This window comes from Crinia signifera, chromosome 2 (assembly GCF_055691185.1).
Source record: "Crinia signifera chromosome 2, ASM5569118v1, whole genome shotgun sequence".
Lineage (NCBI taxonomy): Eukaryota > Metazoa > Chordata > Amphibia > Anura > Myobatrachidae > Crinia > Crinia signifera.
The window spans coordinates 404,511,168-404,655,346 of NC_139218.1; the positions used below are offsets into that span (position 1 = coordinate 404,511,168).

Sequence of the window (144,179 nt, forward strand, 5' to 3'; positions counted from 1 at the left end):
AATCAATTTATTGTAATCAATGTAAAACCAACAAGGGAAATTATTTCTTGATATTGTGTTCCCAGAGACTGCCCTGACCTCTTCCTATCTCCTCTATTACCCAACTGCCCCCAACAATGATCACTATATTACCCCACTGCCCCCCATCAGTACTGAATATCCCCCCAGATATTTCCTAATTGTGCATTTCTGCACTCCCTGAGAGTAAATGTGTGCATGGAAGGATCTCCCCGATGGGTGGGTGAGGGGTGCAGGTAATGGGTGGGGTGAGGGGTATACAGAGAAGAGGTAACAAGTCACAATGGGGGGGGGGGGCTGAGATAATGGAGCTCTCACAATGTATATACACACTTATTCCTGGTCTTAAGCAGCCAGCCCTGCTCTGTCACCTATACACACTTAAGACACCATCTGGCTGGGTCTGGATAGAGAATCGCCGAGGTGCAGGAGGGGATGGACAGAGGATCGCCGAGGTGCAGGAGGGGATGGACAGAGGATCGCCGAGGTGCAGGAGGGGATGGACAGAGGATCGCCGAGGTGCAGGAGGGGATGGACAGAGGATCGCCGAGGTGCAGGAGGGGATGGACAGAGGATCGCCGAGGTGCAGGAGGGGATAAACAGAGGATCGCCGAGGTGCAGGAGGGGATGGACAGAGGATCGCCGAGGTGCAGGAGGGGATGGACAGAGGATCGCCGAGGTGCAGGAGGGGATGGACAGAGGATCGCCGAGGTGCAGGAGGGGATGGACAGAGGATCGCCGAGGTGCAGGAGGGGATGGACAGAGGATCGCCGAGGTGCAGGAGGGGATGGACAGAGGATCGCCGAGGTGCAGGAGGGGATGGACAGAGGATCGCCGAGGTGCAGGAGGGGATGGACAGAGGATCGCCGAGGTGCAGGAGGGGATGGACAGAGGATCGCCGAGGTGCAGGAGGGGATGGACAGAGGATCGCCGAGGTGCAGGAGGGGATGGACAGAGGATCGCCGAGGTGCAGGAGGGGATGGACAGAGGATCGCCGAGGTGCAGGAGGGGATGGACAGAGGATCGCCGAGGTGCAGGAGGGGATGGACAGAGGATCGCCGAGGTGCAGGAGGGGATGGACAGAGGATCGCCGAGGTGCAGGAGGGGATGGACAGAGGATCGCCGAGGTGCAGGAGGGGATGGACAGAGGATCGCCGAGGAGCAGGAGGGGATGGACAGAGGATCGCCGAGGTGCAGGAGGGGATGGACAGAGGATCGCCGAGGTGCAGGAGGGGATGGACAGAGGATCGCCGAGGTGCAGGAGGGGATGGACAGAGGATCGCCGAGGTGCAGGAGGGGATGGACAGAGGATCGCCGAGGTGCAGGAGGGGATGGACAGAGGATCGCCGAGGTGCAGGAGGGGATGGACAGAGGATCGCCGAGGTGCAGGAGGGGATGGACAGAGGATCGCCGAGGTGCAGGGGGGGATGGACAGAGGATCGCCGAGGTGCAGGAGGGGATGGACAGAGGATCGCCGAGGTGCAGGAGGGGATGGACAGAGGATCGCCGAGGTGCAGGAGGGGATGGACAGAGGATCGCCGAGGTGCAGGAGGGGATGGACAGAGGATCGCCGAGGTGCAGGAGGGGATGGACAGAGGATCGCCGAGGTGCAGGAGGGGATGGACAGAGGATCGCCGAGGTGCAGGAGGGGATGGACAGAGGATCGCCGAGGTGCAGGAGGGGATGGACAGAGGATCGCCGAGGTGCAGGAGGGGATGGACAGAGGATCGCCGAGGTGCAGGAGGGGATGGACAGAGGATCGCCGAGGTGCAGGAGGGGATGGACAGAGGATCGCCGAGGTGCAGGAGGGGATGGACAGAGGATCGCCGAGGTGCAGGAGGGGATGGACAGAGGATCGCCGAGGTGCAGGAGGGGATGGACAGAGGATCGCCGAGGTGCAGGAGGGGATGGACAGAGGCTCGCCGAGGTGCAGGAGGGGATGGACAGAGGCTCGCCGAGGTGCAGGAGGGGATGGACAGAGGATCAATGAGGTGCAGGAGGGGATGGACAGAGGATCGCTGAGGTGCAGGAGGGGATGGACAGAGGATCAATGAGGTGCAGGAGGGGATGGACAGAGGATCACGGAGGTGCAGGAGGGGGTGGAAGCAGAGATGATCAGTGGTTCTCCAATGTACTGCCTGAATTCTTAGCACAGCATTTGGAAGAGTAGAGACCGCCAGAGTAGACCACAGCCGGTTACTGGAGGCACAGCCAAGGCACACACATATCACACAAGCAAGGCTTTCAGTAGTGTGGGAAAATTCGGTGTTCCCCAACCAGTCACCGGGTCCCACCCCGGAGCTGCACAGAACCCAACACCTAACACAAGGTCATCAATGCAGGATAGGTGACATCCCTGGGTGACCTGCGGGTAAGAGAGGAGAAGTAGATGAGGCAGGAGAGACACCAGGGTACATGTACATTTCATCCTCAGAAGGCGTGCACAGGATAAGGGCCATACTTACGTCATACAGCGCGTCACGGGACTGCAGGCGGTACAATGCTGGATTTAGGAAGCCCAAGGGAGAGAGACCCCTTTTTATACGCTGATCATTTATTAGAGAGAGGATTCCACCGAAGACAGGCGTAGAAGCCTACAATACATATAGAGAGCATTCACTGAAATGTGACCTAGTCTACTAATAAGGAGAGACCTTACACGGCAGTGCCAAAACCCCAATGATACAGATCACCCCATGTATACTGGCTGAAGTGGGTGATAACAGCCTACGTTCCATTTCACGGACAGTTAAGAGAATGAACAAGAAGAGAAGGGCCAAAAACACTCACAGAGGTGCCCGACACCCATGGTATAGGGACATGGTCCGTCACAACCCAGTAGTTGTCCGAGAGAGCGGCAACATCCGGATATGCTCGCCCGCTGTGGTTATAGTAACTGTCTGGTGGCAACTTCTCTGTGGACTTCAGATACTTTGCTACCGCAGAGGCCTTCAGGGAGAAGTAGATGGAGACCAAAGATGACCTCGGAGAACAATGACAACAGGAGACTAAGAAGATGATGCCAAACTTACCTGGTAGTCTGGCATGGGGAAGACATTGCTGAATCCACCCCCACTGATGTAATCGGTCACTTCATAAACCACCTGGAAGGGGTTCTTAAAGGACGTTCCACCAACAGTGGTGACATAAGGACTGAAAGACACCAAGTATAGGGGCATTACACCAAGTCCCACTCAGTTTCTGCCATGGTAGCTTCCACTGGGTCATTCTCAGATACCGACTGTGACCCCACAACATGGCAGCGTCATTTATAGCCAGTCTGACCAATTATCAGAAGGCACAGACACTTCTACCAATTCTGTTATTATGTGAGCTTAGAATAGTGCCACCCTGTCCAACCATGCCATCCTATGCCACGCTACCTAATAATGCCATTGTATGTGACCAAACCTGATCATGTCATCCTGTCACCCTACCAAATCATGCCATCGTATGTCACCCAACCTGATCATGTCATCCTATCACCCTACATAATCATGCCATCCTATCACCCTACATAATCATGCCATCCTATCACCCTACCTAATCATGCCATCGTATGCCACCCAACCTGATCATGCCATCCTATCACCCTGCCTAATAATGTCATCCTATGTCCCCCTACCTAATTGTGCCATCCTGTCACCGTAACTAATCGTGCCATCCTATCATGCTACACAGACTGCGCTACACCGACTGCCCTGCGCTACACAGACTGCCCACGCTGCCCTTGCTACACCGACTGCCTGCGCTGCCCTTGCCACACCGACTGCCCGCACTGCACGTGCTGCCCTGCGCTACACCAACTGCCCGCGCCACCCTTGCTACATCGACTGCCCGCGCCGCCCTGCGCTACACCGACTGCCCGCGCCGCCCTGCGCTACACCGACTGCCCGCGCCGCCCTGCGCTACACCGACTGCCCGCGCCGCCCTGCGCTACACCGACTGCCCTGCACTACACCGACTGCCCGTGCTGCCCTGCGCTACACAGACTACCCACGCTGCCCTGCGCTACACCGACTACCCACTCTGCCCTGCGCTACACCGACTACCCACGCTGCCCCCACTGTAATAGGTCACGGTAATTGCAGCACCTTATAATGTTACATACGGCAGCACTTACTCACCTGGACGCTGGGAAGCTCGGCCGGAAAACATTCTTCTCTTTACCAACTGTCCTGCAGCCAGCTCCATCGTCACCTGAAAAGGTCATTACATAAGGCAGTCATCTGATTGGCTGACTCTCAGATGGAGGTAGGGGGCTCACCTGCAATGCTCATTCTCCATGGCAGGTATGCCCAATACCACATACTGGCATCAGCCAACTGCACGGGCTGTACCATGTGACTTAGCAGACCATTTACGTTCCTATGCCTCCTGTACCAGCAGCTGATGGCGGTTCTCCCTACGCCTCAGTGTCAGGGACATCACTTAGCTATACCATCTGTGCCCTTAAAAGTCCACCAGCAGTGGCTGGCATACTCATGGCCGCAGGTGGTATGCCTGTGTTAGACATGCATTCCCTATGCCATCTGTGCCCTTATTTGCAGCTGGCATTCTCGTGACAGCACATGGTACGCCTGCATTTCCTGTGCCCTTGGGGCAGGGTATTATTGAATCCATCTATGAGGTCACCATCTCTCTATACCGCTGAATTATAAAGCTCTAAGGAGCTTGTTCTCGCTGAAGAATTGCCACGTTACTTGTCCCACGCCCTCAGTAGGCTCCTCCGTGGCTCCTGATACCACCACAGCACTTACCTGAAGCAAACAGGATTGTGAGGCCTCTGGCTGCTGCCTTCATGAACTCCGTGTTAATCCTCTGCATGAACGCCACAGACAGACTGTCCTCGTCGTCACCATAGCTGATTGTGTGCACCCACGGGAGCGACGTCATATTACTCAGCAGCAACATCCACTGTAGGAACGGTTCCTGGGACTCATGGCGTCCTGCGGAGAGGACAGGGATGTACACAGTGCCGGGACTGGGGGTTGGGCATGTGCACATGGCTCTGGGGGTAGGAGAGCGGCATGTAGTGTAGATAGGGCCAGGCTGGGTGGGATACAGTCACCGCTGTTCTAGTCCATCATGTGAAGGATACAAAGCCCCAGTGCCCCCATGCCATGCTGAATTACCCAGTGCCCCATGCCATCTTACCTAGGGCCCCATGCCACACCTACTTACCCAGTGCACCCATGCCGCACCTAATTACCCAGTGCCCCCCATGCCACGCCGACATATCAAGCGTACCATGCCGACACACCCAGTGCCCCCATGCCATCTTACCCAGTGCCCCCATGCCATGCTCCCATGCCAACTTTCTTAGTGCCCCTATGCCATGCAGACATACCCAGTACCCCAATGCCCTGTCAACTTACCAGGGTTACTGAATACCCATGTGGAAATGTTGGCTCCCATGCTCATGATGTACTCCACATCCAAACTGGCTTCCAGGCCAGCCCGGCCTCCCCCCTGCTGCCCGACCACCTGATCCACCGCTGTGCGATGCTGGAAGCCGCCACCAAACAGATGCATGAACTCAGAGAGGTCGCCTGGGTGGAAATACTGCTCCAGAAACTGCGGTGAGAAGAAGGGAGAGGAGCGATGCTGCATCTCTATAGCCAATCACTGCATCTATACAATATCGTCATGGATACAGTGAAAGCTCCCGCCACCTTCCGGATACCTGTGATGTGCAGCTGGGGGCTGGGACACGTGGCTCTGTCTACGTGGTCTATGCCCTGGCAGTATAAGGATACAGTGACAGCTCCCGCCACCTTCCGGATACCTGTGATGTGCAGCTGGGGGCTGGGACATGTGGCTCTGCCTACATGGTCCATTCCCTGGCAGTATAAGGATAAAGTGACAGCTCCCGCCACCTTCCGGATACTGGTAATGTACAGCTGGGGGACACATGGCCTGACCTATGTGGTAATACCCTGGCAGTAAAAGAATAGTTACAGCTCCCACAGTATTTTAATGAATATCTGTTAAAAGTTACATTTTATTATAGGCAGAGCCCCCTTCATCTATTACTTTCGTCACCCGGTGAAAAAAGTGAATGTTGGTTTGACATGATCCCACCCCCCCCCCCCCACCCCCCCCCCCCCAGTAAACCCATGCTGTTTGGGATCCTGTAAAATGCTGGATGTGAGATAACCTACAACTCTTTCTTTTCCAGTGTCTCCATCAATTTCCCTACTAATGATATGAGGCTCAATGGTCGGGAATTGTTTGCGTCTTCCTTGCTTTCATTTTTGTGCAGTGTTACCATGTTTGCTCTTTTCCAGTCTTCTGGAATTACTCCTGCAGTTAGTAACTGGTTGGATAGTTCGGTTACTGGTGCTACCAGCACCCCTTGAAGCTCTTTTAGATGGATTACATGTGGCCCCATCGAGAGTTCTGCTAGGACCCTCGGTACAAATACACTTATTTCTACGAAGGTCCTTGTAGCTTAACTGTGGCCCCTTCCCCTCTCCTTCTGTTGTGAATACTGAGCAACAACACATCTAATTCCCCCTAAAATTGCACATAAAAATGTAGGTCACCCGCCTTCTATGGAGCACACCTGGGAGAGGTGGATGTTTTTAGCATAATTTTGGCACCTGCCCCAGGAGCACTGGAAGAACTGGTATCTCTGCTCCTCTGCTTATTCCCCAGGTACCCAGATTATTCCTAAATAAATGCTTAGAGTGGTCAGATCTGCAAACCGGCTCAGCAGGAATCTTAGGATGACACATACTGTACACTGTATATTACCATTAACATCAGCTCAGTCTTCCACCAGGGGGCAACAAACCAATCAATACATATTGTATCTATCCCATGCATGGGATAAATCGGGGGCTAAGGGCACCAGGACTGCGGGGGTGCAGCGATGACAGAACCCCACCGTGGCCTGCGCAATGTAAGGAAGGAGAATGCTCCTCACTTTATTCTCATTATGTGCACGGTGATCACTTATGAGAAATGCGTATGTTCTGATCGGTAATACAGACATATTACATCTAACATATAATATGCCCTATACCAGTCGTGTTTCTTCTGATGGAGTAGACGCAGAGCTTAGGACAGAGACTACTGTCCCAGCAGCAGCCATGCAGCAGGTAATCTCCGTTATTGGATATCGCCCCCACTTATGTCTGATACGTGTATTACTGTCCCAGCAGCAGCCATGCAGCAGGTAATCCCCGTTACTGTATATCGCCCCCACTTATGTCCGATACGTGTATTACTGTCCCAGCAGCAGCAGGTAATACCCGAGGTGCCGATGAGAGGCCAAACGGTAGTGCCTGGAACTGCCAATGGTGATCCTGCACCGCAAATCGAAGATATGCCTGGTGCGGAGGCCAAATGGGAATGTGCAGGTATGCGTCCTTGATATCGATTGATACCAAGAACTCTCCCTCTTCCAAACCCTGGATCACAGACTGCAGGGATTCCATGTTGAACTTGACCACATACAAGTACGGGTTCAAATTCTTTAAGTTTAAAATGGGACGTACCGAGCCGTCCGTCTTCGGTACCAGAAATACAAGGGAAATATATATGTAATATATAATCAGGCGCAAGTGGTTAATTAAATAATTATTATAAGAAACAATATATTAAATGGCAGCTCCCAATGGATTCCCAGCAGGGGATCCGATGAAACAAAATCTAGGGGATATAATTATTCTAATCAAATTACCCACTAAGGATGATGTTATGTCCAATAGCGGGGAACTTGTAATTGAGTTTGATGAGATATGAGAAGACAAAGTCCATCCAGTAAGTTTATGGAAATATGTGATGTTTGAATGGGGGGAAAAAAAACGGAGGGGGATTTGTAGAGATGAAAAGGTGACTCGCAGAGCAGCCTCGCTGTTGGAAATAGGTGTATCTGTGCTACAACCGGCAGATGATGGTAATGAGCCGGGAGCACTCCATAGTGAACCGAGTCACACCTCTCGGGGGAGCCTGTGGATGGTAAAGTCCGGGATCGCCGCAGGTCACCCTTCTGCTCACAGGTATCGGCCCCGAGGATAGGAAATAAATCTGGTGATTTGAAGCAAAGTGGTGGGTAAAGGTGAGTGCCGGGTGGTCCTCCCAGTCTTAACGCGTTTCTCCGTCGTGGGATCAGACGGTTTCCTCAGAAGATATGGGAGGGTAACTGGCTGTCCATATTTAAGTGTGAGCCGGCCAATCAAAATGGCCTTCCTTTAATTACAGATCACCTGTGTTCACAGCACACCCTTAATTAGGGTAAGAGCCTGGTTTATTATCACAAATGTCCTTGTAGGAAAGTTTGTTATTTCACTCCTGTTTCTTATTATCCACAACGTTACATTATAAACATATACATTCAAACAATGTGGCATCTTCAAAAGTTGCAATATATCTAATACTTTAACCTTTTATTTAGTTTTCTATTCTTTAAATCTCATTCTATCAACTTCATATATTTCTACTTATTTTATATCATATTGATTTTATTGTTATATTTTATTAAATAATTGTGATCGTTTATATGAGCTTTTCATCTATTGTTTTTTAATAAATATTTGTGCTTAATTCAGTGCGCTCTCTATAATTATTTGATTAGAATAATTATATCCCCTAGGTACCAGAAATAGACTGGAGTAGTAGCCCCGGGTACGCTGATCTACCGGAACCGGGACCACTACTCCCACGTCCTGCAGTTTTGCAATGGCTGTCAGTAACTTTTTCTGGAGGCAGGGGAAGACCTTTCTTGAAGAACCTGTTTGGGGGAGACAGACTGAAACAGATCTTGTAACAGAAGGTTATCAGATCTCTTACCCAGCTGTCCTGACAGGACTGGAGCCATACCGGACTGAAGTTCCGTAGTCGCGCTCCCACCCTGGGATCCCCCAGATGTGTTGGAGGAGCGTCATGCTGTGGGCTTAGCTGCCTTGGGGTCCACTGTGGCCGTGGCTGCACCTCTGCCACGACCTCTGTAGCCTCTTTGAGAAGGGGCACCTCCTCTGGAGCGCCCTCTGAAACCTCTAGAGGGTCGAAAGGACCGAAAGGAAGACGTCTGCGCGGGCTTCCTGGATGGGGGTGGAGCTGCCGAAGGAAGGAAGTGCGACTTCCCGGCCGTGGCCTGAGAAATCCACCTATCTAATTCTGGACCAAACAAGAGTTAAAAGCCATGGACTCCACTGCCCGTTTTGACTCTGCGTCCGCTTGCCACTGGCGAAGCCAGAGGCCTCTACGGCCAGAAATGGACAGTGCAGAAATCCTGGCTGCCACCACACACACGTCAGATGACGCTTCAATAAGAAAAGTGGAAGCCTCCTGAATCTGTTCCGACAACTGCATAATAGTTGCTGGATCTGAGCCGTCACGTACCTCAGTTGAGATCTGTGACGCCCATACCCCAATGGCCTTGTTTACCCAACATCCAATCTGCGCCGGACGTTGTAAAATTCCGGCTGCAGAAAAAATGTTTTTTAAGGTCATCTCCAACCTACTGTCAGAAATGTCCTTTAGGGTGGTAGCTCCTGGTACCGGGAGAACAGTCTTTTTAGACAGTCTTGATACAGAAGAGTCCACCGTAGGTGGAATCTCCACCTTTTTACGGCCTTCTGGGTGTAAGGGATAATTTTGCAAAAACCTCTTTGGGGTTTGAAACCGTTTGTCTGGAGACTTCCAGGCTTCGGTAACATACTCATCCAATTCCTCCGCTAAGGGGAAGTTAGGGGACAGCTTTTGCTTTTTCCCAAAAAGGGAAGGACCCCGTCCGTCACATTGCAGGCAATCTTAACCATTTGGATTAGATCCTCAATTCCCTGAGAGGCCTGAACAGGATCCTGTGTGTCAGCAACCCCCATATCCTGCCCACCTTGCACATCCTGTGTGCCGTCCCCCACAGGCATAGCATCCCCCCCCCCTCCAGATCTGGCATATCATCCGAACCTGTGGAGTGTGATAATTGTGATAATTAAGAGGACAAGCGAGACATGACCTCTGTAAGCTGTGCAGCCCAGAAGGGGGGGTCCACTGGGACTTGTGACTCAGAGGGTCTTACAGTACATTTATCACAGTAAATCACCTCAGGAGAGGAAGGAGTAAATTTGGAATTACATGTCTTACAGACAATTCTCTTTGCACTTCCCCCTGCCATTGTTATAACACACAGAGATTCTACACACTACCACACACACACACACAAGGGAGAGTAGGTATAGATACAGTCCAGTAAGAAAGACTGGATAGGAGAGACAGTGAAGTAGAGGAGCTGCCACAGGTCTAAACAGCGCTATGGTCCATAACCAGGGAGCGCTATACAGTACCTCACTTCTGAATCACAGCCCAACTGTCTCTCTAAGCTCTTAATCCCCCACTGTAACTACAGTACCGGGAGAGCTTTGTAGCAGGACGGTCACCGGAGAAGAGAAGGCACTTGAAGCCTTTGGTGGGACTGCAGCGGTGCAGAGAGCCTCCAGCGTGTAGCAGCGGTGCCTCGTATTAAAAAAGATGGCCGCCGCGCGTGCTGTAAGCGCTGGGGATTGCCGGGGCTGCTGGGAGTTTCTTTCACTTGCTCCGCCCCCCGCCCGGCAGCTCCATCTCTTCCGGTGCCAGGAATTAACCCTCTGCTAGCCGCCATTCTACCTGACAACGCTGCTAACAGCGTGTCCGGGCTTACTTACCCGCTTCTGCCGTCGGCGGTCAGGCTTGGGGAGGACCGCGACGTGCTTTGGTGGGCAGCGTCCGTTGCCTCCCGAGACAGTGGTCTCAGCAGCCAGGGAGCCGGACGCAAACCCCAGGCAGCGGGCGGCTCCCTCCGGCAGGTCCCACGAAGCAGGCAGATAGTGTAACACTATCTGCCTGATCTGCGATGTAAAATAAAAATAAAAATCTTTTTTAAATGCTCCAGAGAGCAAAAGTGTGCCCGCTCCCTTTCGGGCACGAACTAAGACTGGCCTGGGGGGGAAGTAGAAGGGGAGGAGTTAGCCACTCTAATCTTTTTTAAAGTGCCCATGCTCCCTGTGGTCGCCTTCTATTCCCCAGTGTAACTCCAGTGACACCTGGTGGATGAAGGAGAAGCATGTATTACTGTCCCAGCAGCAGGTAATCCCTGTTACTGTATATCGCCCCCACGTATGTCTGATACGTGTATTACTGTCCCAGCAGCAGCAGGTAATCCCCGTCACTGTATATAACCCCCACGTATGACGGATACGTGTATTACTGTCCCAGCAGCAGGTAATCCCCATCACTGTATATAACCCCCACGTATGACGGATACGTGTATTACTGTCCCAGCAGCAGCAGGTAATCCCCGTTACTGTATATCGCCCCCACATATGTTCGATACGTGTATTACTGTCCCAGCAGCAGCAGGTAATCCCTGTTACTGTATATCGCCCCCACATATGTTCGATACGTGTATTACTGTCCCAGCAGCAGCAGGTAATCCCCGTTACTGTATACCGCCCCCACGTATGACGGATACGTGTATTACTGTCCCAGCAGCAGCAGGTAATCCCCGTTACTGTATATCACCCCCGCGTATGACCGATACGTGTATTACTGTCCCAGCAGCAGCAGGTAATCCCCGTCATTGTATATAACCCCCACGTATGACGGATACGTGTATTACTGTCCCAGCAGCTGCAGGTAATCCCCGTTACTGTATATCGCCCCCACGTATGACGATACGTGTATTACTGTCCCAGCAGGTAATCCCCGTCACTGTATATAACCCCCACGTATGACGGATACGTGTATTACTGTCCCAGCAGCAGCAGGTAATCCCCATCACTGTATATAACCCCCACGTATGACCGATATGTGTATTACTGTCCCAGCAGCAGCAGGTAATCCCCGTCACTGTATATAACCCCCACGTATGACGGATACGTGTATTACTGTCCCAGCAGCAGAAGGTAATCCCCGTCACTGTATATAACCCCCACGTATGACGGATACGTGTATTACTGTCCCAGCAGCAGCAGGTAATCCCCATCACTGTATATAACCCCCACGTATGACCGATATGTGTATTACTGTCCCAGCAGCAGCAGGTAATCCCCGTCACTGTATATAACCCCCACGTATGACGGATACGTGTATTACTGTCCCAGCAGCAGCAGGTAATCCCCGTCACTGTATATAACCCCCACGTATGACGGATACGTGTATTACTATCCCAGCAGCAGCAGGTAATCCCCGTTACTGTATATCGCCCCCACATATGTTCAATACGTGTATTACTGTCCCAGCAGCAGCAGGTAATCCCCGTTACTGTATATCGCCCCCACATATGTTCGATACGTGTATTACTGTTCCAGCAGCAGCAGGTAATCCCCGTTACTGTATATCGCCCCCACGTATGACGGATACGTGTATTACTGTCCCAGCAGCAGCAGGTAATCCCCGTTACTGTATATCACCCCCGCGTATGACCGATACGTGTATTACTGTCCCAGCAGCAGCAGGTAATCCCCGTCATTGTATATAACCCCCACGTATGACGGATACGTGTATTACTGTCCCAGCAGCTGCAGGTAATCCCCGTTACTGTATATCGCCCCCACGTATGACCGATACGTGTATTACTGTCCCAGCAGCAGCAGGTAATCCCCGTCACTGTATATAACCCCCACGTATGACGGATACGTGTATTACTGTCCCAGCAGCAGCAGGTAATCCCCGTCACTGTATATAACCCCCACGTATGACCGATATGTGTATTACTGTCCCAGCAGCAGCAGGTAATCCCCGTCACTGTATATAACCCCCACGTATGACGGATACGTGTATTACTGTCCCAGCAGCAGCAGGTAATCCCCGTTACTGTATATTGCCCCCACGTATGACCGATACATGTATTACTGTATATTGCCCCCACGTATGACGGATACGTGTATTACTGTCCCAGCAGCAGCAGGTAATCCCCGTCACTGTATATAACCCCCACGTATGACGGATACGTGTATTACTGTCCCAGCAGCAGCAGGTAATCCCCGTCACTGTATATAACCCCCACGTATGACCGATACGTGTATTACTGTCCCAGCAGCTGCAGGAAATCCCCGTTACTGTATATCGCCCCCACGTATGACCGATACGTGTATTACTGTCCCAGCAGCAGCAGGTAATCCCCGTTACTGTATATCGCCCACAGGTATGACCGATACTGTATGTGTATTACTGTCCCAGCAGCAGCAGGTAATCCCCGTTACTGTATATCGCCCCCACGTATGACCGATACGTGTATTACTGTCAGGGTCAGTCCTTGGCCCTCTCCTCTTCTCCCTCTACACCACCTCTCTGGGCACCCTCATCAGCTCCTATGGTTTTCATTACCACCTTTATGCTGATGATACCCTAATCTATCTCTCCTCCCCCGACTTATCCCCATCACTCCTGTCCAAGGTCTCCGAATGCCTCACGGCCATCTCAGCCTGGATGACCCAACGCTTCCTGAAACTAAACATGGCTAAAACTGAACTTCTAATCTTCCATCCCCCGAACATCCCCTCTTCTCCCACTATCTCCATCAGCATTGGTGAAACTGAGATCACCTCCACCGACCAAACGCGCTGCCTCGGTGTCATCATTGACTCCTCCCTCTCTTTCACCCCCCACATTCGTGCTCTCTCACAGTCTTGCCGCTTTCACCTCCGCAACATCTCACGCATCAGACCATTCCTCTCCACTGACGTGACCAAAATTCTCATTTACTCTCTTGTCATCTCCCGCCTTGATTACTGCAACATCCTTCTCTCTGGGATACCTCTCACCAGCCTCGCACCTCTCCAATCCATTCTTAACGCTGCTGCTAGACTCATCTTCCTCTCCCGCCGCTCTACCTCCGCCTTCCCCCTCTGTCTATCTTTTCACTGGCTCCCCATTCCTTTCCGAGTTCTCTTTAAACTCCTCACCACCACCTACAAGGCTCTCTCCTCCTCCACAGCTCCCTACCTCTCTTCACTGATCTCTATCCACACTCCCTCCCGTCCTCTTCGCTCCATCGCTGACCGCCGACTGACCTCTCACCTAATCACCTCCTCCCACTCCCGTGTCCAAGACTTCTCTCGCGCTGCCCCCCTGCACTGGAACAACCTCCCGCCACCCATCAGGCTTTCTGATTCCCTTACCTCCTTCAAGCGCTCCCTCAAAACCCACTTTTTTCGACTAGCCTATCCCTCCTCCTAACCTCTTTTGATCCTCCTATCCTGCCTCCGTTCCCCTCCGTTCCTACTTATCCTATTGTTTTTCGTTCGTCCACCCACCTCCTTGTAGTATGTTAACTCTTACGAGTAGGGCCCTCCTTCCTCACGTACTCACCCTACCTCATTACCTCACCTGTGCTCCTGTCCTGTTCTTCCCTTCCTCTACTTCATCTTCAGTCTCCTCGACAATTGACACCTACTTCTGAACTGATGCTGATTTTAGTTCTACCAGCTATACCCCTATTCATACTGTATTTTATCAACACACCCTGTACTTTACCTTGTAATTTGTTTTTTGTTTGCTATGTACGGCGCTGCGGACACTTTTTGGCACCTTATAAATAAACAAACTACTACTACTGTCCCAGCAGCAGCAGGTAATCCCCGTTACGGTATATCGCCCCCACATATGTCCGATACGTGTATTACTGTCCCAGCAGCAGGTAATCCCCGTTACGGTATATCGCCCCCATGTATGACCGAAACGTGTATTAGTGTCCCAGCAGCAGCCATGCAGCAGGTAATCCCTGTTACTGTATATCGCCCCCCACGTATGACGGATACGTGTATTACTGTCCAAGCAGCAGCAGGTAATCCCCGTTACTGTATATCGCCCCCATGTATGACCGATAAGTGTATTACTATCACACTGCCACCACACGCCTGCACAGCCACACTCACGCCCACAGGTGCAGGATAGTACGTAGGGGAGTATTGCCATACCTGAGCACAGGCCTGGCTGTTGTTGGGGTGGGTTCCAATATCCCCAGCGGTCAGGTTATACCTCTCCCGCAGAACAGACGGGGTGACCCCCAGGTGAAACTCTGCTTCTATGTTGCTCTCCTTGTTCTCCCGTCTTCTCAGGACTTTCCTCTCAGCTGGAAAACGATGCAGCCCCCCCACTGCGGAGATAAAAACAACCATGTCCGTCTGTCCTCCCTACTAACCACACAGATGGGTGCCGTTCCCCCTCTTCTACACACAGATGGATGTGTGTGCCCACCCTGCTCCCAGTCTCTACACACAGGTGGGTGCCCGCTGCACACAGATGGGTGCCCCACCGCACCCCCTTTCCTATGCATAGGTGGGTGCCCACTCACTCCACCTTCTCTCCACACAGATGGGTGCTGTCCCCTCTCCTCTACACACAGATGAGTGTTTACCCTCAAACCTCTACACAGATGTGGGAGCCCCCCTACACACAGATGGGTGCCCACCCCCATCTTCTACACATATGTGGATGCCGACTCACTCCCCCTTCTCTCCACACAGATGGGTGACGCCCCCTTCTCTAGGCACAAACGTGTGCCCCCCTAACAAACAGATGGGTGCCCCCCTACACTCAGATGGGTGCCTCCTCCTCTACACACAGATGTGGATGCCCCCCCACACACAGATGAGTGCGCCCCCCCCTACACACAGATGGGTGCCCCCCCCAACACACACACATGTGGGTGCCCACTCACTCCCCCTTCTCTCCACACAGATGGGTGCCTCCCCCCTCCTCCTCTACACACAGACGGGTGCCTCCCCCCTCCTCCTCTACACACAGACGGGTGCCTCCCCCCTCCTCCTCTACACACAGACGGGTGCCTCCCCCCCTCCTCCTCTACACACAGACGGGTGCACGTCTGCCCCCCATCCTCTACACACCACCCTCCTCACCACACATAGGGGGTTATTCAGACCTGATCGCTGTTGATCAAATTTGCAAGCTCGATTAGCATCTGGCCGGTGATCAACGTGATCTTGCAACATCCGCAGCTTTGTACTGGGCGGGATTTCACCGTCTGGGCGGTGGCTGTGATTGTAGAGATCTGAACTCTACACAGCAGCGATCAGGTCTGAATAACCCCCAAAGATGGGTGCCACCTACCCCTGCCCACCAGAGACAGAGTTATGTATGGGGACAGCGTATCGCCAGCGACCAGAGAGTCCTTCTATAACTAACCAAAGTCTATCTCCGCAGCCACGTCAGGGACCAGCGAATACGGGGAACTGGATCTGACCACACTCACATTTCCCTTCACGTAACGATGGAACTGGGCACCGGGGAGCATCTCTTCTGCAGTGCTGTAATACCAGAGAGAAGGGGAAGGGTGAGGGGGCATAATACAGCCAGGGGGCTACGCCCCACACGTATAACAGCAGCAGCCAGATACAGCGTATGAGGGAGATACCAAGGAAACACCGGGAAGTGCAGGTAACCGGAACAAGGACAGGAAGGCGGAACAGTGCAGGAGACAGGACGTAGGGCAGGGTGAGGGGGCATAATACGGCCAGGGGGCTACGCCCCACACGTATAACAGCAGCAGCCAGATACAGCGTATGAGGGAGATACCGAGGAAACACCGGGAAGTGCAGGTAACCGGAACTAGGACAGGAAGGCGGAACAGTGCAGGAGACAGGACGTAGGGCAGGGTGAGGGGGCATAATACAGCCAGGGGGCTACGCCCCACACGTATAACAGCAGCTGCCAGATACAGCGTATGAGGGAGATACCGAGGAAACACCGGGAAGTGCAGGTAACCGGAACTAGGACAGGAAGGCGGAACAGTGCAGGAGACAGGACGTAGGGCAGGGTGAGGGGGCATAATAAAGCCAGGGGGCTACGCCCCACACGTATAACAGCAGCAGCCAGATACAGCGTATGAGGGAGATACCGAGGAAACACCGGGAAGTGCAGGTAACCGGAACTAGGACAGGAAGGCGGAACAGTGCAGGAGACAGGACGTAGGGCAGGGTGAGGGGGCATAATACAGCCAGGGGGCTACACCCCACACGTATCACAGCAGCAGCCAGATACAGCGTATGAGGGAGATACCCGAGGAAACACCGGGAAGTGCAGGTAACCGGAACTAGGACAGGAAGGCGGAACAGTGCAGGAGACAGGACGTAGGGTAGGGTGAGGGGGCATAATACAGCCAGGGGACTACACCCCACACGTATAACAGCAGCAGCCAGATACAGCGTATGAGGGAGATACCGAGGAAACACCGGGAAGTGCAGGTAACCGGAACTAGGACAGGAAGGCGGAACAGTGCAGGAGACAGGACATAGGGCAGGGTGAGGGGACATAATACAGCCAGGGGGCTACACCCCACACGTATAACAGCAGCAGCCAGATACAGCGTATGAGGGAGATACCGAGGAAACACCGGGAAGTGCAGGTAACCGGTACTAGGACAGGAAGGCGGAACAGTGCAGGAGACAGGACGTAGGGCAGGGTGAGGGGGCATAATACAGCCAGGGGGCTACACCCCACACGTATAACAGCAGCAGCCAGATACAGCGTATGAGGGAGATACCGAGGAAACACCGGGAAGTGCAGGTAACCGGAACTAGAACAGGAAGGCGGAACAGTGCAGGAGACAGGACGTAGGGCAGGGTGAGGGGGCATAATACAGCCAGGGGGCTACGCCCCACACGTATAACAGCAGCAGCCAAATACAGCGTATGAGGGAGATACCGAGGAAACACCGGGAAGTGCAGGTAACCGGAACTAGGACAGGAAGGCGGAACAGTGCAGGAGACAGGACGTAGGGCAGGGTGAGGGGGCATAATACAGCCAGGGGGCTACACCCCACACGTATAACAGCAGCAGCCAGATACAGCGTATGAGGGAGATACCGAGGAAACACCGGGAAGTGCAGGTAACCGGAACTAGGACAGGAAGGCGGAACAGTGCAGGAGACAGGACGTAGGGCAGGGTGAGGGGGCATAATACAGCCAGGGGGCTACACCCCACAGGTATACCAGCAGCAGCCAGATACAGCGTATGAGGGAGATACCGAGGAAACACCGGGAAGTGCAGGTAACCGGAACTAGGACAGGAAGGCGGAACAGTGCAGGAGACAGGACATAGGGCAGGGTGAGGGGACATAATACAGCCAGGGGGCTACACCCCACACGTATAACAGCAGCAGCCAGATACAGCGTATGAGGGAGATACCGAGGAGACACCGGGAAGTGCAGGTAACCGGAACTAGCACAAGAAGGCGGAACAGTGCAGGAGACAGGACGTAGGGCAGGGTGAGGGGGTATAATACAGCCAGGGGGCTACACCCCACACGTATAACAGCAGCAGCCAGATACAGCGTATGAGGGAGATACCGAGGAAACACCGGGAAGTGCAGGTAACCGGAACTAGGACAGGAAGGCGGAACAGTGCAGGAGACAGGACGTAGGGCAGGGTGAGGGGGCATAATACAGCCAGGGGGCTACAACCCACACGTATCACAGCAGCAGCCCGATACAGCGTATGAGGGAGATACAGAGGAAACACCGGGAAGTGCAGGTAACCGGAACTAGGACAGGAAGGCGGAACAGTGCAGGAGACAGGACGTGGGGCAGGGTGAGGGGGCATAATACAGCCAGGGGGCTACGCCCCACACGTATAACAGCAGCAGCCAGATACAGCGTATGAGGGAGATACCGAGGAGACACCGGGAAGTGCAGGTAACCGGAACTAGGACAGGAAGGCAGAACAGTGCAGGAGACAGGACGTAGGGCAGGGTGAGGGGACATAATACAGCCAGGGGGCTACACCCCACACGTATAACAGCAGCTGCCAGATACAGCGTATGAGGGAGATACCGAGGAAACACCGGGAAGTGCAGGTAACCGGAACTAGGACAGGAAGGCGGAACAGTGCAGGAGACAGGACGTAGGGCAGGGTGAGGGGGCATAATACAGCCAGGGGGCTACACCCCACACGTATAACAGCAGCAGCCAGATACAGCGTATGAGGGAGATACCGAGGAGACACCGGGAAGTGCAGGTAACCGGAACTAGGACAGGAAGGCGGAACAGTGCAGGAGACAGGACGTAGGGCAGGGTGAGGGGGCATAATACAGCCAGGGGGCTACACCCCACACGTATAACCGCAGCAGCCAGATACAGCGTATGAGGGAGATACCGAGGAAACACCGGGAAGTGCAGGTAACCGGAACTAGGACAGGAAGGCGGAACAGTGCAGGAGACAGGACGTAGGGCAGGGTGAGGGGACGTATTACAGCCAGGGGGCTACACCCCACACGTATCACAGCAGCAGCCAGATACAGCGTATGAGGGAGATACCGAGGAGACACCGGGAAGTGCAGGTAACCGGAACTAGGACAGGAAGGCGGAACAGTGCAGGAGACAGGATGTAGGGCAGGGTGAGGGGGCATAATACAGCCAGGGGGCTACACCCCACACGTATAACAGCAGCTGCCAGATACAGCGTATGTGGGAGATACCGAGGAGACACCGGGAAGTACAGGTAACCGGAACTAGGACAGGAAGGCGGAACAGTGCAGGAGACAGGACGTAGGGCAGGGTGAGGGGGCATAATAAAGCCAGGGGGCTACGCCCCACACGTATAACAGCAGCAGCCAGATACAGCGTATGAGGGAGATACCGAGGAAACACCGGGAAGTGCAGGTAACCGGAACTAGGACAGGAAGGCGGAACAGTGCAGGAGACAGGACGTAGGGCAGGGTGAGGGGGCATAATACAGCCAGGGGGCTACACCCCACACGTATCACAGCAGCAGCCAGATACAGCATATGAGGGAGATACCGAGGAAACACCGGGAAGTGCAGGTAACCGGAACTAGGACAGGAAGGCGGAACAGTGCAGGAGACAGGACGTAGGGCAGGGTGAGGGGGCATAATAAAGCCAGGGGGCTACGCCCCACACGTATAACAGCAGCAGCCAGATACAGCGTATGAGGGAGATACCGAGGAAACACCGGGAAGTGCAGGTAACCGGAACTAGGACAGGAAGGCGGAACAGTGCAGGAGACAGGACGTAGGGCAGGGTGAGGGGGCATAATACAGCCAGGGGGCTACGCCCCACATGTATCACAGCAGCAGCCAGATACAGCGTATGAGGGAGATACCGAGGAAACACCGGGAAGTGCAGGTAACCGGAACTAGGACAGGTAGGCGGAACAGTGCAGGAGACAGGACGTAGGGCAGGGTGAGGGGCATAATACAGCCAGGGGGCTACACCCCACACGTATAACAGCAGCAGCCAGATACAGCGTATGAGGGAGATACAGAGGAAACACCGGGAAGTGCAGGTAACCGGAACAAGGACAGGAAGGCGGAACAGTGCAGGAGACAGGACGTAGGGCAGGGTGAGGGGGCATAATACAGCCAGGGGGCTACACCCCACACGTATAACAGCAGCAGCCAGATACAGCGTATGAGGGAGATACAGAGGAAAGTGCAGGTAACCGGAACTAGGACAGAAAGGCGGAACAGTGCAGGAGACAGGATGTAGGGCAGGGTGAGGGGGCATAATACAGCCAGGGGGCTACGCCCCACACGTATAACAGCAGCAGCCAGATACAGCGTATGAGGGAGATACAGAGGAAACACCGGGAAGTGCAGGTAACCGGAACAAGGACAGGTAGGCGGAACAGTGCAGGAGACAGGATGTAGGGCAGAGTGAGGGGGCATAATACAGCCAGGAGGCTACGCCCCACACGTATAACAGCAGCAGCCAGATACAGCGTATGAGGGAGATACCGAGGAAACACCGGGAAGTGCAGGTAACCGGAACTAGGACAGGAAGGCGGAACAGTGCAGGAGACAGGACGTAGGGCAGGGTGAGGGGGCATAATACAGCCAGGGGGCTACACCCCACACGTATAACAGCAGCAGCCAGATACAGCGTATGAGGGAGATACCGAGGAAACACCGGGAAGTGCAGGTAACCGGAACTAGGACAGGAAGGCGGAACAGTGCAGGAGACAGGATGTAGGGCAGGGTGAGGGGGCATAATACAGCCAGGGGGCTACACCCTACACGTATAACAGCAGCAGCCAGATACAGCGTATGAGGGAGATACCGAGGAGACACCGGGAAGTGCAGGTAACCGGAACTAGGACAGGAAGGCGGAACAGTGCAGGAGACAGGACGTAGGGCAGGGCGAGGGGGCATAATACAGCCAGGGGGCTACACCCCACACGTATAACAGCAGCAGCCAGATACAGCGTATGAGGGAGATACCGAGGAAACACCGGGAAGTGCAGGTAACCGGAACTAGGACAGGAAGGCGGAACAGTGCAGGAGACAGGACGTAGGGCAGGGTGAGGGGGCATAATACAGCCAGGGGGCTACACCCCACACGTATAACAGCAGCAGCCAGATACAGCGTATGAGGGAGATACCGAGGAGACACCGGGAAGTGCAGGTAACCGGAACTAGGACAGGAAGGCGGAACAGTGCAGTAGACAGGACGTAGGGCAGAGTGAGGGGGCATAATACAGCCAGGGGGCTACACCCCACACGTATCACAGCAGCAGCCAGATACAGCGTATGAGGGAGATACCGAGGAAACACCGGGAAGTGCAGATAACCGGAACTAGGACAGGAAGGCGGAACAGTGCAGGAGACAGGACGTAGGGCAGGGTAATGGGGCATAATACAGCCAGGGGGCTACGCCCCACACGTATAACAGCAGCAGCCAGATACAGCGTATGAGGGAGATACTGAGGAGACACCGGGAAGTGCAGGTAACCGGAACTAGGACAGGAAGGCGGAACAGTGCAGGAGACAGGACGTGGGGCAGTGTGAGGGGGCATAATACAGCCAGGGGGCTACGCCCCACACGTATAACAGCAGCAGCCAGATACAGCGTATGAGGGAGATACCGAGGAAACACCGGGAAGTGCAGGTAACCGGAACTAGGACAGGAAGGCGGAACAGTGCAGGAGACAGGATGTAGCGCAGGGTGAGGGGGCATAATACAGCCAGGGGGCTACGCCCCACACGTATAACCGCAGCAGCCAGATACAGCGTATGAGGGAGATACTGAGGAAACACCGGGAAGTGCAGGTAACCGGTACTAGGACAGGAAGGCGGAACAGTGCAGGAGACAGGACGTAGGGCAGGGTGAGGGGGCATAATACAGCCAGGGGGCTACACCCCACACGTATAACAGCAGCAGCCAGATACAGCGTATGAGGGAGATACCGAGGAAACACCGGGAAGTGCAGGTAACCGGAACTAGGACAGGAAGGCGGAACAGTGCAGGAGACAGGACGTAGGGCAGGGTGAGGGGGCATAATACAGCCAGGGGGCTACACCCCACACGTATCACAGAAGCAGCCAGATACAACGTATGAGGGAGATACCCAGAAAACACCGGGAAGTACAGGTAACCGGAACTAGGACAGGAAGGCGGAACAGTGCAGGAGACAGGATGTAGGGCAGGGTGAGGGGGCATAATACAGCCAGGGGGCTACACCCCACACGTATAACAGCAGCAGCCAGATACAGCGTATGAGGGAGATACCGAGGAAACACCGGGAAGTGCAGGTAACCGGAACTAGGACAGGAAGGCGGAACAGTGTAGGAGACAGGATGTAGGGCAGGGTGAGGGGGCATAATACAGCCAGGGGGCTACACCCCACACGTATCACAGCAGCAGTTAGATACAGCATATGAGGGAGATACCGAGGAAACACCGGGAAGTGCAGGTAACCGGAACTAGGACAGGAAGGCGGAACAGTGTAGGAGACAGGATGTAGGGCAGGGTGAGGGGGCATAATACAGCCAGGGGGCTACACCCCACACGTATAACAGCAGCAGCCAGATACAGCGTATGAGGGAGATACCGAGGAGACACCGGGAAGTGCAGGTAACGGGAACTAGGACAGGAAGGCGGAACAGTGCAGGAGACAGGACGTAGGGCAGGGTGAGGGGGCATAATACAGCCAGGGGGCTACGCCCCACACGTATCACAGCAGCAGCCAGATACAGCGTATGAGGGAGATACCGAGGAGACACCGGGAAGTGCAGGTAACCGGAACAAGGACAGGTAGGCGGAACAGTGCAGGAGACAGGATGTAGGGCAGGGTGAGGGGCATAATACAGCCAGGGGGCTACGCCCCACACGTATAACAGCAGCAGCCAGATACAGTGTATGAGGGAGATACCGAGGAAACACCGGGAAGTGCAGGTAACCGGAACTAGGACAGGAAGGCGGAACAGTGCAGGAGACAGGACGTAGGGCAGGGTGAGGGGGCATAATACAGCCAGGGGGCTACACCCCACACGTATAACAGCAGCAGCCAGATACAGCGTATGAGGGAGATACAGAGGAAACACCGGGAAGTACAGGTAACGGGAACTAGGACAGGAAGGCGGAACAGTGCAGGAGACAGGACGTAGGGTAGGGTGAGGGGGCATAATACAGCCAGGGGACTACACCCCACACGTATAACAGCAGCAGCCAGATACAGCGTATGAGGGAGATACCGAGGAAACACCGGGAAGTGCAGGTAACCGGAACTAGGACAGGAAGGCGGAACAGTGCAGGAGACAGGACATAGGGCAGGGTGAGGGGACATAATACAGCCAGGGGGCTACACCCCACACGTATAACAGCAGCAGCCAGATACAGCGTATGAGGGAGATACCGAGGAAACACCGGGAAGTGCAGGTAACCGGTACTAGGACAGGAAGGCGGAACAGTGCAGGAGACAGGACGTAGGGCAGGGTGAGGGGGCATAATACAGCCAGGGGGCTACACCCCACACGTATAACAGCAGCAGCCAGATACAGCGTATGAGGGAGATACCGAGGAAACACCGGGAAGTGCAGGTAACCGGAACTAGAACAGGAAGGCGGAACAGTGCAGGAGACAGGACGTAGGGCAGGGTGAGGGGGCATAATACAGCCAGGGGGCTACGCCCCACACGTATAACAGCAGCAGCCAAATACAGCGTATGAGGGAGATACCGAGGAAACACCGGGAAGTGCAGGTAACCGGAACTAGGACAGGAAGGCGGAACAGTGCAGGAGACAGGACGTAGGGCAGGGTGAGGGGGCATAATACAGCCAGGGGGCTACACCCCACACGTATAACAGCAGCAGCCAGATACAGCGTATGAGGGAGATACCGAGGAAACACCGGGAAGTGCAGGTAACCGGAACTAGGACAGGAAGGCGGAACAGTGCAGGAGACAGGACGTAGGGCAGGGTGAGGGGGCATAATACAGCCAGGGGGCTACACCCCACAGGTATACCAGCAGCAGCCAGATACAGCGTATGAGGGAGATACCGAGGAAACACCGGGAAGTGCAGGTAACCGGAACTAGGACAGGAAGGCGGAACAGTGCAGGAGACAGGACATAGGGCAGGGTGAGGGGACATAATACAGCCAGGGGGCTACACCCCACACGTATAACAGCAGCAGCCAGATACAGCGTATGAGGGAGATACCGAGGAGACACCGGGAAGTGCAGGTAACCGGAACTAGCACAAGAAGGCGGAACAGTGCAGGAGACAGGACGTAGGGCAGGGTGAGGGGGTATAATACAGCCAGGGGGCTACACCCCACACGTATAACAGCAGCAGCCAGATACAGCGTATGAGGGAGATACCGAGGAAACACCGGGAAGTGCAGGTAACCGGAACTAGGACAGGAAGGCGGAACAGTGCAGGAGACAGGACGTAGGGCAGGGTGAGGGGGCATAATACAGCCAGGGGGCTACAACCCACACGTATCACAGCAGCAGCCCGATACAGCGTATGAGGGAGATACAGAGGAAACACCGGGAAGTGCAGGTAACCGGAACTAGGACAGGAAGGCGGAACAGTGCAGGAGACAGGACGTGGGGCAGGGTGAGGGGGCATAATACAGCCAGGGGGCTACGCCCCACACGTATAACAGCAGCAGCCAGATACAGCGTATGAGGGAGATACCGAGGAGACACCGGGAAGTGCAGGTAACCGGAACTAGGACAGGAAGGCAGAACAGTGCAGGAGACAGGACGTAGGGCAGGGTGAGGGGACATAATACAGCCAGGGGGCTACACCCCACACGTATAACAGCAGCTGCCAGATACAGCGTATGAGGGAGATACCGAGGAAACACCGGGAAGTGCAGGTAACCGGAACTAGGACAGGAAGGCGGAACAGTGCAGGAGACAGGACGTAGGGCAGGGTGAGGGGGCATAATACAGCCAGGGGGCTACACCCCACACGTATAACAGCAGCAGCCAGATACAGCGTATGAGGGAGATACCGAGGAGACACCGGGAAGTGCAGGTAACCGGAACTAGGACAGGAAGGCGGAACAGTGCAGGAGACAGGACGTAGGGCAGGGTGAGGGGGCATAATACAGCCAGGGGGCTACACCCCACACGTATAACCGCAGCAGCCAGATACAGCGTATGAGGGAGATACCGAGGAAACACCGGGAAGTGCAGGTAACCGGAACTAGGACAGGAAGGCGGAACAGTGCAGGAGACAGGACGTAGGGCAGGGTGAGGGGACGTATTACAGCCAGGGGGCTACACCCCACACGTATCACAGCAGCAGCCAGATACAGCGTATGAGGGAGATACCGAGGAGACACCGGGAAGTGCAGGTAACCGGAACTAGGACAGGAAGGCGGAACAGTGCAGGAGACAGGATGTAGGGCAGGGTGAGGGGGCATAATACAGCCAGGGGGCTACACCCCACACGTATAACAGCAGCTGCCAGATACAGCGTATGTGGGAGATACCGAGGAGACACCGGGAAGTACAGGTAACCGGAACTAGGACAGGAAGGCGGAACAGTGCAGGAGACAGGACGTAGGGCAGGGTGAGGGGGCATAATAAAGCCAGGGGGCTACGCCCCACACGTATAACAGCAGCAGCCAGATACAGCGTATGAGGGAGATACCGAGGAAACACCGGGAAGTGCAGGTAACCGGAACTAGGACAGGAAGGCGGAACAGTGCAGGAGACAGGACGTAGGGCAGGGTGAGGGGGCATAATACAGCCAGGGGGCTACACCCCACACGTATCACAGCAGCAGCCAGATACAGCATATGAGGGAGATACCGAGGAAACACCGGGAAGTGCAGGTAACCGGAACTAGGACAGGAAGGCGGAACAGTGCAGGAGACAGGACGTAGGGCAGGGTGAGGGGGCATAATAAAGCCAGGGGGCTACGCCCCACACGTATAACAGCAGCAGCCAGATACAGCGTATGAGGGAGATACCGAGGAAACACCGGGAAGTGCAGGTAACCGGAACTAGGACAGGAAGGCGGAACAGTGCAGGAGACAGGACGTAGGGCAGGGTGAGGGGGCATAATACAGCCAGGGGGCTACGCCCCACATGTATCACAGCAGCAGCCAGATACAGCGTATGAGGGAGATACCGAGGAAACACCGGGAAGTGCAGGTAACCGGAACTAGGACAGGTAGGCGGAACAGTGCAGGAGACAGGACGTAGGGCAGGGTGAGGGGCATAATACAGCCAGGGGGCTACACCCCACACGTATAACAGCAGCAGCCAGATACAGCGTATGAGGGAGATACAGAGGAAACACCGGGAAGTGCAGGTAACCGGAACAAGGACAGGAAGGCGGAACAGTGCAGGAGACAGGACGTAGGGCAGGGTGAGGGGGCATAATACAGCCAGGGGGCTACACCCCACACGTATAACAGCAGCAGCCAGATACAGCGTATGAGGGAGATACAGAGGAAAGTGCAGGTAACCGGAACTAGGACAGAAAGGCGGAACAGTGCAGGAGACAGGATGTAGGGCAGGGTGAGGGGGCATAATACAGCCAGGGGGCTACGCCCCACACGTATAACAGCAGCAGCCAGATACAGCGTATGAGGGAGATACAGAGGAAACACCGGGAAGTGCAGGTAACCGGAACAAGGACAGGTAGGCGGAACAGTGCAGGAGACAGGATGTAGGGCAGAGTGAGGGGGCATAATACAGCCAGGAGGCTACGCCCCACACGTATAACAGCAGCAGCCAGATACAGCGTATGAGGGAGATACCGAGGAAACACCGGGAAGTGCAGGTAACCGGAACTAGGACAGGAAGGCGGAACAGTGCAGGAGACAGGACGTAGGGCAGGGTGAGGGGGCATAATACAGCCAGGGGGCTACACCCCACACGTATAACAGCAGCAGCCAGATACAGCGTATGAGGGAGATACCGAGGAAACACCGGGAAGTGCAGGTAACCGGAACTAGGACAGGAAGGCGGAACAGTGCAGGAGACAGGATGTAGGGCAGGGTGAGGGGGCATAATACAGCCAGGGGGCTACACCCTACACGTATAACAGCAGCAGCCAGATACAGCGTATGAGGGAGATACCGAGGAGACACCGGGAAGTGCAGGTAACCGGAACTAGGACAGGAAGGCGGAACAGTGCAGGAGACAGGACGTAGGGCAGGGCGAGGGGGCATAATACAGCCAGGGGGCTACACCCCACACGTATAACAGCAGCAGCCAGATACAGCGTATGAGGGAGATACCGAGGAAACACCGGGAAGTGCAGGTAACCGGAACTAGGACAGGAAGGCGGAACAGTGCAGGAGACAGGACGTAGGGCAGGGTGAGGGGGCATAATACAGCCAGGGGGCTACACCCCACACGTATAACAGCAGCAGCCAGATACAGCGTATGAGGGAGATACCGAGGAGACACCGGGAAGTGCAGGTAACCGGAACTAGGACAGGAAGGCGGAACAGTGCAGTAGACAGGACGTAGGGCAGAGTGAGGGGGCATAATACAGCCAGGGGGCTACACCCCACACGTATCACAGCAGCAGCCAGATACAGCGTATGAGGGAGATACCGAGGAAACACCGGGAAGTGCAGATAACCGGAACTAGGACAGGAAGGCGGAACAGTGCAGGAGACAGGACGTAGGGCAGGGTAATGGGGCATAATACAGCCAGGGGGCTACGCCCCACACGTATAACAGCAGCAGCCAGATACAGCGTATGAGGGAGATACTGAGGAGACACCGGGAAGTGCAGGTAACCGGAACTAGGACAGGAAGGCGGAACAGTGCAGGAGACAGGACGTGGGGCAGTGTGAGGGGGCATAATACAGCCAGGGGGCTACGCCCCACACGTATAACAGCAGCAGCCAGATACAGCGTATGAGGGAGATACCGAGGAAACACCGGGAAGTGCAGGTAACCGGAACTAGGACAGGAAGGCGGAACAGTGCAGGAGACAGGATGTAGCGCAGGGTGAGGGGGCATAATACAGCCAGGGGGCTACGCCCCACACGTATAACCGCAGCAGCCAGATACAGCGTATGAGGGAGATACTGAGGAAACACCGGGAAGTGCAGGTAACCGGTACTAGGACAGGAAGGCGGAACAGTGCAGGAGACAGGACGTAGGGCAGGGTGAGGGGGCATAATACAGCCAGGGGGCTACACCCCACACGTATAACAGCAGCAGCCAGATACAGCGTATGAGGGAGATACCGAGGAAACACCGGGAAGTGCAGGTAACCGGAACTAGGACAGGAAGGCGGAACAGTGCAGGAGACAGGACGTAGGGCAGGGTGAGGGGGCATAATACAGCCAGGGGGCTACACCCCACACGTATCACAGAAGCAGCCAGATACAGCGTATGAGGGAGATACCCAGAAAACACCGGGAAGTACAGGTAACCGGAACTAGGACAGGAAGGCGGAACAGTGCAGGAGACAGGATGTAGGGCAGGGTGAGGGGGCATAATACAGCCAGGGGGCTACACCCCACACGTATAACAGCAGCAGCCAGATACAGCGTATGAGGGAGATACCGAGGAAACACCGGGAAGTGCAGGTAACCGGAACTAGGACAGGAAGGCGGAACAGTGTAGGAGACAGGATGTAGGGCAGGGTGAGGGGGCATAATACAGCCAGGGGGCTACACCCCACACGTATCACAGCAGCAGTTAGATACAGCATATGAGGGAGATACCGAGGAAACACCGGGAAGTGCAGGTAACCGGAACTAGGACAGGAAGGCGGAACAGTGTAGGAGACAGGATGTAGGGCAGGGTGAGGGGGCATAATACAGCCAGGGGGCTACACCCCACACGTATAACAGCAGCAGCCAGATACAGCGTATGAGGGAGATACCGAGGAGACACCGGGAAGTGCAGGTAACGGGAACTAGGACAGGAAGGCGGAACAGTGCAGGAGACAGGACGTAGGGCAGGGTGAGGGGGCATAATACAGCCAGGGGGCTACGCCCCACACGTATCACAGCAGCAGCCAGATACAGCATATGAGGGAGATACCGAGGAGACACCGGGAAGTGCAGGTAACCGGAACAAGGACAGGTAGGCGGAACAGTGCAGGAGACAGGATGTAGGGCAGGGTGAGGGGCATAATACAGCCAGGGGGCTACGCCCCACACGTATAACAGCAGCAGCCAGATACAGTGTATGAGGGAGATACCGAGGAAACACCGGGAAGTGCAGGTAACCGGAACTAGGACAGGAAGGCGGAACAGTGCAGGAGACAGGACGTAGGGCAGGGTGAGGGGGCATAATACAGCCAGGGGGCTACACCCCACACGTATAACAGCAGCAGCCAGATACAGCGTATGAGGGAGATACAGAGGAAACACCGGGAAGTACAGGTAACGGGAACTAGGACAGGAAGGCGGAACAGTGCAGGAGACAGGACGTAGGGTAGGGTGAGGGGGCATAATACAGCCAGGGGACTACACCCCACACGTATAACAGCAGCAGCCAGATACAGCGTATGAGGGAGATACCGAGGAAACACCGGGAAGTGCAGGTAACCGGAACTAGGACAGGAAGGCGGAACAGTGCAGGAGACAGGACGTAGGGCAGGGTGAGGGGGCATAATACAGCCAGGGGGCTACACCCCACACGTATAACAGCAGCAGCCAGATACAGCGTATGAGGGAGATACTGAGGAAACACCGGGAAGTGCAGGTAACCGGAACTAGGACAGGAAGGCGGAACAGTGCAGGAGACAGGACGTAGGGCAGGGTGAGGGGGCATAATACAGCCAGGGGGCTACACCCCACATGTATAACAGCAGCAGCCAGATACAGCGTATGAGGGAGATACCGAGGAGACACCGGGAAGTGCAGGTAACCGGAAGTAGGACAGGAAGGCGGAACAGTGCAGGAGACAGGACAGGGGGCAGGGTGAGGGAGCATAATACAGCCAGGGGGCTACACCCCACACGTATCACAGCAGCAGCCAGATACAGCGTATGAGGGAGATACTGAGGAGACACCGGGAAGTGCAGGTAACCGGAACTAGGACAGGAAGGCGGAACAGTGCAGGAGACAGGACGTAGGGCAGGGTGAGGGGACATAATACAGCCAGGGGGCTACACCCCACACGTATAACAGCAGCAGCCAGATACAGCGTATGAGGGAGATACTGAGGAGACACCGGGAAGTGCAGGTAACCGGAACTAGGACAGGAAGGCGGAACAGTGCAGGAGACAGGATGTAGGGCAGAGTGAGGGGGCATAATACAGCCAGGGGGCTACGTCCCACACGTATAACAGCAGCAGCCAGATACAGTGTATGAGGGAGATACCGAGGAAACACCGGGAAGTGCAGGTAACCGGAACTAGGACAGGAAGGCGGAACAGTGCAGGAGACAGGATGTAGGGCAGAGTGAGGGGGCATAATACAGCCAGGGGGCTACGTCCTACACGTATAACAGCAGCAGCCAGATACAGTGTATGAGGGAGATACCGAGGAAACACCGGGAAGTGCAGGTAACCGGAACTAGGACAGGAAGGCGGAACAGTGCAGGAGACAGGACGTAGGGTAGGGTGAGGGGGCATAATACAGCCAGGGGGCTACACCCCACACGTATAACAGCAGCAGCCAGATACAGCGTATGAGGGAGATACCGAGGAAACACCGGGAAGTACAGGTAACCGGAACTAGGACAGGAAGGCGGAACAGTGCAGGAGACAGGACGTAGCGCAGGGTGAGGGGGCATAATACAGCCAGGGGACTACGCCCCACACGTATAACAGCAGCAGCCAGATACAGCGTATGAGGGAGATACCGAGGAAACACCGGGAAGTGCAGGTAACCGGAACTAGGACAGGAAGGCGGAACAGTGCAGGAGACAGGACGTAGGGTAGGGTGAGGGGGCATAATACAGCCAGGGGGCTACACCCCACACGTATAACAGCAGCAGCCAGATACAGCGTATGAGGGAGATACCGAGGAAACACCGGGAAGTGCAGGTAACCGGAACTAGGACAGGAAGGCGGAACAGTGCAGGAGACAGGATGTAGGGCAGGGTGAGGGGGCATAATACAGCCAGGGGGCTACGCCCCACACGTATAACAGCAGCAGCCAGATACAGCGTATGAGGGAGATACCGAGGAAACACCGGGAAGTGCAGGTAACCGGAACTAGGACAGGAAGGCGGAACAGTGCAGGAGACAGGACATAGGGCAGGGTGAGGGGGCATAATACAGCCAGGGGGCTACGCCCCACACGTATAACAGCAGCAGCCAGATACAGCGTATGAGGGAGATACCGAGGAAACACCGGGAAGTGCAGGTAACCGGAACTAGGACAGGAAGGCGGAACAGTGCAGGAGACGGGACGTGGGGCAGGGTGAGGGGGCGTAATACAGCCAGGGGGCTACACCCCACACGTATACCAGCAGCAGCCAGATACAGCGTATGAGGGAGATACCGAGGAAACACCGGGAAGTGCAGGTAACCGGAACTAGGACAGGAAGGCGGAACAGTGCAGGAGACAGGACATAGGGCAGGGTGAGGGGGCATAATACAGCCAGGGGGCTACGCCCCACACGTATAACAGCAGCAGCCAGATACAGCGTATGAGGGAGATACTGAGGAAACACCGGGAAGTGCAGGTAACCGGTACTAGGACAGGAAGGCGGAACAGTGCCGGAGACAGGACGTAGGGCAGGGTGATGGGACATAATACAGCCAGGGGGCTACACCCCACACGTATACCAGCAGCAGCCAGATACAGCGTATGAGGGAGATACCGAGGAAACACCGGGAAGTGCAGGTAACCGGAACTAGGACAGGAAGGCGGAACAGTGCAGGAGACAGGACGTAGGGCAGGGTGAGGGGGCATAATACAGCCAGGGGGCTACACCCCACACGTATAACAGCAGCAGCCAGATACAGAGTATGAGGGAGATACCGAGGAAACACCGGGAAGTGCAGGTAACCGGAACTAGGACAGGAAGGCGGAACAGTGCCGGAGACAGGACGTAGGGTAGGGTGAGGGGGCATAATACAGCCAGGGGGCTACACCCCACACGTATCACAGCAGCAGCCAGATACAGCGTATGAGGGAGATACCGAGGAAACACCGGGAAGTGCAGGTAACCGGAACTAGGACAGGAAGGCGGAACAGTGCCGGAGACAGGACGTAGGGTAGGGTGAGGGGGCATAATACAGCCAGGGGGCTACACCCCACACGTATACCAGCAGCAGCCAGATACAGCGTATGAGGGAGATACCGAGGAGACACCGGGAAGTGCAGGTAACCGGTACTAGGACAGGAAGGCGGAACAGTGCAGGAGACAGGACGTAGCACAGGGTGAGGGGGCATAATACAGCCAGGGGGCTACACCCCACACGTATAACAGCAGCAGCCAGATACAGCGTATGAGGGAGATACCGAGGAAACACCGGGAAGTGCAGGTAACCGGAACTAGGACAGGAAGGCGGAACAGTGCAGGAGACAGGACGTAGGGCAGGGTGAGGGGGCATAATACAGCCAGGGGGCTACACCCCACACGTATAACAGCAGCAGCCAGATACAGCGTATGAGGGAGATACCGAGGAGACACCGGGAAGTGCAGGTAACCGGAACTAGGACAGGAAGGCGGAACAGTGCAGGAGACAGGACGTACGGCAGGGTGAGGGGGCGTAATACGGCCAGGGGGCTACACCCCACACGTATAACAGCAGCAGCCAGATACAGCGTATGAGGGAGATACCGAGAAGACACCGGGAAGTGCAGGTAACCGGAACTAGGACAGGAAGGCGGAACAGTGCAGGAGACAGGACGTAGGGCAGGGTGAGGGGGCATAATACGGCCAGGGGGCTACACCCCACACGTATAACAGCAGCAGCCAGATACAGCGTATGAGGGAGATACCGAGGAGACACCGGGAAGTGCAGGTAACCGGAACTAGCACAAGAAGGCGGAACAGTGCAGGAGACAGGATGTAGGGCAGGGTGAGGGGGCATAATACAGCCAGGGGACTACACCCCACACGTATAACAGCAGCAGCCAGATACAGCGTATGAGGGAGATACCGAGGAAACACCGGGAAGTGCAGGTAACCGGAACTAGGACAGGAAGACGGAACAGTGCAGGAGACAGGACGTAGGGCAGGGTGAGGGGGCATAATACAGCCAGGGGGCCACACCCCACACGTATAACAGCAGCAGCCAGATACAGCGTATGAGGGAGATACCGAGGAAACACCGGGAAGTGCAGGTAACGGGAACTAGGACAGGAAGGCGGAACAGTGCAGGAGACAGGACGTAGGGCAGGGTGAGGGGGCATAATACAGCCAGGGGCTACGTCCCACACGTATAACAGCAGCAGCCAGATACAGCGTATGAGGGAGATACCGAGGAAACACCGGGAAGTGCAGGTAACCGGAACTAGGACAGGAAGGCGGAACAGTGCAGGAGACAGGACGTGGGGCAGGGTGAGGGGGCATAATACAGCCAGGGGGCTACACCCCACACGTATAACAGCAGCAGCCAGATACAGCGTATGAGGGAGATACCGAGGAGACACCGGGAAGTGCAGGTAACCGGAACTAGGACAGGAAGGCGGAACAGTGCAGGAGACAGGACGTGGGGCAGGGTGAGGGGACATAATACAGCCATGGGGCTACACCCCACACGTATAACAGCAGCAGCCAGATACAGCGTATGAGGGAGATACCGAGGAAACACCGGGAAGTGCAGGTAACCGGAACAAGGACAGGAAGGCAGAACAGTGCAGGAGACAGGACGTAGGGCAGAGTGAGGGGGCATAATACAGCCAGGGGGCTACGCCCCACACGTATAACAGCAGCAGCCAGATACAGCGTATGAGGGAGATACCGAGGAAACACCGGGAAGTGCAGGTAACCGGAACTAGGACAGGAAGGCGGAACAGTGCAGGAGACAGGACGTGGGGCAGTGTGAGGGGGCATAATACAGCCAGGGGGCTACGCCCCACACGTATAACAGCAGCAGCCAGATACAGCGTATGAGGGAGATACCGAGGAAACACCGGGAAGTGCAGGTAACCGGAACTAGGACAGGAAGGCGGAACAGTGCAGGAGACAGGATGTAGCGCAGGGTGAGGGGGCATAATACAGCCAGGGGGCTACGCCCCACACGTATAACCGCAGCAGCCAGATACAGCGTATGAGGGAGATACTGAGGAAACACCGGGAAGTGCAGGTAACCGGTACTAGGACAGGAAGGCGGAACAGTGCAGGAGACAGGACGTAGGGCAGGGTGAGGGGGCATAATACAGCCAGGGGGCTACACCCCACACGTATAACAGCAGCAGCCAGATACAGCGTATGAGGGAGATACCGAGGAGACACCGGGAAGTACAGGTAACCGGAACTAGGACAGGAAGGCGGAACAGTGCAGGAGACAGGACGTAGGGCAGGGTGAGGGGGCATAATACAGCCAGGGGGCTACACCCCACACGTATAACAGCAGCAGCCAGATACAGCGTATGAGGGAGATACAGAGGAAACACCGGGAAGTGCAGGTAACCGGAACTAGGACAGGAAGGCGGAACAGTGCAGGAGACAGGACGTAGGGCAGGGTGAGGGGGCATAATACAGCCAGGGGGCTACACCCCACACGTATCACAGCAGCAGCCAGATACAGCGTATGAGGGAGATACCGAGGAAACACCGGGAAGTGCAGGTAACCGGAACTAGGACAGGAAGGCGGAACAGTGCAGGAGACAGGACGTAGGGTAGGGTGAGGGGGCATAATACAGCCAGGGGACTACACCCCACACGTATAACAGCAGCAGCCAGATACAGCGTATGAGGGAGATACCGAGGAAACACCGGGAAGTGCAGGTAACCGGAACTAGGACAGGAAGGCGGAACAGTGCAGGAGACAGGACGTAGGGCAGGGTGAGGGGGCATAATACAGCCAGGGGGCTACACCCCACACGTATCACAGCAGCAGCCAGATACAGCGTATGAGGGAGATACTGAGGAAACACCGGGAAGTGCAGGTAACCGGAACTAGGACAGGAAGGCGGAACAGTGCAGGAGACAGGATGTAGGGCAGGGTGAGGGGGCATAATACAGCCAGGGGGCTACACCCCACACGTATAACAGCAGCAGCCAGATACAGCGTATGAGGGAGATACTGAGGAAACACCGGGAAGTGCAGGTAACCGGAACTAGGACAGGAAGGCGGAACAGTGCAGGAGACAGGACGTAGGGCAGGGTGAGGGGGCATAATACAGCCAGGGGGCTACACCCCACATGTATAACAGCAGCAGCCAGATACAGCGTATGAGGGAGATACCGAGGAGACACCGGGAAGTGCAGGTAACCGGAAGTAGGACAGGAAGGCGGAACAGTGCAGGAGACAGGACAGGGGGCAGGGTGAGGGAGCATAATACAGCCAGGGGGCTACACCCCACACGTATAACAGCAGCAGCCAGATACAGCGTATGAGGGAGATACTGAGGAGACACCGGGAAGTGCAGGTAACCGGAACTAGGACAGGAAGGCGGAACAGTGCAGGAGACAGGACGTAGGGCAGGGTGAGGGGACATAATACAGCCAGGGGGCTACACCCCACATGTATAACAGCAGCAGCCAGATACAGCGTATGAGGGAGATACCGAGGAGACACCGGGAAGTGCAGGTAACCGGAACTAGGACAGGAAGGCGGAACAGTGCAGGAGACAGGACGTAGGGCAGGGTGAGGGGGCGTAATACAGCCAGGGGGCTACACCCCACACGTATAACAGCAGCAGCCAGATACAGCGTATGAGGGAGATACAGAGGAAACACCGGGAAGTGCAGGTAACCGGAACTAGGACAGGAAGGCGGAACAGTGCAGGAGACAGGACGTAGGGCAGGGTGAGGGGGCATAAAAAAAGCCAGGGGGCTACGCCCCACACGTATAACAGCAGCAGCCAGATACAGCGTATGAGGGAGATACCGAGGAAACACCGGGAAGTGCAGGTAACCGGAACTAGGACAGGAAGGCGGAACAGTGCAGGAGACAGGACGTGGGGCAGGGTGAGGGGACATAATACAGCCAGGGGGCTACGCCCCACACGTATAACAGCAGCAGCCAGATACAGCGTATGAGGGAGATACAGAGGAAACACCGGGAAGTGCAGGTAACCGGAACTAGGACAGGAAGGCGGAACAGTGCAGGAGACAGGACGTAGGGCAGGGTGAGGGGGCATAATACAGCCAGGGGGCTACACCCCACACGTATAACAGCAGCAGCCAGATACAGCGTATGAGGGAGATACCGAGGAGACACCGGGAAGTACAGGTAACCGGAACTAGGACAGGAAGGCGGAACAGTGCAGGAGACAGGATGTAGGGTAGGGTGAGGGGGCATAATACAGCCAGGGGGCTACACCCCACACGTATAACAGCAGCAGCCAGATACAGCGTATGAGGGAGATACCGAGGAAACACCGGGAAGTGCAGGTAACGGGAACTAGGACAGGAAGGTGGAACAGTGCAGGAGACAGGACGTACGGTAGGGTGAGGGGGCATAATACAGCCAGGGGGCTACACCCCACACGTATCACAGCAGCAGCCAGATACAGTGTATGAGGGAGATACCGAGGAAACACCGGGAAGTGCAGGTAACCGGAACTAGGACAGGAAGGCGGAACAGTGCAGGAGACAGGATGTAGGGCAGGGTGAGGGGCATAATACAGCCAGGGGGCTACACCCCACACGTATAACAGCAGCAGCCAGATACAGCGTATGAGGGAGATACCGAGGAAACACCAGGAAGTGCAGGTAACCGGAACTAGGACAGGAAGGCGGAACAGTGCAGGAGACAGGATGTAGGGCAGGGTGAGGGGGCATAATACAGCCAGGGGGCTACACCCCACACGTATAACAGCAGCAGCCAGATACAGCGTATGAGGGAGATACCGAGGAGACACCGGGAAGTGCAGGTAACCGGAACTAGGACAGGAAGGCGGAACAGTGCAGGAGACAGGACGTAGGGCAGGGTGAGGTGGCATAATACAGCCAGGGGGCTACGCCCCACACGTATAACAGCAGCAGCCAGATACAGTATATGAGGGAGATACCCGAGGAAACACCGGGAAGTGCAGGTAACCGGAACTAGGACAGGAAGGCGGAACAGTGCAGGAGACAGGACGTAGGGCAGGGTGAGGGGGCATAATACAGCCAGGGGGCTACACCCCACACGTATACCAGCAGCAGCCAGATACAGCGTATGAGGGAGATACAGAGGAAACACCGGGAAGTGCAGGTAACCGGAACTAGGACAGGAAGGCGGAACAGTGCAGGAGACAGGACGTAGGGCAGGGTGAGGGGGCATAATACAGCCAGGGGGCTACACCCCACACGTATAACAGCAGCAGCCAGATACAGTGTATGAGGGAGATACCGAGGAGACACCGGGAAGTGCAGGTAACCGGAACTAGGACAGGAAGGCGGAACAGTGCAGGAGACAGGACGTAGGGCAGGGTGAGGGGGCATAATACAGCCAGGGGGCTACACCCCACACGTATCACAGCAGCAGCCAGATACAGCGTATGAGGGAGATACCGAGGAAACACCGGGAAGTGCAGGTAACCGGAACTAGAACAGGAAGGCGGAACAGTGCAGGAGACAGGACGTAGGGCAGGGTGAGGGGACATAATACAGCCAGGGGACTACACCCCACACGTATAACAGCAGCAGCCAGATACAGTGTATGAGGGAGATACCGAGGAAACACCGGGTAGTGCAGGTAACCGGAACTAAGACAGGAAGGCGGAACAGTGCAGGAGACAGGATGTAGGGCAGGGTGAGGGGGCATAATACAGCCAGGGGGCTACACCCCACACGTATCACAGCAGCAGCCAGATACAGCATATGAGGGAGATACCCGAGGAAACACCGGGAAGTGCAGGTAACCGGAACTAGGACAGGAAGGCGGAACAGTGTAGGAGACAGGATGTAGGGCAGGGTGAGGGGGCATAATACAGCTAGGGGGCTACGCCCCACACGTATAACAGCAGCAGCCAGATACAGCGTATGAGGGAGATACCGAGGAGACACCGGGAAGTGCAGGTAACCGGAACTAGGACAGGAAGGCGGAACAGTGCAGGAGACGGGACGTGGGGCAGGGTGAGGGGGCGTAATACAGCCAGGGGGCTACGCCCCATACGTATAACAGCAGCAGCCAGATACAGCGTATGAGGGAGATACCGAGGAAACACCGGGAAGTGCAGGTAACCGAAACTAGGACAGGAAGGCGGAACAGTGCAGGAGACAGGACGTAGGGCAGGGTGAGGGGGCGTAATACAGCCAGGGGGCTACACCCCACACGTATAACAGCAGCAGCCAGATACAGCGTATGAGGGAGATACCGAGGAAACACCGGGAAGTGCAGGTAACCGGTACTAGGACAGGAAGGCGGAACAGTGCAGGAGACAGGACGTAGGGCAGGGTGAGGGGGCATAATACAGCCAGGGGGCTACACCCCACACGTATAACAGCAGCAGCCAGATACAGTGTATGAGGGAGATACCGAGGAAACACCGGGAAGTGCAGGTAACCGGAACTAGGACAGGAAGGCGGAACAGTGTAGGAGACAGGATGTAGGGCAGTGTGAGGGGGCATAATACAGCCAGGGGGCTACACCCCACACGTATAACAGCAGCAGCCAGATACAGCGTATGAGGGAGATACCGAGGAAACACCGGGAAGTGCAGGTAACCGGTACTAGGACAGGAAGGCGGAACAGTGCAGGAGACAGGACGTAGGGCAGGGTGAGGGGGCATAATACAGCCAGGGGGCTACACCCCACACGTATAACAGCAGCAGCCAGATACAGCGTATGAGGGAGATACCGAGGAGACACCGGGAAGTGCAGGTAACCGGAACTAGGACAGGAAGGCGGAACAGTGCAGGAGACAGGACGTAGGGAAGGGTGAGGGGGCATAATACAGCCAGGGGGCTACGCCCCACACGTATCACAGCAGCAGCCAGATACAGCGTATGAGGGAGATACCGAGGAGACACCGGGAAGTACAGGTAACCGGAACAAGGACAGGAAGGCGGAACAGTGCAGGAGACAGGACGTAGGGCAGGGTGAGGGGGCATAATACAGCCAGGGGACTACGCCCCACACGTATACCAGCAGCAGCCAGATACAGCATATGAGGGAGATACCGAGGAAACACCGGGAAGTGCAGGTAACCGGAACTAGGACAGGAAGGCGGAACAGTGCCGGAGACAGGACGTAGGGCAGGGTGAGGGGGCATAATACAGCCAGGGGACTACGCCCCACACGTATAACAGCAGCAGCCAGATACAGCGTATGAGGGAGATACCGAGGAGACACCGGGAAGTGCAGGTAACCGGAACTAGGACAGGAAGGCGGAACAGTGCAGGAGACAGGACGTAGGGAAGGGTGAGGGGGCATAATACAGCCAGGGGGCTACGCCCCACACGTATCACAGCAGCAGCCAGATACAGCGTATGAGGGAGATACCGAGGAGACACCGGGAAGTGCAGGTAACCGGAACTAGGACAGGAAGGCGGAACAGTGCAGGACACAGGACGTGGGGCAGGGTGAGGGGACATAATACAGCCGGGGGCTACACCCCACACGTATAACAGCAGCAGCCAGATACAGCCAATGAGGGAGATACCGAGGAAACACCGGGAAGTGCAGGTAACCGGAACTAGGACAGGAAGGCGGAACAGTGCAGGAGACAGGATGTAGGGCAGGGTGAGGGGCATAATACAGCCAGGGGGCTACGCCCCACACATATAACAGCAGCAGCCAGATACAGCGTATGAGGGAGATACCGAGGAGACACCGGGAAGTGCAGGTAACCGGAACTAGGACAGGAAGGCGGAACAGTGCAGGAGACAGGACGTAGGGCAGGGTGAGGTGGCATAATACAGCCAGGGGGCTACGCCCCACACGTATAACAGCAGCAGCCAGATACAGCGTATGAGGGAGATACCGAGGAAACACCGGGAAGTGCAGGTAACCGGAACTAGGACAGGAAGGCGGAACAGTGCAGGAGACAGGATGTAGGGTAGGGTGAGGGGGCATAATACAGCCAGGGGGCTACACCCCACACGTATACAAGCAGCAGCCAGATACAGCGTATGAGGGAGATACCGAGGAAACACCGGGAAGTGCAGGTAACCGGAACTAGGACAGGAAGGCGGAACAGTGCAGGAGACGGGACGTGGGGCAGGGTGAGGGGGCGTAATACAGCCAGGGGGCTACACCCCACACGTATAACAGCAGCAGCCAGATACAGCGTATGAGGGAGATACCGAGGAAACACCGGGAAGTGCAGGTAACCGAAACTAGGACAGGAAGGCGGAACAGTGCAGGAGACAGGACGTAGGGCAGGGTGAGGGGGCGTAATACAGCCAGGGGGCTACACCCCACACGTATAACAGCAGCAGCCAGATACAGCGTATGAGGGAGATACCGAGGAAACACCGGGAAGTGCAGGTAACCGGTACTAGGACAGGAAGGCGGAACAGTGCAGGAGACAGGACGAAGGGCAGGGTGAGGGAGCATAATACAGCCAGGGGACTACACCCCACACGTATAACAGCAGCAGCCAGATACAGCGTATGAGGGAGATACCGAGGAAACACCGGGAAGTGCAGGTAACCGGAACTAGGACAGGAAGGCGGAACAGTGCAGGAGACAGGATGTAGGGCAGGGTGAGGGGACATAATACAGCCAGGGGGCTACGCCCCACACGTATAACAGCAGCAGCCAGATACAGCGTATGAGGGAGATACCGAGGAGACACCGGGAAGTGCAGGTAACCGGAACTAGGACAGGAAGGCGGAACAGTGCAGGACACAGGACGTGGGGCAGGGTGAGGGGACATAATACAGCCGGGGGCTACACCCCACACGTATAACAGCAGCAGCCAGATACAGCGTATGAGGGAGATACCGAGGAGACACCGGGAAGTGCAGGTAATCGGAACTAGGACAGGAAGGCGGAACAGTGCAGTAGACAGGACGTAGGGCAGGGTGAGGGGGCATAATACAGCCAGGGGGCTACACCCCACACGTATCACAGCAGCAGCCAGATACAGCGTATGAGGGAGATACCGAGGAAACACCGGGAAGTACAGGTAACCGGAACTAGGACAGGAAGGCGGAACAGTGCAGGAGACAGGATGTAGGGCAGGGTGAGGGGGCATAATACAGCCAGGGGGCTACGCCCCACACGTATAACAGCAGCAGCCAGATACAGCGTATGAGGAAGATACCGAGGAAACACCGGGAAGTGCAGGTAACCAGAACTAGGACAGGAAGGCGGAACAGTGCAGTAGACAGGACGTAGGGCAGGGTGAGGGGGCATAATACAGCCAGGGGGCTACACCCCACACGTATCACAGCAGCAGCCAGATACAGCGTATGAGGGAGATACCGAGGAAACACCGGGAAGTACAGGTAACCGGAACTAGGACAGGAAGGCGGAACAGTGCAGGAGACAGGATGTAGGGCAGGGTGAGGGGGCATAATACAGCCAGGGGGCTACGCCCCACACGTATAACAGCAGCAGCCAGATACAGCGTATGAGGAAGATACCGAGGAAACACCGGGAAGTGCAGGTAACCGGAACTAGGACAGGAAGGCGGAACAGTGCAGGAGACAGGATGTAGGGCAGGGTGAGGGGGCATAATACAGCCAGGGGGCTACACCCCACACGTATAACAGCAGCAGCCAGATACAGCGTATGAGGGAGATACCGAGGAGACACCGGGAAGTGCAGGTAACCGGAACTAGGACAGGAAGGCGGAACAGTGCAGGACACAGGACGTGGGGCAGGGTGAGGGGACATAATACAGCCGGGGGCTACACCCCACACGTATAACAGCAGCAGCCAGATACAGCGTATGAGGGAGATACCGAGGAGACACCGGGAAGTGCAGGTAATCGGAACTAGGACAGGAAGGCGGAACAGTGCAGGAGACAGGACGTAGGGCAGGGTGAGGGGGCATAATACAGCCAGGGGGCTACACCCCACACGTATAACAGTAGCAGCCAGATACAGCGTATGAGGGAGATACAGAGGAAACACCGGGAAGTGCAGGTAACCAGAACTAGGACAGGAAGGCGGAACAGTGCAGTAGACAGGACGTAGGGCAGGGTGAGGGGGCATAATACAGCCAGGGGGCTACACCCCACACGTATCACAGCAGCAGCCAGATACAGCGTATGAGGGAGATACCGAGGAAACACCGGGAAGTACAGGTAACCGGAACTAGGACAGGAAGGCGGAACAGTGCAGTAGACAGGACGTAGGGCAGGGTGAGGGGGCATAATACAGCCAGGGGGCTACGCCCCACACGTATAACAGCAGCAGCCAGATACAGCGTATGAGGAAGATACCGAGGAAACACCGGGAAGTGCAGGTAACCGGAACTAGGACAGGAAGGCGGAACAGTGCAGGAGACAGGATGTAGGGCAGGGTGAGGGGGCATAATACAGCCAGGGGGCTACGCCCCACACGTATAACAGCAGCAGCCAGATACAGCGTATGAGGGAGATACCGAGGAAACACCGGGAAGTGCAGGTAACCGGAACTAGGACAGGAAGGCGGAACAGTGCAGGAGACAGGATGTAGGGTAGGGTGAGGGGGCATAATACAGCCAGGGGGCTACACCCCACACGTATAACAGCAGCAGTCAGATACAGCGTATGAGGGAGATACCGAGGAAACACCGGGAAGTGCAGGTAACCGGTACTAGGACAGGAAGGCGGAACAGTGCAGGAGACAGGACGTAGGGTAGGGTGAGGGGGCATAATACAGCCAGGGGGCTACGCCCCACACGTATAACAGCAGCAGCCAGATACAGCGTATGAGGGAGATACCGAGGAGACACCGGGAAGTGCAGGTAACCAGAACTAGGACAGGAAGGCTGAACAGTGCAGGAGACAGGACGTAGGGCAGGGTGAGGGGACATAATACAGCCAGGGGGCTACACCCCACACGTATAACAGCAGCAGCCAGATACAGCGTATGAGGGAGATACCGAGGAGACACCGGGAAGTGCAGGTAACCGGAACTAAGACAGGAAGGCGGAACAGTGCAGGAGACAGGACGTAGGGCAGGGTGAGGGGACATAATACAGCCAGGGGGCTACACCCCACACGTATAACAGCAGCCAGATACAGCGTATGAGGGAGATACAGAGGAAACACCAGGAAGTGCAGGTAACCGGAACTAGGACAGGAAGGCGGAACAGTGCAGGAGACAGGACGTAGGGCAGGGTGAGGGGGCATAATACAGCCAGGGGGCTATGTCCCACACGTATAACAGCAGCAGCCAGATACAGCGTATGAGGGAGATACCGAGGAGACACCGGGAAGTGCAGGTAACCGGAACTAGGACAGGAAGGCGGAACAGTGCAGGAGACAGGACGTAGGGCAGGGTGAGGGGGCATAATACAGCCAGGGGGCTACGCCCCACACGTATAACAGCAGCAGCCAGATACAGTATATGAGGGAGATACCGAGGAAACACCGGGAAGTGCAGGTAACCGGAACTAGGACAGGAAGGCGGAACAGTGCAGGAGACAGGACGTAGGGCAGGGTGAGGGGGCATAATACAGCCAGGGGGCTACACCCCACACGTATAACAGCAGCAGCCAGATACAGTGTATGAGGGAGATACCGAGGAGACACCGGGAAGTGCAGGTAACCGGAACTAGGACAGGAAGGCGGAACAGTGCAGGAGACAGGACGTAGGGCAGGGTAAGGGGACATAATACAGCCAGGGGGCTACACCCCACACGTATAACAGCAGCAGCCAGATACAGCGTATGAGGGAGATACCGAGGAGACACCGGGAAGTGCAGGTAACCGGAACTAGGACAGGAAGGCGGAACAGTGCAGGAGACAGGACGTAGGGCAGGGTGAGGGGGCATAATACAGCCAGGGGGCTACGCCCCACACGTATAACAGCAGCAGCCAGATACAGTATATGAGGGAGATACCGAGGAAACACCGGGAAGTGCAGGTAACCGGAACTAGGACAGGTAACCGGAACAGTGCAGGAGACAGGACGTAGGGCAGGGTGAGGGGACATAATACAGCCAGGGGACTACACCCCACACGTATAACAGCAGCAGCCAGATACAGTGTATGAGGGAGATACCGAGGAAACACCGGGAAGTGCAGGTAACCGGAACTAGGACAGGTAACCGGAACAGTGCAGGAGACAGGACGTAGGGCAGGGTGAGGGGGCATAATACAGCCAGGGGGCTACGCCCCACACGTATAACAGCAGCAGCCAGATACAACGTATGAGGGAGATACCGAGGAGACACCGGGAAGTGCAGGTAACCGGAACTAGGACAGGAAGGCGGAACAGTGCAGGAGACAGGACGTGGGGCAGGGTGAGGGGGCATAATACAGCCAGGGGGCTACACCCCACACGTATAACAGCAGCAGCCAGATACAGCGTATGAGGGAGATACCGAGGAGACACCGGGAAGTGCAGGTAACCGGAACTAGGACAGGAAGGCGGAACAGTGCAGGAGACAGGAAGTAGGGCAGGGTGAGGGGGCATAATACAGCCAGGGGGCTACACCCCACACGTATAACAGCAGCAGCCAGATACAGTGTATGAGGGAGATACCGAGGAAACACCGGGAAGTGCAGGTAACCGGAACTAGGACAGGAAGGCGGAACAGTGCAGGAGACAGGATGTAGGGCAGGGTGAGGGGACATAATACAGCCAGGGGGCTACGCCCCACACGTATAACAGCAGCAGCCAGATACAGCGTATGAGGGAGATACCGAGGAAACACCGGGAAGTGCAGGTAACCGGAACAAGGACAGGAAGGCGGAACAGTGAAGGAGACAGGACGTAGGGCAGGGTGAGGGGGCATAATACAGCCAGGGGGCTACACCCCACACGTATAACAGCAGCAGCCAGATACAGCGTATGAGGGAGATACCGAGGAAACACCGGGAAGTGCAGGTAACCGGAACTAGGACAGGAAGGCGGAACAGTGTAGGAGACAGGATGTAGGGCAGGGTGAGGGGGCATAATACAGCCAGGGGGCTACACCCCACACGTATAACAGCAGCAGCCAGATACAGCATATGAGGGAGATACCGAGGAAACACCGGGAAGTGCAGGTAACCGGAACTAGGACAGGAAGGCGGAACAGTGCAGGAGACAGGACGTAGGGCAGGGTGAGGGGACATAATACAGCCAGGGGGCTACACCCCACACGTATCACAGCAGCAGCCAGATACAGCATATGAGGGAGATACCGAGGAAACACCGGGAAGTGCAGGTAACCGGAACAAGGACAGGAAGGCGGAACAGTGCAGGAGACAGGACGTGGGGCAGGGTGAGGGGGCATAATACAGCCAGGGGGCTACACCCCACACGTATCACAGCAGCAGCCAGATACAGCGTATGAGGGAGATACCGAGGAGACACCGGGAAGTGCAGGTAACCGGAACTAGGACAGGAAGGCGGAACAGTGTAGGAGACAGGATGTAGGGTAGGGTGAGGGGGCATAATACAGCCAGGGGGCTACACCCCACACGTATAACAGCAGCAGCCAGATACAGCGTATGAGGGAGATACCGAGGAAACACCGGGAAGTGCAGGTAACCGGAACTAGGACAGGAAGGCGGAACAGTGTAGGAGACAGGATGTAGGGCAGGGTGAGGGGGCATAATACAGCCAGGGGGCTACACCCCACACGTATCACAGCAGCAGCCAGATACAGCATATGAGGGAGATACCGAGGAAACACCGGGAAGTGCAGGTAACCGGAACAAGGACAGGAAGGCGGAACAGTGCAGGAGACAGGACGTGGGGCAGGGTGAGGGGGCATAATACAGCCAGGGGGCTACGCCCCACACGTATAACAGCAGCAGCCAGATACAGCGTATGAGGGAGATACCGAGGAAACACCGGGAAGTGCAGGTAACCGGAACTAGGACAGGAAGGCGGAACAGTGCAGGAGACAGGATGTAGGGCAGGGCGAGGGGGCATAATACAGCCAGGGGGCTACGCCCCACACGTATCACAGCAGCAGCCAGATACAGCGTATGAGGGAGATACCGAGGAGACACCGGGAAGTGCAGGTAACCGGAACTAGGACAGGAAGGCGGAACAGTGCAGGAGACAGGACGTAGGGCAGTGTGAGGGGGCATAATACAGCCAGGGGGCTACGCCCCACACGTATAACAGCAGCAGCCAGATACAGCGTATGAGGGAGATACCGAGGAAAAACCGGGAAGTGCAGGTAACCGGAACTAGGACAGGAAGGCGGAACAGTGCAGGAGACAGGACATAGGGCAGGGTGAGGGGACATAATACAGCCAGGGGGCTACACCCCACACGTATACCAGCAGCAGCCAGATACAGCGTATGAGGGAGATACCGAGGAAACACCAGGAAGTGCAGGTAACCGGAAATAGGACAGGAAGGCGGAACAGTGCAGGAGACAGGACGTAGGGCAGGGTGAGGGGGCATAATACAGCCAGGGGGCTACACCCCACACGTATAACAGCAGCAGCCAAATACAGCGTATGAGGGAGATACCGAGGAAACACCGGGAAGTGCAGGTAACCGGTACTAGGACAGGAAGGCGGAACAGTGCAGGAGACAGGACGTAGGGCAGGGTGAGGGGGCATAATACAGCCAGGGGGCTACACCCCACACGTATAACAGCAGCAGCCAGATACAGCGTATGAGGGAGATACCGAGGAGACACCGGGAAGTGCAGGTAACCGGAACTAGGACAGGAAGGCGGAACAGTGCAGGAGACAGGACGTAGGGCAGTGTGAGGGGGCATAATACAGCCAGGGGGCTACGCCCCACACGTATAACAGCAGCAGCCAGATACAGCGTATGAGGGAGATACCGAGGAAAAACCGGGAAGTGCAGGTAACCGGAACTAGGACAGGAAGGCGGAACAGTGCAGGAGACAGGACATAGGGCAGGGTGAGGGGACATAATACAGCCAGGGGGCTACACCCCACACGTATCACAGCAGCAGCCAGATACAGCGTATGAGGGAGATACCGAGGAAACACCGGGAAGTGCAGGTAACCGGAACTAGGACAGGAAGGCGGAACAGTGCAGGAGACAGGACGTAGGGCAGGGTGAGGGGACATAATACAGCCAGGGGGCTACACCCCACACGTATAACAGCAGCAGCCAGATACAGCGTATGAGGGAGATACCGAGGAAACACCGGGAAGTGCAGGTAACCGGAACTAGGACAGGAAGGCGGAACAGTGCAGGAGACAGGATGTAGGGCAGGGTGAGGGGGCATAATACAGCCAGGGGGCTACACCCCACACGTATAACAGCAGCAGCCAGATACAGCGTATGAGGGAGATACCGAGGAAACACCGGGAAGTGCAGGTAACCGGAACTAGGACAGGAAGGCGGAACAGTGCAGGAGACAGGACGTAGGGCAGGGCGAGGGGGCGTAATACAGCCAGGGGGCTACGCCCCACACGTATCACAGCAGCAGCCAGATACAGCGTATGAGGGAGATACCGAGGAAACACCGGGAAGTGCAGGTAACCGGAACTAGGACAGGAAGGCGGAACAGTGCAGGAGACAGGACGTAGGGCAGGGCGAGGGGGCATAATACAGCCAGGGGGCTACGCCCCACACGTATAACAGCAGCAGCCAGATACAGTGTATGAGGGAGATACCCGAGGAAATACCGGGAAGTGCAGGTAACCGGAACTAGGACAGGAAGGCGGAACAGTGCAGGAGACAGGACGTAGGGCAGGGTGAGGGGGCATAATACAGCCAGGGGGCTACGCCCCACACGTATAACAGCAGCAGCCAGATACAGAGTATGAGGGAGATACCGAGGAAACACCGGGAAGTGCAGGTAACCGGAACTAGGACAGGAAGGCGGAACAGTGCAGGAGACAGGACGTAGGGCAGGGTGAGGGGGCATAATACAGCCAGGGGGCTACGCCCCACACTTATAACAGCAGCAGCCAGATACAGTGTATGAGGGAGATACCCGAGGAAATACCGGGAAGTGCAGGTAACCGGAACTAGGACAGGAAGGCGGAACAGTGCAGGAGACAGGACGTAGGGCAGGGTGAGGGGGCATAATACAGCCAGGGGGCTACGCCCCACACGTATAACAGCAGCAGCCAGATACAGAGTATGAGGGAGATACCGAGGAAACACCGGGAAGTGCAGGTAACCGGAACTAGGACAGGAAGGCGGAACAGTGCAGGAGACAGGACGTAGGGCAGGGTGAGGGGGCATAATACAGCCAGGGGGCTACGCCCCACACTTATAACAGCAGCAGCCAGATACAGCGTATGAGGGAGATACCGAGGAAACACCGGGAAGTGCAGGTAACCGGAACTAGGACAGGAAGGCGGAACAGTGCAGGAGACAGGACGTAGGGCAGGGTGAGGGGGCATAATACAGCCAGGGGGCTACACCCCACACGTATCACAGCAGCAGCCAGATACAGCGTATGAGGGAGATACCGAGGAAACACCGGGAAGTGCAGGTAACCGGAACTAGGACAGGAAGGCGGAACAGTGCAGGAGACAGGACGTAGGGCAGGGTGAGGGGACATAATACAGCCAGGGGGCTACACCCCACACGTATAACAGCAGCAGCCAGATACAGCGTATGAGGGAGATACCGAGGAAACACCGGGAAGTGCAGGTAACCGGAACTAGGACAGGAAGGCGGAACAGTGCAGGAGACAGGATGTAGGGCAGGGTGAGGGGGCATAATACAGCCAGGGGGCTACACCCCACACGTATAACAGCAGCAGCCAGATACAGCGTATGAGGGAGATACCGAGGAAACACCGGGAAGTGCAGGTAACCGGAACTAGGACAGGAAGGCGGAACAGTGCAGGAGACAGGACGTAGGGCAGGGCGAGGGGGCGTAATACAGCCAGGGGGCTACGCCCCACACGTATCACAGCAGCAGCCAGATACAGCGTATGAGGGAGATACCGAGGAAACACCGGGAAGTGCAGGTAACCGGAACTAGGACAGGAAGGCGGAACAGTGCAGGAGACAGGACGTAGGGCAGGGCGAGGGGGCATAATACAGCCAGGGGGCTACGCCCCACACGTATAACAGCAGCAGCCAGATACAGTGTATGAGGGAGATACCCGAGGAAATACCGGGAAGTGCAGGTAACCGGAACTAGGACAGGAAGGCGGAACAGTGCAGGAGACAGGACGTAGGGCAGGGTGAGGGGGCATAATACAGCCAGGGGGCTACGCCCCACACGTATAACAGCAGCAGCCAGATACAGAGTATGAGGGAGATACCGAGGAAACACCGGGAAGTGCAGGTAACCGGAACTAGGACAGGAAGGCGGAACAGTGCAGGAGACAGGACGTAGGGCAGGGTGAGGGGGCATAATACAGCCAGGGGGCTACGCCCCACACTTATAACAGCAGCAGCCAGATACAGCGTATGAGGGAGATACCGAGGAAACACCGGGAAGTGCAGGTAACCGGAACTAGGACAGGAAGGCGGAACAGTGCAGGAGACAGGACGTAGGGCAGGGTGAGGGGGCATAATACAGCCAGGGGGCTACGCCCCACACGTATAACAGCAGCAGCCAGATACAGCGTATGAGGGAGATACCGAGGAGACACCGGGAAGTGCAGGTAACCGGAACTAGGACAGGAAGGCGGAACAGTGCAGGAGACAGGACGTAGGGCAGGGTGAGGGGCATAATACAGCCAGGGGGCTACACCCCACACGTATAACAGCAGCAGCCAGATACAGCGTATGAGGGAGATACCGAGGAAACACCGGGAAGTGCAGGTAACCGGAACTAGGACAGGAAGGCGGAACAGTGCAGGAGACAGGACGTAGGGCAGGGTGAGGGGGCATAATACAGCCAGGGGGCTACGCCCCACACGTATAACAGCAGCAGCCAGATACAGCGTATGACGGAGATACCGAGGAAACACCGGGAAGTGCAGGTAACCGGAACTAGGACAGGAAGGCGGAACAGTGCAGGAGACAGGACGTAGGGCAGGGTGAGGGGGCGTAATACGGCCAGGGGGCTACACCCCACACGTATCACAGCAGCAGCCAGATACAGCGTATGACGGAGATACCGAGGAAACACCGGGAAGTGCAGGTAACCGGAACTAGGACAGGAAGGCGGAACAGTGCAGGAGACAGGACGTAGGGCAGGGTGAGGGGGCGTAATACGGCCAGGGGGCTACACCCCACACGTATAACAGCAGCAGCCAGATACAGCGTATGAGGGAGATACCGAGGAGACACCGGGAAGTACAGGTAACCGGAACTAGGACAGGAAGGCAGAACAGTGCAGGAGACAGGATGTAGGGCAGGGTGAGGGGGCATAGTACAGCCAGGGGGCTACGCCCCACACGTATAACAGCAGCAGCCAGATACAGCGTATGAGGGAGATACCCGAGGAAACACCGGGAAGTACAGGTAACCGGAACTAGGACAAGAAGGCGGAACAGTGCAGGAGACAGGACGTAGGGCAGGGTGAGGGGGCATAGTACAGCCAGGGGGCTACGCCCCACACGTATAACAGCAGCAGCCAGATACAGTGTATGAGGGAGATACCCGAGGAAATACCAGGAAGTGCAGGTAACCGGAACTAGGACAGGAAGGCGGAACAGTGCAGGAGACAGGACGTAGGGCAGGGTGAGGGGGCATAATACAGCCAGGGGGCTACACCCCACACGTATAACAGCAGCAGCCAGATACAGCGTATGAGGGAGATACCGAGGAAACACCGGGAAGTGCAGGTAACCGGAACTAGGACAGGAAGGCGGAACAGTGCAGGAGACAGGACGTGGGGCAGGGTGAGGGGGCGTAATACAGCCAGGGGGCTACGCCCCACACGTATCACAGCAACAGCCAGATACAGTGTATGAGGGAGATACCGAGGAAACACCGGGAAGTGCAGGTAACCGGAACTAGGACAGGAAGGCGGAACAGTGCAGGAGACAGGACGTAGGGCAGGGTGAGGGGGCATAATACAGCCAGGGGGCTACACCCCACACGTATAACAGCAGCAGCCAGATACAGCGTATGAGGGAGATACCGAGGAAACACCGGGAAGTGCAGGTAACCGGAACTAGGACAGGAAGGCGGAACAGTGCAGGAGACAGGACATAGGGCAGGGTGAGGGGGCATAATACAGCTAGGGGGCTACGCCCCACACGTATAACAGCAGCAGCCAGATACAGCGTATGAGGGAGATACCGAGGAAACACCGGGAAGTGCAGGTAACCGGTACTAGGACAGGAAGGCGGAACAGTGCAGGAGACAGGACGTAGGGCAGGGTGAGGGGGCATAATACAGCCAGGGGGCTACACCCCACACGTATAACAGCAGCAGCCAGATACAGAGTATGAGGGAGATACAGAGGAAACACCGGGAAGTGCAGGTAACCGGAACTAGGACAGGAAGGCGGAACAGTGCAGGAGACAGGACGTAGGGCAGGGTGAGGGGGCATAATACAGCCAGGGGGCTACGCCCCACATGTATAACAGCAGCAGCCAGATACAGCGTATGAGGGAGATACCGAGGAGACACCGGGAAGTGCAGGTAACCGGAACTAGGACAGGAAGGCGGAACAGTGCAGGAGACAGGACATAGGGCAGGGTGAGGGGGCATAATACAGCCAGGGGGCTACGCCCCACACGTATCACAGCAGCAGCCAGATACAGCGTATGAGGGAGATACCGAGGAGACACCGGGAAGTACAGGTAACCGGAACTAGGACAGGAAGGCGGAACAGTGCAGGAGACAGGATGTAGGGCAGGGTGAGGGGACATAATACAGCCAGGGGGCTACACCCCACACGTATAACAGCAGCAGCCAGATACAGCGTATGAGGGAGATACCGAGGAAACACCGGGAAGTGCAGGTAACCGGAACTAGGACAGGAAGGCGGAACAGTGCAGGAGACAGGACGTGGGACAGGGTGAGGGGGCATAATACAGCCAGGGGGCTACGCCCCACACGTATAACAGCAGCAGCCAGATACAGCGTATGAGGGAGATACCGAGGAGACACCGGGAAGTGCAGGTAACCGGAACTAGGACAGGAAGGCGGAACAGTGCAGGAGACAGGACGTAGGGCAGGGTGAGGGGGTATAATACAGCCAGGGGGCTACGCCCCACACGTATAACAGCAGCTGCCAGATACAGCATATGAGGGAGATACCGAGGAAACACCGGGAAGTGCAGGTAACCGGAACTAGGACAGGAAGGCGGAACAGTGCAGGAGACAGGACGTAGGGCAGGGTGAGGGGGCATAATACAGCCAGGGGGCTACGCCCCACACGTATAACAGCAGCAGCCAGATACAGCGTATGAGGGAGATACCGAGGAAACACCGGGAAGTGCAGGTAACCGGAACTAGGACAGGAAGGCGGGACAGTGCAGGAGACAGGACGTAGGGCAGGGTGAGGGGGCATAATACAGCCAGGGGGCTACGCCCCACACGTATAACAGCAGCAGCCAGATACAGCGTATGAGGGAGATACCCGAGGAAACACCGGAAAGTGCAGGTAACCGGAACTAGGACAGGAAGGCGGAACAGTGCAGGAGACAGGACGTGGGGCAGGGTGAGGGGGCATAATACAGCCAGGGGGCTACGCCCCACACGTATAACAGCAGCAGCCAGATACAGCGTATGAGGGAGATACCGAGGAAACACCGGGTAGTGCAGGTAACCGGAACTAAGACAGGAAGGCGGAACAGTGCAGGAGACAGGATGTAGGGCAGGGTGAGGGGGCATAATACAGCCAGGGGGCTACACCCCACACGTATCACAGCAGCAGCCAGATACAGCGTATGAGGGAGATACCGAGGAGACACCGGGAAGTACAGGTAACCGGAACTAGGACAGGAAGGCGGAACAGTGCAGGAGACAGGACGTAGGGCAGGGTGAGGGGGCATAATACAGCCAGGGGGCTACACCCCACACGTATAACAGCAGCAGCCAGATACAGCGTATGAGGGAGATACCGAGGAAACACCGGGAAGTGCAGGTAACCGGAACTAGGACAGGAAGGCGGAACAGTGTAGGAGACAGGATGTAGGGCAGGGTGAGGGGGCATAATACAGCCAGGGGGCTACACCCCACACGTATCACAGCAGCAGTTAGATACAGCATATGAGGGAGATACCGAGGAAACACCGGGAAGTGCAGGTAACCGGAACAAGGACAGGAAGGCGGAACAGTGCAGGAGACAGGACGTGGGGCAGGGTGAGGGGGCATAATACAGCCAGGGGGCTACGCCCCACACGTATAACAGCAGCAGCCAGATACAGCGTATGAGGGAGATACCGAGGAAACACCGGGAAGTGCAGGTAACCGGAACTTGGACAGGAAGGCGGAACAGTGCAGGAGACAGGACGTACGGTAGGGTGAGGGGGCGTAATACAGCCAGGGGGCTACACCCCACACATATAACAGCAGCAGCCAGATACAGCGTATGAGGGAGATACCCAGGAAACACCGGGAAGTGCAGGTAACCGGAACTAAGACAGGAAGGCGGAACAGTGCAGGAGACAGGACGTAGGGCAGGGTGAGGGGGCATAATACAGCCAGGGGGCTACACCCCACACGTATAACAGCAGCAGCCAGATACAGCGTATGAGGGAGATACCGAGGAAACACCGGGAAGTGCAGGTAACCGGAACAAGGACAGGAAGGCGGAACAGTGCAGGAGACAGGACGTAGGGCAGGGTGAGGTGGCATAATACAGCCAGGGGGCTACACCCCACACGTATAACAGCAGCAGCCAGATACAGCGTATGAGGGAGATACAGAGGAAACACCGGGAAGTACAGGTAACCGGAACTAGGACAGGAAGGCGGAACAGTGCAGGAGACAGGACGTAGGGCAGGGTGAGGGGACATAATACAGCCAGGGGGCTACACCCCACACGTATAACAGCAGCAGCCAGATACAGCGTATGAGGGAGATACCGAGGAAACACCGGGAAGTGCAGGTAACCGGAACTAGGACAGGAAGGCGGAACAGTGTAGGAGACAGGATGTAGGGCAGGGTGAGGGGGCATAATACAGCCAGGGGGCTACACCCCACACGTATCACAGCAGCAGTTAGATACAGCATATGAGGGAGATACCGAGGAAACACCGGGAAGTGCAGGTAACCGGAACTAGGACAGGAAGGCGGAACAGTGCAGGAGACAGGACGTAGGGCAGGGTGAGGGGGCATAATACAGCCAGGGGGCTACACCCCACACGTATAACAGCAGCAGCCAGATACAGAGTATGAGGGAGATACCGAGGAGACACCGGGAAGTGCAGGTAACCGGAACAAGGACAGGAAGGCGGAACAGTGCAGGAGACAGGACGTGGGGCAGGGTGAGGGGGCATAATACAGCCAGGGGGCTACGCCCCACACGTATAACAGCAGCAGCCAGATACAGCGTATGAGGGAGATACCGAGGAAACACCGGGAAGTGCAGGTAACCGGAACTTGGACAGGAAGGCGGAACAGTGCAGGAGACAGGACGTACGGTAGGGTGAGGGGGCGTAATACAGCCAGGGGGCTACACCCCACACGTATAACAGCAGCAGCCAGATACAGCGTATGAGGGAGATACCCAGGAAACACCGGGAAGTGCAGGTAACCGGTACTAGGACAGGAAGGCGGAACAGTGCAGGAGACAGGACGTAGGGCAGGGTGAGGGGGCATAATACAGCCAGGGGGCTACACCCCACACGTATAACAGCAGCAGCCAGATACAGCGTATGAGGGAGATACCGAGGAAACACCGGGAAGTGCAGGTAACCGGAACTAGGACAGGAAGGCGGAACAGTGTAGGAGACAGGATGTAGGGCAGGGTGAGGGGGCATAATACAGCCAGGGGGCTACACCCCACACATATAACAGCAGCAGCCAGATACAGCGTATGAGGGAGATACCCAGGAAACACCGGGAAGTGCAGGTAACCGGTACTAGGACAGGAAGGCGGAACAGTGCAGGAGACAGGACGTAGGGCAGGGTGAGGGGGCATAATACAGCCAGGGGGCTACACCCCACACGTATAACAGCAGCAGCCAGATACAGCGTATGAGGGAGATACCGAGGAAACACCGGGAAGTGCAGGTAACCGGAACTAGGACAGGAAGGCGGAACAGTGTAGGAGACAGGATGTAGGGCAGGGTGAGGGGGCATAATACAGCCAGGGGGCTACACCCCACACGTATCACAGCAGCAGTTAGATACAGCATATGAGGGAGATACCGAGGAAACACCGGGAAGTGCAGGTAACCGGAACAAGGACAGGAAGGCGGAACAGTGCAGGAGACAGGACGTGGGGCAGGGTGAGGGGGCATAATACAGCCAGGGGGCTACGCCCCACACGTATAACAGCAGCAGCCAGATACAGCGTATGAGGGAGATACCGAGGAAACACCGGGAAGTGCAGGTAACCGGAACTTGGACAGGAAGGCGGAACAGTGCAGGAGACAGGACGTACGGTAGGGTGAGGGGGCGTAATACAGCCAGGGGGCTACACCCCACACATATAACAGCAGCAGCCAGATACAGCGTATGAGGGAGATACCCAGGAAACACCGGGAAGTGCAGGTAACCGGAACTAAGACAGGAAGGCGGAACAGTGCAGGAGACAGGACGTAGGGCAGGGTGAGGGGGCATAATACAGCCAGGGGGCTACACCCCACACGTATAACAGCAGCAGCCAGATACAGCGTGAGGAAGATACCGAGGAGACACCGGGAAGTGCAGGTAACCGGAACTAGGACAGGAAGGCGGAACAGTGCAGGAGACAGGACGTAGGGCAGGGTAAGGGGGCATAATACAGCCAGGGGGCTACACCCCACACGTATAACAGCAGCAGCCAGATACAGCGTATGAGGGAGATACCGAGGAAACACCGGGAAGTGCAGGTAACCGGAACTAGGACAGGAAGGCGGAACAGTGTAGGAGACAGGATGTAGGGCAGGGTGAGGGGGCATAATACAGCCAGGGGGCTACACCCCACACGTATCACAGCAGCAGCCAGATACAGCATATGAGGGAGATACCGAGGAAACACCGGGAAGTGCAGGTAACCGGAACAAGGACAGGAAGGCGGAACAGTGCAGGAGACAGGACGTGGGGCAGGGTGAGGGGGCATAATACAGCCAGGGGGCTACGCCCCACACGTATAACAGCAGCAGCCAGATACAGCGTATGAGGGAGATACCGAGGAAACACCGGGAAGTGCAGGTAACGGGAACTAGGACAGGAAGGCTGAACAGTGCAGGAGACAGGATGTAGGGCAGGGTGAGGGGGCATAATACAGCCAGGGGGCTACGCCCCACACGTATACCAGCAGCAGCCATATACAGCGTATGAGGGAGATATCCAGGAAACACAGGGAAGTGCAGGTAACCGGAACTAGGACAGGAAGGCGGAACAGTGCAGGAGACAGGACGTAGGGCAGGGTGAGGGGGCATAATACAGCCAGGGGGCTACACCCCACACGTATTACAGCAGCAGCCAGATACAGCGTATGAGGGAGATACCGAGGAAACACCGGGAAGTGCAGGTAACCGGAACTAGGACAGGAAGGCGGAACAGTGCAGGAGACAGGACGTAGGGCAGGGTGAGGGGGCATAATACAGCCAGGGGGCTACACCCCACACGTATAACAGCAGCAGCCAGATACAGCGTATGAGGGAGATACCGAGGAAACACCGGGAAGTGCAGGTAACCGGAACTAGGACAGGAAGGCGGAACAGTGCAGGAGACAGGTAATCCCAGGTAATCCCAGGTGTACCCCAGAGCAGAGGGCAGAACACTCACCTGGCATGTGTCTCACACTGCAGGAAGTCCCCGGTCATTACAAGTTGACACTCCTGGACCCCATGTTTCTCCAACCAGGTCCTTACTGTCCTCAGGCTGTCACCTGATGGCTGCACCAAGGTACGCAGTTCGTCCAGGGACAGGAAGTGACCTGAGGGAGACAGACATCAGGCACCGTTTATGGTTAGCAAGAAAAACCTCCACCTCCTGAGGAAGCCGCTGATGTTGGAGCAAAGCGGAGAAATGCGTAGAGGGACACGGGATTGTTCTGGCAGCATCAAGACCGGTACCAGTGTTTATTCCTTGAGAGGACCGCAAGTATTGGACTGCACCAGCGGTCGGGGAAACCCACTGGGGACTGGCAGCCGAACCCCCCACTTGCAATTAAGTATTTACTAAGCAATACTAACCACTTAACATGTGCACATGAGTGGGGACTGAAGACTGCAATAACACAAAGTGGGAAACTAAAGCTTATGATACTAACATTAACATTATAAGGATGGCATGCATATACTTAACCCTCTCACTTAACAAATATAGGGGAATTGTGTGTGATTTCTGTATGAGAGTTTTGTCTTTATTGCTGGCCACAACATATTTATAAAAATTGTTTTAAATAAATATAATTTTATTATTCTGCACAAGTGCTGCTTGAAAAGGAGAGTTATGGTAGACCTACCTTTGTTAACTCCCTTTCCTTGAAGTCTATGGGAACCACAGGGGACATCGGGGGTTGTAGGCGGATCCAGGGGGTCCGAGGCACCAATCAGCGAAGCTCTTAAAGGTTTTACCCAGCATGCCCGGGCCCTCTCCCCTACAACCCCGCCTCCAGGCTACTGCCGCCAGTTTTTGGTAACAAGCCGAGAGCAGGAAGCGGAGAAGAGAAGAGGACAGAGAACACATATGCCCAGAACTCATACATACATAGCATGGAATGGTCAGAACAGGTCACAGTATCAGAACATCACGTAAAGGTGAACCTCAGTGGCAAATTTAAAAAGGGTGGGCGCCCTGTGGTTCCCAAGGACTTCAAGGAAAGGGAGTTAACAAAGGTAGGTCTACCATAACTCTCCTTTTCCTTGTCAGGGTCCATGGGTCCCACAGGGGACATCGGGGATGTCACAAGCCGTAATTAAGAGAGGGAATTTGTCTGAGGTGTTAGCAGAACCCGACGACCGAAGGAGGCATCCTGGGACGCGAACGTGTCAAAGGCGTAGAACTTAATAAATGTCTGAACGGATGACCACGTCGCAGCCTTGCACAGCTGTTCGGCAGAAGCACCCCTGCTTGCTGCCCATGAAGGACCAACCTGAAGATAGGCCTGTTGTATAGCCATGCGAATCCAGCGGGCAATGGTTTGTTTACCCGCTGGCCAACCCTTCTTGTGAAAACCATATAAGACAAAGAGGGAATCTGATTTCCTGACCGATTTAGTGCGGTCGATATAGATGGTCAGAGCCCTGACCACATCGAGCAACTTTTCATCTGGTGAGAGATCATCTGAAGTGAATGCAGGTACCACGATCTCCTGGTTCACGTGGAATTTTGTCACAACCTTGGGCAGGTGAGAAGACTTCGTCCGTAACACTGCCCTGTCACTGTGGAACACCAGGAAGGGTGATTTATACGATAGTGCGGATAGGTCCGACACTCTGCGTGCGGAGGCAATGGCCAGGAGGAAGACAGTTTTGACTGTCAGCCATTTAAGCTCCACTGATGACAGTGGTTCAAACGGTGGTTTGGTTAGAGCTTGAAGCACTAAAGAGAAGTCCCACGGATTCGTGGGAGGAACAAAGGGAGGCTGTATGTGTACCACTCCCTGTAAGAATGTGCGAATGTCAGGTAAGAATGCAATCTTTCTCTGAAACCATACTGAAAGGGCTGAGATCTGGACCTTCAGAGAAGCCAGTCTAAGTCCTAGGTCCAATCCATTTTGAAGGAAGGCCAATATCCTGGCTGTTTTGAAAATCTTGGGATCATATTTATTAGAATTGCACCAAGAAAAAAAGGAATGCCAAGTCCGGTAGTATATCTTTGAAGACGCTGGCTTGCGAGCCTGGATCATCGTCTTAGCCACCTTGTCTGAAAAACCCTTGCTCTTTAATAAGGCAATTTCAAGAGCCATGCCGTCAAAGACAGGCGCTGAGGGTCTGGATGAAGACATGGCCCTTGACTCAACAGATCTTGACGAAGAGGCAATGGCCAGGGGGGCTGATGTGACAGTTGTTGTAGGTCCACGTACCAGTGTCTGCGTGGCCAGTCTGGCGCGATGAGAAGGAGGGTTCCTCCTTCTTGCCTGAACTTCCTGATCACCCTGGGGATCATGTTTATCGGAGGGAACACGTATGGGAGGTGAAACTTCCACGGTACGGACAGGGCATCCGTGAAGTAGGCCTGAGGGTCCCTGGTCCTTGCTCCGAAGCATGGGACTTTGAAGTTGTGTCTGGACGCCATGAGGTCTACGTCTGGCGTGCCCCAGACTTGCGTCAGACTGACAAACACCTCCGGGTGTAGGGACCACTCTCCCGGGTGGATATCCTGTCGGCTCAGGAAGTCCGCTTCCCAGTTCAGGACTCCTGGGATGAAGACTGCCGACAGGGCTAGGAGATGTTCCTCCGACCAGGTGAGGATCCTGGAGACCTCCCGGAGAGCGGCGACACTTCGTGTTCCTCCCTGGCGGTTTATGTATGCCACCGCCGTGGCGTTGTCCGACCTGATCTGAACAGGTTTTCCCTGTAACAGATCCTGAGACTGAAGTAGGGCATTGTAGGCTGCTCGAATCTCTAGAACATTGATGGATAAGCGAGATTCTGGTGCGGTCCACACGCCTTGCAAGGACCGGGATCCTACTACTGCCCCCCAGCCTCGCAGGCTGGCGTCTGAAGTTAGTACTATCCATTCCCTGAACCAGAATAGTCTCCCCTGGTTTAGGTGGTCCATCTGTTCCCACCACAGAAGTGAATCTTTGACCTCCTGTGTGAGGGAGAGAAACGTCGACTTGACGTGTTGTGGTAAGCCATCCCATTTCGCCAGGACAAGACCTTGGAGTGGACGGGAGTGGAACTGGGCCCACTCGACCATGTCGAATGTGGACACCATCCGTCCCAATATTTTCATGGCCCAGTGCACCGAGACTCTTGGTCTCTGCGCAAAGGTCTGAATTCTCTGTATTAGATCCGTGGCCTTGTCGTATGGGAGAAACAGTCGCAAGGCTCTGGTGTCCAGTAGGGCTCCCAGATGCAGCATTCTTTGGGAGGGGATCATGGAAGATTTCTCCCAGTTGAGGAGCCACCCGTGAGCCTGTAACATGGAGATCGTTGTCTGCAGGTGAGATGTGAGGACCTCTGGTGACTTGGCTACAAGCAACAGGTCGTCCAAGTAGGGGAAGATCCTGATTCCCTGCTTGTGTAGGAGTTCCACCATTATTGCCATCACTTTTGTAAAAATCCTTGGCGCTGTTGCTAGGCCGAATGGAAGGGCCTGAAACTGGTAGTGGCTCTTCAGAATCGCAAAACGCAGATACTTCTGATGGGCCGGTAGGATGGGGATGTGGAGGTATGCGTCTCTGATATCTAGAGAGACCATGAAATCCCCCTCCTCTAGAGCCAGGATGATGGTCCTCAAGGTCTCCATCCTGAACTTTGTGACTTTTACCACCTTGTTCAGAGCTTTGAGGTTTAGAATGGGACGGAACGTACCATTTGGTTTTGGCACCAGAAACAAGGTTGAGTAGAAGCCGAGGCCTCTCTGGTGCCCTGGCACGGGAACAATGACCCGCGACCGAAGTAAGTTCTGTAGAATGATCCTCAAATGTTCTGCTTTGCATGGGTCTTTTGGGAGACCTGTGCAGAGGAACCTTCTTGGGGGGGGTTTTGAGAAGGATATGGCGTACCCCTGCGACACTACCTCCCTCACCCAGGCATCCTTTGTAGTGGATAGCCACTGGTGAGCGAAGTACAGGAGTCTGCCTCCCACTTGGGGGTCCACCTGTGGGAGGCTGGCCCCGTCATGTGGAAGGCTTGTCGGCCTTGGGAGGAGCCTGTCTGGCGGCCCAAGGCTGCTTGGGCTTGGATTTGCCAGGCTTATGGGCGGGCGAAGGTCTGGTGAAGGACTGGCCTCTGGCCTTGCCTTGGGGGCGAAAGGGCCGAAAGGACTGGGTCCTAGGCCTTTGAGGTAGAGCCGTAGGGAAGCAGGCTGTCTTAGCTGACGCCAAGGAAGCCACAATTTTATTTAACTCCTCCCCGAATAGGTTTTCCCCTTTAAAGGGTAATAGTTCCAGAGTCCTTTTTGACTCTAGGTCCGCCTTCCATGACCTAAGCCAGATAATCCGGCGTGCCAGTACTGAACTAGCGGAGGCTCTGGCAGCTAGAGTGCCGGCGTCCGACATAGCATCCATAATATACAGTATGTTGCTGCATGTTTAATGTGTTGCATACACAGCCTTGCATCCTCAGATGCGACTGGGGCCAATTCGTCCTCTATTACCTGTAACCAAGGTGAAATGGCCTTTGCCGCCCAGGTAGCTGCAATGGTAGGCCTCTGAACTGCCCCTGAGTAAGAAAATGCTGCCTTGAGAGCATTTTCCAGTCGTCTGTCTGTCTGGTCCTTCAGGGCTGACCCTGAGGCTACCGGGAGCACTGACGGTTTAACCAGCCTGGACACGTGTGCGTCCACTGTGGGAGGGATTTCCCACGGGGTACAATCCTCTGGAGGGAGCGGGTATCTAGCCAACATCTTTTTAGATATATTGGCTCTCTTCCCCAAAGCCTCCCATTGATCTCTCCTGATTTCTGACAAATGATCAGAATGAGGGAACTGGGCTTTAACTACCTTCTGCTTTTTAAAGACGTCCCTGGTCTTAGCAGTGGGTTCAGGTTCATCTGCGTCTGACAGAAGAACCTCCCGGATAGCATAAAGGCCTGCTATGTCAGGGGTCTCAGCCTGAGAGGCGGGAGGATCAGTATGCATAGGGTCATCCTGATCGTCATCTGGTATGATGTCATCTGCAGTATCAGGGTCTACATTATCGGGGTCATCCCCGCCATCGTCTGTGTCATCAGAGCCATCCCTGGTTACCGGTAGTAACGGATTTATCAAGGATCTACTGGGTTGTGCAGCATGTGGCAGTAGCTTCTGCATAGCTGCCGTAGTCTGCTGCAAGGTCTGCACCGTGGTCGACAGAGCATCCACCCATGGAGGGGGGGCTGTACTACCGGGGGTGCTACCGCATTAGGGAGACGATCCACCAGGGTGCCCAACAGCTGTTGAAAAGCTGCCCATGGTGGTTGAGGGGCCCCCGAGGACTGGGGTTGGTCAGAAGGGGTAAAGCAATTGACACATAGCCCATCCTGGATGACATCCATGTCAGACAGACCTGCAGCGCAGCTCTTGCAAGACAAGAGCAAGGGAGATTCTGTCTGGTTGCGCCCCCGTTTGGACATAGTGTGAACACTCCCAATAGGGGGGATACAGTGCACGGTAGGAAACTCAGTATAAGAGGACCTAGAGTGATTCACTGACAGTATGTGACCTCTGAGGTAAAAACCTCACTTAGAAATAAAGTGGATAGTTTAAGAAAAAAACTGACAGAGAAAAAAAGTGCTAGCACAAAGTCACATACACACTATATTAAGCCATATAGATAAGCTAACACACCCTAGATCAACCACAGTACTCTATAGAGCAAAGGGGGAATGAGGGTGGCTGTGAAAAGTACTACTTAGCCTGTAGCCAGTTTCACAGGGGAGAGAGATGTGCCCGACCTCTGGAGACCTGCGTGCTGCTGCAATGGCGCTGGTCCAAGAGAGGGGGGGCGGGCACAAACGGGTTCAGCTAATGGATGGCAGATCTTCGAGGAGATTGGCGCCAAAGCTGGGGGAGGGACTGCAGGCCAAGCGCCACCTCCCCTTGCTGGACTTCCCCCACCGGAGCGTAAGAGCCAAGTAAAATGGGTCCCCCCAGACCCAGCCTGCCGCTCTGTCCCCGGTGGTCTAGTGGGGTCCCTAGCCGCAGCGAGTGCCCACGCCAGCTACCGCGGGCGTCTCCCAGCGCACCGCGGTAAGACAGCGGTTTGTGCTTCCAAAGGAAGCCTTACCTGCTCCTGGTCCGGCCACGCTGTCAGGGGAGAGACGTCCGGCGGTGCTAGGCGCTGACGTCACCCCCGCCGTCTGCCTCAAGATGTTCTGAGGAGGTCGGCGCCGGGAGGAGTGATGGAGACGCTCACTCCGCCGTCAATCACTGACAGCGGGGAGCGTCTTCTGCCGCGAAGCGGCTTCTGCCGCAGGAGCGGCAGATTTAAAAATAAAAAAGAAAAAGCTTCGTTTGGAATCACCTCAAAGAGGTGATTCCTGCTGATTAAAGGTGCGTCTGCTTCCTGCAGGCACCAACTAAAAACTGGCGGCAGTAGCCTGGAGGCGGGGTTGTAGGGGAGAGGGCCCGGGCATGCTGGGTAAAACCTTTAAGAGCTTCGCTGATTGGTGCCTCGGACCCCCTGGATCCGCCTACAACCCCCGATGTCCCCTGTGGGACCCATGTACCCTGAAAAGGAAATTATTTTTTCTTGCTGGTTTGTTTTTTGAGGGGTTTTGGGTAATCCCCCTTATATAAAGCAGCTGCAGTACAGAATAAAACAACAATCAGCGCTCAAAATCTGTGTTTGTTAGTTTTGTTACCGTCTATGGTTAGTTCCCGAGCCCCCATGTGACAGGGTGGATATGTACATAGACAGTAAGTGATATCCATATGATTACAGCACTGGGGTAATACTGATATATAAAGGTGAAACTCAAATATTTTGCAAAAGTTCATTTATTTCAGTAATTCACCTTAAAATGTGAAACTAATATATTATACAGACTCATTACATGCAAAGAGCGATATTTCAAGCCTTTATTTCTAATCATTTGAGAATTATGGCTTACAGGTTATGAAAACCCCAAATCCAAAATATTAGAAAAATAGAATATTGTGAAAAGGTTCAATATTGTAGTCTCAAAGTGTCACACAATAATCAGCTAAGGAGAGAGAGCCTCCCGCAAGGAGTGGGAGGGAAGAGTGTGGAAGATGCACAGCAGCAGGATGACCACAGCCTGGAGAGGATGTCAGGGAGAGGTGGGGGAGCGTCACAAGGAGTAGGAGGGAAGAGTGTGGAAGATGCACAGCAGCAGGATGACCGCAGCCTGGAGAGGATGTCAGGGAGAGGTGGGGGAGCGTCACAAGGAGTGGGAGGGAAGAGAGTGGAAGATGCACAGCAGCAGGATGACTGCAGCCTGGAGAGGATGTCAGGGAGAGGTGGGAGAGCGTCACAAGGAGTGGGAGGGAAGAGTGTGGAAGATGCACAGCAGCAGGATGACCGCAGCCTGGAGAGGATGTCAGGGAGAGGTGGGAGAGCGTCACAAGGAGTGGGAGGGAAGAGTGTGGAAGATGCACAACAGCAGGATGACCGCAGCCTGGAGAGGATGTCAGGGAGAGGTGGGGGAGCGTCACAAGGAGTAGGAGGGAAGAGTGTGGAAGATGCACAGCAGCAGGATGACTGCAGCGTGGGGAGGATGTCAAGGAGAGGTGGGGGAGCGTCACAAGGAGTAGGAGGGAAGAGAGTGGAAGATGCACAGAAGCAGGATGACTGCAGCCTGGAGAGGATGTCAGGGAGAGGTGGGAGAGCGTCACAAGGAGTAGGAGGGAAGAGAGTGGAAGATGCACAGAAGCAGGATGACTGCAGCCTGGAGAGGATGTCAGGGAGAGGTGGGAGAGCATCACAAGGAGTGGGAGGGAAGAGTGTGGAAGATGCACAGCAGCAGGATGACCGCAGACTGCAGAGAATGTCAGGGAGAGGTGGGGGAGCGTCACAAGGAGTAGGAGGGAAGAGTGTGGAAGATGCACAGCAGCAGGATGACCGCAGCCTGGAGAGGATGTCAGGGAGAGGTGGGAGAGCGTCACAAGGAGTGGGAGGGAAGAGTGTGGAAGATGCAAAGCAGCAGGATGACTGCAGCGTGGGGAGGATGTCAAGGAGAGGTGGGGGAGCGTCACAAGGAGTAGGAGGGAAGAGAGTGGAAGATGCACAGAAGCAGGATGACTGCAGCCTGGAGAGGATGTCAGGGAGAGGTGGGAGAGCGTCACAAGGAGTGGGAGGGAAGAGTGTGGAAGATGCACAACAGCAGGATGACCGCAGCCTGGAGAGGATGTCAGGGAGAGGTGGGGGAGCGTCACAAGGAGTGGGAGGGAAGAGTGTGGAAGATGCACAGCAGCAGGATGACCGCAGACTGCAGAGAATGTCAGGGAGAGGTGGGGGAGCGTCACAAGGAGTAGGAGGGAAGAGTGTGGAAGATGCACAGCAGCAGGATGACCGCAGCCTGGAGAGGATGTCAGGGAGAGGTGGGGGAGCGTCTCAAGGAGTGGGAGGGAAGAGTGTGGAAGATGCACAGCAGCAGGATGACCGCAGCCTGGAGAGGATGTCAGGGAAAGGTGAGGGAGCGTCACAAGGAGTGGGAGGGAAGAGTGTGGAAGATGCACAGCAGCAGGATGACCGCAGCCTGGAGAGGATGTCAGGGAGAGGTGGGGGAGCATCACAAGGAGTAGGAGGGAAGAGTGTGGAAGATGCACAGCAGCAGGATGACCGCAGCCTGGAGAGGATGTCAGGGAGAGGTGGGAGAGCATCACAAGGAGTGGGAGGGAAGAGTGTGGAAGATGCACAGCAGCAGGATGACTGCAGCGTGGGGAGGATGTCAAGGAGAGGTGGGGGAGCGTCACAAGGAGTAGGAGGGAAGAGAGTGGAAGATGCACAGAAGCAGGATGACTGCAGCCTGGAGAGGATGTCAGGGAGAGGTGGGAGAGCGTCACAAGGAGTAGGAGGGAAGAGAGTGGAAGATGCACAGAAGCAGGATGACTGCAGCCTGGAGAGGATGTCAGGGAGAGGTGGGAGAGCATCACAAGGAGTGGGAGGGAAGAGTGTGGAAGATGCACAGCAGCAGGATGACCGCAGACTGCAGAGAATGTCAGGGAGAGGTGGGGGAGCGTCACAAGGAGTAGGAGGGAAGAGTGTGGAAGATGCACAGAAGCAGGATGACTGCAGCCTGGAGAGGATGTCAGGGAGAGGTGGGGGAGCGTCACAAGGAGTAGGAGGGAAGAGAGTGGAAGATGCACAGAAGCAGGATGACTGCAGCCTGGAGAGGATGTCAGGGAGAGGTGGGAGAGCATCACAAGGAGTGGGAGGGAAGAGTGTGGAAGATGCACAGCAGCAGGATGACCGCAGCCTGGAGAGGATGTCAGGGAGAGGTGGGAGAGCGTCACAAGGAGTGGGAGGGAAGAGTGTGGAAGATGCACAACAGCAGGATGACCGCAGCCTGGAGAGGATGTCAGGGAGAGGTGGGGGAGCGTCACAAGGAGTGGGAGGGAAGAGTGTGGAAGATGCACAGCAGCAGGATGACCGCAGACTGCAGAGAATGTCAGGGAGAGGTGGGGGAGCGTCACAAGGAGTAGGAGGGAAGAGTGTGGAAGATGCACAGCAGCAGGATGACCGCAGCCTGGAGAGGATGTCAGGGAGAGGTGGGGGAGCGTCTCAAGGAGTGGGAGGGAAGAGTGTGGAAGATGCACAGCAGCAGGATGACCGCAGCCTGGAGAGGATGTCAGGGAAAGGTGAGGGAGCGTCACAAGGAGTGGGAGGGAAGAGTGTGGAAGATGCACAGCAGCAGGATGACCGCAGCCTGGAGAGGATGTCAGGGAGAGGTGGGGGAGCATCACAAGGAGTAGGAGGGAAGAGTGTGGAAGATGCACAGCAGCAGGATGACCGCAGCCTGGAGAGGATGTCAGGGAGAGGTGGGAGAGCATCACAAGGAGTGGGAGGGAAGAGAGTGGAAGATGCACAACAGCAGGATGACCGCAGCCTGGAGAGGATGTCAGGGAAAGGTGGTGGAGGGTCACAAGGAATGGTAGGGAAGAGTGTGAAAGATGCACAACAGCAGGATGACCGCAGCCTGGAGAGGATGTCAGGGAGAGGTGGAGGAGCGTCACAAGGAGTAGGAGGAAAGAGCGTGGAAGATGCACAGCAGCAGGATGACCGCAGCCTGGAGGGGGATGTCAGGGAGAGGTGGGAGAGCACCACAAGGAGTGGGAGGGAAGAGTGTGGAAGATGCACAGCAGCAGGATGACCGCAGCCTGGAGAGAATGTCAGGGAGAGGTGGGGGAGCGTCACAAGGAGTAGGAGGAAAGAGCGTGGAAGATGCACAGCAGCAGGATGACCGCAGCCTGGAGGGGGATGTCAGGGAGAGGTGGGGGAGCGTCACAAGGAGTGGGAGGGAAGAGTGTGGAAGATGCACAGCAGCAGGATGACCGCAGCGTGGGGAGGATGTCAAGGAGAGGTGGGGGAGCGTCACAAGGAGTAGGAGGGAAGAGAGTGGAAGATGCACAGAAGCAGGATGACTGCAGCCTGGAGAGGATGTCAGGGAGAGGTGGGAGAGCATCACAAGGAGTGGGAGGGAAGAGTGTGGAAGATGCACAGCAGCAGGATGACCGCAGACTGCAGAGAATGTCAGGGAGAGGTGGGGGAGCGTCACAAGGAGTAGGAGGGAAGAGTGTGGAAGATGCACAGCAGCAGGATGACCGCAGCCTGGAGAGGATGTCAGGGAGAGGTGGGGGAGCGTCACAAGGAGTGGGAGGGAAGAGTGTGGAAGATGCACAGCAGCAGGATGACCGCAGCCTGGAGAGGATGTCAGGGAGAGGTGGGGGAGCGTCACAAGGAGTGGGAGGGAAGAGCGTGGAAGATGCACAGCAGCAGGATGACCGCAGCCTGGAGAGGATGTCAGGAAGAGGTGGGGGAGCATCACAAGGAGTAGGAGGGAAGAGAGTGGAAGATGCACAGCAGCAGGATGACTGCAGCCTGGAGAGGATGTCAGGGAGAGGTGGGGGAGCGTCACAAGGAGTAGGAGAGAAGAGTGTGGAAGATGCACAGCAGCAGGATGACCGCAGCCTGGAGAGGATGTCAGGGAGAGGTGGGGGAGCGTCACAAAGAGTGGGAGGGAAGAGTGTGGAAGATGCACAGCAGCAGGATGACCGCAGCCTGGAGAGGATTGTCAGGGAGAGGTGGGGGAGCACCACAAGGAGTGAGAGGGGAGAGTGTGGAAGATGCACAGCAGCAGGATGACCGCAGCCTGGAGAGGATGTCAGAGAGAGGTGGGGGAGCGTCTCAAGGAGTGGGAGGGAAGAGTGTGTAAGATGCACAGCAGCAGGATGACCGCAGCCTGGAGAGGATGTCAGGGAGAGGTGGGGGAGCGTCACAAGGAGTAAGAGGGAAGAGTGTGGAAGATGCACAGCAGCAGGATGACCGCAGCCTGGAGAGGATGTCAGGGAGAGGTGGGGAAGCGTCACAAGGAGTGGGAGGGAAGAGTGTGGAAGATGCACAGCAGCAGGATGACCGCAGCCTGGAGAGGATGTCAGGGAGAGGTGGGGGAGTGTCACAAGGAGTGAGAGGGAAGAGCGTGGAAGATGCACAGCAGCAGGATGACCGCAGCCTGGAGAGGATGTCAGGGAGAGGTGAGGGAGCGTCACAAGGAGTAGGAGTAAAGAGTGTGGAAGATGCACAGCTGCAGGATGACCGCAGCCTGGAGGGGGATGTCAGGGAGAGGTGGGAGAGCACCACAAGGAGTGGGAGGGAAGAGTGTGGAAGATGCACAGCAGCAGGATGACCGCAGCCTGGAGAGAATGTCAGGGAGAGGTGGGGGAGCGTCACAAGGAGTAGGAGGAAAGAGCGTGGAAGATGCACAGCAGCAGGATGACCGCAGCCTGGAGGGGGATGTCAGGGAGAGGTGGGGGAGCGTCACAAGGAGTGGGAGGGAAGAGTGTGGAAGATGCACAGCAGCAGGATGACCGCAGCGTGGGGAGGATGTCAAGGAGAGGTGGGGGAGCGTCACAAGGAGTAGGAGGGAAGAGAGTGGAAGATGCACAGAAGCAGGATGACTGCAGCCTGGAGAGGATGTCAGGGAGAGGTGGGAGAGCATCACAAGGAGTGGGAGGGAAGAGTGTGGAAGATGCACAGCAGCAGGATGACCGCAGACTGCAGAGAATGTCAGGGAGAGGTGGGGGAGCGTCACAAGGAGTAGGAGGGAAGAGTGTGGAAGATGCACAGCAGCAGGATGACCGCAGCCTGGAGAGGATGTCAGGGAGAGGTGGGGGAGCGTCACAAGGAGTGGGAGGGAAGAGTGTGGAAGATGCACAGCAGCAGGATGACCGCAGCCTGGAGAGGATGTCAGGGAGAGGTGGGGGAGCGTCACAAGGAGTGGGAGGGAAGAGCGTGGAAGATGCACAGCAGCAGGATGACCGCAGCCTGGAGAGGATGTCAGGGAGAGGTGGGGGAGCATCACAAGGAGTAGGAGGGAAGAGAGTGGAAGATGCACAGCAGCAGGATGACTGCAGCCTGGAGAGGATGTCAGGGAGAGGTGGGGGAGCGTCACAAGGAGTAGGAGAGAAGAGTGTGGAAGATGCACAGCAGCAGGATGACCGCAGCCTGGAGAGGATGTCAGGGAGAGGTGGGGGAGCGTCACAAAGAGTGGGAGGGAAGAGTGTGGAAGATGCACAGCAGCAGGATGACCGCAGCCTGGAGAGGATTGTCAGGGAGAGGTGGGGGAGCACCACAAGGAGTGAGAGGGGAGAGTGTGGAAGATGCACAGCAGCAGGATGACCGCAGCCTGGAGAGGATGTCAGAGAGAGGTGGGGGAGCGTCTCAAGGAGTGGGAGGGAAGAGTGTGTAAGATGCACAGCAGCAGGATGACCGCAGCCTGGAGAGGATGTCAGGGAGAGGTGGGGGAGCGTCACAAGGAGTAAGAGGGAAGAGTGTGGAAGATGCACAGCAGCAGGATGACCGCAGCCTGGAGAGGATGTCAGGGAGAGGTGGGGAAGCGTCACAAGGAGTGGGAGGGAAGAGTGTGGAAGATGCACAGCAGCAGGATGACCGCAGCCTGGAGAGGATGTCAGGGAGAGGTGGGGGAGTGTCACAAGGAGTGAGAGGGAAGAGCGTGGAAGATGCACAGCAGCAGGATGACCGCAGCCTGGAGAGGATGTCAGGGAGAGGTGAGGGAGCGTCACAAGGAGTAGGAGTAAAGAGTGTGGAAGATGCACAGCTGCAGGATGACCGCAGCCTGGAGAGGATGTCAGGGAGAGGTGGGGGAGTGTCACAAGGAGTGAGAGGGAAGAGTGTGGAAGATGCACAGCTGCAGGATGACCGCAGCCTGGAGAGGATGTCAGGGAGAGGTGGGGGAGTGTCACAAGGAGTGAGAGGGAAGAGCGTGGAAGATGCACAGCAGCAGGATGACCGCAGCCTGGAGAGGATGTCAGGGAGAGGTGGGGGAGCGTCACAAGGAGTAAGAGGGAAGAGTGTGGAAGATGCACAGCAGCAGGATGACCGCAGCCTGGAGAGGATGTCAGGGAGAGGTGGGGAAGCGTCACAAGGAGTGGGAGGGAAGAGTGTGGAAGATGCACAGCAGCAGGATGACCGCAGCCTGGAGAGGATGTCAGGGAGAGGTGGGGGAGCGTCACAAGGAGTAAGAGTAAAGAGTGTGGAAGATGCACAGCAGCAGGATGACCGCAGCCTGGAGAGGATGTCAGGGAGAGGTGGGGGAGCGTCACAAGGAGTAGGAGGAAAGAGTGTGTAAGATGCACAGCAGCAGGATGACCGCAGCCTGGAGAGGATGTCAGGGAGAGGTGGGGGAGTGTCACAAGGCGTGAGAGGATAGAGTGTGGAAGATGCACAGCAGCAGGATGACCGCAGCCTGGAGAGGATGTCAGGGAGAGGTGGGGAAGCATCACAAGGAGTAGGAGGAAAGAGTGTGGAAGATGCACAGCAGCAGGATAACCGCAGCCTGGAGAGGATGTCAGGGAGAGGTGGGGGAGCGTCACAAGGAGTAGAAGGGAAGAGTGTGGAAGATGCACAGCAGCAGGATGACCGCAGCCTGGAGAGGATGTCAGGGAGAGGTGGGGGGGGTGTCACAAGGAGTGGGAGGGACAGGGCATGGAAGATGCACAGCAGCAGGATGACCGCAGCCTGGAGAGGATGTCAGGAAAAGATGGGGGAATGTCACAAGGAGTGAGAGGAAAGAGCGTGGAAGATGCAAAGCAGCAGAATGACCGCAGCCTGTAAAGGATGTCAGGGAAAGGTGGGAGAGCACCACAAGGAGTGGGAGGGAAGAGCGTGGAAGATGCAAAGCAGCAGAATGACCGCAGCCTGGAGAGGATGTCAGGGAAAGGTGGGGGAGCGTCACAAGGAGTAGGAGGGAAGATCGTGGAAGATGCACAGAAGCAGGGAAGACTGCAGCCTGGAGAGGATTGATTGTCAAGGAAAGGTGGGAGAGCACCACAGGGAGTAGGAGGGAAGAGTGTGGAAGATGCACAGCAGCAGGATGACCGCAGCCTGGAGAGGATGTCAGGGAGAGGTGGGGGAGCATCACAAGGAGTAGGAGGAAAGAGCGTGGAAGATGCACAGCAGCAGGATGACCGCAGCCTGGAGAGGATGTCAGGGAGAGGTGGGGGAGCGTCACAAGGAGTGGGAGGGAAGAGTGTGGAAGATGCACAGCAGCAGGATGACCGCAGCCTGGAGAGGATGTCAGGGAGAGGTGGGGGAGCATCACAAGGAGTGGGAGGGAAGAGTGTGGAAGATGCACAGCAGCAGGATGACCGCAGCCTGGAGAGGATGTCAGGGAGAGGTGGGGGAGCATCACAAGGAGTGAGAGGGAAGAGCGTGGAAGATGCACAGCAACAGGATGACCGCAGCGTGGGGAGGATGTCAGGGAGAGGTGGGAGAGCACCACAAGGAGTAGAAGGGAAGAGCGTGGAAGATGCACAGCAGCAGGATGACTGCAGAGGATGTCATGGAGAGGTGGGAGAGCACCACAAGGAGTAGGAGGGAAGAGCGTGGAAGATGCACAGCAGCAGGATGACCGCAGCCTGGGGAGGATGTCAGGGAGAGGTGGGAGAGCACCACAAGGAGTAGGAGGGAAGAGTGTGGAAGATGCACAGCAGCAGGATGACCACAGCCTGGAGAGGATGTCAGGCAGAGGTGGGAGAGCACCACAAGGAGTGGGAGGGAAGAGTGTGGAAGATGCACAGCAGCAGGATGACCGCAGCCTGGAGAGGATGTCAGGCAGAGGTGGGAGAGCACCACAAGGAGTAGGAGGGAAGAGTGTGGAAGATGCACAGCAGCAGGATGACTGCAGCCTGGAGAGGATGTCAGGGAAAAGTGGGGGAGCGTCACAAGGAGTGAGAGGGAAGAGCGTGGAAGATGCACAGCAGCAGGATGACCGCAGCCTGGAGAGGATGTCAGGGAGAGGTGGGGGAGCATCACAAGGAGTGGGAGGGAAGAGTGTGGAAGATGCACAGCAGCAGGATGACCGCAGCCTGGAGAGGATGTCAAGGAGAGGTGGGGGAGCGTCACAAGGAGTGGGAGGGAAGAGTGTGGAAGATGCACAGCAGCAGGATGACCGCAGCGTGGGGAGGATGTCAGAGAGAGGTGGGGGAGCGTCACAAGGAGTAGGAGGGAAGAGTGTGTAAGATGCACAGCAGCAGGATGACCGCAGCCTGGAGAGGATGTCAGGGAGAGGTGGGGGAGCGTCACAAGGAGTAGAAGGAAAGAGCGTGGAAGATGCACAGCAGCAGGATGACCACAGCCTGGAGAGGATGTCAGGGAGAGGTGGGGGAGCGTCACAAGGAGTGGGAGGGAAGAGTGTGGAAGATGCACAGCAGCAGGATGACCGCAGCCTCAAGAGGATGTCAGGGAGAGGTGGGGGAGCGTCACAAGGAGTGGGAGGGAAGAGTGCGGAAGATGCACAGCAGCAGGATGACCGCAGCCTGGAGAGGATGTCAGGGAGAGGTGGGGGAGCGTCACAAGGAGTAGGAGGAAAGAGCGTGGAAGATGCACAGCAGCAGGATGACCGCAGCCTGGAGAGGATTGTCAGGGAGAGGTGGGGGAGCGTCACAAGGAGTGGGAGGGAAGAGTGTGGAAGATGCACAGCAGCAGGATGACCGCAGCCTGGAGAGGATGTCAGGGAGAGGTGGGGGAGCATCACAAGGAGTGGGAGGGAAGAGTGTGGAAGATGCACAGCAGCAGGATGACCGCAGCCTGGAGAGGATGTCAGGGAGAGGTGGATGAGCATTACAAGGAGTAGGAGGGAAGAGTGTGGAAGATGCACAGCAGCAGGATGACCGCAGCCTGGAGAGGATGTCAGGGAGAGGTGAGGGAGCATCACAAGGAGTGGGAGGGAAGAGCGTGGAAGATGCACAGCAGCAGGATAACCGCAGCCTGGAGAGGATGTCAGGGAGAGGTGGGGGAGCGTCACAAGGAGTGGGAGGGAAGAGTGTGGAAGATGCACAGCAGCAGGATGACCGCAGCCTGGAGAGGATGTCAGGGAGAGGTGAGGGAGCATCACAAGGAGTGGGAGGGAAGAGCGTGGAAGATGCACAGCAGCAGGATGACCGCAGCCTGGAGAGGATGTCAGGGAGAGGTGGGGGAGCGTCACAAGGAGTGGGAGGGAAGAGCGTGGAAGATGCACAGCAGCAGGATGACCGCAGCCTGGAGAGGATGTCAGGAAGAGGTGAGGGAGCATCACAAGGAGTGGGAGGGAAGAGCGTGGAAGATGCACAGCAGCAGGATGACCGCAGCCTGGAGAGGATGTCAGGGAGAGGTGGGGGAGCGTCACAAGGAGTGGGAGGGAAGAGCGTGGAAGATGCACAGCAGCAGGATGACCGCAGCCTGGAGAGGATGTCAGGGAGAGGTGAGGGAGCATCACAAGGAGTGGGAGGGAAGAGCGTGGAAGATGCACAGCAGCAGGATGACCGCAGCCTGGAGAGGATGTCAGGGAGAGGTGAGAGAGCGTCACAAGGAGTGGGAGGGAAGAGTGTGGAAGATGCACAGCAGCAGGATGACCGCAGCCTGGAGAGGATTGTCAGGGAAAGGTGGGGGAGCGTCACAAGGAGTAGGAGGGAAGAGTGTGGAAGATGCACAGCAGCAGGATAACCGCAGCGTGGGGAGGATGTCAGGGAGAGGTGGGGGAGCGTCACAAGGAGTAGGAGGGAAGAGTGTGGAAGATGCACAGCAGCAGGATGACCGCAGCGTGGGGAGGATGTCAGGGAGAGGTGGGGGAGCGTCACAAGGAGTGGGAGGGAAGAGTGTGGAAGATGCACAGCAGCAGGATGACCGCAGCCTGGAGAGGATGTCAGGGAGAGGTGGGAGAGCGTCACAAGGAGTGGGAGGGAAGAGTGTGGAAGATGCACAGCAGCAGGATGACCGCAGCGTGGGGAGGATGTCAGAGATAGGTGGGGGAGCGTCACAAGGAGTAGGAGGGAAGAGAGTGGAAGATGCACAGCAGCAGGATGACCGCAGACTGCAGAGGATGTCAGGGAGAGGTGGGGGAGCGTCACAAGGAGTGGGAGGGAAGAGTGTGGAAGATGCACAGCAGCAGGATGACCGCAGCCTGGAGAGGATGTCAGGGAGAGGTGGGGGAGCGTCACAAGGAGTGGGAGGGAAGAGCGTGGAAGATGCACAGCAGCAGGATGACTGCAGAGGATGTCAGGGAGAGGTGGGGGAGCGTCACAAGGAGTAGGAGGGAAGAGTGTGGAAGATGCACAGCAGCAGGATGACCGCAGCCTGGAGAGGATGTCAGGGAGAGGTGGGGGAGCGTCACAAGGAGTAGGAGGGAAGAGTGTGGAAGATGCACAGCAGCAGGAGGACCGCAGCCTGGAGAGGATGTCAGGGAGAGGTGGGGGGGGTGTCACAAGGAGTAGGAGGGAAGAGTGTGGAAGAAGCACAGCAGCAGGATGACCGCAGCCTGGAGAGGATGTCAGGGAGAGGTGGGGGAGCGTCACAAGGAGTAGGAGGGAAGAGTGTGGAAGATGCACAGCAGCAGGAGGACCGCAGCCTGGAGAGGATGTCAGGGAGAGGTGGGGGGTGTCACAAGGAGTAGGAGGGAAGAGTGTGGAAGATGCACAGCAGCAGGATGACTGCAGAGGATGTCAGGGAGAGGTGGGGGAGTGTCACAAGGAGTGAGAGGGAAGAGTGTGGAAGATGCACAGCAGCAGGATGACCGCAGCCTGGAGAGGATGTCAGGAAGAGGTGGGGGAGCGTCACAAGGAGTGAGAGGGAAGAGTGTGGAAGATGCACAGCAGCAGGATGACTGCAGAGGATGTCAGGGAGAGGTCGGGGAGCGTCACAAGGAGTGAGAGGGAAGAGTGTGGAAGATGCACAGCAGCAGGATGACCGCAGCCTGGAGAGGATGTCAGGAAGAGGTGGGGGAGCATCACAAGGAGTAGGAGGGAAGAGTGTGTAAGATGCACAGCAGCAGGATGACTGCAGAGTATGTCAGGGAGAGGTGGGGGAGCGTCACAAGGAATGGGAGGGAAGAGTGTGGAAGATGCACAGCAGCAGGATGACCGCAGCCTGGAGAGGATGTCAGGGAGAGGTGGTGGAGGGTCACAAGGAGTAAGAGGGAAGAGTGTGGAAGATGCACAGCAGCAGGATGACCGCAGCCTGGAGAGGATGTCAGGGAGAGGTGGGGGAGCGTCACAAGGAGTGGGAGGGAAGAGCGTGGAAGATGCACAGCAGCAGGATGACCGCAGCCTGGAGAGGATGTCAGGGAGAGGTGAGGGAGCGTCACAAGGAGTGGGAGGGAAGAGCGTGGAAGATGCACAGCAGCAGGATGACCGCAGCCTGGAGAGGATGTCAGGGAGAGGTGGGAGAGCATCACAAGGAGTAGGAGGGAAGAGCGTGGAAGATGCACAGCAGCAGGATGACCGCAGCCTGGAGAGGATGTCAGGGAGAGGTGGGGGAGCGTCACAAGGAGTAGGAGAGAAGAGTGTGAAAGATGCACAGCAGCAGGATGACCGCAGCGTGGGGAGGATGTCAGGGAGAGGTGGGAGAGCACCACAAGGAGTGGGAGGGAAGAGTGTGGAAGATGCACAACAGCAGGATGACAGCAGCCTGGAGAGGATGTCAGGGAGAGGTGGGAGAGCATCACAAGGAGTAGGAGGGAAGAGTGTGGAAGATGCACAGCAGCAGGATGACCGCAGCGTGGGGAGGATGTCAGGGAGAGGTGGGAGAGCACCACAAGGAGTGGGAGGGAAGAGTGTGGAAGATGCACAACAGTAGGATGACCGCAGCCTGGAGAGGATGTCAGGGAGAGGTGGGAGAGCACCACAAGGAGTAGGAGAGAAGAGTGTGAAAGATGCACAGCAGCAGGATGACCGTAGCCTGGAGAGGATGTCAGGGAGTGTAAGGGATGGATCACTGTGTCACCAGGATGGACTCAGAGAAAGGGATTCAAACGGTAAGTTCATACAAAGATCCCCTTTTTTCTGTCTTCCATCCTGGTGACACAGCTCAACCTTGGGACGTTCAAGAGCCGGTCCTTTGGGAGGGTACGCTCAGGTGAAGGGTCTTCCAACGCAAACTCATGGAACCTGTAGAATTTGGTAAAGGTGTGAACAGATGACCTAGTGGCAGCCCTGCATAACTGCTCCGCTGAAGCCCCGTGACGCACAGCCCAAGAGGAAGCAACTGACCTGGTGGTATGGGCATTAATCTTGGTCGGGACTGGCATGCCAACTTTAGTGTAAGCAAAGGCAATTACTGACCTTAACCATCTAGCAATGGTCTGCTAAGAAGCAGGCCACCCTCTCTTGTGTACATCATACGGTACCAGTACCGAGTCAGTCTTACGAAACTCCTTCACTCTCTCCACAAACACGCAGCACGCACACTGCATGAAAGTTACGTTTGTCCCCATTTCCCACCTCCTCAGGAGGACAAAACACCGGGAGCACAATCTCCTGGTTCAGATGGAAGTTAGATGCTTCTCCTCCGAAGGGAGGAACGATAGGAAGGGCAGAAGGGCCCAAACCTTGAGGTCCCTTGTTTTGCCGCTGTATTAAGCAGGAAAGTACTCTTTCCCCCTGTGGCCTGTTTTATCAGAGCCTCAAGTTCTGTACCAAACAGCAGCTCTCCTTTGAAGGCTAGTGCATCCAGTGACTTATTGGACTCACTATCTGCCTCCCAGGCTTTGAGACAGAGAGTTCTCCTAGCGGTCACAGAAATGGCCGACACCTTAGAGGCCATTTTAACACCCTCTTCACAGACATACTCAGCCGCACACTTTAATTTTTGCGCTAAGGAACACGCCTCAGTATCAGGCTGAAGCTGAGCACACAAAGCATCGGCCCATCCTATCACGGCCATGGAGACCCAGGCCGACGCAATAACCAGGTGTAAACCCTACCCCTTCAAACGTGGCTTTAAGACAACCTTCAATCTTTTTATCTAAGGGGTATTTGAAAGCAGCACCCCCTTAAACAGGCAATGCCGTGGTTTTGGACAACCTGGCCACAGGTGCATCTACCAACAGGACCTTCTCCCACAGTTTCTCCTGCGCCTCTGGCATGGGATACAAATTTGCAAACCGCTTCGGCATAGTCAGCCATTTATCAGGTGTTTTCCACGCCTCCCCCAGAAGCTCCTTCATGCCCTCATCAGAGGGAAGAGTCACCGCATCTCTGCGCTGCTTCTTAAAAACACCTTCCTGCTGCACTCTGTCCACATCAGCAAAACTCAATGCTTGTTTTACAGCCAATATAAAATCCTCTACCTCAGGGGTAGGGGTCTCAAAATCCTCTTCCTGACCCAAAAGATGTCCTCAGTACATTCTCCTTCTTCATCAGTCAAGATTAAGTGGAGGTGGGGGATGCAGTCAATTTCCCGGTGGTCGGAATCGCGGCGTTCAGAATCCCGACCGACGAAATCCCGACACTTTCTCCCTCCGTGGGTGTCCACGACACCCATAGAGGGAGAATAAATTAGCGCGCCGAGCGCTCCACGCCCCCCCCTTGTCGGGATTTCGGCGGACGGGATTCCAGCATCGGGATTTTGAACGCCGGGATTCCATACCGAATCTGGAGGTGGGGTATATAAGGGGTGGTTACCTCAGTTACCTTAATAAGCTGCTCCATAAAGGCACTCATGTTGTGCACACCCTGTGCAGTGTGTTGCATAGCCTGCAGCAGTGGTAGCCAACTCCAGTCCTCGAGAGCTACCAACAGTTCACACTTTCCAGATCACCCAGCTGCTGCACAGGTGCACTCATTACTCACTGACACATTTAAAAGATCCACAGGTAATGACTTTACCTGTGATGAGACCTGGAAAACATTAACTGTTGGTAGCTCTTGTGAGGACTGGAGTTGGCTACCCCAGGCCTACAGCAAAGCAAGGTCCCTTTGTGAGGGTGTGGGGGAATCACAGAGAGCTGTGTGGATGGGAAAAGCCTTGGGGACCTACTGAGATCTTCCCTCTGCCTATCCAGGGCCTGCACTATGGTCAGCCATAGATCTCCCTCGGGCAGCCGCCCACGCAGGTTCAGGCTGCTCGGACCTCTGTATCGGATCCTCACTGGAAACAGTCGCATGCAGGGGACAGATCCCCCTGGTCCATCTGTTCACAAGTTAATTTGACACCACAAAACCTGCAGACTATTAACATGGCAGAAGCCCCTCCTCTACAACAGCAGAATGACACCTGTCATTTCTATAAAATCACAGTGCAAATGTCAGGCGCTGTCACAGAATGATGTAACCAGTGTAGTTATCTGACAGCTGCTGTTATAGACCCTCAGCGGTCACTGGAGAAGCACTGCCCAGAAGACACTGTCACAGTAGCCTGCAGCGAGAAATCTCCCTTTCAGCTCCGCACAGTGTGGGGGAAAGGGCACCAGACTACAGTGAGGAAAAGACCAGGGGGGGGGGGGGGGGGGGGGAGCCTGTTGGAGCCCTCCCCCTTCAGCCGCTCCTGTAACAGCCCTGTTGGAGCCCTCCCCCTTCAGCCGCTCCTGTAACAGCCCTGTTGGAGCCCTCCCCCTTCAGCCGCTCCCATCTGCTGTTTATTCTGCCTCCCAGTGCTCCCCTTGAGAAGGGATAACGGCGCAGGGCTCCTGTAACAGGCTTGCTCCCCAAAAATGGAGTTTGCCTGTAAGTCCTTTTAAAATGGCGGTGCCATAGCAGGGGGTCCATCATCAATGATCCCCCCTCTAAGCAGGGAGCCAGATAAGGTCTCTCCCCAGGACCCAGGAGACCTCATCCCCAAATAGTGGGGAGGTCAGAGCGCTGTGCTGGGAGAAAGCAGCTCTATCTCCCCAGCACACAGGAATCTGATCAGGAAGCGCTTCTGTCAGCTTCACACTGAAACCTGCACTTACTAAGAGAATATTAATAAAGAAACGAATCCTAGCTAACTAAAACCGCCGCAGCCCATAATAGTGTTCCTGCCAGTATGCACAGGGAAGCCCAGCGCCCCCGTAAAAGGTGATGCCCGGCACTTCCCCGGCAGCACAATGACTTCAGCGGGGCCAGGCATGCCCCCTTCCGTGACGGTGGAGGCTGGGCCCGCCCCCTTTAGTGATGGCCCACCCCTTTTTGGGACATGACAGCCCGGGCACGCCCCTTTTTGTGTTGTCGGCGGCCCAGAACCACCAACAATGGTGACATCGGCAGGACCACAAATGTGTGAAAATAAACAAGTGTGATGCCCCGAAATCAGGGACGTAAGGCGATTTCATCACACGCGTGCCCTTATTGTACCCGGTGTACAGGTCACCCAGCATCGCACCATTTACTCTGCACACCTCTATTTATCAATAGACAGAATCGGATTGGTTGCCATGAGCAACGTCACCTCCTGTCGTTGTTAGAAGGTTCAGTAAGTGTACCCCAACAGCACATGTATGTAACCAGAGGGGTACAAGCTGTGGAGGGATTTCCGTGTGATCAGTAAATGTGCGGCCATTGGGCGCAGGCGGATTACTATGACAGATGGGGACAGGATACAGGATGCAGTAGCACAGATGTGACAATGGCATAGGAAGGACATATAGATGTTCCCGATGGTACACTGGGCTCCCGGCGGCTTCGGAACCAGCACTTTGGGTTTATCCTGTACATCGATAAAGGCCATAAAACTTGCGTCCATATCCTCTATATCATTATCCCTTCTCCTACCATTAGCGTCACACAGTCAGTGTGGAGGCCACCAATCAGGATGTTTCCATGGTTCCAGAGTCCAATGGCGGTGTGCCGTAACCACTCCAGCCGACCCCGGTATGTGCTTATGTTACTACGCAGGTAGGGTGGACCTCAGTATCGGAGAACATACACTGGGTGTTCTGTGAGCACCTGTGCCCTGTCGCTGCTCCCAGGTGATGACGCTGCACTGTAAAGCTGGCATCATAAGAAAGTGCCACCTTATATGCCAATCACCGATTCGGTAGGATGTATGTTTCGCCCCGGACACTGCTGGCTGTATGCGGACTTTATGCTGCCAGTAGCGGAACCTGTTACTATTATGACCAATAGGTCCCCACATGTTTGGCCAATACGGAGATGGAAATAGAATGTTTTGTGGCAGATAAATTACCATAATGGGAAGATTCCGGATCTGAGACACTGTCCACCAACTCCTGCAGCTTATCCACATTCTGCTGCTTCAGAGCAAAGGTCAGTGTGACCGGATCACGTCCCGCCAGGCGGGCTGTCTGCGTCCATACCTCGGGGATCCTAGGAGACCAGAAGGACAATCATTACATCTTCCCTGCCTGATATAGGGCCATGGAACCCATTAACAGCAGTGAGAGGGCCGACACAGACCGTCCTAATATACTGACCCTGGTCCGTATCCCCCTCAGATAACAGCCCTGGACGTACTAGTATCTCCTCCTCCTCATATACTGTCCCTGGTCCATATCCCCCTCAGATAACAGAACCGGCCTTACAAGTATCTCCTCCTCATATACTGTCCCTGGTCCCTATCCCCCTCAGATAACAGCCCTGGCCTTACTAGTATCTCCTCCTGCTCATATACTGTCCCTGGTCCATATCTCCCTCAGATAACAGCACCGGCCTTACTAGTATCTCTTCCTCCTCATATACTGTCCCTGGTCCATATCCCCCTCAGATAACAGCCCTGGCCTTACAAGTATCTCCTCCTCCTCCTCCTCATATACTGTCCCTGGTCCCTATCCCCCTCAGATAACAGCCCTGGCCTTACTAGTATCTCCTCCTCCTCATATACTGTCCATGGTCCCTATCCCCCTCAGATAACAGCCCTGGCCTCACTAGTATCTCCTCCTGCTCATATACTGTCCCTGGTCCGTATCCCCCTCAGATAACAGCCCTGGCCTTACTAGTATCTCCTCCTCATATACTGTCCCTGGTCCCTATCCCCCTCAGATAACAGCCCTGGCCTTACTAGTATCTCCTCCTCCTCCTCATATACTGTCCCTGGTCCCTATGCCCCTCAGGTAACAGCCCTGGACGTACTAGTATCTCCTCCTCCTCATATACTGTCCCTGGTCCATATCCCCCTCAGATAACAGCCCTGGCCTTACAAGTATCTCCTCCTCATATACTGTCCCTGGTCCCTATCCCCCTCAGATAACAGCCCTGGCCTTCCTAGTATCCCCTCCTCCTCATATACTGTCCCTGATCCCTATCCCCCTCAGGTAACAGCCCTGGCCTTACTAGTATCTCCTCCTCCTCCTCATATACTGACCCTGGTCCCTATCCCCCTCAGATAACAGCACCGGCCTTACTAGTATCTCTTCCTCCTCATATACTGTCCCTGGTCCATATCCCCCTCAGATAACAGCCCTGGCCTTACAAGTATCTCCTCCTCCTCCTCCTCATATACTGTCCCTGGTCCCTATCCCCCTCAGATAACAGCCCTGGCCTTACTAGTATCTCCTCCTCCTCATATACTGTCCCTGGTCCCTATCCCCCTCAGATAACAGCCCTGGCCTTACTAGTATCTCCTCCTCATATACTGACCCTGGTCCCTATCCCCCTCAGGTAACAGCCCTGGACGTACTAGTATCTCCTCCTCCTCATATACTGTCCCTGGTCCATATCCCCCTCAGATAACAGCCCTGGCCTTACAAGTATCTCCTCCTCATATACTGTCCCTGGTCCCTATCCCCCTCAGATAACAGCCCTGGCCTTACAAGTATCTCCTCCTCATATACTGTCCCTGGTCCCTATCCCCCTCAGATAACAGCCCTGGACGTACTAGTATCTCCTCCTCCTCATATACTGTCCCTGGTCCATATCCCCCTCAGATAACAGCCCTGGCCTTACAAGTATCTCCTCCTCATATACTGTCCCTGGTCCCTATCCCCCTCAGATAACAGCCCTGGCCTTACAAGTATCTCCTCCTCATATACTGTCCCTGGTCCCTATCCCCCTCAGATAACAGCCCTGGCCTTCCTAGTATATCCTCCTCATATACTGTCCCTGATCCCTATCCCCCTCAGGTAACAGCCCTGGCCTTACTAGTATCTCCTCCTCCTCCTCATATACTGACCCTGGTCCCTATCCCCCTCAGGTAACAGCCCTGGACGTACTAGTATCTCCTCCTCCTCATATACTGTCCCTGGTCCATATCCCCCGCAGATAACAGTACCAGCCTTCCTAGTATCTCCTCCTCCTCCTCCTCATATACTGTCCCTGGTCCGTATCCCCCTCAGATAACAGCCCTGGCCTTACTAGTATCTCCTCCTCCTCATATACTGACCCTGGTCCCTATCCCCCTCAGATAACAGCCCTGGAGTTACTAGTATCTCCTCCTCCTCATATACTGTCCCTGGTCCCTATGCCCCTCAGATAACAGCCCTGGCCTTACTAGTATCTCCTCTTCCTCATATACTGTCCCTGGTCCATATCCCCCTCAGATAACAGCCCTGGCCGTACTAGTATCTCCTCCTCCTCATATACTGACCCTGGTCCCTATCCCCCTCAGATAACAGCCCTGGCCTTACTAGTATCTCCTCCTCATATACTGTCCCTGGTTCCTATCTCTCTCAGATAACAACCCCGGCCTTACTAGTATCTCCTCCTCATATACTGACCCTGGTCCGTATCCCCCTCAGATAACAGCCCTGGCCGTACTAGTATCTCCTCCTCCTCATATACTGACCCTGGTCCCTATACCCCTCAGATAAAAGCCCTGGCCTTACTAGTATCTCCTCCTCATATACTGTCCCTGGTTCCTATCTCTCTCAGATAACAACCCCGGCCTTACTAGTATCTCCTCCTCATATACTGACCCTGGTCCGTATCCCCCTCAGATAACAGCCCTGGCCGTACTAGTATCTCCTCCTCCTCATATACTGACCCTGGTCCCTATCCCCCTCAGATAACAGCCCTGGCCTTACTAGTATCTCCTCCTCATATACTGTCCCTGGTTCCTATCTCTCTCAGATAACAACCCCGGCCTTACTAGTATCTCCTCCTCATATACTGACCCTGGTCCGTATCCCCCTCAGATAACAGCCCTGGCCGTACTAGTATCTCCTCCTCCTCATATACTGACCCTGGTCCCTATCCCCCTCAGATAAAAGCCCTGGCCTTACTAGTATCTCCTCCTCATATACTGTCCCTGGTTCCTATCTCTCTCAGATAACAACCCCGGCCTTACTAGTATCTCCTCCTCATATACTGACCCTGGTCCGTATCCCCCTCAGATAACAGCCCTGGCCGTACTAGTATCTCCTCCTCATATACTGTCCCTGGTTCCTATCTCTCTCAGATAACAACCCCGGCCTTACTAGTATCTCCTCCTCATATACTGACCCTGGTCCGTATCCCCCTCAGATAACAACCCCGGCCTTACTAGTATCTCCTCCTCATATACTGTCCCTGGTCCCTATCCCCCTCAGATAGCGTACAATACCCAGCAGCTGGGAGATGTGGTGCAGGTGCTGACTTACTGACGGCTACCTGTGACTGTATAATATCCAGCAGCTGGGAATTATGGTGCGGGTGCTGACTTACTGACGGCTACCTGTGACTGTATAATATCCAGCAGCTGGGAATTATGGTGCGGGTGCTGACTTACTGACGGCTACCTGTGACTGTATAATATCCAGCGGCTGGGAATTATGGTGCGGGTGCTGACTTACTGACGGCTACCTGTGACTGTATTATATCCAGCGGCTGGGAATTATGGTGCGGGTGCTGACTTACTGACGGCTACCTGTGACTGTATAATATCCAGCAGCTGGGAATTATGGTGCGGGTGCTGACTTACTGACGGCTACCTGTGACTGTATAATATCCAGCAGCTGGGAATTATGGTGCGGGTGCTGACTTACTGACGGCTACCTGTGACTGTACAATATCCAGCAGCTGGGAATTATGGTGCGGGTGCTGACTTACTGACAGCTGCCTGTGACTGTACAATATCCAGCAGCTGGGAATTATGGTGCAGGTGCTGACTTACTGACGGCTACCTGTGACTGTATAATATCCAGCAGCTGGGAATTATGGTGCAGGTGCTGACTTACTGACGGCTATCTGTGACTGTATAATATCCAGCAGCTGGGAATTATGGTGCGGGTGCTGACTTACTGACGGCTACCTGTGACTGTACAATATCCAGCAGCTGGGAATTATGGTGCAGGTGCTGACTTACTGACGGCTACCTGTGACTGTACAATATCCAGCAGCTGGGAATTATGGTGCGGGTGCTGACTTACTGACGGCTACCTGTGACTGTATAATATCCAGCAGCTGGGAATTATGGTGCGGGTGCTGACTTACTGACGGCTACCTGTGACTGTATAATATCCAGCAGCTGGGAATTATGGTGCGGGTGCTGACTTACTGACGGCTACATGTGACTGTATAATATCCAGCAGCTGGGAATTATGGTGCGGGTGCTGACTTACTGACGGCTACATGTGACTGTATAATATCCAGCAGCTGGGAATTATGGTGCGGGTGCTGACTTACCGACGGCTACCTGTGACTGTACAATATCCAGCAGCTGGGAATTATGGTGCGGGTGCTGACTTACTGACGGCTACCTGTGACTGTACAATATCCAGCAGCTGGGAATTATGGTGCGGGTGCTGACTTACTGACGGCTACCTGTGACTGTACAATATCCAGCAGCTGGGAATTATGGTGCGGGTGCTGACTTACTGACAGCTACCTGTGACTGTACAATATCCAGCAGCTGGGAATTATGGTGCGGGTGCTGACTTACTGACGGCTACCTGTGACTGTACAATATCCAGCAGCTGGGAATTATGGTGCGGGTGCTGACTTACTGACGGCTACCTGTGACTGTACAATATCCAGCAGCTGGGAATTATGGCGCGGGTGCTGACTTACTGACGGCTACCTGTTACTGTATAATATCCAGCAGCTGGGAATTATGGCGCGGGTGCTGACTTACTGACGGCTACCTGTGACTGTATAATATCCAGCAGCTGGGAATTATGGCGCGGGTGCTGACTTACTGACGGCTACCTGTGACTGTATAATATCCAGCAGCTGGGAATTATGGTGCGGGTGCTGACTTACTGACGGCTATCTGTGACTGTATAATATCCAGCAGCTGGGAATTATGGTGCGGGTGCTGACTTACTGACGGCTATCTGTGACTGTATAATATCCAGCAGCTGGGAATTATGGTGCAGGTGCTGACTTACTGACGGCTATCTGTGACTGTATAATATCCAGCAGCTGGGAATTATGGTGCGGGTGCTGACTTACTGACGGCTACCTGTGACTGTATAATATCCAGCAGCTGGGAATTATGGTGCGGGTGCTGACTTACTGACGGCTACCTGTGACTGTATAATATCCAGCAGCTGGGAATTATGGTGCGGGTGCTGACTTACTGACGGCTACCTGTGACTGTACAATATCCAGCAGCTGGGAATTATGGTGCAGGTGCTGACTTACTGACGGCTACCTGTGACTGTATAATATCCAGCAGCTGGGAATTATGGTGCAGGTGCTGACTTACTGACGGCTACCTGTGACTGTATAATATCCAGCAGCTGGGAATTATGGTGCAGGTGCTGACTTACTGACGGCTACCTGTGACTGTACAATATCCAGCAGCTGGGAATTATGGTGCGGGTGCTGACTTACTGACGGCTACCTGTGACTGTATAATATCCAGCAGCTGGGAATTATGGTGCGGGTGCTGACTTACTGACGGCTACCTGTGACTGTATAATATCCAGCAGCTGGGAATTATGGTGCAGGTGCTGACTTACTGACGGCTACCTGTGACTGTACAATATCCAGCAGCTGGGAATTATGGTGCGGGTGCTGACGGCTACCTGTGACTGTATAATATCCAGCAGCTGGGAATTATGGTGAGGGTGCTGACTTACTGACGGCTACCTGTGACTGTACAATATCCAGCAGCTGGGAATTATGGTGCGGGTACTGACTTACTGACGGCTACCTGTGACTGTATAATATCCAGCAGCTGGGAATTATGGTGCGGGTACTGACTTACTGACGGCTACCTGTGACTGTATAATATCCAGCAGCTGGGAATTATGGTGCGGGTGCTGACTTACTGACGGCTACCTGTGACTGTATAATATCCAGCAGCTGGGAATTATGGTGCAGGTGCTGACTTACTGACGGCTACCTGTGACTGTATAATATCCAGCAGCTGGGAATTATGGTGCAGGTGCTGACTTACTGACGGCTACCTGTGACTGTATAATATCCAGCAGCTGGGAATTATGGTGCGGGTGCTGACTTACTGACGGCTACCTGTGACTGTACAATATCCAGCAGCTGGGAATTATGGTGCGGGTGCTGACTTACTGACGGCTACCTGTGACTGTATAATATCCAGCAGCTGGGAATTATGGTGTGGGTGCTGACTTACTGACGGCTACCTGGGACTGTATAATATCCAGCAGCTGGGAATTATGGTGCGGGTGCTGACTTACTGACGGCTACCTGTGACTGTATAATATCCAGCAGCTGGGAATTATGGTGCAGGTGCTGACTTACTGACGGCTACCTGTGACTGTATAATATCCAGCAGCTGGGAATTATGGTGCGGGTGCTGACTTACTGACGGCTACCTGTGACTGTATAATATCCAGCAGCTGGGAATTATGGTGCGGGTGCTGACTTACTGACGGCTACCTGTGACTGTATAATATCCAGCAGCTGGGAATTATGGTGCGGGTGCTGACTTACTGACGGCTACCTGTGACTGTATAATATCCAGCAGCTGGGAATTATGGTGCAGGTGCTGACTTACTGACGGCTACCTGTGACTGTACAATATCCAGCAGCTGGGAATTATGGTGCGGGTGCTGACTTACTGACGGCTACCTGTGACTGTACAATATCCAGCAGCTGGGAATTATGGTGCAGGTGCTGACTTACTGACGGCTACCTGTGACTGTATAATATCCAGCAGCTGGGAATTATGGTGCGGGTGTTGACTTACTGACAGCTGCCTGTGACTGTATAATATCCAGCAGCTGGGAATTATGGTGCGGGTGCTGACTTACTGACGGCTACCTGTGACTGTATAATATCCAGCAGCTGGGAATTATGGTGCGTGTGCTGACTTACTGACGGCTACCTGTGACTGTATAATATCCAGCAGCTGGGAATTATGGTGCGGGTGCTGACTTACTGACGGCTACCTGTGACTGTATAATATCCAGCAGCTGGGAATTATGGTGCGGGTGCTGACTTACTGACGGCTACCTGTGACTGTATAATATCCAGCAGCTGGGAATTATGGTGCGGGTGCTGACTTACTGACGGCTACCTGTGACTGTATAATATCCAGCAGCTGGGAATTATGGTGCAGGTGCTGACTTACTGACGGCTACCTGTGACTGTATAATATCCAGCAGCTGGGAATTATGGTGCGGGTGCTGACTTACTGACGGCTACCTGTGACTGTATAATATCCAGCAGCTGGGAATTATGGTGCAGGTGCTGACTTACTGACGGCTACATGTGACTGTATAATATCCAGCAGCTGGGAATTATGGTGCGAGTGCTGACTTACTGACGGCTACCTGTGACTGTATAATACCCAGCGGCTGGGAATTATGGTGCGGGTGCTGACTTACTGACGGCTACCTGTGACTGTACAATACCCAGCGGCTGGGAATTATGGTGCGTGCGCTGACTTACTGACGGCTACCTGTGACTGTACAATATCCAGCAGCTGGGAATTATGGTGCGGGTACTGACTTACTGACGGCTACCTGTAACTGTATAATATCCAGCGGCTGGGAATTATGGTGCGGGTGCTGACTTACTGACGGCTACCTGTGACTGTACAATATCCAGCAGCTGGGAATTATGGTGCGGGTGCTGACTTACTGACGGCTACCTGTGACTGTACAATATCCAGCAGCTGGGAATTATGGTGCGGGTGCTGACTTACTGACGGCTACCTGTGACTGTACAATACCCAGCGGCTGGGAATTATGGTGCGGGTGCTGACTTACTGACGGCTATCTGTGACTGTATAATATCCAGCAGCTGGGAATTATGGTGCGGGTGCTGACTTACTGACAGCTGCCTGTGACTGTACAATACCCAGCGGCTGGGAATTATGGTGCGGGTGCTGACTTACTGACAGCTACCTGTGACTGTATAATATCCAGCAGCTGGGAATTATGGTGCGGGTGCTGACTTACTGACGGCTACCTGTGACTGTATAATATCCAGCAGCTGGGAATTATGGTGCAGGTGCTGACTTACTGACGGCTACCTGTGACTGTATAATATCCAGCAGCTGGGAATTATGGTGCGGGTGCTGACTTACTGACGGCTACCTGTGACTGTACAATATCCAGCAGCTGGGAATTATGGTGCGGGTGCTGACTTACTGACGGCTACCTGGGACTGTATAATATCCAGCGGCTGGGAATTATGGTGCGGGTGCTGACTTACTGACGGCTACCTGGGACTGTATAATATCCAGCAGCTGGGAATTATGGTGCGGGTGCTGACTTACTGACGGCTACATGTGACTGTATAATATCCAGCGGCTGGGAATTATGGTGCGGGTGCTGACTTACTGACGGCTACCTGTGACTGTATAATATCCAGCAGCTGGGAATTATGGCGCGGGTGCTGACTTACTGACGGCTACCTGTGACTGTATAATATCCAGCAGCTGGGAATTATGGCGCGGGTGCTGACTTACTGACGGCTACCTGTTACTGTATAATATCCAGCAGCTGGGAATTATGGCGCGGGTGCTGACTTACTGACGGCTACCTGTGACTGTACAATATCCAGCAGCTGGGAATTATGGTGCGGGTGCTGACTTACTGACAGCTGCCTGTGACTGTATAATATCCAGCAGCTGGGAATTATGGTGCGGGTGCTGACTTACTGACGGCTACCTGTGACTGTATAATATCCAGCAGCTGGGAATTATGGTGCGGGTGCTGACTTACTGACGGCTACCTGTGACTGTATAATATCCAGCGGCTGGGAATTATGGTGCGGGTGCTGACTTACTGACGGCTACCTGTGACTGTATAATATCCAGCAGCTGGGAATTATGGTGCGGGTGCTGACTTACTGACAGCTGCCTGTGACTGTATAATATCCAGCAGCTGGGAATTATGGTGCGGGTGCTGACTTACTGACGGCTACCTGTGACTGTATAATATCCAGCAGCTGGGAATTATGGTGCGGGTGCTGACTTACTGACGGCTACCTGTGACTGTATAATATCCAGCAGCTGGGAATTATGGTGCGGGTGCTGACTTACTGACAGCTGCCTGTGACTGTACAATACCCAGCGGCTGGGAATTATGGTGCGGGTGCTGACTTACTGACAGCTACCTGTGACTGTATAATATCCAGCAGCTGGGAATTATGGTGCGGGTGCTGACTTACTGACGGCTACCTGTGACTGTATAATATCCAGCAGCTGGGAATTATGGTGCAGGTGCTGACTTACTGACGGCTACCTGTGACTGTATAATATCCAGCAGCTGGGAATTATGGTGCGGGTGCTGACTTACTGACGGCTACCTGTGACTGTATAATATCCAGCAGCTGTGAATTATGGTGCGGGTGCTGACTTACTGACGGCTACATGTGACTGTATAATATCCAGCAGCTGGGAATTATGGTGCGGGTGCTGACTTACTGACGGCTACCTGTGACTGTATAATATCCAGCAGCTGGGAATTATGGTGCGGGTCCTGACTTACTGACGGCTACCTGTGACTGTATAATATCCAGCAGCTGGGAATTATGGTGCAGGTGCTGACTTACTGACGGCTACCTGTGACTGTATAATTCCTAGCGGCTGGGAATTATGGTGCGGGTACTGACTTACTGACGGCTACCTGTAACTGTATAATATCCAGCGGCTGGGAATTATGGTGCGGGTGCTGACTTACTGACGGCTACCTGTGACTGTATAATATCCAGCGGCTGGGAATTATGGTGCGGGTGCTGACTTACTGACGGCTACCTGTGACTGTACAATATCCAGCAGCTGGGAATTATGGTGCGGGTGCTGACTTACTGACGGCTACCTGTGACTGTATAATATCCAGCAGCTGGGAATTATGGTGCGGGTGCTGACTTACTGACGGCTACCTGTGACTGTATAATATCCAGCAGCTGGGAATTATGGTGCGGGTGCTGACTTACTGACGGCTACCTGTGACCGTATAATATCCAGCAGCTGGGAATTATAGTGCGGGTGCTGACTTACTGACGGCTACCTGTGACTGTATAATATCCAGCAGCTGGGAATTATGGCGCGGGTGCTGACTTACTGACGGCTACCTGTGACTGTACAATACCCAGCAGCTGGGAATTATGGTGCGGGTCCTGACTTACTGACGGCTACCTGTGACTGTATAATATCCAGCAGCTGGGAATTATGGTGCGGGTGCTGACTTACTGACGGCTATCTGTGACTGTACAATACCCAGCAGCTGGGAATTATGGTGCGGGTCCTGACTTACTGACGGCTACCTGTGACTGTATAATTCCTAGCGGCTGGGAATTATGGTGCGGGTACTGACTTACTGACGGCTACCTGTAACTGTATAATATCCAGCGGCTGGGAATTATGGTGCGGGTGCTGACTTACTGACGGCTACCTGTGACTGTACAATATCCAGCAGCTGGGAATTATGGCGCGGGTGCTGACTTACTGACGGCTACCTGTGACTGTATAATACCCAGCAGCTGGGAATTATGGTGCGGGTGCTGACTTACTGACGGCTACCTGTGACTGTATAATATCCAGCAGCTGGGAATTATGGTGCGGGTGCTGACTTACTGACGGCTACCTGTGACTGTACAATATCCAGCAGCTGGGAATTATGGTGCGGGTGCTGACTTACTGACGGCTACCTGTGACTGTATAATATCCAGCAGCTGGGAATTATGGTGCGGGTGCTGACTTACTGAGGGCTACCTGTGACTGTATAATATCCAGCAGCTGGGAATTATGGTGCAGGTGCTGACTTACTGACGGCTACCTGTGACTGTATAATATCCAGCAGCTGGGAATTATGGTGCGGGTGCTGACTTACTGACGGCTACCTGTGACTGTACAATATCCAGCAGCTGGGAATTATGGTGCGGGTGCTGACTTACTGACGGCTACCTGTGACTGTATAATATCCAGCAGCTGGGAATTATGGTGCGGGTGCTGACTTACTGACGGCTACCTGTGACTGTATTATATCCAGCGGCTGGGAATTATGGTGCGGGTGCTGACTTACTGACGGCTACCTGTGACTGTATAATATCCAGCAGCTGGGAATTATGGTGCGGGTGCTGACTTACTGACGGCTATCTGTGACTGTATAATATCCAGCAGCTGGGAATTATGGTGCAGGTGCTGACTTACTGACGGCTACCTGTGACTGTATAATATCCAGCAGCTGGGAATTATGGTGCGGGTGCTGACTTACTGACGGCTACCTGTGACTGTATAATATCCAGCAGCTGGGAATTATGGTGCGGGTGCTGACTTACTGACGGCTACCTGTGACTGTATAATATCCAGCAGCTGGGAATTATGGTGCAGGTGCTGACTTACTGACGGCTACCTGTGACTGTATAATATCCAGCAGCTGGGAATTATGGCGCGGGTGCTGACTTACTGACGGCTACCTGTGACTGTATAATATCCAGCAGCTGGGAATTATGGCGCGGGTGCTGACTTACTGACGGCTACCTGTGACTGTATAATATCCAGCAGCTGGGAATTATGGTGCGGGTGCTGACTTACTGACGGCTACCTGTGACTGTATAATATCCAGCAGCTGGGAATTATGGCGCGGGTGCTGACTTACTGACGGCTACCTGTGACTGTACAATACCCAGCAGCTGGGAATTATGGTGCGGGTCCTGACTTACTGACGGCTACCTGTGACTGTATAATATCCAGCAGCTGGGAATTATGGTGCGGGTGCTGACTTACTGACGGCTATCTGTGACTGTACAATACCCAGCAGCTGGGAATTATGGTGCGGGTCCTGACTTACTGACGGCTACCTGTGACTGTATAATTCCTAGCGGCTGGGAATTATGGTGCGGGTACTGACTTACTGACGGCTACCTGTAACTGTATAATATCCAGCGGCTGGGAATTATGGTGCGGGTGCTGACTTACTGACGGCTACCTGTGACTGTACAATATCCAGCAGCTGGGAATTATGGCGCGGGTGCTGACTTACTGACGGCTACCTGTGACTGTATAATACCCAGCAGCTGGGAATTATGGTGCGGGTGCTGACTTACTGACGGCTACCTGTGACTGTATAATATCCAGCAGCTGGGAATTATGGTGCGGGTGCTGACTTACTGACGGCTACCTGTGACTGTACAATATCCAGCAGCTGGGAATTATGGTGCGGGTGCTGACTTACTGACGGCTACCTGGGACTGTATAATATCCAGCAGCTGGGAATTATGGTGCGGGTGCTGACTTACTGACGGCTACCTGTGACTGTATAATATCCAGCAGCTGGGAATTATGGTGCAGGTGCTGACTTACTGACGGCTACCTGTGACTGTATAATATCCAGCAGCTGGGAATTATGGTGCGGGTGCTGACTTACTGACGGCTACCTGTGACTGTACAATATCCAGCAGCTGGGAATTATGGTGCGGGTGCTGACTTACTGACGGCTACCTGTGACTGTATAATATCCAGCAGCTGGGAATTATGGTGCGGGTGCTGACTTACTGACGGCTACCTGTGACTGTATTATATCCAGCGGCTGGGAATTATGGTGCGGGTGCTGACTTACTGACGGCTACCTGTGACTGTATAATATCCAGCAGCTGGGAATTATGGCGCGGGTGCTGACTTACTGACGGCTACCTGTGACTGTACAATACCCAGCGGCTGGGAATTATGGTGCGGGTGCTGACTTACTGACGGCTACCTGTGACTGTATTATATCCAGCGGCTGGGAATTATGGTGCGGGTGCTGACTTACTGACGGCTACCTGTGACTGTACAATATCCAGCAGCTGGGAATTATGGTGCGGGTGCTGACTTACTGACGGCTATCTGTGACTGTATAATATCCAGCAGCTGGGAATTATGGTGCGGGTGCTGACTTACTGACGGCTACCTGTGACTGTACAATATCCAGCAGCTGGGAATTATGGTGCAGGTGCTGACTTACTGACGGCTACCTGTGACTGTATAATATCCAGCAGCTGGGAATTATGGTGTGGGTGCTGACTTACTGACGGCTACCTGGGACTGTATAATATCCAGCAGCTGGGAATTATGGTGCGGGTGCTGACTTACTGACAGCTACCTGTGACTGTATAATATCCAGCAGCTGGGAATTATGGTGCGGGTGCTGACTTACTGACGGCTACCTGTGACTGTACAATATCCAGCAGCTGGGAATTATGGTGCGGGTGCTGACGGCTACCTGTGACTGTATAATATCCAGCAGCTGGGAATTATGGTGCGGGTGCTGACTTACTGACGGCTACCTGTGTCTCTATAATACCCAGCAGCTGGGAATTATGGTGCGGGTGCTGACTTACTGACGGCTACCTGTAACTGTATAATATCCAGCAGCTGGGAATTATGGTGCGGGTGCTGACTTACTGACGGCTACCTGTGACTGTATAATATCCAGCGGCTGGGAATTATGGTGCGGGTGCTGACTTACTGACGGCTACCTGTGACTGTATTATATCCAGCGGCTGGGAATTATGGTGCGGGTGCTGACTTACTGACGGCTACCTGTGACTGTATAATATCCAGCAGCTGGGAATTATGGTGCAGGTGCTGACTTACTGACGGCTACCTGTGACTGTATAATATCCAGCAGCTGGGAATTATGGTGCGGGTGCTGACTTACTGACGGCTATCTGTGACTGTATAATATCCAGCAGCTGGGAATTATGGTGCGGGTGCTGACTTACTGACGGCTACCTGTGACTGTACAATATCCAGCAGCTGGGAATTATGGTGCAGGTGCTGACTTACTGACGGCTACCTGTGACTGTATAATATCCAGCAGCTGGGAATTATGGTGCGGGTGCTGACTTACTGACGGCTACCTGTGACTGTATAATATCCAGCAGCTGGGAATTATGGTGCAGGTGCTGACTTACTGACGGCTATCTGTGACTGTATAATATCCAGCAGCTGGGAATTATGGTGCGGGTGCTGACTTACTGACGGCTACCTGTGACTGTATAATATCCAGCAGCTGGGAATTATGGTGCAGGTGCTGACTTACTGACGGCTATCTGTGACTGTATAATATCCAGCGGCTGGGAATTATGGTGCGGGTACTGACTTACTGACGGCTACCTGTGACTGTATAATATCCAGCAGCTGGGAATTATGGTGCAGGTGCTGACTTACTGACGGCTACCTGTGACTGTATAATATCCAGCAGCTGGGAATTATGGTGCGGGTGCTGACTTACTGACGGCTACCTGTGACTGTACAATACCCAGCAGCTGGGAGATGTGGTGCAGGTGCTGACTTACTGACGGCTACCTGTGACTGTACAATATCCAGCAGCTGGGAATTATGGTGCGGGTGCTGACTTACTGACGGCTACCTGTGACTGTATAATATCCAGCAGCTGGGAATTATGGTGCGGGTGCTGACTTACTGACGGCTACCTGTGACTGTATAATATCCAGCAGCTGGGAATTATGGCGCGGGTGCTGACTTACTGACGGCTACCTGTGACTGTATAATACCCAGCGGCTGGGAATTATGGTGCGGGTGCTGACTTACTGACAGCTGCCTGTGACTGTATAATATCCAGCAGCTGGGAATTATGGTGCGGGTGCTGACTTACTGACGGCTACCTGTGACTGTATAATATCCAGCAGCTGGGAATTATGGTGCGGGTGCTGACTTACTGACGGCTACCTGTGACTGTATAATATCCAGCAGCTGGGAATTATGGTGCGGGTGCTGACTTACTGACGGCTACCTGTGACTGTATAATATCCAGAGGCTGGGAATTATGGTGCGGGTGCTGACTTACTGACGGCTACCTGTGACTGTACAATACCCAGCGGCTGGGAATTATGGTGCGGGTGCTGACTTACTGACGGCTACCTGTGACTGTATAATATCCAGCGGCTGGGAATTATGGTGCGGGTGCTGACTTACTGACGGCTACCTGTGACTGTACAATATCCAGCAGCTGGGAATTATGGTGCGGGTGCTGACTTACTGACGGCTACCTGTGACTGTATAATATCCAGCAGCTGGGAATTATGGTGCTGGTGCTGACTTACTGACGGCTACCTGTGACTGTATAATATCCAGCAGCTGGGAATTATGGTGCGGGTGCTGACTTACTGACGGCTACCTGTGACTGTATAATATCCAGCAGCTGGGAATTATGGTGCGGGTGCTGACTTACTGATGGCTACCTGTGACTGTATAATATCCAGCAGCTGGGAATTATGGTGCGGGTGCTGACTTACTGACGGCTACCTGTGACTGTATAATATCCAGCAGCTGGGAATTATGGTGCGGGTGCTGACTTACTGACGGCTACCTGTGACTGTATAATATCCAGCAGCTGGGAATTATGGTGCGGGTGCTGACTTACTGACGGCTACCTGTGACTGTATTATATCCAGCGGCTGGGAATTATGGTGCGGGTGCTGACTTACTGACAGCTGCCTGTGACTGTATAATATCCAGCGGCTGGGAATTATGGTGCGGGTGCTGACTTACTGACGGCTATCTGTGACTGTATAATATCCAGCAGCTGGGAATTATGGTGCGGGTGCTGACTTACTGACGGCTACCTGTGACTGTATAATACCTAGCGGCTGGGAATTATGGTGCGGGTGCTGACTTACTGACGGCTACCTGTGACTGTATAATATCCAGCGGCTGGGAATTATGGTGCGGGTGCTGACTTACTGACGGCTACCTGTGACTGTATAATATCCAGCAGCTGGGAATTATGGCGCGGGTGCTGACTTACTGACGGCTACCTGTGACTGTATAATATCCAGCGGCTGGGAATTATGGCGCGGGTACTGACTTACTGACGGCTACCTGTGACTGTATAATATCCAGCGGCTGGCAATTATGGTGCGGGTGCTGACTTACTGACGGCTACCTGTGACTGTATAATATTCAGCAGCTGGGAATTATGGTGCGGGTGCTGACTTACTGACAGCTACCTGTGACTGTATAATATCCAGCAGCTGGGAATTATGGTGCGGGTGCTGACTTACTGACGGCTACCTGTGACTGTATAATATCCAGCAGCTGGGAATTATGGTGCAGGTGCTGACTTACTGACGGCTACCTGTGACTACAATACCCAGCGGCTGGGAATTATGGTGCGGGTGCTGACTTACTGACGGCTACCTGTGACTGTATTATATCCAGCGGCTGGGAATTATGGTGCGGGTGCTGACTTACTGACAGCTGCCTGTGACTGTATAATATCCAGCGGCTGGGAATTATGGTGAGGGTGCTGACTTACTGACGGCTACCTGTGACTGTATAATATCCAGCAGCTGGGAATTATGGTGCGGGTGCTGACTTACTGACGGCTACCTGTGACTGTACAATACCCAGCGGCTGGGAATTATGGTGCGGGTGCTGACTTACTGACGGCTACCTGTGACTGTACAATATCCAGCAGCTGGGAATTATGGTGCAGGTACTGACTTACTGACGGCTACCTGTGACTGTATAATATCCAGCAGCTGGGAATTATGGTGCGGGTGCTGACTTACTGACGGCTACCTGTGACTGTACAATATCCAGCAGCTGGGAATTATGGTGCGGGTGCTGACTTACTGACGGCTACCTGTGACTGTACAATATCCAGCAGCTGGGAATTATGGTGCGGGTGCTGACTTACTGACGGCTACCTGTGACTGTATAATATCCAGCAGCTGGGAATTATGGTGCGGGTGCTGACTTACTGACGGCTACCTGTGACTGTATAATATCCAGCAGCTGGGAATTATGGTGCGGGTGCTGACTTACTGACGGCTACCTGTGACTGTATAATATCCAGCAGCTGGGAATTATGGTGCGGGTGCTGACTTACTGACGGCTACCTGTGACTGTATAATATCCAGCAGCTGGGAATTATGGCGCGGGTGCTGACTTACTGACGGCTACCTGTGACTGTATAATATCCAGCAGCTGGGAATTATGGTGCGGGTGCTGACTTACTGACGGCTACCTGTGACTGTACAATACCCAGCGGCTGGGAATTATGGTGCGGGTGCTGACTTACTGACGGCTACCTGTGACTGTATAATATCCAGCAGCTGGGAATTATGGTGCGGGTGCTGACTTACTGACGGCTACCTGTGACTGTATAATATCCAGCAGCTGGGAATTATGGTGCGGGTGCTGACTTACTGACGGCTACCTGTGACTGTATAATATCCAGCAGCTGGGAATTATGGTGCGGGTGCTGACTTACTGACGGCTACCTGTGACTGTATAATATCCAGCAGCTGGGAATTATGGTGCGGGTGCTGACTTACTGACGGCTACCTGTGACTGTACAATACCCAGCGGCTGGGAATTATGGTGCGGGTGCTGACTTACTGACGGCTACCTGTGACTGTACAATACCCAGCGGCTGGGAATTATGGTGCGGGTGCTGACTTACTGACGGCTACCTGTGACTGTACAATACCCAGCAGCTGGGAATTATGGTGCGGGTGCTGACTTACTGACGGCTACCTGTTACTGTACAATACCCAGCGGCTGGGAATTATGGTGCAGGTGTTGACTTACTGACGGCTACCTGTGACTGTATAATATCCAGCAGCTGGGAATTATGGTGCGGGTGCTGACTTACTGACGGCTACCTGTGACTGTATAATATCCAGCGGCTGGGAATTATGGTGCGGGTACTGACTTACTGACGGCTACCTGTGACTGTATAATATCCAGCAGCTGGGAATTATGGTGCGGGTGCTGACTTACTGACGGCTACCTGTGACTGTATAATATCCAGCAGCTGGGAATTATGGTGCGGGTGCTGACTTACTGACGGCTACCTGTGACTGTATAATATCCAGCAGCTGGGAATTATGGTGCGGGTGCTGACTTACTGACGGCTACCTGTGACTGTATAATATCCAGCGGCTGGGAATTATGGTGCGGGTACTGACTTACTGACGGCTACCTGTGACTACAATACCCAGCAGCTGGGAATTATGGTGCAGGTGTTGACTTACTGACGGCTACCTGTGACTGTATAATATCCAGCAGCTGGGAATTATGGTGCGGGTACTGACTTACTGACGGCTACCTGTGACTGTACAATATCCAGCAGCTGGGAATTATGGTGCAGGTGCTGACTTACTGACGGCTACCTGTGACTGTACAATACCCAGCGGCTGGGAATTATGGTGCGGGTGCTGACTTACTGACGGCTACCTGTGACTGTACAATACCCAGCGGCTGGGAATTATGGTGAGGGTGCTGACTTACTGACGGCTACCTGTGACTGTATAATATCCAGCAGCTGGGAATTATGGTGCGGGTGCTGACTTACTGACGGCTACCTGTGACTGTACAATATCCAGCAGCTGGGAATTATGGTGCGGGTGCTGACTTACTGACGGCTACCTGTGACTGTATAATATCCAGCAGCTGGGAATTATGGTGCGGGTGCTGACTTACTGACAGCTGCCTGTGACTGTACAATATCCAGCAGCTGGGAATTATGGTGCGGGTGCTGACTTACTGACGGCTACCTGTGACTGTACAATATCCAGCAGCTGGGAATTATGGTGCGGGTGCTGACTTACTGACGGCTACCTGTGACTGTATAATATCCAGCGGCTGGGAATTATGGTGCGGGTACTGACTTACTGACGGCTACCTGTGACTGTATAATATCCAGCAGCTGGGAATTATGGTGCGGGTGCTGACTTACTGACGGCTACCTGTGACTGTATAATATCCAGCAGCTGGGAATTATGGCGCGGGTACTGACTTACTGACGGCTACCTGTGACTGTATAATATCCAGCGGCTGGGAATTATGGTGCAGGTGCTGACTTACTGACGGCTACATGTGACTGTATAATATCCAGCAGCTGGAAATTATGGTGCGGGTGCTGACTTACTGACGGCTACCTGTGACTGTATAATATCCAGCAGCTGGGAATTATGGTGCGGGTGCTGACTTACTGACAGCCTCCATCACTCAGGATATTTATAGCTCATGGTTTGGCTGCGGTCAGTGCTCAGTGACATCTGTAGGTCACCAGCTGCAGCATCTCCCTCTGGAGCAGTTATGTCTACATCTCACTGTGACCCTGCTGCTATAATACACAGTATATTTATTTATTTACAGTTGCTTAAATAGCGCACACATTTTCAGCAGCGCTTTACAGAGGATAATTGAACACTCACATCAGTCCCTACCACAGTGGAGCTTTCAATCTATATTCCCTACCACACATATACACACACACACACAGACATTATAGGGTTAATTTGTTGAGAGCAAATTAACCTACTAGTGTTCCCGCTAGGCTGTTTTAGCGGGGCGCTGCGCCCTTCCCGATTTCTAAAGGGCAAAATGCGCCCTGCACCTCCAGCAGCGCCCCGCTAAAAGAGCCTGCTGCCTGACTAATGTTGTGCCCGGGGAAGCTCCAGGAACCGCAATCTCGGCGACGCTAGGCTTCCCCGGCAGCTCACGGACTTCGGCAGGGCCAGGTCCGCCACCTTGTACGACGGAGGAAGCCCGGGCACGCCTCCTTTGGTGACGCGGCGGCCCGGGCACGCCTCCTTTGGTGACGCGGCGGCCCGGGACCGCCTACAACGATGACGTCGGCGGGCCCGGTCCGCCCCCATCCCGTACAGTGGCGCCCTGCCCCCCAAAATTCCTAGGGGGAACACTAACCTACCAGTATATTTTTGGATTGTGGGAGGAAACCGGAGTACCCGGAGGAAACCCATGCACTCTATACAAACTGTGCAGTTAGAGCCATGGTGGGAATAGAACCTGTGAGTGCTGTGAGGCAGTAATGCTAACCATTACACCATTCGTACTGCCCCGTATATATATAGCACATGGTGGGAATAGAACCCATGACCTCAGCGCTGTGAGGCAGTAATGCTAACCATTACACTGTCCGTACTGCCCCGTATATATAACACATGGTGGGAATAGAACCCATGACCTCAATGCTGTGAGGCAGTAATGTAACCATTACACCATCCGTACTGCCCCGTACATATAACACATGGTGGGGATAGAACCCATGACCTCAGTGCTGTGAGGCAGTAATGTAACCATTACACCATCCGTACTGCCCCGTATATATAACACATGGTGGGAATAGAACCCATGACCTCAGCGCTGTGAGGCAGTAATGCTAACCATTACACCGTCCATACTGCCCCGTATATATAACACATGGTGGGAATAGAACCCATGACCTCAGCGCTGTGAGGCAGTAATGTAACCATTACACCATCCGTACTGCCCTGTATATATAACACATGGTGGGAATATAACCCATGACCTCAGCACTGTGAGGCAGTAATGCTATAACCATTACACCATTCGTACTGCCCCGTATATATAACACATGGTGGGGATAGAACCCATGACCTCAGCGCTGTGAGGCAGTAATGTAACCATTACACCATCCGTACTGCCCCGTATATATAACACATGGTGGGGATAGAACCCATGACCTCAGTGCTGTGAGGCAGTAATGTAACCATTACACCATCCGTACTGCCCCGTATATATAACACATGGTGGGGATAGAACCCATGACCTCAGCGCTGTGAGGCAGTAATACTAACCATTACACCATCCGTACTGCCCCGTATATATAACACATGGTGGGGATAGAACCTGTGAGTGCTGTGAGGCAGTAATGCTAACCATTACACCATTCGTACTGCCCCGTATATATATAGCACATGGTGGGAATAGAACCCATGACCTCAGCGCTGTGAGGCAGTAATGCTAACCATTACACTGTCCGTACTGCCCCGTATATATAACACATGGTGGGAATAGAACCCATGACCTCAATGCTGTGAGGCAGTAATGTAACCATTACACCATCCGTACTGCCCCGTACATATAACACATGGTGGGGATAGAACCCATGACCTCAGTGCTGTGAGGCAGTAATGTAACCATTACACCATCCGTACTGCCCCGTATATATAACACATGGTGGGAATAGAACCCATGACCTCAGCGCTGTGAGGCAGTAATGCTAACCATTACACCGTCCATACTGCCCCGTATATATAACACATGGTGGGAATAGAACCCATGACCTCAGCGCTGTGAGGCAGTAATGTAACCATTACACCATCCGTACTGCCTGTATATATAACACATGGTGGGAATATAACCCATGACCTCAGCACTGTGAGGCAGTAATGCTATAACCATTACACCATTCGTACTGCCCCGTATATATAACACATGGTGGGGATAGAACCCATGACCTCAGCGCTGTGAGGCAGTAATGTAACCATTACACCATCCGTACTGCCCCGTATATATAACACATGGTGGGGATAGAACCCATGACCTCAGTGCTGTGAGGCAGTAATGTAACCATTACACCATCCGTACTGCCGTATATATAACACATGGTGGGGATAGAACCCATGACCTCAGCGCTGTGAGGCAGTAATACTAACCATTACACCATCCGTACTGCCCGTATATATAACACATGGTGGGGATAGAACCCATGACCTCAGTGCTGTGAGGCAGGAATGTAACCATTACACCATCCTGCCCCGTATATATAACACATGGTGGGAATAGAACCCATGACCTCAGCGCTGTGAGGCAGTAACCATTACACCCCTGTACTGCCCCGTATATATAACACATGGTGGGGATAGAACCCATGACCTCAGTGCTGTGAGGCATTAATGTAACTATTACACCATCCTTACTGCCTAGTATATATAACACATGGTGGGAATAGAACCCATGACCTCAGCGCTGTGAGGCAGTAACCATTACACCCCTGTACTGCCCTGTATATATAACACATGGTGGGAATAGAACCCATGACCTCAGCGCTGTGAGGCAGTAATGTAACCATTACACCATCCGTACTGCCACGTATATATAGCAAATACCTGTATATTATATTACACCACAGATCCGGCTCCCCCCCCATACGCGCGTGTGTGTGTGTGTGTGTGTGTGTGTGTGTGTGTGTGTGTGTGTGTGTGTGTGTGTGTGTGTGTGTGTGTGTGTGTGTGTGTGTGTGTGTGTGTGTGTGTGTGTGTGTGTGTGTGTGTGTATATATCACCACAGATCCCGCCCCCCCATACATGTATATTATAATACACCCCACCCATACCTGTATATTATATTACACCACAGATCCCGCCCATACCTGTATATTATATTACACCAGAGATCCCGCCCATACCTGTATATTATATTACACCACAGATCCCGCCCATATCTGTATATTATATTACATTACACCACAGATCCCGCCCATACCTGTATATTATATTACACCAGAGATCCCGCTCCCCCCCATACCTGTATATTATATTACACCACAGATCCCGCTCCCCCCACACCTGTATATTATATTACACCACAGATCCCGCCCATACCTGTATATTATATTACAGCCCACCCATACCTGTATATTATATTACACCACAGATCCCGCCCATACCTGTAAATTATATTACAGCCCACCCATACCTGTATATTATATTACACCACAGATCCCGCTCCCCCCCATACCAGTATATTATATTACACCACAGATCCCGCCCATACCTGTATATTATATTACACCACAGATCCCCTCCGCCATACCTGTATATTATATGACACCACAGATCCCCCTCCCCCCCCGCCATACCTGTATATTATATGACACCACAGATCCCGCCCCCCCATACCTGTATATTATATTACACCACAGATCCCGCCCATACCTGTATATTATATTACACCACAGATCCCGCTCCCCCCCCCATACCTGTATATTATATTACACCACAGATCCTGCTCCCCCCCCATACCTGTATATTATATTACACCACAGATCCCGCCCCCCATACCTGTATATTATATTACACCACAGATCCCGCTCCCCCCCATTTATGTATATTATATTACATTACATTACACCACAGATCCCGCCCCCCCCATACCTGTATATTATATTACACCACAGATCCCGCCCATACCTGTATATTATATTACACCACAGATCCCCTCCGCCATACCTGTATATTATATGACACCACAGATCCCCCTCCCCCCGCCATACCTGTATATTATATGACACCACAGATCCCGCCCCCCCATACCTGTATATTATATTACACCACAGATCCCGCCCATACCTGTATATTATATTACACCACAGATCCCGCTCCCCCCCCCATACCTGTATATTATATTACACCACAGATCCCCTCCGCCATACCTGTATATTATATGACACCACAGATCCCCCTCCCCCCGCCATACCTGTATATTATATGACACCACAGATCCCCTCCGCCATACCTGTATATTATATTACACCACAGATCCCGCCCATACCTGTATAATATATGACACCACAGATCCTGCCCCCCCCCATACCTGTATATTATATTACACCACAGATCCCGCCCATACCTGTATATTATATTACACCACAGATCCCGCCCATACCTGCATATTATATTACACCACAGATCCCGCCCATACCTGTATATTATATTACACCACAGATCCCGCTCCCCCCCATACCTGTATATTATATTACACCACAGATCCCGCTCCCCCCCCCCATACCTGTATATTATATTACACCACAGATCCCCCCCCGCCATACCTGTATATTATAATACACCACAGATCCCGCCCCCCCCATACCTGTATATTATATTACACCACAGATCCCGCCCATATCTATATATTAGATTACACCACAGATCCCGATCCCCCCCCCCATACCTGTATATTATATTACATGCAAGAAAAAACAGACGAATCTGTATAGAGCGCTTATCAGAACTGAATCCTCAAAAGAGCAGCTGCTGTAGGGATTTGTCAGGTCCCTCAAATTGCGAAACAAAGAACAAACGCATACAGTGCTCAGAAATGAAATCTGATTGGATAATGCAATAAAAAGACATTTAATGAATACACACACAAATATACATTAAAACATTTAAAAGCAGTGATAAGAATATGATATATCGGGACGTGAATGGAACTGATGGTGGTATATAATAACCAGCTCTGGACAGTCAGATTCCTGATGGGGAGTCCAAATTGTATTCCTGAGTGAGCCTGGTGGGGCTAATGAGTCACTGGAGGTATCCCATTAAGAGTAAAGGTGGATGTTACCTGGAATGTCCTCTCCCCGGTGCGATTATACTTGGAATGGGCCAAAATGACTGATTGAGGCTTTCCAGGGATGGAGTATAATGTCCTCTCTCCGGTGCGATTATACTTGGAATGGGCCAAAATGACCGATTGAGGCTCTCCAGGGATGGAGTATAATGTCCTCTCTCCGGTGCGATTATACTTGGAATGGGCCAAAATGACCGATTGAGGCTCTCCAGGGATGGAGTATAATGTCCTCTCTCCTGTGCGATTATACTTGGAATGGGCCAAAATGACCGATTGAGGCTTTCCAGGGATGGAGTATAATGTCCTCTCTCCTGTGCGATTATACTTGGAATGGGCCAAAATGACCGATTGAGGCTCTCCAGGGATGGAGTATAATGTCCTCTCTCCTGTGCGATTATACTTGGAATGGGCCAAAATGACCGATTGAGGCTCTCCAGGGATGGAGTATATTGTCCTCTCTCCGGTGCGATTATACTCGGAATGGGCCAAAATGACCGATTGAGGCTCTCCAGGGATGGAGTATATTGTCCTCTCTCCGGTGCGATTATACTCGGAATGGGCCAAAATGACCGATTGAGGCTCTCCAGGGATGGAGTATATTGTCCTCTCTCCGGTGCGATTATACTTGGAATGGGCCAAAATGACCGATTGAGGCTCTCCAGGGATGGAGTATATTGTCCTCTCTCCGGTGCGATTATACTTGGAATGGGCCTAAATGACCTATTGAGGCTCTCCAGGGATGGAGTATATTGTCCTCTCTCTGGTGCGATTATACTTGGAATGGGCCAAAATGACCGATTGAGGCTCTCCAGGGATGGAGTATATTGTCCTCTCTCCGGTGCGATTATACTTGGAATGGGCCTAAATGACCAATTGAGGTTCTCCAGGGATGGAGTATATTGTCCTCTCTCCGGTGCGATTATACTTGGAATGGGCCAAAATGACCGATTGAGGCTCTCCAGGGATGGAGTATATTGTCCTCTTTCCAGTGCGATTATACTTGGAATGGCCAAAATGACCGATTGAGGCTCTCCAGGGATGGAATGTATTGTCCTCTCTCCGGTGCGATTATACTTGGAATGGGCCTAAATGACCTATTGAGGCTCTCCAGGGATGGAGTATATTGTCCTCTCTCTGGTGCGATTATACTTGGAATGGGCCTAAATGACCGATTGAGGCTCTCCAGGGATGGAGTATATTGTCCTCTCTCAGGTGCGATTATACTGAGCCAAGTTGACAGATTGAGGCTCTCCAGGGATGGAGTATATTGTCCTCTCTCCGGTGCGATTACACTTCGGTTGAGCCAAGTTGACCGATTGAGGCTCTCCAGTCCAGTGGGAGGCTGATTATGCAGCCACAGGAATCCTCAGCAAAGTGCCACTTGATGGAAATTGTGGTCTTTGGTCAGTCCAAAGTGGTGATTTCAATGGAAGATGGCATCCAGAAGATTAAGCAGGTGTGGCAGTAAAAAGACAAGTCAGGTCCCAATAAGTACCAACGCGTTTCGTTGTCACCAAGGGACAGCTTTTCAAGGTGCTTATAGATTATATCACACCTGTATATTATATTACACCACAGATCCCGCCCCCCATACCTGTATATTATATTACACCCACCCATACCTGTATATTATATTACACACCTGTATGTTATATTAAACCACAGATCCCGCCCATACCTGTATATTATATTAAACACAGATCCCGCCCCCCCCCCATACCTGTATATTATATTACACCCCACCCACACCTGTATATTATATTACACCACAGATCCCGCCCCCCCCATACCTGTATATTATATTACACACCACCCATACCAGTATATATATTACACACCTGTATATTATATTAAACCACAGATCCCGCCCATACCTGTATATTATATTATACCACAGATCCCGCCCCCCCATACCTGTATATTATATTACACACCTATTTATTATATTACACCACAGATCCCGCCCCCCATACCTGTATATTATATTACACCACAGATCCCGCCCCACTCCCCCATACCTGTATATTATATTACACACCTATTTATTATATTACACTACAGATCCCGCCCCCCATACCTGTATATTATATTACACCACAGATCCCGCCCATACCTGTATATTATATTACACCACAGATCCCGCCCCCCATACCTGTATTATATTACACCACAGATCCCCGCCTATACCTGTATATATTACACCACAGATCCCGCCTATACCTGTATATTATATTACACCACAGATCCCGCCCCCCATACCTGTATATTATATTACACCCCCCCATACCTGTATATTATATTAAACCACAGATCCCGCCCCCCCCCCAATACATGTATATTATATTACACACCTATTTATTATATTACACCACAGATCCCGCCCCCATACCTGTATATTATATTACACCACAGATCCCGCCCCCCCATACCTGTATATTATATTACACCACAGATCCCGCCCCCCCATACCTGTATTATATTACACCACAGATCCCACCTATACCTGTATATATTACACCACAGATCCCGCCTATACCTGTATATTATATTACACCACAGATCCCGCCCACCCTCATACCTGTATATCATATTACACCCCCCCCATACCTGTACATTATATTACACCACAGATCCCACTCCCCCCCCCATACCTTTATATTATATTACACCACAGATCCCGCCCCCCATACCTGTATATTTATTGCACACACACACCCCCCCCATACCTGTATATTATATTACACCACAGATCCCGCCCCCCCATACCTGTATATTATATTACACACACACACCCCCATACCTGTATATTATATTACAGCACAGATCCCGCTCCCCCCATACCTGTATATTATATTAAACCACAGATCCCGCCCCCATACCTGTATATTATATTACACCACAGATCCCGCCCCCCCATACCTGTATATTATATTACACCCCCATACCTGTATATTATATACACCACAGATCCGCCCCCCATACCTGTATATTATATACACCACAGATCCCGCCCCCATACCTGTATATTATATTACACCAAACCCATACCTGTATATTATATTACACCACAGATCCCGCCCCCACCCCATACCTGTATATTATATTACACACAAGCCCCCCCAAACCTGTATATTATGAACACCCCACCCATACCTGTATATTATATTACACCACAGATCCCGCCCCCCCCATACCTGTATATTATATTACAACCCACCCATACCTGTATATTATATTACCCCATACCTGTATAATATATTACACCACAGATCCCGCCCCATACCTGTATATTATATTACACCACAGATCCCCCCATACCTGTATATTATATTACACCACAGATCCCCCCCATACCTGTATATTATATTACACCACAGATCCCGCCATACCCGTATATTATACTACACCACAACCACAGATCCCCCCCATACTTGTATATTATATTACACCACAGATCCCCCGCCCCCCCATACCTGTATATTATATTACACCCCACCCATACCTGTATATTATTACACCACAGATCCCCGCCCCCCCACCACCCCCCCATACCTGTATATTATATTACACCACAGGGCGATCTCTCACCTGAGACTCTGGTCTGCCTCTAGGTAGACTCCTTGAGCCGACACAGCTGGCAGGACACAGAGAGCGAGGAGCAGAAGGATCCTGGGAGGAGAAGAAACAGAGAACAGTCCTCAGGAAATGCCATATTGTCTGTCAGCCGTGCAGACACCCCTAGGGGCCACACTTAGACCTGCTATGACACACAGACCCCCGGGGCCACACTGCTCCCTCCTAGGACACACAGATCCCCGGGGTCCACACTGTTCCCCCATAGGACACATAGACCCCTGTGGGCCACACAGCTCCCCCTCCCCCCAAGGACACACAGACCCCCGGGAGCCACACTGCTCTCTCCTAGGAAACATAGATCCTGGGGCCACACTGATCTCTCCTAGGAAACACAGACCCCTGGGGCCACACTGCTCCCTCCTAGGACACAGACCCCCTGGGGCCACACTGCTCCCTCCTAGGACAGACAGACCCCCTGGGGCCACACTGCTCCCTCCTAGGACAGACAGACCCCCTGGGGCCACACTGCTCCCTCCTAGGACACACAGACCCCTGGGGCCACACTGCTCCCTCCTAGGACACACAGACCCCTGGGGCCACACTGCTCTCTCCCAGGACACACAGACCCCCCTGGGGCCACACTGCTCCCTCCTAGGACAGACAGGACCCCCTGGGGCCACACTGCTCCCTCCTAGGACACACAGACCCCTGGGGTCACACTGCTCCCTCCTAGGACACACAGACCCCTGGGGCCACACTGCTCCCTCCTAGGACACACACACCCCTGGGGTCACACTGCTCCCTTCTAGGGACACACAGACCCCTGGGGCCACACTGCTCTCTCCCAGGACACACAGACCCCCCTGGGGCCACACTGCTCCCTCCTAGGACACACAGACCCCTGGGGTCACTGCTCCCTTCTAGGACAGACAGACCCCCTTGGGCCACACTGCTCCCTCCTAGGACAGACAGACCACCCTGGGGCCACACTGCTCCCTTCTAGGACACACAGACCCCTGGGGCCACACTGCTCCCTCCTAGGACACACAGACCCCCTGGGGCCACACTGCTCCCTCCTAGGACACACAGACCCCCGGGGGCAGCCGGAGGTACCTGGGGGACATGTCCGCCTATGTCCGGGCAGCAGCAGCAGGGAGACTGATACAGAGTATCCTGTGACTGCGTCATGTGACCTGTCAGATGCCTGATCACGTGACTCCTCCCACCCACGTGATGCCACTGACCGGCTGAGGAAGTGTCCGGCTGTGTTATGTGGAGAGATCCTGAGCAGCCGGCCGGGTCATGTGATGCAGAGGAGGGGGAGGTGGGATGGAGGGAGGCAGGCACTGAGGTGGGAGGCATGGAGGAGGTATGAGGGAGCCTGGCAGGGAGATATACCTCCCAGCATGCCCCTCTCCAGGAGGGACACAATGCTCTGCTCCTGCACTTCCCTCTTAATGTGTGATTGCCAGCACCTGTGGAGAACACAATTTTTTTATTAGTAAACCTGTTCAACACAGGTGATGGCAATCATACATGAAGAGGAAAGTCCAGGAGCAGAGTAATTTGTCCCTCCAGGCATGGGTCATGTTGGGAGGTATGGAGATGTGAGGGTGTGAGGCACGAAGTGTGAGGGAGGAGGTATGAGGGAGGCAGGAGGTGTGAGGCAGGCAGGCACGAAGTGTGAGGGATGAGGGAGGCAGGAGGTGTGAGGGAGGCAGGAGTTGTGAGGGAGGTATGAGGCACCAATGAGAAGATGTGAGGTTAGGTATTTTCCTGTGGGGTCTAAGAAAAAGAAACAGAACTCTCTGTTGTTGGGGCACACTTAATTAAAACTTAAGAAAGAAATTGAAGGGTCAGCACCAATGTGTTCCCCTCTAGAGTGCTTAATCCGAATTGCTTCACTTCATGCAGCAGCTGCTGGGTTGAGGATGGTCAGTCCCCACAAAAGGGAAACAAAGTTTAAAAACAGATAATTAGCAGTGCTCTTGTTTAATGATGAGTGAATACCACAGGCTGCTCTTTTGCTGCAGATCTGGGGAGACTATTTATTTACAGTGTCTTATATAGCGCAGCACATTCCGTTACAGCATCTTATATAGCGCAGCAGATCCCATTACAGCGTCTTATATAGCGCAGCACATTCCGTTACAGTGTCTTATATAGCGCAGCAGATTCCGTTACAGCATCTTATATAGCGCAGCAGATTCTGTTACAGCGTCTTATATAGCGCAGCAGATTCCGTTACAGTGTCTTATATAGCGCAGCAGATTCCGTTACAGTGTCTTATATAGCGCAGCAGATTCCGTTACAGTGTCTTATATAGCACAGCAGATTCCGTTAGTGTCTTATATAGCGCAGCAGATTCCGTTACAGTGTCTTATATAGCGCAGCAGATCCCATTACAGCGTCTTATATAGCGCAGCACATTCCGTTACAGCATCTTATATAGCGCAGCAGATTCCGTTACAGTGTCTTATATAGCGCAGCAGATTCTGTTAAGTGTCTTATATAGAGCAGCAGATTCCGTTACAGTGTCTTATATAGCGCAGCAGATTCCGTTACAGTGTCTTATATAGCGCAGCAGATTCCGTTACAGCGTCTTATATAGCGCAGCAGATTCCGTTACAGCGTCTTCTATAGCGCAGCAGATTCCGTTACAGCGTCTTATATAGCACAGCAGATTCCGTTACAGCGTCTTATATAGCGCAGCAGATTCCGTTACAGCGTCTTATATAGTGCAGCAGATTCCGTCATAGTGTCTTATATAATGCAGCAGATTCTGTTGCACTTTACAATAGTAGACAGTGATAAAACAAACTGGGTAACAGACAGACTTGGAGGTAGGAGGGCCCTGCTGCAAGCTTACAATCTATAGGTATATAGGAGGGAAACACAAGGACAGGCATCAGTAATAGCATAGCAGTCCCACCAAGTTACAAGTCCAGAAGGGAAGCTATATAGTATATAAGTGCCTCAGAGGGTTATGGGTGCGGTATATAAATATGATAGGCTGCCTGAAGAGGTGAGTTTTCTGGGATCGCTTGAAAGTTTGGAGGCTAGTGGAGAGTCTTATTGTGCATGGAAGGGCATTCCATAGGATGGGAGCAGCCCGATGACAGTCCTGTAATAGGAATGGGAGCTAGTGATCCGTGCAGATGAGAGACGCAGATCTTGTGCAGAGCGGATTGGTCGAGATGGGAGATATTTTGTGATAAGTAGAGAGATATATGCTGGTGCAGTATGGGTAATCTCATATATTTGGCTACATCTGTCACTCAAAGTGTGCCTCTCTGCCATCTCCACCTGGATGTCTGAGCGATTTCTGAAGCTGAATATGCACAAAACCGAACTTATTATCTTTCCCCCACCCAGAGCTATGCCCCCTACTAATATCTCTATCACTGTTAACAACACCATCGTCTCCCCCGTTCCCCAACTCCGCTGCCTGGGTGTCACTCTTGACTCCTCCCTCTCCTTTGCACCCCACATCCAAGCCCTGGCCCATTCTTGCCGGTTCCAGTTACGCAACATTGCTCGCATCAGGCCCTTTCTCTCACAGAGTGCAACTAAGCTGATCATCCACTCATTAGTCATCTCACGGCTTGACTACTGTAATGCTCTTCTCACCGGCCTCGCTCAATCCCAACTAGCTCCTCTCCAATCTGTCCTCAATGCTGCAGCCAGGCTTATCTTCCTCTCCCGCCGCTCTAACTCTGCTACTCCCCTTCAACAAAATCTGCACTGGCTTCCATTCCCCTACAGAATCCTCTTCAAACACCTCACACTCACATACAGGGCCATCTCTAATTCCATTGCTCCATATATCTCTAACCTCATCTCCATTCATACACCCTCCCGCCCTCTACGGTCAGCTGACGACTGTCGTCTCTCCTCCACCCTGATCACTGCTTCCCATGCTAGAGTACAGGACTTTGACCGTGCTGCTCCCCTTCAGTGGAACGCACTCCCTCGCTCCATTAGACTCTCCCCGACTTTGCAAAGCTTCAAACGTGCACTGAAAACTCACCTATTCATCAAAGTGTACCCTTCCACTGCATAAACCAGCTGGTTCTCCGACCCCTTGCCTTTTTACATCCTGCTTTCTAACCACCACCCACTCGCTTGCACCTCTTGTAATCTGTCTGTCTCCCCTTCCTACTAGATTGTAAGCTCCTCTGAGCAGGGCCCTCTTCCCTCCTGTTGTCAAAGCCCACTTCTCTTCACATTTCACTCACAGCTCTCCTATACTCCTACACTCAGTGACCATCTTTGTCCGCATACTCCTCTCCATCATTGGCATCAAGCCTCTAGTTGTATGTTGATTGAGTCCTCACTACTTACATTTAAGCTGTAATGTGTATTGATCTGTGGCGCTATTTATTTGAACTGAAAAGGAAAGTCAGAGGGGGAACCCGACAAGGTTTTTTGGGGCACGCTTATAAGTAATAATATATGTTGTCTATTCGTCACCAGCGCTATTTATTTGTACTGTATTTTTGTTATTTATTCAATGTTATGCCAAGCTTTGTCTCCCTGTATTGTTCCTTTGTACGGCGCTGCGAAACACTTGTGGCGCCTTATAAATAAAATAATAATAATAATAATAATAATAATAATAATAGAGGCACCTGTAGTAGATAGAGGGGCCTGTAGGAGATATAGGCATCTGTAGGAGGTAGAGTGGCCTGTAGTAGATAGAGTGGCCTGTAGGAGATAGAGGGGCCTGTAGGAGATAGAGGGGCCTGTAGGAGATATAGGGGCCTGTAGGAGACAGAGGGTTCTGTAGGAGATAGAGGGGTCTGTAGGAGATAGTGGAGACTGTAGGAGCTAGAGGCGCCTGTAGGAGATAGAGGGGCCTGTAGGAGATAGAGGGGCCTGTAGGAGATAGAGGGGTCTGTAGGAGACAGAGGGGTCTGTAGGATATAGAGGGGTCTGTACGAGATAGAGGGGTCTGTAGGAGATAGAGGGGTCTGTAGGAGATAGAGGCACCTGTAGGAGATAGGGGGGCCTGTAGGAGATAGAGGCATCTGTAGGAGGTAGAGTGGCCTGTAGTAGATAGAGTGGCCTGTAGGAGATAGAGGTGTCTGTAGGAGATAGAGGTGTCTGTAGGAGATAGAGGTGTCTGTAGGAGATAGAGGCATCTGTAGGAGGTAGAGTGGCCTGTAGGAGATAGAGGGGTCTGTAGGAGATAGAGGAGTCTGTAGGAGATAGAGGTGACTGAAGGAGAAAGAGGTGCCTGTAGGAGATAGAGGTGCCTGTAGGAGATAGAGGGGTCTGTAGGAGATAGAGGAGCCTGTAGGAGATAGAGGCGTCTGAGGGACCTCTAGGAGATAGAGGGGTCTGTAGGAAATAGAGGGGTCTGTAGGAGATAGATGTGTCTGTAGGAGATAAAGGGACCTGTAAGAGATAAAGGGACCTGTAGGAGATAGGGTGTTTTTTAGGAGATAGAAGGGCCTGTAGGAGATAGAGGGGTCTGTAGGAGATAGAGGAGACTGTAGGAGATAGAGGCGTCTGTAGGAGGTAGAGTGGCCTGTAGTAGATAGAGTGGCCTGTTGGAGATAGAAGGGCCTGTAGGAGATAGAGGGGTCTGTAGAACATAGAGGGGTCTGTAGGAGATAGAGGGGTCTGTAGGAGATAGGAGGGGTCTGTAGGAGATAGAGGAGACTGTAGGAGATAGGGGCGCCTGTAGGAGATAGAGGGGTCTGTAGGAGATAAGGGCGCCTGTAGGAGATAGAGGTGTCTGTAGGAGATAGAGGCGTCTGTAGGAGGTCGAGTGGCCCTGTAGTAGATAGAGGGGCCTGTAGGAGATAGAGGGGCCTGTAGGAGATAGAGGGGTATGTAGAAGATAGAGGGGTCTGTAGGAGACAGTGGGGTCTGTAGGAGACAGAGGGGTCTGTAGGAGATAGAGGAGTCTGTAGGAGATAGAGGAGTCTGTAGGAGATAGAGGTACCTGTAGGAGATAGAAGAGCCTGTAGGAGATAGAGGGGTCTGTAGGAGATAGAGGAGCCTGTAGGAGATAGAGGCGTCTGAGGGACCTGTAGGAGATAGACGGGTCTGTAGGAGATAGAGGGGCCTGTAGGAGATAGATGTGTCTGTAGGAGATAGAGGGACCTGTAGGAGATAGAGGGACCTGTAGGAGATAGAGGGGTCTGTAGGTGATAGAGGGCTCTGTATGGAGATAGAGGGGCCTGTAGGAGATAGAGGGGCCTGTAGGAGATAGATGTGTCTGTAGGAGATAGGGGGACCTGTAGGAGATAGAGGGGTCTGTAGGAGATAGAGGGGTCTGTAGGAGATAGAGGCACCTGTAGGAGATAGGGGGGCCTGTAGGAGATAGAGGTGTATGTAGGAGATAGAGGCATCTGTAGGAGGTAGAGTGGCCTGTAGTAGATAGAGTGGCCTGTAGGAGATAGAGGGGCCTGTAGTAGATAGAGGGGCCTGTAGGAGATAGGGGGGCCTGTAGGAGATAGAGGCGTCTGTCGGAGATAGAGGCGTCTGTAGGAGATAGAGGCGTCTGTCGGAGATAGAGGCGTCTGTCGGAGATAGAGGCGTCTGTAGGAGATAGAGGCGTCTGTAGGAGATAGAGGCGTCTGTAGGAGATATAGGCACCTGTAGGAGATAGAGGGGCCTGTAGGAGATAGAGGGGCCTGTAGTAGATAGAGGGGCCTGTAGAAGATAGAGGCGTCTGTAGGAAGTAGAGTGGCCTGTAGGAGATAGAGGTGACTGTAGAGATAGAGAAGCCTGTAGGAGATAAATGTGTTTGTAGGAGATAGAGAGGCCTGTAGGAGACAGAGATGTCTGTAGGAATTAGAGAGCCTGTAGTAGATATAAGGGGCCTGTAGGAGATAGAGGAGCCTGTAGGAGATAGAGGAGCCTGTAGCAGACAGGGGTGCCTGTAGGAGATAGAGGAGCGAGATAGAGGAGCCTGTAGGAGATAGAGGAGCCTGTAGGAGATAGAGGAGCCTGTAGGAGATAGAGGGACCTGTAGGAGATAGAGGCATCTGTAGAAGATAGAGGCATCTGTAGAAGATAGAGGCATCTGTAGAAGATAGAGGGGCCTGTAGTAGATAGAGGGGTCTGTAGGAGATAGAGGTGTCTGTAGAAGATAGAGGTCTCTTTAGGATATAGAGGAGTTTGTAGGAGATATTGGAGTCTGTAGGAGATAGAGGAGTCTGTTGGAGATAGAGGAGTCTGTAGGAGATAGAGGAGTCTGTAGGAGATAGAGGCATCTTTAGGAGATAGAGGTGCCTTTAGGATATAGAGGAGTCTGTAGGAGATAGAGGTGACTTTAGGAGATAGAAGAGCCTGTAGGAGATAGAGGGGCCTGTAGGAGATAGAGGAGTCTGTAGGAGATAGAGGTGTCTGTAGGAGATAGAGGTGTCCTTTAGGAGATAGAGGGGCCTGTAGGAGATAGATGTGTCTGTAAGACATAGAGGGACCTGTAGGAGATAGAGGGACCTGTAAGAGATAGGGTGGTCTGTAGGAGATAGAAGAGCCTGTAGGAGATATAGGGGTCTGGAGGAGATAGAGTAGACTGTAGGAGATAGAGGCGCCTGTAGGAGATAGGGGGGCCTGTAGGAGATAGAAGGGGTTCTGTAGGGAGATAGAAGGGTTCTGTAGGAGATAGAGTAGACTGTAGGAGATAGAGGCACCTGTAGGAGATAGAGGTGTCTGTAGGAGATAGAGGCATCTGTAGGAGATAGGGGTGCCTTTAGGAGATAGAAGAGCCTGTAGAAGATAGAGGGGCCTGTAGGAGATAGAGTAGTCTGTAGGAGATAGAGGTGTCTGTAGGAGATAGAGGGGTCTTTAGGAGATAGAGGAGCCTGTAGGAGATAGAGGCACCTGTAGGAGATAGAGGTGTCTGTATGAAATAGAGGGGTCTGTAGGAGATAGAGGGGCCTGTAGGAGATAGATGTGTCTGTAAGAGATAGAGGGACCTGTAGGAGATAGGGTGGTCTGTAGGAGATAGAAGGGCCTGTAGAAGAAAGAGGGGTCTGTAGGAGATAGAGGGGTCTGTAGGAGATAGAGGTGCCTGTAGGAAATAAAGGGGTCTGTAGGAGATAGAGTAGACTGTAGGAGATAGAGGCGCCTGTAGGAGATAGGGGGGCCTGTAGGAGATAGGTGTCTTTAGGAGATAGAGGCATCTGTAGGAGGTACAGTGGCCTGTAGGAGATAGAGAGGCCTGTAGGAGATAGAGGGGCCTGTAGAAGATAGAGGGGTCTGTAGAAGATAGAGGGGTCTGTAGGAGACAGAGGGGTCTGTAGGATATAGAGGGGTCTGTAGGAGATAGAGGCACCTGTAGGAGATAGAGGCACCTGTAGGAGATAGGGGGGCCTGTAGGAGATAGAGGCATCTGTAGGAGGTAGAGTGGCCTGTAGTAGATAGAGTGGCCTGTAGGAGATAGAGGCATCTGTAGGAGGTAGAGTGCCTGTAGTAGATAGAGTGGCCTGTAGTAGATAGAGTGGCCTGTAGGAGATAGAGGTGTCTGTAGGAGATAGAGATGTCTGTAGGAGATAGAGGCGTCTGTAGGAGGTAGAGTGGCCTGTAGTAGATAGAGTGGTCTGTAGGAGATAGATGGGTCTGTAGTAGACAGAGGGGTCTGTAGGAGACAGAGGGGTCTGTAGGAGACAGAGGGGTCTGTAGGAGATAGAGGGGTCTTTAGGAGATAGAGGAGCCTGTAGGAGATAGAGGCGTCTGAGGGACCTGTAGGAGATAGAGGGGTCTGTAGGAAATAGAGGGGTCTTTAGGATATAGAGGGGCCTGTAGGAGATAGATGTGTCTGTAGGAGATAGAGGGACCTGTAGGAGATAGAGGGCCTGTAGGAGATAGGGTGGTCTGAAGGAGATAGAAGGGCCTGTAGGAGATAGAGGGGTCTGTAGTAGATAGAGGAGACTGTAGGAGATAGAGGAGCCTGTAGGAGATAAAGGGACCAGTAGTAGATAGAGTGGCCTGTAGGAGATAGAGGTGTCTGTAGGAGATAGAGGCGTCTGTATGAGGTAGAGTGGCCTGTAGGAAATATAGGTGTCTGTAGGAGATAGAGGCATCTGTAGAAGATAGAGGGGCCTGTAGTAGATAGAGGGGTCTGTAGGAGATAGAGGTGTCTTTAGAAGATAGAGGTCTCTTTAGGATATAGAGGAGTTTGTAGGAGATATTGGGGTCTGTAGGAGATAGAGTGGTCTGTAGGAGAAAGAGGAGTCTGTAGGAGATAGAGGCATCTGTAGGTGATAGGGGTGCCTTTAGGAGATAGAAGAGCCTGTAGGAGATGAGGGGCCTGTAGGAGATAGAGGAGTCTGTAGGAGATAGAGGTGTCTGTGGTGTCTGTAGGAGATAGAGGGGTCTTTAGGAGATAGAGGAGCCTGTAGGAGATAGAGGCGTCTGAGGGACCTGTAGGAGGTAGAGTGGCCTGTAGTAGATAGAGTGGCCTGTAGTAGATAGAGTTGCCTGTAGGAGATAGAGGGCCTGTAGGAGATAGAGGGGCCTGTAGGAGATAGAGGGGTCTGTAGGAGACAGAAGGGTCTGTAGAATATAGAGGGGTCTGTAGGAGATAGAGTGGCCTGTAGGAGATAGAGTGGCCTGTAGGAGATAGAGGTGTCTATAGGAGATAGCGGCGTCTGTAGGAGGTAGAGTGGCCTGTAGGAGATAGGGGGTCTGTAGGAAACAGGGGTCTGTAGGAGATAGAGGGGTCTGTAGGAGATAGAAGATCCTGTAGGAGATAGAGGAGCCTGTAGGAGATAGAGGCGTCTGAGGGACCTGTAGGAGATAGAGGGGCCTGTAGGAGATAGAGGAGTCTGTAGGATGTAGAGTGGCCTGTAGTAGATAGAGTGGCCTGTAGGAGATAGAGGGGTCTGTAGGAAATAGAGGGGTCTGTAGGAGATAGAGGGGCCTGTAGGAGATAGATGTGTCTGTAGGAGATAGAGGGACCTGTTGGAGATAGAGGGACCTGTAGGAGATAGAGGGACCTGTAGGAGATAGGGTGGTCTGAAGGAGATAGAAGGGCCTGTAGGAGATAGATGGGTCTGTAGGAGATAGAGGAGACTGTAGGAGATAGATGCGCCTGTAGGAGATAGAGGGGCCTGTAGGAGATAGAGGCGTCTGTAGGAGATAGAGGCGTCTGTAGGAGATAGAGGCGTCTGTAGGAGATAGAGGCATCTGTAGGAGGTAGAGTGGAGTGTAGGAGATAGAAGGGCCTGTAGGAGACAGAGGGGTCTGTAGGAGATAGAGGGGTCTGTAGGAGATAGAAAGGTCTGTAGGAGATAGAGGGGTCTGTAGTAGATAGAGGGGTCTGTAGTAGATAGAGGCGTCTGTAGGAGATAGAGGGGTCTGTAGGAGATAGAGGGGTCTGTAGGAGATAGAGGGGTCTGTAGGAGATAGAGGGGTCTGTCAGAGATAGAGGCGTCTGTAGGAGATAGAGGGGTCTGTAGGAGATAGAGGGGTCTGTAGGAGAAATAGGCACCTGTAGGAGATAGAGGGGCCTGTAGGGATAGAGGGGCCTGTAGGAGATAGAGGGGCCTGTAGAAGATAGAGGCGTCTGTAGGAAGTAGAGTGGCCTGTAGGAGATAGAGGTGACTGTAGGAGACAGATAAGCCTGTAGGAGATAGAGGTGTTTGTAGGAGATAGAGAGGCCTGTAGGAGACAGAAATGTCTGTAGGAATTAGAGAGCCTGTAGTAGATATAAGGGGCCTGTAGGAGATAGAGGAGCCTGTAGGAGATAGAGGAGCCTGTAGCAGACAGGGGTGCCTGTAGGAGATAGAGGAGCGAGATAGAGGAGCCTGTAGGAGATAGAGGAGCCTGTAGGAGATAAAGGGACCTGTAGTAGATAGAGGTGTCTGTAGGAGATAGAGGAATCTGTAGGAGGTAGAGTGGCCTGTAGGAGATATAGGTGTCTGTAGGAGATAGAGGCATCTGTAGAAGATAGAGGGGTCTGTAGGAGATAGAGGTGTCTGTAGAAGATAGAGGTCTCTTTAGGATATAGAGGAGTTTGTAGGAGATATTGGGGTCTGTAGGAGATAGAGGAGTCTGTAAGAGATAGAGGAGTCTGTAGGAGATAGAGGAGTCTGTAGGAGATAGAGGAGTCTGTAGGAGATAGAGGCGTCTGTAGGAGATAGAGGCGTCTGTAGGAGATAGAGGTGCCTTTAGGATATAGAGGAGTCTGTAGGAGATAGAGGTGTCTGTAGGAGATAAAGGTGTCTTTAGGAGATAGAGGAGCATGTAAGAGATAGAGGCGTCTGAGGGACCTGTAGGAGATAGAGGGGTCTGTATGAAATAGAGGGGTCTGTAGGAGATAGAGGGGTCTGTAGGAGATAGAGGAGCCTGTAGGAGATAGAGGGACCTGTAAGAGATAGGGTGGTCTGTAGGAGATAGAAGAGCCTGTAGGAGATATAGGGGTCTGGAGGAGATAGAGTAGACTGTAGGAGATAGAGGCGCCTGTAGGAGATAGGGGGGCCTGTAGGAGATAGAGGGGTTCTGTAGGAGATAGAGTAGACTGTAGGAGATAGAGGCACCTGTAGGAGATAGAGGTGTCTGTAGGAGATAGGGGTGCCTTTAGGAGATAGAAGAGCCTGTAGAAGATAGAGGGGCCTGTAGGAGATAGAGTAGTCTGCAGGAGATAGAGGTGTCTGTAGGAGATAGAGGGGTCTTTAGGAGATATAGGAGCCTGTAGGAGATAGAGGCACCTGTAGGAGATAGAGGGGTCTGTATGAAATAGAGGGGTCTGTAGAAGATACAGTAGAGGGGCCTGTAGGAGATAGATGTGTCTGTAAGAGATAGAGGGACCTGTAGGAGATAGAGGCACCTGTAGGAGAAAGAGGTGTATGTAGGAGATAGAGGCATCTGTAGGAGATAGGGGTGCCTTTAGGAGATAGAAGAGCCTGTAGAAGATAGGGGGACCTGTAGGAGATAGAGGGGTCTGTAGGAGATAGAGGGGTCTGTAGGAGATAGAGGCACCTGTAGGAGATAGGGGGCCTGTAGGAGATAGAGGTGTATGTAGGAGATAGAGGCATCTGTAGGAGGTAGAGTGGCCTGTAGTAGATAGAGTGGCCTGTAGGAGATAGAGGGGCCTGTAGTAGATAGAGGGGCCTGTAGGAGATAGGGGGGCCTGTAGGAGATAGAGGCGTCTGTCGGAGATAGAGGCGTCTGTAGGAGATAGAGGCGTCTGTAGGAGATAGAGGCGTCTGTAGGAGATAGAGGGGTCTGTAGGAGATAGAGGCGTCTGTCAGAGATAGAGGCGTCTGTAGGAGATAGAGGCGTCTGTAGGAGATATAGGCACCTGTAGGAGATAGAGGGGCCTGTAGGAGATAGAGGGGCCTGTAGTAGATAGAGGGGCCTGTAGAAGATAGAGGCGTCTGTAGGAAGTAGAGTGGCCTGTAGGAGATAGAGGTGACTGTAGGAGATAGAGAAGCCTGTAGGAGATAAATGTGTTTGTAGGAGATAGAGAGGCCTGTAGGAGACAGAGATGTCTGTAGGAATTAGAGAGCCTGTAGTAGATATAAGGGGCCTGTAGGAGATAGAGGAGCCTGTAGGAGATAGAGGAGCCTGTAGCAGACAGGGGTGCCTGTAGGAGATAGAGGAGCGAGATAGAGGAGCCTGTAGGAGATAGAGGAGCCTGTAGGAGATAGAGGAGCCTGTAGGAGATAGAGGGACCTGTAGGAGATAGAGGCATCTGTAGAAGATAGAGGCATCTGTAGAAGATAGAGGCATCTGTAGAAGATAGAGGGGCCTGTAGTAGATAGAGGGGTCTGTAGGAGATAGAGGTGTCTGTAGAAGATAGAGGTCTCTTTAGGATATAGAGGAGTTTGTAGGAGATATTGGAGTCTGTAGGAGATAGAGGAGTCTGTTGGAGATAGAGGAGTCTGTAGGAGATAGAGGAGTCTGTAGGAGATAGAGGAGTCTGTAGGAGATAGAGGCATCTTTAGGAGATAGAGGTGCCTTTAGGATATAGAGGAGTCTGTAGGAGATAGAGGTGACTTTAGGAGATAGAAGAGCCTGTAGGAGATAGAGGGGCCTGTAGGAGATAGAGGAGTCTGTAGGAGATAGAGGTGTCTGTAGGAGATAGAGGTGTCTTTAGGAGATAGAGGGGCCTGTAGGAGATAGATGTGTCTGTAAGACATAGAGGGACCTGTAGGAGATAGAGGGACCTGTAAGAGATAGGGTGGTCTGTAGGAGATAGAAGAGCCTGTAGGAGATATAGGGGTCTGGAGGAGATAGAGTAGACTGTAGGAGATAGAGGCGCCTGTAGGAGATAGGGGGGCCTGTAGGAGATAGAAGGGTTCTGTAGGAGATAGAAGGGTTCTGTAGGAGATAGAGTAGACTGTAGGAGATAGAGGCACCTGTAGGAGATAGAGGTGTCTGTAGGAGATAGAGGCATCTGTAGGAGATAGGGGTGCCTTTAGGAGATAGAAGAGCCTGTAGAAGATAGAGGGGCCTGTAGGAGATAGAGTAGTCTGTAGGAGATAGAGGTGTCTGTAGGAGATAGAGGGGTCTTTAGGAGATAGAGGAGCCTGTAGGAGATAGAGGCACCTGTAGGAGATAGAGGTGTCTGTATGAAATAGAGGGGTCTGTAGGAGATAGAGGGGCCTGTAGGAGATAGATGTGTCTGTAAGAGATAGAGGGACCTGTAGGAGATAGGGTGGTCTGTAGGAGATAGAAGGGCCTGTAGAAGAAAGAGGGGTCTGTAGGAGATAGAGGGGTCTGTAGGAGATAGAGGTGCCTGTAGGAAATAAAGGGGTCTGTAGGAGATAGAGTAGACTGTAGGAGATAGAGGCGCCTGTAGGAGATAGGGGGGCCTGTAGGAGATAGGTGTCTTTAGGAGATAGAGGCATCTGTAGGAGGTACAGTGGCCTGTAGGAGATAGAGAGGCCTGTAGGAGATAGAGGGGCCTGTAGAAGATAGAGGGGTCTGTAGAAGATAGAGGGGTCTGTAGGAGACAGAGGGGTCTGTAGGATATAGAGGGGTCTGTAGGAGATAGAGGGGTCTGTAGGAGATAGAGGCACCTGTAGGAGATAGGGGGGCCTGTAGGAGATAGAGGCATCTGTAGGAGGTAGAGTGGCCTGTAGTAGATAGAGTGGCCTGTAGGAGATAGAGGCATCTGTAGGAGGTAGAGTGGCCTGTAGTAGATAGAGTGGCCTGTAGTAGATAGAGTGGCCTGTAGGAGATAGAGGTGTCTGTAGGAGATAGAGATGTCTGTAGGAGATAGAGGCGTCTGTAGGAGGTAGAGTGGCCTGTAGTAGATAGAGTGGTCTGTAGGAGATAGATGGGTCTGTAGTAGACAGAGGGGTCTGTAGGAGACAGAGGGGTCTGTAGGAGACAGAGGGGTCTGTAGGAGACAGAGGGGTCTGTAGGAGACAGAGGGGTCTGTAGGAGATAGAGGGGTCTTTAGGAGATAGAGGAGCCTGTAGGAGATAGAGGCGTCTGAGGGACCTGTAGGAGATAGAGGGGTCTGTAGGAAATAGAGGGGTCTTTAGGATATAGAGGGGCCTGTAGGAGATAGATGTGTCTGTAGGAGATAGAGGGACCTGTAGGAGATAGAGGGCCTGTAGGAGATAGGGTGGTCTGAAGGAGATAGAAGGGCCTGTAGGAGATAGAGGGGTCTGTAGTAGATAGAGGAGACTGTAGGAGATAGAGGAGCCTGTAGGAGATAAAGGGACCAGTAGTAGATAGAGTGGCCTGTAGGAGATAGAGGTGTCTGTAGGAGATAGAGGCGTCTGTATGAGGTAGAGTGGCCTGTAGGAAATATAGGTGTCTGTAGGAGATAGAGGCATCTGTAGAAGATAGAGGGGCCTGTAGTAGATAGAGGGGTCTGTAGGAGATAGAGGTGTCTTTAGAAGATAGAGGTCTCTTTAGGATATAGAGGAGTTTGTAGGAGATATTGGGGTCTGTAGGAGATAGAGTGGTCTGTAGGAGAAAGAGGAGTCTGTAGGAGATAGAGGCATCTGTAGGTGATAGGGGTGCCTTTAGGAGATAGAAGAGCCTGTAGGAGATGAGGGGCCTGTAGGAGATAGAGGAGTCTGTAGGAGATAGAGGTGTCTGTAGGAGATAGAGGGGTCTTTAGGAGATAGAGGAGCCTGTAGGAGATAGAGGCGTCTGAGGGACCTGTAGGAGGTAGAGTGGCCTGTAGTAGATAGAGTGGCCTGTAGTAGATAGAGTTGCCTGTAGGAGATAGAGGGGCCTGTAGGAGATAGAGGGGCCTGTAGGAGATAGAGGGGTCTGTAGGAGACAGAAGGGTCTGTAGAATATAGAGGGGTCTGTAGGAGATAGAGTGGCCTGTAGGAGATAGAGTGGCCTGTAGGAGATAGAGGTGTCTATAGGAGATAGCGGCGTCTGTAGGAGGTAGAGTGGCCTGTAGGAGATAGGGGGTCTGTAGGAAACAGGGGTCTGTAAGAGATAGAGGGGTCTGTAGGAGATAGAAGATCCTGTAGGAGATAGAGGAGCCTGTAGGAGATAGAGGCGTCTGAGGGACCTGTAGGAGATAGAGGGGCCTGTAGGAGATAGAGGAGTCTGTAGGATGTAGAGTGGCCTGTAGTAGATAGAGTGGCCTGTAGGAGATAGAGGGGTCTGTAGGAAATAGAGGGGTCTGTAGGAGATAGAGGGGCCTGTAGGAGATAGATGTGTCTGTAGGAGATAGAGGGACCTGTTGGAGATAGAGGGACCTGTAGGAGATAGAGGGACCTGTAGGAGATAGGGTGGTCTGAAGGAGATAGAAGGGCCTGTAGGAGATAGATGGGTCTGTAGGAGATAAAGGAGACTGTAGGAGATAGATGCGCCTGTAGGAGATAGAGGGGCCTGTAGGAGATAGAGGCGTCTGTAGGAGATAGAGGCGTCTGTAGGAGATAGAGGCGTCTGTAGGAGATAGAGGCATCTGTAGGAGGTAGAGTGGAGTGTAGGAGATAGAAGGGCCTGTAGGAGACAGAGGGGTCTGTAGGAGATAGAGGGGTCTGTAGGAGATAGAAAGGTCTGTAGGAGATAGAGGGGTCTGTAGTAGATAGAGGGGTCTGTAGTAGATAGAGGCGTCTGTAGGAGATAGAGGGGTCTGTAGGAGATAGAGGGGTCTGTAGGAGATAGAGGGGTCTGTAGGAGATAGAGGGGTCTGTCAGAGATAGAGGCGTCTGTAGGAGATAGAGGGGTCTGTAGGAGATAGAGGGGTCTGTAGGAGAAATAGGCACCTGTAGGAGATAGAGGGGCCTGTAGGAGATAGAGGGGCCTGTAGGAGATAGAGGGGCCTGTAGAAGATAGAGGCGTCTGTAGGAAGTAGAGTGGCCTGTAGGAGATAGAGGTGACTGTAGGAGACAGATAAGCCTGTAGGAGATAGAGGTGTTTGTAGGAGATAGAGAGGCCTGTAGGAGACAGAGATGTCTGTAGGAATTAGAGAGCCTGTAGTAGATATAAGGGGCCTGTAGGAGATAGAGGAGCCTGTAGGAGATAGAGGAGCCTGTAGCAGACAGGGGTGCCTGTAGGAGATAGAGGAGCGAGATAGAGGAGCCTGTAGGAGATAGAGGAGCCTGTAGGAGATAGAGGGACCTGTAGTAGATAGAGGTGTCTGTAGGAGATAGAGGAATCTGTAGGAGGTAGAGTGGCCTGTAGGAGATATAGGTGTCTGTAGGAGATAGAGGCATCTGTAGAAGATAGAGGGGTCTGTAGGAGATAGAGGTGTCTGTAGAAGATAGAGGTCTCTTTAGGATATAGAGGAGTTTGTAGGAGATATTGGGGTCTGTAGGAGATAGAGGAGTCTGTAGGAGATAGAGGAGTCTGTAGGAGATAGAGGAGTCTGTAGGAGATAGAGGAGTCTGTAGGAGATAGAGGCGTCTGTAGGAGATAGAGGCGTCTGTAGGAGATAGAGGCGTCTGTAGGAGATAGAGGTGCCTTTAGGATATAGAGGAGTCTGTAGGATATAGAGGTGACTTTAGGAGATAGAAGAGCCTGTAGGAGATAGAGGGGCCTGTAGGAGATAGAGGAGTCTGTAGGAGATAGAGGTGTCTGTAGGAGATAAAGGTGTCTTTAGGAGATAGAGGAGCATGTAAGAGATAGAGGCGTCTGAGGGACCTGTAGGAGATAGAGGGGTCTGTATGAAATAGAGGGGTCTGTAGGAGATAGAGGGGTCTGTAGGAGATAGAGGAGCCTGTAGGAGATAGAGGGACCTGTAAGAGATAGGGTGGTCTGTAGGAGATAGAAGAGCCTGTAGGAGATATAGGGGTCTGGAGGAGATAGAGTAGACTGTAGGAGATAGAGGCGCCTGTAGGAGATAGGGGGGCCTGTAGGAGATAGAGGGGTTCTGTAGGAGATAGAGTAGACTGTAGGAGATAGAGGCACCTGTAGGAGATAGAGGTGTCTGTAGGAGATAGAGGCATCTGTAGGAGATAGGGGTGCCTTTAGGAGATAGAAGAGCCTGTAGAAGATAGAGGGGCCTGTAGGAGATAGAGTAGTCTGTAGGAGATAGAGGTGTCTGTAGGAGATAGAGGGGTCTTTAGGAGATAGAGGAGCCTGTAGGAGATAGAGGCACCTGTAGGAGATAGAGGGGTCTGTATGAAATAGAGGGGTCTGTAGAAGATACAGTAGAGGGGCCTGTAGGAGATAGATGTGTCTGTAAGAGATAGAGGGACCTGTAGGAGATAGAGGCACCTGTAGGAGAAAGAGGTGTATGTAGGAGATAGAGGCATCTGTAGGAGATAGGGGTGCCTTTAGGAGATAGAAGAGCCTGTAGAAGATAGAGGGGCCTGTAGGAGATAGAGTAGTCTGTAGGAGATAGAGGTGTCTGTAGGAGATAGAGGGGTCTTTAGGAGATAGAGGAGCCTGTAGGAGATAGAGGCACCTGTAGGAGATAGAGGTGTCTGTATGAAATAGAGGGGTCTGTAGGAGATAGAGGGGCCTGTAGGAGATAGATGTGTCTGTAAGAGATAGAGGGACCTGTAGGAGATAGGGTGGTCTGTAGGAGATAGAAGGGCCTGTAGAAGATAGAGGGGTCTGTAGGAGATAGAGGGGTCTGTAGGAGATAGAGGTGCCTGTAGGAGATAGGGGCACCTGTAGGAGATAAAGGGGTCTGTAGGAGATAGAGTAGACTGTAGGAGATAGAGGCGCCTGTAGGAGATAGGGGGGCCTGTAGGAGATAGAGGTGTCTTTAGGAGATAGAGGCATCTGTAGGAGGTACAGTGGCCTGTAGGAGATAGAGGGGCCTGTAGGAGATAGAGGGGCCTGTAGAAGATAGAGGGGTCTGTAGAAGACAGAGGGGTCTGTAGGAGACAGAGGGGTCTGTAGGATATAGAGGGGTCTGTAGGAGATAGAGGGGTCTGTAGGAGATAGAGGCACCTGTAGGAGATAGGGGGGCCTGTAGGAGATAGAGGCATCTGTAGGAGGTAGAGTGGCCTGTAGTAGATAGAGTGGCCTGTAGGAGATAGAGGTGTCTGTAGGAGATAGAGATGTCTGTAGGAGATAGAGGCGTCTGTAGGAGGTAGAGTGGCCTGTAGTAGATAGAGTGGTCTGTAGGAGATAGATGGGTCTGTAGGAGACAGAGGGGTCTGTAGGAGACAGAGGGGTCTGTAGGAGATAGAGGGGTCTTTAGGAGATAGAGGAGCCTGTAGGAGATAGAGGCGTCTGAGGGACCTGTAGGAGATAGAGGGGTCTGTAGGAAATAGAGGGGTCTTTAGGATATAGAGGGGCCTGTAGGAGATAGATGTGTCTGTAGGAGATAGAGGGACCTGTAGGAGATAAAGGGCCTGTAGGAGATAGGGTGGTCTGAAGGAGATAGAAGGGCCTGTAGGAGATAGAGGGGTCTGTAGGAGATAGAGGAGCCTGTAGGAGATAAAGGGACCAGTAGTAGATAGAGTGGCCTGTAGGAGATAGAGGTGTCTGTAGGAGATAGAGGCGTCTGTAGGAGGTAGAGTGGCCTGTAGGAAATATAGGTGTCTGTAGGAGATAGAGGCATCTGTAGAAGATAGAGGGGCCTGTAGTAGATAGAGGGGTCTGTAGGAGATAGAGGTGTCTTTAGAAGATAGAGGTCTCTTTAGGATATAGAGGAGTTTGTAGGAGATATTGGGGTCTGTAGGAGATAGAGGGGTCTGTAGGAGAAAGAGGAGTCTGTAGGAGAAAGAGGAGTCTGTAGGAGATAGAGGTGCCTTTAGGATATAGAGGAGTCTGTAGGAGATAGAGGCATCTGTAGGTGATAGGGGTGCCTTTAGGAGATAGAAGAGCCTGTAGGAGATGAGGGGCCTGTAGGAGATAGAGGAGTCTGTAGGAGATAGAGGTGTCTGTAGGAGATAGAGGGGTCTTTAGGAGATAGAGGAGCCTGTAGGAGATAGAGGCGTCTGAGGGACCTGTAGGAGGTAGAGTGGCCTGTAGTAGATAGAGTTGCCTGTAGGAGATAGAGGGGCCTGTAGGAGATAGAGGGGCCTGTAGGAGATAGAGGGGTCTGTAGGAGACAGAAGGGTCTGTAGAATATAGAGGGGTCTGTAGGAGATAGAGGGGTCTGTAGGAGGTAGAGTGGCCTGTAGGAGATAGAGTGGCCTGTAGGAGATAGAGGTGTCTGTAGGAGATAGCGGCGTCTGTAGGAGGTAGAGTGGCCTGTAGGAAACAGGGGTCTGTAGGAGATAGAGGGGTCTGTAGGAGATAGAAGATCCTGTAGGAGATAGAGGAGCCTGTAGGAGATAGAGGCGTCTGAGGGACCTGTAGGAGATAGAGGGGCCTGTAGGAGATAGAGGAGTCTGTAGGATGTAGAGTGGCCTGTAGTAGATAGAGTGGCCTGTAGGAGATAGAGGGGTCTGTAGGAAATAGAGGGGTCTGTAGGAGATAGAGGGGCCTGTAGGAGATAGATGTGTCTGTAGGAGATAGAGGGACCTGTTGGAGATAGAGGGACCTGTTGGAGATAGAGGGACCTGTAGGAGATAGAGGGACCTGTAGGAGATAGGGTGGTCTGAAGGAGATAGAAGCGCCTGTAGGAGATAGATGGGTCTGTAGGAGATAGAGGAGACTGTAGGAGATAGATGCGCCTGTAGGAGATAGAGGGGCCTGTAGGAGATAGAGGCGTCTGTAGGAGATAGAGGCGTCTGTAGGAGATAGAGGCGTCTGTAGGAGATAGAGGCATCTGTAGGAGGTAGAGTGGAGTGTAGGAGATAGAAGGGCCTGTAGGAGACAGAGGGGTCTGTAGGAGACAGAGGGGTCTGTAGGAGACAGAGGGGTCTGTAGGAGATAGAGGCGTCTGTAGGAGATAGAGGAATCTGTAGGAGATAGAGGGGTCTGTAGGAGATAGAGGGGCCTGTAGTAGATAGAGGGGCCTGTAGAAGATAGAGGCGTCTGTAGTAGATAGAGGGGCCTGTAGAAGATAGAGGCGTCTGTAGGAAGTAGAGTGGCCTGTAGGAGATAGAGGTGACTGTAGGAGACAGAGAAGCATGTATGAGATAGAGGTGTTTGTAGGAGATAGAGAGGCCTGTAGGAGACAGAGATGTCTGTAGGAATTAGAGAGCCTGTAGTAGATATAAGGGGCCTGTAGGAGATAGAGGAGCCTGTAGGAGATAGAGGAGCCTGTAGCAGACAGGGGTGCCTGTAGGAGATAGAGGAGCGAGATAGAGGAGCCTGTAGGAGATAGAGGAGCCTGTAGGAGATAGAGGGACCTGTAGTAGATAGAGGTGTCTGTAGGAGATAGAGGAATCTGTAGGAGGTAGAGTGGCCTGTAGGAGATAGAGGCATCTATAGAAGATAGAGGGGCCTGTAGTAGATAGAGGGGTCTGTAGGAGATAGAGGTGTCTGTAGAAGATAGAGGTCTCTTTAGGATATAGAGGAGTTTGTAGGAGATATTGGGGTCTGTAGGAGATAGAGGAGTCTGTTGGAGATAGAGGAGTCTGTAGGAGATAGAGGAGTCTGTAGGAGATAGAGGAGTCTGTAGGAGATAGAGGAGTCTGTAGGAGATAGAGGCGTCTGTAGGAGATAGAGGTGCCTTTAGGATATAGAGGAGTCTGTAGGATATAGAGGTGACTTTAGGAGATAGAAGAGCCTGTAGGAGATAGAGGGGCCTGTAGGAGATAGAGGAGTCTGTAGGAGATAGAGGTGTCTGTAGGAGATAGAGGTGTCTTTAGGAGATAGAGGAGCATGTAAGAGATAGAGGCGTCTGAGGGACCTGTAGGAGATAGAGGGGTCTGTATGAAATAGAGGGGTCTGTAGGAGATAGAGGGGTCTGTAGGAGATAGAGGGGCCTGTAGGAGATAGATGTGTCTGTAAGAGATAGAGGGACCTGTAGGAGATAGAGGGACCTGTAAGAGATAGGGTGGTCTGTAGGAGATAGAAGAGCCTGTAGGAGATAGAGGGGTCTGTATGAAATAGAGGGGTCTGTAGGAGATAGAGGGGTCTGTAGGAGATAGAGGTGTCTGTAGGAGATAGAGGGGTCTTTAGGAGATAGAGGAGCCTGTAGGAGATAGAGGCACCTGTAGGAGATAGAGGGGTCTGTATGAAATAGAGGGGTCTGTAGAAGATACAGTAGAGGGGCCTGTAGGAGATAGATGTGTCTGTAAGAGATAGAGGGACCTGTAGGAGATAGAAGTGTATGTAGGAGATAGAGGCATCTGTAGGAGATAGGGGTGCCTTTAGGAGATAGAAGAGCCTGTAGAAGATAGAGGGGCCTGTAGGAGATAGAGTAGTCTGTAGGAGATAGAGGTGTCTGTAGGAGATAGAGGGGTCTTTAGGAGATAGAGGAGCCTGTAGGAGATAGAGGCACCTGTAGGAGATAGAGGTGTCTGTATGAAATAGAGGGGTCTGTAGGAGATAGAGGGGCCTGTAGGAGATAGATGTGTCTGTAAGAGATAGAGGGACCTGTAGGAGATAGGGTGGTCTGTAGGAGATAGAAGGGCCTGTAGAAGATAGAGGGGTCTGTAGGAGATAGAGGTGCCTGTAGGAGATAGAGGTGCCTGTAGGAGATAGGGGCGCCTGTAGGAGATAAAGGGGTCTGTAGGAGATAGAGTAGACTGTAGGAGATAGAATCGCCTGTAGGAGATAGGGGGGCCTGTAGGAGATAGAGGTGTCTTTAGGAGATAGAGGCATCTGTAGGAGGTACAGTGGCCTGTAGGAGATAGAGGGGCCTGTAGGAGATAGAGGGGCCTGTAGAAGATAGAGGGGTCTGTAGGATATAGAGGGGTCTGTAGGAGATAGAGGCACCTGTAGGAGATAGAGGCACCTGTAGGAGATAGGGGGGCCTGTAGGAGATAGAGGCATCTGTAGGAGGTAGAGTGGCCTGTAGTAGATAGAGTGGCCTGTAGGAGATAGAGGCATCTGTAGGAGGTAGAGTGGCCTGTAGTAGATAGAGTGGCCTGTAGTAGATAGAGGTGTCTTTAGGAGATAGAGGTGTCTGTAGGAGGTAGAGTGGCCTGTAGTAGATAGAGTGGCCTGTAGGAGATAGATGGGTCTGTAGGAGACAGAGGGGTCTGTAGGAGACAGAGGGGTCTGTAGGAGATAGAGGGGTCTGTAGGAGATAGAGGAGCCTGTAGGAGATAGAGGCGTCTGAGGGACCTGTAGGAGATAGAGGGGTCTGTTGGAAATAGAGGGGTCTTTAGGATATAGAGGGGCCTGTAGGAGATAGATGTGTCTGTAGGAGATAGAGGGACCTGTAGGAGATAGAGGGCCTGTAGGAGATAGGGTGGTCTGAAGGAGATAGAAAGGCCTGTAGGAGATAGAGGGGTCTGTAGGAGATAGTGGAGCCTGTAGGAGATAAAGGGACCAGTAGTAGATAGAGTGGCCTGTAGGAGATAGAGGCGTCTGTAGGAGGTAGAGTGGCCTGTAGGAAATATAGGTGTCTGTAGGAGATAGAGGCATCTGTAGAAGATAGAGGGGCCTGTAGTAGATAGAGGGGTCTGTAGGAGATAGAGGTGTCTTTAGAAGATAGAGGTCTCTTTAGGATATAGAGGAGTTTGTAGGAGATATTGGGGTCTGTAGGAGATAGAGGCGTCTGTAGGAGAAAGAGGAGTCTGTAGGAGATAGAGGCGTCTGTAGGATATAGAGGTGACTTTAGGAGATAGAAGAGCCTGTAGGAGATAGAGGGGCCTGTAGGAGATAGAGGTGTCTGTAGGAGATAGAGGTTTCTTTAGGAGATAGAGGAGCATGTAAGAGATAGAGGCGTCTGAGGGACCTGTAGGAGATAGAGGGGTCTGTATGAAATAGAGGGGTCTGTAGGAGATAGAGGGGTCTGTAGGAGATAGAGGGGCCTGTAGGAGATAGATGTGTCTGTAAGAGATAGAGGGACCTGTAGGAGATAGAGGGACCTGTAAGAGATAGGGTGGTCTGTAGGAGATAGAAGAGCCTGTAGGAGATAGAGGGGTCTGTATGAAATAGAGGGGTCTGTAGGAGATAGAGGGGTCTGTAGGAGATAGAGGTGTCTGTAGGAGATAGAGGGGTCTTTAGGAGATAGAGGAGCCTGTAGGAGATAGAGGCACCTGTAGGAGATAGAGGGGTCTGTAGAAGATAGAGGCGTCTGTAGGAAGTAGAGTGGCCTGTAGGAGATAGAGGCACCTGTAGGAGATAGAGGGGTCTGTATGAAATAGAGGGGTCTGTAGAAGATACAGTAGAGGGGCCTGTAGGAGATAGATGTGTCTGTAAGAGATAGAGGGACCTGTAGGAGATAGAAGTGTATGTAGGAGATAGAGGCATCTGTAGGAGATAGGGGTGCCTTTAGGAGATAGAAGAGCCTGTAGAAGATAGAGGGGCCTGTAGGAGATAGAGTAGTCTGTAGGAGATAGAGGTGTCTGTAGGAGATAGAGGGGTCTTTAGGAGATAGAGGAGCCTGTAGGAGATAGAGGCACCTGTAGGAGATAGAGGTGTCTGTATGAAATAGAGGGGTCTGTAGGAGATAGAGGGGCCTGTAGGAGATAGATGTGTCTGTAAGAGATAGAGGGACCTGTAGGAGATAGGGTGGTCTGTAGGAGATAGAAGGGCCTGTAGAAGATAGAGGGGTCTGTAGGAGATAGAGGGGTCTGTAGGAGATAGAGGTGCCTGTAGGAGATAGGGGCGCCTGTAGGAGATAAAGGGGTCTGTAGGAGATAGAGTAGACTGTAGGAGATAGAATCGCCTGTAGGAGATAGGGGGGCCTGTAGGAGATAGAGGTGTCTTTAGGAGATAGAGGCATCTGTAGGAGGTACAGTGGCCTGTAGGAGATAGAGGGGCCTGTAGGAGATAGAGGGGCCTGTAGAAGATAGAGGGGTCTGTAGAAGATAGAGGGGTCTGTAGGAGACAGAGGGGTCTGTAGGATATAGAGGGGTCTGTAGGAGATAGAGGCACCTGTAGGAGATAGAGGCACCTGTAGGAGATAGGGGGGCCTGTAGGAGATAGAGGCATCTGTAGGAGGTAGAGTGGCCTGTAGTAGATAGAGTGGCCTGTAGGAGATAGAGGCATCTGTAGGAGGTAGAGTGGCCTGTAGTAGATAGAGTGGCCTGTAGGAGATAGAGGTGTCTGTAGGAGATAGAGGCGTCTGTAGGAGGTAGAGTGGCCTGTAGTAGATAGAGTGGTCTGTAGGAGACAGAGGGGTCTGTAGGAGACAGAGGGGTCTGTAGGAGACAGAGGGGTCTGTAGGAGATAGAGGGGTCTGTAGGAGATAGAGGAGCCTGTAGGAGATAGAGGCGTCTGAGGGACCTGTAGGAGATAGAGGGGTCTGTTGGAAATAGAGGGGTCTTTAGGATATAGAGGGGCCTGTAGGAGATAGATGTGTCTGTAGGAGATAGAGGGACCTGTAGGAGATAGAGGGCCTGTAGGAGATAGGGTGGTCTGAAGGAGATAGAAGGGCCTGTAGGAGATAGAGGGGTCTGTAGGAGATAGTGGAGCCTGTAGGAGATAAAGGGACCAGTAGTAGATAGAGTGGCCTGTAGGAGATAGAGGTGTCTGTAGGAGATAGAGGCGTCTGTAGGAGGTAGAGTGGCCTGTAGGAAATATAGGTGTCTGTAGGAGATAGAGGCATCTGTAGAAGATAGAGGGGCCTGTAGTAGATAGAGGGGTCTGTAGGAGATAGAGGTGTCTTTAGAAGATAGAGGTCTCTTTAGGATATAGAGGAGTTTGTAGGAGATATTGGGGTCTGTAGGAGATAGAGGGGTCTGTAGGAGAAAGAGGAGTCTGTAGGAGATAGAGGCATCTGTAGGAGATAGAGGTGCCTTTAGGATATAGAGGAGTCTGTAGGAGATAGAGGCATCTGTAGGTGATAGGGGTGCCTTTAGGAGATAGAAGAGCCTGTAGGAGATGAGGGGCCTGTAGGAGATAGAGGAGTCTGTAGGAGATAGAGGTGTCTGTAGGAGATAGAGGGGTCTTTAGGAGATAGAGGAGCCTGTAGGAGATAGAGGCGTCTGAGGGACCTGTAGGAGGTAGAGTGGCCTGTAGTAGATAGAGTTGCCTGTAGGAGATAGAGGGGGCTGTAGGAGATAGAGGGGCCTGTAGGAGATAGAGGGGCCTGTAGGAGATAGAGGGGTCTGTAGGAGATAGAGGGGTCTGTAGGAGATAGAGGGGTCTGTAGGAGGTAGAGTGGCCTGTAGGAGATAGAGTGGCCTGTAGGAGATAGAGGTGTCTGTAGGAGATAGCGGCGTCTGTAGGAGGTAGAGTGGCCTGTAGGAGATAGGGGGTCTGTAGGAAACAGGGGTCTGTAGGAGATAGAGGGGTCTGTAGGAGATAGAAGATCCTGTAGGAGATAGAGGAGCCTGTAGGAGATAGAGGCGTCTGAGGGACCTGTAGGAGATAGAGGGGCCTGTAGGAGATAGAGGAGTCTGTAGGATGTAGAGTGGCCTGTAGTAGATAGAGTGGCCTGTAGTAGATAGAGTGGCCTGTAGTAGATAGAGTGGCCTGTAGTAGATAGAGTGGCCTGTAGGAGATAGAGGGGTCTGTAGGAAATAGAGGGGTCTGTAGGAGATAGAGGGGCCTGTAGGAGATAGATGTGTCTGTAGGAGATAGAGGGACCTGTTGGAGATAGAGGGACCTGTAGGAGATAGAGGGACCTGTAGGAGATAGGGTGGTCTGAAGGAGATAGAAGGGCCTGTAGGAGATAGATGGGTCTGTAGGAGATAGAGGAGACTGTAGGAGATAGATGCGCCTGTAGGAGATAGAGGGGCCTGTAGGAGATAGAGGCATCTGTAGGAGGTAGAGTGGTGTGTAGGAGATAGAAGGGCCTGTAGGAGACAGAGGGGTCTGTAGGAGACAGAGGGGTCTGTAGGAGATAGAGGGGTCTGTAGGAGATAGAGGCGTCTGTAGGAGATAGAGGGGTCTGTAGGAGATAGAGGGGTCTGTAGGAGATAGAGGGGTCTGTAGGAGATAGAGGGGCCTGTAGTAGATAGAGGGGCCTGTAGAAGATAGAGGCGTCTGTAGTAGATAGAGGGGCCTGTAGAAGATAGAGGCGTCTGTAGGAAGTAGAGTGGCCTGTAGGAGATAGAGGTGACTGTAGTAGACAGAGAAGCCTGTAGGAGACAGAGGTGTTTGTAGGAGATAGAGAGGCCTGTAGGAGACAGAGATGTCTGTAGGAATTAGAGAGCCTGTAGTAGATATAAGGGGCCTGTAGGAGATAGAGGAGCCTGTAGGAGATAGAGGAGCCTGTAGCAGACAGGGGTGCCTGTAGGAGATAGAGGAGCGAGATAGAGGAGCCTGTAGGAGATAGAGGAGCCTGTAGGAGATAGAGGGACCTGTAGTAGATAGAGGTGTCTGTAGGAGATAGAGGAATCTGTAGGAGGTAGAGTGGCCTGTAGGAGATATAGGTGTCTGTAGGAGATAGAGGCATCTATAGAAGATAGAGGGACCTGTAGTAGATAGAGGGGTCTGTAGGAGATAGAGGTGTCTGTAGAAGATAGAGGTCTCTTTAGGATATAGAGGAGTTTGTAGGAGATATTGGGGTCTGTAGGAGATAGAGGAGTCTGTTGGAGATAGAGGAGTCTGTAGGAGATAGAGGAGTCTGTAGGAGATAGAGGAGTCTGTAGGAGATAGAGGCGTCTGTAGGAGATAGAGGTGCCTTTAGGATATAGAGGAGTCTGTAGGATATAGAGGTGACTTTAGGAGATAGAAGAGCCTGTAGGAGATAGAGGGGCCTGTAGGAGATAGAGGAGTCTGTAGGAGATAGAGGTGTCTGTAGGAGATAGAGGTGTCTTTAGGAGATAGAGGAGCATGTAAGAGATAGAGGCGTCTGAGGGACCTGTAGGAGATAGAGGGGTCTGTATGAAATAGAGGGGTCTGTAGGAGATAGAGGGGTCTGTAGGAGATAGAGGGGCCTGTAGGAGATAGATGTGTCTGTAAGAGATAGAGGGACCTGTAAGAGATAGGGTGGTCTGTAGGAGATAGAAGAACCTGTAGGAGATAGAGGGGTCTGTAGGAGATAGAGGGGTCTGTAGGAGATAGAGGGGTCTGTAGGAGATAGAGGTGTCTGTAGGAGATAGAGGTGTCTGTAGGAGATAGAGGGGTCTTTAGAAGATAGAGGAGCCTGTAGGAGATAGAGGCACCTGTAGGAGATAGAGGGGTCTGTATGAAATAGAGGGGTCTGTAGGAGATACAGTAGAGGGGCCTGTAGGAGATAGATGTGTCTGTAAGAGATAGAGGGACCTGTAGGAGATAGAAGGACCTGTAGGAGATAGGGTGGTCTGTAGGAGATAGAAGGGCGTGTAGAAGATAGAGGGGCCTGTAGAAGATAGAGGGGTCTGTAGGAGATAGAGGTGCCTGTAGGAGATAGAGGCGCCTGTAGGAGATAGGGGGGCCTGTAGGAGATAGAGGTGTCTTTAGGAGATAGAGGCATCTGTAGGAGGTACAGTGGCCTGTAGTAGATGGAGTGGCCTGTAGGAGATAGAGGGGCCTGTAGGAGATAGAGGGGCCTGTAGGAGATAGAGGGGTCTGTAGAAGATAGAGGGGTCTGTAGGAGACAGAGGGGTCTGTAGGAGACAGAGGGGTCCGTAGGATATAGAGGGGTCTGTAGGAGATAGAGGGATCTGTAGGAGATAGGGGGGCCTGTAGGAGATAGAGGCATCTGTAGGAGGTAGAGTGGCATGTAGTAGATAGAGTGGCATGTAGTAGATAGAGTGGCCTGTAGGAGATAGAGGTGTCTGTAGGAGATAGAGGTGTCTGTAGGAGATAGATGCGTCTGTAGGAGGTAGAGTGGCCTGTAGTAGATAGAGTGGTCTGTAGGAGATAGATGGGTCTGTAGGAGACAGAGGGGTCTGTAGGAGATAGAGGGGTCTGTAGGAGATAGAGGGGTCTTTAGGAGATAGAGGAGCCTGTAGGAGATAGAGGCGTCTGAGGGACCTGTAGGAGATAGAGGGGTCTGTAGGAAATAGAGGGGTCTTTAGGATATAGAGGGGCCTGTAGGAGATAGAGGAGTCTGTAGGAGATAGATGTGTCTGTAGGAGATAGAGGGACCTGTAGGAGATAGAGGGCCTGTAGGAGATAGGGTGGTCTGAAGGAGATAGAAGGGCCTGTAGGAGATAGAGGGCTCTGTAGGAGATAGAGGAGACTGTAGGAGATAGAGGAGCCTGTAGGAGATAAAGGGACCAGTAGTAGATAGAGTGGCCTGTAGGAGATAGAGGTGTCTGTAGGAGATAGAGGCGTCTGTAGGAGGTAGAGTGGCCTGTAGGAGATATAGGTGTCTGTAGGAGGGGATGCGGTCATTTGGTCGAATGCATTATGGTCGAATGTCATTACATCGAATCCATTAGGTCGAATTGCTAAAAGGTCGACATGATTCTAGGTCGACATGGGAAAAGGTCGAAATGATTCTAGGTCGAAAGGTCATTAGTTCGACAGGTCATTAGGTCGACAAGGTCATTAGGTCGACATTGTCTAGGTCGACATTCACAAAGTCGACATGGGGTTTTTCACTGTTTTTTGAGCCGACATGTGCTGACAGGCGGTATTTCATGCCCTACCATCCACTAGGGCGTGGTGGGAGAATAAAATAGTGTGCCGAGCGTAGCGAGGCACCGTGCCCGACGCATCGCGAGCGCAGCGAGCGTTGCGAGGGGATGCAGTGCACTTTAAACTGTGTCCATGTCGACTGTGTTGACATTCAGGTAAAAAAACAGTGAAAAACCCCATGTCGACTTTGTGAATGTCGACCTAGACAATGTCGACCTAATGACCTTGTCGACCTAATGACCTGTCGAACTAATGACCTTTCGACCTAGAATCATTTCGACCTTTTCCCATGTCGACCTAGAATCATGTCGACCTTTTAGCAATTCGACCTAATGGATTCGATGTAATGACATTCGACCATAATGCATTCGACCAAACGATCCCAACCCCTGTAGGAGATAGAGGCATCTGTAGAAGATAGAGGGGCCTGTAGTAGATAGAGGGGTCTGTAGGAGGTAGAGGTGTCTTTAGAAGATAGAGGTCTCTTTAGGATATAGAGGAGTTTGTAGGAGATATTGGGGTCTGTAGGAGATTGAGGGGTCTGTAGGAGATAGAGGAGTCTGTAGGAGATAGAGGCATCTGTAGGAGATAGAGGTTTCTTTAGGATATAGAGGAGTCTGTAGGAGATAGAGGCATCTGTAGGTGATAGGGGTGCCTTTAGGAGATAGAAGAGCCTGTAGGAGATGAGGGGCCTGTAGGAGATAGAGGAGTCTGTAGGAGATAGAGGTGTCTGTAGGAGATAGAGGGGTCTTTAGGAGATAGAGGAGCCTGTAGGAGATAGAGGCGTCTGAGGGACCTGTAGGAGGTAGAGTGGCCTGTAGTAAATAGAGTTGCCTGTAGGAGATAGAGGGATCTGTAGGAGACAGAAGGGTCTGTAGAATATAGAGGGGTCTGTAGGAGATAGAGGGGTCTGTAGGAGATAGAGGGGTCTGTAGGAGGTAGAGTGGACTGTAGGAGATAGAGTGGCCTGTAGGAGATAGAGTGGCCTGTAGGAGATAGAGGTGTCTGTAGGAGATAGAGGCGTCTGTAGGAGGTAGAGTGGCCTGTAGGAGATAGGGGGGTCTGTAGGAAACAGGGGTCTGTAGGAGATAGAGGGGTCTGTAGGAGATAGAGGAGCCTGTAGGAGATAGAGGAGCCTGTAGGAGATAGAGGCGTCTGAGGGACCTGTAGGAAATAGAGGGGCCTGTAGGAGATAGAGGCGTCTGTAGGATGTAGAGTGGCCTGTAGTAGATAGAGTGGCCTGTAGAAGATAGAGGGGTCTGTAGGAAATAGAGGGGTCTGTAGGAGATAGAGGGGTCTGTAGGAGATAGATGTGTCTGTAGGAGATAGAGGGACCTGTAGGAGATAGAGGGACCTGTAGGAGATAGGGTGGTCTGAAGGAGATAGAAGGGCCTGTAGGAGATAGATGGGTCTGTAGGAGATAGAGAAGACTGTAGGAGATAGATGCGCCTGTAGGAGATAGAGGGACCTGTAGGAGATAGAGGCGTCTGTAGGAGATAGAGGCGTCTGTAGGAGATAGAGGCGTCTGTAGGAGATAGAGGCATCTGTAGGAGGTAGAGTGGAGTGTAGGAGATAGAAGGGCCTGTAGGAGATAGAGGGGTCTGTAGGAGACAGAGGGGTCTGTAGGAGACAGAGGGGTCTGTAGGAGACAGAGGGGTCTGTAGGAGATAGAGGATACTGTAGGAGATAGAGACTGTAGGAGATAGAGGAGACTGTAGGAGATAGACCTGTACTGCTATTTATTCACTATATGCTAGGCTGTGAGGCCTTCTGGCTGTGTAGTCTTTTAGATGTGAAGTATTCTAGTGTCAAGTATGCAGACTATAGTAATATAACATCGGAGATATACAGGAGATGAACAGGAGGGAAACAGGAGGACAAAGAACACTTCATCCTCCATCTGCAACCCCAGCAATCAACATACTGCAGTGATTTACCTGACTCAACATCACCTACAGTCTGAACAACCTGGACACTGATCTTTACACTGAATTAAGTGCTGTCACACACTGCTTCTGTCTCACTTATACATTACCTATACTTCCTGTAGGCTCTCCACGCTTCCAGTACATCATCTTCTCACTACTCATTTTAGGCAACTCCAACCTCATTCTATATCACTACTCTGAACAACTTTACACAGAAATATGGCTCCTCGATCCAGTCCCATACCAGTCCTCACTGTCAGGTCTCACCCCCTCTCAACTTCCACACCTCTCACACGCACCCACAACCCACACAACCTAATTACTATCTCACCTGTCCCCTCCCTTCCTTTCTCCTGTGCTCTCTGGAATGCTAGATCAGTCTGCAACAAGCTCCCAACTATCCACGACCTCTTTATCTCCCACTTTTTTAACCTTCTCGCCATCACTGAAACCTGGCTCTCCTCCTCTGACACTACCTCCCCTGCTGCCCTCTCTTATGGAGGCCTCTCCTTCACACACTCGGTCAGACCTGATGGCCGCCAGGGTGGAGGAGTAGGCATCCCACCTGAGCCCTCCCTCACATTCTCCACCTTTGAGGTACACACTATCCGCCTCTTCTACCCTATTCACCTCCTTGTGGCTGTAATCTACTGCCCCCCCTGGCCCCTGCTCCCCTTTCCTTGATAACTTCGCTGCGTGGCTTCCACACTTTCTTGCCTCTGACCTCCCCTCTATCATCCTCGGTGACTTTAACATTCCTATTGACATCAATAATGCTGCCTCCTCTAATCTGCTTGACCTTACCACCTCCTTTGGACTTTCTCAATGGACCTCCACCCCCACTCATAATCTCGGACACTCCCTTGACCTAGTCTTCACCCACCATTGTAATCTCTCTGATTTCTCTAATTCTTCCTTCCCACTCTCTGACCACAATCTGCTCTCTTTCACCCTCTCATCCTCCCCTCTCCCCTCATTGCCCAGACCCACAGTCACCAGACGTAACCTCGGGTCTCTTGACCCTACTGTCCTGTCTTTCCTGGAGACTTTCCTCTCTCCTCTTTCAACCATGACTTGCCCCAACCAGGCTGCCTCTTTCTATTACTCTTCTCTCACCTCTGCTCTCGACTCTGTAGCCCCCCTCCACACTGTCCCCCTCCGACGCTCTAAACCCCAACCCTGGCACAACAAAATAGCACGATTCTTGCAAAAATGTGCACGCTCTGCTGAACGCCTCTGGAGGAAATCTCACTCTCTGGCAGACTTCCTCCATTTCAAGTTTATTCTCTTCTCCTACAGCTCTGCTCTCTCCTCTGCCAAACAATCTTTCTTCAAATCTCTTCCCATTCCTCCAATCCCCGACGTCTCTTTGAAACTTTCAACACTCTACTTCGCCCTGCACCACCCCTCCTCCCTTCATCCCTCACTGCCACTGACTTTGCCTCCTTCTTCCTCTCTAAAATTGAGATAATCCGACATGATATCTCCTCCCATACCCCCTCTGCTGCCCACCCACCCCAATCATCCTCCCCTCCCAACTACCCCACTCTGTCATCCTTCTGCCCTACTACAGCTGAGGAAGTCCGCTCCCTCATCTCATCCTCTCCCCCCTCTACCTGTCCCTTGGACCCTCTCCCCTCCCGTCTCCTCAGTTCCCTCTCCCCCACTGGCTGCTCCCACCTTGCTCACCTCTTTAACCTATCTCTTTCTACTGGCATCTTTTCCTCACCCTTCAAACATGCTCTGGTCTCGCCTATTCTTAAAAAACCAAACCTGGACCCTTTATCTCCCACAAGCTATCGCCCTCTCTTTCTTCTCCCATTTGCCTCTAAAATACTAGAACGGCTGGTTTACAGGCGTCTCACCAGCAACTTGTCTGACCACTCCATCCTTGATCCCCTTCAATCTGGCTTTCGCCCACTTCATTCCACTGAGACTGCCCTAGTGAAAGTCACCAATGACCTGCTGTCAGCCAAATCCAAGGGTCACTTCTCCCTGCTTATCCTTTTGGACCTATCTGCTGACTTTGACACTGTGGATCACCCTCTCCTCCTCCACACACTATAAAACATTGGCCTCTCTGGCACAGTCTTCAACTGGTTTTCCTCTTACCTCTTCAACCGTTCTTCTCTGTCTCTGCCTCTGGCTCTACCTCACCACCTTCTATCCTTCCTGTCGGGGTCCCTCAGGGTTCCGTCCTTGGCCACCTTCTGTTCTCTCTGTACACCTCCTCTCTGGGTACACTCATTAACTCCTTTGGCTTCCAATATCACCTCTATGTGGATGACACCCAAATCTACCTCTCCTCTCCTGATCTGTCCCCCACTGTTTTCTCTCAAGTTTCCAACTGCCTCTCTGCCATCTCCACCTGGATGTCTGAGCGATTTCTGAAGCTGAATATGGACAAAACCGAACTTATTATCTTTCCCCCACCCAGAGCTATGCCCCCTACTAATATCTCTATCACTGTTAACAACACCATCATCTCCCCCGTTCCCCAACTCCGCTGCCTGGGTGTCACTCTTGACTCCTCCCTCTCCTTTGCACCCCAAATCCAAGCCCTGGCCCATTCTTGCCGGTTCCAGTTATGCAACATTGCTCGCATCAGGCCCTTTCTCTAACAGAGTGCAACTAAGCTGATCATCCACTCACTGGTCATCTCACGGCTCGACTACTGCAATGTTCTCCTCACCGGCCTCGCTCAATTCCAACTGGCTCCTCTCCAATCTGTCCTCAATGCTGCAGCCAGGCTTATCTTCCTCTCCCGCCGCTCTAATTCTGCCACTACCCTTCAACAAAATCTGCACTGGCTCCATTCCCCTACAGAATCCTCTTCAAACACCTCACACTCACATACAGGGCCATCTCTAATTCCATTGCTCCATATATCTCTAACCTCATCTCCATTCATACACCATCCCGCCCTCTATGGTCCGCTGGCGACTGTCGTCTCTCCTCCACCCTGATCACTGATTCCCATGCTAGAGTACAGGACTTTGCCCGTGCTGCACCCCTTCAGTGGAACGCACTCCCTCGCTCCATTAGACTCTCCCCGACCTTGCAAAGCTTCAAACGGGCACTGAAAACTTACCTATTAATCAAAGCGTACCCTTTCACTGCATAAACCAGCTGGTTCTCCGACCCCTTGCCTTTTTACATCCTGCTATCTAACCACCACCCACTCGCTTGCACCTCTTGTAATCTGTCTGTCTCCCCTTCCTACTAGATTGTAAGCTCCTCTGAGCAGGGCCCTCTTCCCTCCTGTTGTCAAAGCCCACTTCTCTTCACATTTAAGTCACAGATCTCCTATACTCCAACACTCAGTGACCATCTTTGGCCGCATACTCCTCTCCATCATTGGCATCAAGCCTCTAGTTGTATGCTGATTGAGTCCTCACTACTTACATTTAAGCTCTAATGTGTATTGATCTGTGGCGCTATTTATTTGTACTGTATTTTTGTTATTTATTTAATGTTATGCCAAGCTTTGTCTCCCTGTATTGTTCCTTTGTACGGCGCTGCGAAACACTTGTGGCGCCTTATAAATAAAATAATAATAATAATAATAATAGAGGCGCCTGTAGTAGATAGAGGGGCCTGTAGGAGATAGAGGCATCTGTAGGAGGTAGAGTGGCCTGTAGTAGATAGAGTGGCCTGTAGGAGATAGAGGGGCCTGTAGGAGATAGTGGAGACTGTAGGAGCTAGAGGCGCCTGTAGGAGATAGAGGGGCCTGTAGGAGATAGAGGTGTCTGTAGGAGATAGAGTGGTCTGTAGGAGACAGAGGGGTCTGTAGGATATAGAGGGGTCTGTACGAGATAGAGGGGTCTGTAGGATATAGAGGGGTCTGTAGGAGATAGAGGGGTCTGTAGGAGATAGAGGGGTCTGTAGGAGATAGAGGCACCTGTAGGAGATAGGGGGGCCTGTAGGAGATAGAGGCATCTGTAGGAGGTAGAGTGGCCTGTAGGAGATAGAGGTGTCTATAGGAGATAGAGGTGTCTATAGGAGATAGAGGTGTCTGTAGGAGATAGAGGCATCTGTAGGAGGTAGAGTGGCCTGTAGGAGAAAGAGGTGCCTGTATGAGATAGAGGTGCCTGTAGGAGATAGAAGAGCCTGTAGGAGATAGAGGCGTCTGAGGGACCTGTAGGAGATAGAGGGGTCTGTAGGAAATAGATGTGTCTGTAGGAGATAGAGGGACCTGTAGAAGATAGAGGGGTCTGTAGGAGATAGAGGAGCCTGTAGGAGATAGAGGCGTCTGAGGGACCTGTAGGAGATAGAGGGGTCTGTAGGAAATAGATGTGTCTGTAGGAGATAGAGGGACCTGTAGGAGATAGAGGGACCTGTAGGAGATAGAGGGACCTGTATGAGATAGAGGGGTCTGTAGGAGATAGAGGAGATTGTAGTAGATAGAGGGGCCTGTAGGAGATAGAGGGGCCTGTAGGAGATAGAGGGACCTGTAGGAGATAGAGGGGCCTGTAGGAGATAGAGGAGACTGTAGGAGATAGAGGCGTCTGTATGAGATAGAGGGGCCTGTAGGAGATAGAGGCGTCTGAGGGACCTGTAGGAGATAGAGGGGTCTGTAGGAAATAGAGGGGCCTGTAGGAGATAGAGGGACCTGTAGGAGATAGGGTGGTCTGAAGGAGATAGAAGGGCCTGTAGGAGATAGAGGGGTCTGTAGGAGATAGAGGCATCTGTAGGAGATAGAGGCATCTGTAGGAGGTAGAGTGGCCTGTAGGAGATAGAAGGGCCAGTAGGAGATAGAGGGGTCTGTAGAAGATAGAGTGGTCTGTAGGAGACAGAGGGGTCTGTAGGAGATAGAGGGGTCTGTAGGAGATAGAGGAGACTGTAGGAGATAGAGGAGACTGTAGGAGATAGGGGCGCCTGTAGGAGATAGAGGGGTCTGTAGGAGATAGAGGCATCTGTAGGAGGTAGAGTGGCCTGTAGTAGATAGAGTGGCCTGTAGTAGATAGAGTGGCCTGTAGTAGATAGAGTGGCCTGTAGGAAATAGAGGGGCCTGTAGGAAATAGAGGGGCCTGTAGGAGATAGAGGGGTATGTAGAAGATAGAGGGGTCTGTAGGAGACAGATGGGTCTGTAGGAGACAGAGGGGTCTGTAGGAGATAGA

General features: G+C 53.2%; 1 protein-coding gene across 1 annotated transcript; it reads right to left on the reverse strand.

Moving 5' to 3' along the window:
* Positions 1–1,876: 1,876 nt before the first annotated feature.
* TPP1 (tripeptidyl peptidase 1) lies at positions 1,877–109,562 on the reverse strand. Its single transcript, XM_083170631.1, has 13 exons — positions 109,427–109,562; positions 108,326–108,406; positions 80,477–80,616; positions 57,049–57,199; positions 16,153–16,274; positions 14,925–15,103; positions 5,397–5,595; positions 4,779–4,967; positions 4,146–4,218; positions 3,051–3,171; positions 2,809–2,967; positions 2,484–2,612; positions 1,877–2,383 (listed from the first exon to the last, which is right to left on the reverse strand). Exons 1-13 carry the CDS (start codon positions 109,435–109,437, stop codon positions 2,246–2,248), a joined length of 1,692 nt encoding a protein of 563 aa, XP_083026757.1. The 5' UTR covers positions 109,438–109,562; the 3' UTR covers positions 1,877–2,245.
* Between the last annotated feature and the right edge of the window lie 34,617 nt (positions 109,563–144,179).

Bases quoted from the DNA above. Each gene is read 5' to 3' on its own strand.
- TPP1 (XM_083170631.1), bottom strand. The intron at 4,219-4,778 runs GTAAGTGCTGTG...TGACCTTTTCAG, and splicing joins CACAATCCTGTTTGCTTCAG to GTGACGATGGAGCTGGCTGC. The intron at 3,172-4,145 runs GTGAGTAAGTGC...GGTGTCTTTCAG, and splicing joins CCGAGCTTCCCAGCGTCCAG to TCCTTATGTCACCACTGTTG.